Here is a 144179-nt window from a genome sequence, read left to right on the forward strand (position 1 = left end):
CCATCCCTATCCATTCATAACTATGAAAAAGACATAGTTTCTATTCATAAGTTAAATCATTACACCCCTTAACTATGATTTATCAATATGATAAACCTATGAAATCATTACGACTGGCTAAGCGGCTTCTTTCTCCTTTGTTTTTTTTTCTTCGTTCTCTGCATTGTTAAACACGTAAAGCATCTTGTTTGTTGTCTTGTCGTTTTCACAAGTCAGTGACTCAAGATCCCAGCAGTTTGTTTACCATCTAACAAATGTTGAAGCTTTCATGCGAATGTGTGTGTTTGTTTCTCTGAATAGAAAGTCAAACTTGCCACTGTGTGTACACATGGAGAGGTGTCTGGCCATTCTGTACATGCCTTGAGATGTTTTTTCTTTTTCTTTTAGTTTTTGTTTTTTCAGCACTCAAAACTAAGACATAGGAATAGTTCACTTAAAAATGAAAATTTTGTCATAATTTACTTACCATCAAGTTGATTCAAACCTGTATGTATTTCTTTCTTCTGCTGAACACAAAAGCAGATATTTTGTAGAATATCTGTAACCATACAGTTGATGGACCCCATTGACTTCCATAGTATTTTTTTCCTACTATGGAATTCAATGGGGCCCATCAACTCTCTGGTTACTGACATTCTTCAAATTATCTTCTTTTGTGTTCCACAGAAGAAAGAAACTCATACAGGTTTTAAACAACTGGAAGGTAAGTGAATGATGACAGAATTTTAATTTTTAAGAGAACTATTCCTTTAATACACTCTTATTTGTAGTATCCAAGCTGCACACTGCACTGATATGATCCATACTTACAGTAACAATACAAAACCTCACTGCCCTACTCTTTTGTGTGCACCACATCTTGTCCGTTTTGTAGTGTGTGTGTCTGTGTTGGTGGAGATAAGTGTTATGTGGTATTTGTTTGGTAGAGTGTAAGACATTGAAACAAAAGCCTGTTTGCTAAGCATGTGCAATATTTAGCTAATTTAGAAGTAGCCTCAAAATGCAATGGCAGTCAATTTTGTCATTGTTTAACATTTGTTATATGGCATTTAGGGTGAATCATGAATGACCTGTTGCTCTGTCTCGCAGAAACCATTAATGTCATATTTTGCTCATGCAAATGGGTTGGTTTTTGAATAATAAGAGCATGCATTAGTGTGTCTTCACCTCTTTTACCCAAACCATGTATTAGTCAAATTGTTTCAAGTATGGCCTATTTTCTCTGAAAAATGAAAAGCAAGGAAATGAAATGAAAAATGCAGACATTAAACATGAATAGATTTTGTTTGGGGGAAAAAAAATTCAGGAACCCGAATATGTCAGGGAGAATATTAAACACTCTGGAAAAACATGACGTCCTGAAAAGCGGAACGGCAAGTACTTCATGATAAAATAACGTCTCTGAATTTAGCCACAGGGGAGAATATATTTAAAACTTATACACAAACAACACCTCATAGATGTACAGAGACCTGGGCCTTTTTCTGTGTGTGTCTGATTTGGATTATAATTTTATAACTGATATGTAGAACATTTTATTGTGTCTGCTCTGTGAAAGGATAATAGCTATATGATCTGTAGACTAGAACAATAAAACAAACATTTTAATTGTATTTAATAATTTATTAACAAGAAATATTAGAAGATATATTATTATTAATATGAAGAATTTAACGAGAATTATTAACATTAACAATTGAAGTGTGTGTGTGTGTGTGTGTGTGTGTGTGTGTGTGTGTGTGTGTGTGTGTGTGTGTGTGTGTGTGTGTGTGTGTGTGTGTGTGTGTGTGTGTGTGTGTGTGTGTGTGTAGGCTATATATATATATATAGGTCCTTCTCAAAAAATTAGCATATTGTGAAAAGGGTCTCTAAACGAGCTATTAACCTAATCATCTGAATCAACTAATTAACTCTATACACCTGCAAAAGATTCCTGGGGCTTTTAAAAACTCCCAGCCTGTTTCATTACTCAAAACCGCAATCATGGGAAAGACTGCCGACCTGACTGCTGTCCAGAAGGCCATCATTGATGCCCTCAAGCAAGAGGGTAAGACACATAAAGAAATTTCTGAACAAATAGGCTGTTCCCAGAGTGCTGTATCAAGGCACCTCAGTGGGAAGTCTGTGGGAAGGAAAAAGTGTGGCAAAAAACGCTGCACAACGAGAAGAGGTGACCGGACCCTGAGGAAGATTGTGGAGAAGGACCGATTCCAGACCTTGGGGGACCTGCGGAAGCAGTGGACTGAGTCTGGAGTAGAAACATCCAGAGCCACCGTGCACAGGCGTGTGCAGGAAATGGGCTACAGGTGCCGCATTCCCCAGGTCAAGCCACTTTTGAACCAGAAACAGCGGCAGAAGCGCCTGACCTGGGCTACAGAGAAGCAGCACTGGACTGTTGCTCAGTGGTCCAAAGTACTTTTTTCGGATGAAAGCAAATTTTGCATGTCATTCGGAAATCAAGGTGCCAGAGTCTGGAGGAAGACTGGGGAGAAGGAAATGCCAAAATGCCTGAAGTCCAGTGTCAAGTACCCACAGTCAGTGATGGTCTGGGGTGCCATGTCAGCCGCTGGTGTTGGTCCACTGTGTTTTATCAAGGGCAGGGTCAATGCAGCTAGCTATCAGGAGATTTTGGAGCACTTCATGCTTCCATCTGCTGAAAAGCTTTATGGAGATGAAGATTTCATTTTTCAGCACGACCTGGCACCTGCTCACAGTGCCAAAACCACTAGTAAATGGTTTACTGACCATGGTATAACTATGCTCAATTGGCCTGCCAACTCTCCTGACCTGAACCCCATAGAGAATCTGTGGGATATTGTGAAGAGAAAGTTGAGAGACGCAAGACCCAACACTCTGGATGAGCTTAAGGCCGCTATCGAAGCATCCTGGGCCTCCATAACACCTCAGCAGTGCCACAGGCTGATTGCCTCCATGCCACGCCGCATTGAAGCAGTCATTTCTGCAAAAGGATTCCTGACCAAGTATTGAGTGCATAACTGAACATAATTATTTGAAGGTTGACTTTTTTTTGTATTAAAAACACTTCTTTTATTGGTCGGATGAAATATGCTAATTTTTTGAGATAGGAATTTTGGGTTTTCATGAGCTGTATGCTAAAATCATCAGTATTAAAACAATAAAAGACCTGAAATATTTCTGTTGGTGTGCAATGAATCTAAAATATATGAAAGTTTAATTTTTATCATTACATTATGGAAAATAATGAACTTTATCACAATATGCTAATTTTTTGAGAAGGACCTGTGTGTGTGTGTGTGTGTGTGTGTGTGTGTGTGTGTGTGTGTGTGTGTGTGTGTGTGTGTGTGTGTGTGTGTGTGTGTGTGTGTGTGTGTGTGTGTGTGTGTGTGATATATATATATATATATATATATATATATATATATATATATATATATATATATATTTATATATTATTAGTTTGTGTATTTATGAATATATACACTACCAGTCAAAATTTTGGATCGGTAATGTTTTTTTATGTTTTTAAAAGAAGTCTCTTCTGCTCACCAAGGCTCCATTTATTTCATTAACAAATACAAAAAAAGTAATATTTTGAAATATTATGACAATTTAAAATATCTTTTCTATTTTAATATATTTTAAAATGTAATTTATTCCTGTGATCAAAGCTGAATTTTCAGCATCATTACTCCAGTCTTCAGTGTCACATGATCCTTCAGAAATCATTCTAATATGCGGATTTGATGCTCAAAAAACATTAATAATTATTATCAATGATGAAAACAGTTCTGTACAATTTGTTTTCAGGATTCTTTGATCAATAGAAAGTTCAAAAGAATAGCATTTATTTGAAATAGTCTTTTGTAACATTATAAATGTCTCTACTGTCACTTTCGATCAATTTAATTTATCCTTGATCAATAAAAAGTATTGATTTATTTTATTAATTTCCCCCCAAAAAATAATATTTAAAAAAATTCTTACTGACCCCAAACTTTTGAACGGTAGTGTTTAATGTTACAAAAACTTTCGATTTCAGATAAATGTTGTTCTTTTAAACTTTCTATTCATCAAAGAATCCTGAAATAAAAATGTTAATAACTGTTTTCAATGTTGATAATAATAAGAAATGTTTCTTGAGCATCAAATCATCATATTAGAATGATTTCTGAAGGATCATGTGACATTGAAGACTAGAGTAATGATGCTGAAAATTCAGCTTTGATCACAAAATTAAATTACACTTTACTATATTCACATTGAAAACAGCTGTTTTAAATTGTAGTAGTATTTCACTATATTACTGGGGTTTTTTTGTGTTTTTGTTTTGTTTTTGTATTTTAATCAAATAAATGCAGCCTTGGTGAGCTGAAGAGACTTCTTTTAAAAACATAAAAAATCTTACCAATCCAAACCTTTTGACTGGTAGTGAGTGTGTGTATATATATATATATATACACACACAGTGTAAAAAATTCTAATTCAATCGCATTTTAAGCATTTTTAAGTGTGATCCAACTATCAATACTTTTTTGGGCCACTTTATGTACTGTAAATAATTCATACATTGCATCTTCTGTCTCTCACTGTCAGCATGGTGCTCTACTGAGTGACACCTGAATGCTCCGGAACATTTCTCATCCTGTAGTGAACGTCAAATGTAGTGTTTTATTCAGCAGCTCGTCAACTCTGAGGCTGAAGTCATTAACTATGGTGCAAGTTCTTAACAGGCCCAGCGTTCATGGCTGTCACACAACCCTGAGATTAAACACAAACCCCCACTAAGCCAAATTTATCAACGTCCTGAACAGTCGCTTATACCACCTGTAGGGCTCGGTTATTTCAGAATTGCCTCTGACACAAATGGCCAGACAAATTGAAAATGTGATTTTCTCAATTGGTGTCTGGGAAGAGTGGCTGTGTGGATGCAGCTAGCTAAATGAAACTCAATTCTCATGCCAGAGATGAGCTCCGCTCACTCTGGAGGGCCACGGTTCTACATTACATTCAAGTAACAATGGCTATTGAAACATTGCACTGTTTGGTGGGCTATCTCAGGAATGCAATACTAGCAAAACAGCATTTAATAGTTTGCTGCATTATCATCACATGACCCCACTATGCCACATCAGTGCAATTTTAGTATAATTATAGTTTTAATATTTTTAATTATCCTTTATTTATTTACATTTATTTGTTTCATGTTCATTTTTTTTTTACTGTTTCTATTTAGGTTTAATTTTTTTCATTTCATTTTTAGTTCTTATTTATTTTCAGTTTTTGGTGCTTAATGCAATTTGAGTGCTTCAGTTAAAACTTATTTCAGTTTATTGCCAAGGCAACATTTCACATTTTATTTCTTTATTTGTTTGTTTACTTATTTATTATTTTATTTTATTATTTTATTTTATTATTTTATTTCAATTAACCAAAATGTTTTTAATGGTTTTAGTTTTAGTTGATGTTAATAACCCAACGCTTGGTAAGATTATGTAAATTATGCAATTTAGTGTCATTATACAAAAAAATATTTGACCACAGAATTCCATGATTAACCAATCAAAATTAAGTATTCCAGATATATGTTTTATGTTGTTTTGCATTTATTTTTCATCTTATTTGTGTAAAACTGTCTTTTTTGTTAGTCTGATCAAATAATGAGAAATACATTTTGTGGTTGATTTTATAAGTTTAATTTAGTAGTTTAATTGTAAATTGTAAGATATTAAACATTGAATCAAATGTTTTGCATAATGGGATTTACTGTTTCAGGGCTCTGATTTATGAAATCTGTGTTTGGACATTTTTCAAATGTAGTGTCATCTTGCTATTCTGCGCATACAGAAAATGTCCATATTATGTCATGTCTAACGTTAACCATTCTTCTCCTCTAGATGGCGCTGTTTGCCGTAGTTTGTTAAACTACCATTGGAAAAAAACATCTCGGGTCACGACTGTAACCCTTGTTCCCTGAGAAGGGGAACGAGAACTGTATCGAATGACACTTTGGGGGAACGCCCCTCAGCATATCGTCTCTGAAGCATGAATGAAACTAGACCAATCCTGATTGGTGTTGCGTCATGACGTGATGTTTGACGGCATAAGCGGAAGCTACAAAAGGACGCTGGCACACAACAGTGTTAGCTTCTGTGATGAAGCAAGCGCCCCCAGGCAGGGGAAGGCGTGGCGAAGGGACACAGTTCTCGTTCCCTTTCTCAGGGAACAAGGGTTACAGTCGTAACCCGAGATGTTCCCTTTCGAGGGAACTCAAACTGCGTCGAATTACACTTTGGGGGAACGAGTACCCACTATGCCACAACGCGCCCTGCCTGTCCTAGTGTGAAGCTGCTCACAGGCACACTTAGGACGAGAGCACAAGAGTGCCAGGCGTAGACGGAATGTCCAGACTGTAAAACCTAATAAAGGTGTGGGGGGTGGCCCATCGTGCTGCATCGCAGACCTCCTGGATCGGGGGCCCCCGAGAGGAGGGCTCTAGAGGACACCATGCCTCTGGTTGAATGAGCCCTCACGGCCAAAGGTGAAGGCAAATTGCGCACCCTGGTAGGCCAAGGAAATAGCATGGACAATCCAGTTGCTGATGGTCTGTTTGGAGGCGGGAAGACCCTTCTTGGGCGACCGAAAACACACCAGCAACTGGTCTGACTTCCGCCTTAAAGAGGACCTCTGAATATAAATTTTTAGCGCTCTGACAGGGCAGAGCAGATGTAGTCTCTCCTCATCCCCCATCACGTGAGGTGGAGGATGAAAAGCCTGCAGAACCGTAGGCCATGCCGCATTGGATGGCATCTTAGGCAAATAGCCTGTCCTGGGATGTAGGATGGCTTTAATGTCGCCTGGAGCAAACTCCAGGCACCCGTTAGATATAGAGAGCGCCTGGAGATCGGCTACCCTCCTCAGAGAAGTACTGGACAACAAAAAAAACACCTTCAGGGAAAGGTTCTTGGACTCAGCCGACTCCAGTGGTTCGAAGGGGGCCTCGGCCAGCCCTTCGAGAACCACTGCCAGGTCCCAAGTGGGAACCCTCGTATGAGCCGCAGGTCTCATCCGCCAAGCCCCACGGAGGAAACGTACGACCAACTGCTGTCTCCCAAGAGGTCCATCACCCAGAGGAGCGTGGAAAGCCGCAATGGCAGCCACGTAAACCTTGAGTGTGGACGGGGTAAGACCAGCTGAAAAGCGATTTTGGAGGAACTCTGAAGATCCAACTGAAGCCACTGGGCAGTTAACTGGACAGCATGGTCTCGTCTAGAAGAAAGCTTTGGGAGTGCTGAAATAATTTAGAAAACACTCTTTGATAAGCTGGATTGTTTCCCTTAAATCAGCAGTAGAGAATCCCAAAAAGTTAAGAGAACTTGCAAATTTGCTCAAAGAAGTGGAGTCAGCAAAGCTTGGAGGCTACTTACCCGGGCTCTCTTTCCTGGAGACAGCGAGGGGCGTGGCACCTATTGTCAACAAACTTCCTCTTAGTCTTAACCTCCAACAAAAGTGGATGTTCCAAGGGTCTCAACATAAGCTTTAGTTCCGGGTACCATTTCCTCCATTCACTTTTTTCACAGACTTTGGATATAAGGAAGCCAACTTACCTCCAACTGCCCCTGTAAAGCCTGAAAACTTAAAAAGAGGCGGACTACTGAAAAGCTTCATCTCTACTTACAAAACTGAGATTGCACAAACAACCAGCTCTTCTGATTCGCCGAACAGTAAGCCTGATATAAACAGACAATGCCCCATTCACAAAAAAACTTCTCTTTTCAAATGGTGCAGAGCCTTTAGAGCTAAGAACATTGAGTAATGGAAAATGTTTTTGAAGGAGCATAATATCTGCTTCAGAGGTTGTTCTTCTAATGACCATGTGGCCAAAGACTGTGAAGTTGTCATACAATGCACAGAGTGTGGCAGCAACAAACATGTCACAGCTCTTCATCCTGGACCACCTCCATGGACACTAAAAGCACCCAACACAGAGCATGGTGGGGAGAGAGAAAGTGCAAACCCTTCCATTAACTCTAATTGCACAAGGTCTGCGGGGATACTAATAGTTCACGGTCCTTTACAAAAATCTGTCTCATCAAAGTTCACCCTAAGGGAGAACCAGACAAATCACTGAACGTCTATGCTTTTCTTGACGATCAAAGTAATCATTCACTTGCCAGAGTTTTTCGACTTCAATCTCAAGAGCACAGGATTTCCCTACACTCTGCGCACATGTGCCGTAGTCACAAAATGTCTGGGAGGCGGGCTATGGACTTCATATCACATCCTCTAGATCAGGGCTATTCAATTAGCTTCATTCGAGGGCCGGATTATTAAATCGAGAAAGTTGAGGTAGGCCGGTGGGTTTAGCTTATTTATTGAAACATAACAGTATCAATAAGTAAGCTAAAGTAAACAAATGTGGTACCCAACAGTGTGCAGATTTATAAGACCATAATAAATAAATTTACAGCTATGTACAAATATATAAATTACACAAGATCATAGCTATTGGTAAGAATTATTTTATTAATAATTATTATAGGCTTAAATTAAAATATTCTGACAGTGAGACATCGTAACCATAGGTAAAACATTGCATGGCTACTCACTCACTGCCACTGTATAAAAAATGCCTAAACAGGTAAGAACTATACACACAATTAATTATATATTCCTCTAGCCACCTAATAAATCTAATGCAATATAAATGACTATAACATAGTATTCAATATAAATATTCCACATTTCTGCCCAAACCATGGTAAATTACTACAGTAAATTCACGGTAAATGTTTTTTAAGGGATGTATAGTCTTCTAACTTTGTTCATGGCGCAATGTTTCTGCTATTTACCTCATCAGTCGTGTTGGGAATGTTGAGGCTGTTTCATCCGATTTAAAACTAGTTAAAATCATTGAGTGATTTGTGGTTTGTAACAGAGAGATGTGTCAGATTGAAACGCTTCTCTTCTCACTGGATGTCCCAACGCTGTTTAATAATAGTGTCCGGGACAGGGTGTAAACGAAACTCCTTTAAGCTTGCGTTCCATTAACCACTGGGCCGTGCTGCGTAGTTCAAAGTAAACTAGTGAAACAACTGAAAACAGCGCTTTTGTTCTCAATTTGTTGTTACTGACCAAGAAACTGCTTCAGATGATTCAGTAAGAGAACGGTCCAAACGAATCCGAAACGTTTCAGACCGTTATGCAAGCGCATTTGGCCAATTCATGGAAAGGAAATAATCGAACCAAAGAATGATTCATTCACAAATTATTGATATCGCTGGTTCAGTCGACAGAAATACGGGACACACATAATAACTGCTGAAATATTCGGACTGTAAACGTTTCTCAGGTCATCCGGCGTGCTCATGGTACACACACAGTGCGTATAGCCGTACAGCTGCAGGCGCCACTGCGGCCACGCGCATATCTAACCAAATTTTGCCGCACCGCCAGGAAAAGAGGAGGAGGGAGGTCGTGGTGTCCTCGGGCCGGATGGAGATGATTGGCCGGCCGGACCTGGACCGCAGCCCACCAATTGAATAGCCCGGCTCTAGATGGCAGTCTTTCAGTCCCACTCCCTACGCTCATTGAGTGCAACTACATGCCTGAAGACAGGTCAGAGATACCCACTCCTGAAGCAGCAAAACACCACTCACATCTCAAATCTATTGTTCATCTCATCCCTCCTCTAGATCCAAATGCTCAAATACTTCTCCTCCTTGGACGTGATATCCTTCAAGTCCACAAGGTAAGAGAGCAACGCAATGGGCAACAAAATGCTCCTTATGCTCAAAGACTGGACCTAGGCTGGGTTGTGGTTGGTGAGGTGTGTCTTGGTGCTGCTCACAAGCCTTCAACTGTTAGTGTTTACCGCATGAACATTCTAAAAGACGGGCGTCCATCTTACTTTAGTCCACGTCCCAGTAAACTCTACCTCAAGGAGAAATTAACTGCACAGCCAAGTGTTAAAGCCTCTCTCCTTCCTCAATTTGCTCCCAGCCCTTTGGCCACCTCAGTCTTTGAAAGAATGGAGTATGATGAAAAAATAGCCCCTTCAATTGAGGATAGGCAGTTCATTCAGTTAATAGACAAAGAAATGTTCATGGATGACAATAACAGCTGTGTAACACCCCTTCCCTTTTGTGCACTTAGACAACGGCTTCCAAACAACCGAGAGCAAGCCCTGAGCCGTTCTAACTCTCTCTGTCGCACACTACGTAAGTAACCTGAGATAAGAGAGCACTTCGCAGAGTTTAAGCAGAAGGTCTTTGATAACAATCATGCCGAGCCAGCTCCTCCTGTGAACCCAGGGGAGGAGTGCTGGTACTTGCCCTCCTTTGGTGTGTATCATCCGCGCAAGCCTAGTCAAATTCGGGTAGTGTTCGACTCCAGCGCCCAATTCCATGGCGTGTCTTTGAACGATGTGCTGCTAACAGCCCCATATTTATACAGTCTGCTAGGAGTCCTACTACGATTTAGGCATTAGTCAATAGCAGTCACTGCGGACATTGAGCAAATGTTCCACAGTTTCATCGTCAGAGAGGATCATAGGAACTTCCTCCGCTTTCTGTGTTTCAAGAACAACGACATCTCCCAAAGCATGCTAGAATACCTCATGAAAGTCCACGTCTTCAGCAACAGCCCCTCCCCAGCCATTGCCATTTATGGCCTCAGACGTTCTGCCTTTTATGGTGACGTGGAGTTCGGTGCGGATGCAAGACATTTCGTTGAAAGAGACTTCTATGTTGATGATGGACTGAAGTCACATCCCTCCATCAATGAAGCTATCAGTTTGCTTAAGGCTACCAAAGATATGCTCGTTATCTCTAGCTTAAGACTCCACAAAATAGCATCCAACAGCCCAGCAGTGATGCACGCATTCTCTCCAGCCGACTATGCCAAAGACTTAAAACATTTGAATCTAGACACTGATTCACCCCCTTTACGATGCAGTCTTGGCTTGAGACCTTCAGAAGGATACATTTACATTCCACGTCAACCTCAGTGACAAGCAATTCACACGCAGAGGAGTCCTGGCGACTGTAAACAGCTTGTTTGACCCTCACGGCATGGTGGCACCAATCACAATCCAAGGGAAACTGCTACTCCGTGAACTTTCGAATGGGAATCGGACTGTGATTCCCCCCTCGCAACTGAAAAGGAAATGGAATGGAACCTCTGGAAAGACTTATTGCAGGACTTAGAGCAGCTCAAAATTCCCTGAACTTACACTCTAATGTCCATTTCCCAATCAGTAAAAAAGGAGATTCACATCTTCTCAGATGCATCCGTTCAGAACATATCCGCTGTCGCATTCTTGAAGGTAATGGATCACGATGGAATGTGCCAAGTTGAATAAATTATGGGAAAAGCCAAGCTAGTCCCACAGACTGGACATACGGTTCCCAGACTTAAACTGTGTGCGGCTGACCTTGCAGTCGAAATAGCTGAACAAATCATCCAGGAACTAGACATCAAACCAGACACCTTACTGTTCTACACAGACAGCAAAGTTGTATTGGGGTATATCTGCAACGAGACCCAACGCTTTTACGTGTACGTCAGTAACAGAATTCAAAGAATTAGAAAATTCACTCACCCAGAACAGTGGCTTTACATTCCAACCTCACAAAACCCTGCAGATGTTGCTATTAGACCAGTCCCTGCATGCCATCTAACTGAAACAAACTGGCTTACCGCTCCTCCATTTCTGCAGCATCCTGCATCCACCTCTGTGAAAGAAGCAAATTCACCACCTCCTTAAACCCTGATTCTGGTCTTGGTTCTCATCGCTTTGAAAGATTTTCATCTTGGAGATCCTTAAAAAGAGCTGTAGCTTCTCTTATTCACATCGCTCATTCTTTCAGAAACAAAGAAAAGTCGTGTTGTGGCTGGCACCACTGCAAAAGTTCGTCCATGCCCGAGTTACTGACTCAAGCTGAAAGCGTCATCATCAGGTGTGCACAACGAGAGGCTTATAAAGCAGAAATCACTTGTCTGGAGAATGAGATTGATATTTCCAAGCAGAGTTCTCTCAAGAGGCTTAACCCTGTCCTGGAGGACGGACTCCTAAGAATTGGAGGCAGACAAGAACAGTCCACACTCCTCAGCAGAGAGAAACACCCTCTCATCATACCCGACCATAGTTATCCGACTGTGGCACTAATTTCCAAGGAGCATGCAGAGAGCTGAATATGCTTGTAGTCTCAACCAAAGATTCAATGCTTAACGGGTCATTCCACCGGTGGAGACATGAATATGTAAGTGTTACATGCATGTAGTAGAATAGTATCATAAATTTCTAATTTGGGACCTTCTTGGCCGATAAAAGGCAGAAAATGACTTTTTAGTGCTTTTGGATTGTAGACAACAATCCCCATAGTGCATTGCAATGCTCAGCTCCGCAGACCACTCCAACTACAGTAGCTAGCTTAACTGCAAGATATTTGTGCAATGAACCTGCCACGTTAGCGTGTTAACAAAATGAAAATAAACTTACTTTACAGAAAGACGACCATTTGACCCTGTAGGCTTTGGCTGACGTTGCCCGTTGAACTTAGGTATTCTAAAGTAGGTCTCCAGGACGCCGCTATCCATATGGGGTGCGAAACTCGGGTGAGCAACAACACACACGTCCGTGTCATCCTCCGGTTCCGTAGCACCGCTGGAATTCTCGGCAGCAGACAGACTCTTGTTCTGTGTCCATTGGCGCACAGTGAGAGCACAGGCACCAGCAATCTGCCCCAGTTCGAGCCATTGCGGGCTCCTCATCCGCGGCAGGCAGATCGTCTGCATCGGCTGTGGTGGCAGCAGCTTCAGCCGCCTCCGGTTCCCCCACAGCCCTCAGCTGGTCGTCGCTATACTGTGGCTCATAAAGGTAGCCACGAACATCCGTTTCTACCATAACTTCGTCAAAATCCAGATCCTCCATAATGCATCCGCCTGTGTATTCAGTACCTTCGTCCATATTTTCAAAAAGTTTCTCCCGGTGAAATCAAACGCACTGGCACTGATCTGATAGGTCTGTTAGCGCATTAGGTCCAACCCCCTATGGGCGGGTTTGAAAGGGTGGAAACTAGTGCTTGTAGTCTTCACAGAAATCCCCCCCTTTTACACTTCCTCCTACAATGACGGAAAATGACGATGTTTGCGTCATTGAAGGAGGGAGTGAAAAAGGTAAATAGAGGATTTCTCTCGTCTCAGGGGAAAATGAAAGAGTGTTGCACGACCATTCAATAGTATGACTGTATTTCTAACAATGGAAATCTTAATGCAAATGGGTGGAGTGACCCTTTAATACGGGGAGTATTGTCATATCTAACGTTAACCATTCTTCTCCACTAGATGGCGCTGTTTGCCATAGTTTTAATTAAACTACCATTGGAAAAAAATGTATTTGTTATGCTTCATAGCTACAATCACACAAAGCACAGCAGCCATTTTCCAGTTCTGCGCAGCAGAGCGACCGCATTCTTTTTACACCTTATTCCAGTTTGTAGTGTAAAGCCCCAGAGAAGCATTGCTTGTAAGTTTATTGCATATTATTGTTATTGTATATACTTTGTGTCTGTATCTTATTAAAATGTTTATATTAGACGTACGTTAGCGGTTCCACGTGCTTTGTACGGACATTTCAAAAAATTGCCATGTCTCATAACAACTACTGTAATTTAACGATGTTTATGTAAACATTGTTTAAAGAGTAATTGTATTTTGGTTATTTATATTTAAATAAGCATTTTTGTATTTCTTTTTCAGTTTCACAAAATAATGTAAGAGAAATAACATGATTGCACTCAAGTAAAGAAAATTTTTTACATCCTCTGAGTGGTCATTGAAGCCTCTTCATCACGTTATACAGTGTTTAGCTTTGCTGTATGCATGCCCAACTCGCACACACATGAAGATTGCAGAGGACAGATAGTCCATGTTGTGTCCATACACAAATGGTATAAGAATATGGCAGTATCCGAACACCCTAAGATAGACTTTACATTAGAACACTTTATGTGTTAATGTTACAAATCGTACAATATTACTGTCTGGTTCACTCTTATGATATGTGCTGCTCTAGAAACAGATTCAGAAATGATATTTCTACATCTGTAAATAAAAACGTGCAGAACAGTCTGAATGCGGTTCTCAGAGGACATTCTATCTGGGAAGTGTCAACATGTAATGAAGCCGTCCACCCAATGGCATTCATCACTTTCCCATTATTGCTTTTATTTTACACATTTCATGTAGCCATGGACGGGGAAAATGTGCAGCATTCCCTGAAGAGCGGCTGAATAGAATCAACAGAATTCCCTATTGAGTTTCTCATTCAACATCAGCCATTGCATCCCGCACCATGCACTCCCAGGAATGCTGAAGGATGGATATAATGACTTTTGTGATGCAGCTGTAAATGTTAATCTTTAGATTAAATGTAAGAGATTAATCTCTAAACAGTAGGATTTTTGGCAGGTCATCTCCTGCGAAAAGGAGTTGAGATGGATCTCCTAAAAAAATGCGAAGGTGATTTTCCTCTTTATCTTTTCCCTGCAGGCTGATACAGAAACTATACCTCATGAGGCGGTGTATCTACCAGCCTCAAACGCTTCAGAATAATAAAAAAGGACTCACGGAATGCGAAGCCACTGCTCTATACTATTAATACCACACTTCTGCAGAGATTATATATTTATAGTATGAAAACTGTACTGACTGTGTGTATAACTGAATTACCTCTTAAAGGCCTTGTTGTGGTATACGGATGCTTGCTAATGAGCTTTCTGAGGTACAAGCAACTTTCAAGTCGTAAATGCAAGACAATTCAACGACAATGTAATTTAAAGAGATGTTGATCCCATTTTTGAAGTATGTAATTTCTGCAAAACTAATGATTGTTTTGAAACGGTTTCCGCCATTGCCATGTTGCTTTATTGATCTAGTTGAGATACTCAAACATTTTTGTAGTCTGCAGCAAGGAGAAAATATTTTAGTTGTAGATGAAGGGTTAGTTGGAAAGAATGTTGTTCAAATAGAAATTGTTTACAACACTGATATTGGTAATAATGTAATGGTCACTTGAATCGGCCGCTTAATCAGTTTCTTTACGCTTTTTAAAAAACTATTTAGATTGGTAATGCTGTTGAAGAATTTGCTCTGCTTTGAAAAGGTATAGCCTTGCATTTTATGTTGTATTTTACATCAGAATACAATGAAAAAAGGTGCATCCAATTCATAACTATAATTTAAGGTGAAGTGTGTCATTGTTAATTTGAGTAATTACGAGCGTCACTTAATTAATTAATTAATTAATTAATTATTATTAAACGTATATGCATTATTATTACAAATAATGATTTATATTTATAAATAAATAATCGCTTAGACAATATATATTAATACATGAAAAAAACATTTAGACATTATTTATAAAGTATTGCCAATTGCTTTTTTTGTGATTTAGGCCTACATTTTAAAAGATAAATTAAATTGTTAAAGTTTTATGCTTTCATTTGATTACCACTGTTTTGTATCAATTTAATTCAATATAATTGTATTAAATCCCAAATTACATACAACAGAAAAAATAAAAATGACAACTCAGAATTTCTGAAACAAACTAACAAAGGTATTTTGAACAAAGGTTTTTCTTTCTTTCTTTCTTTTTCTTTCTTTCCCATTGACTTTCAAAGTCTTTTTTTGTGTGTGTGTGTGTGTTCGGCAGAAGAAAGATAGTCATACAGATTTGGAACAACATGAGTATGAGTAAGTGTAGACAGCATTTTCATCTTTTGGTGTACTGTCCCTTTAAAAGTCATGTACATACAGTATATACTGTGGATTATGACCTCTACTGCAGGAGAGAAGAGAGCAGAAGAGATTAGAGAACAGAAGAGATAAGAATTTAAGTTTGTATGGGAGGAGGTTTTCTCCCGCAGAGTGTCCTCCTGAGGTTTCTTCCTCATCTCATTCAACATCTTCTCGGGGAGTTTTCCCTGACTCTGTCGCCTGTGGCTGCTTATAGAGCGTTTGTGAGCCGCTATTGTTTGTAAAGCCGCTTTGGAACAATGTGTATTGTGAAGAGCACTATGCAAATGATTGGATTTGAGAAAAGACTAGATAAAACGATAGACATGAGAAAAGAAACAACAGGAGATTTCTTGATTTCTTTGTATTTTTATTGACATAAAACTCAGGATGGTTGCATCTTGATTAGTTCACTTTTGTAAATTAAATAAACAATTTCACATATAATTCCACAGTGATTTGTCCAAACTGCCTGTATGGTTATCAGCGCATCACTCGACCATAGTTGTGATGGGTTGTCGAAAGAACTGGTAGTCTACTTTGGTTCTAAGTCAATACTGCTTTTTGTTTGCTTGATGATACCAGCATTTCTGCTTTACCGTTAGTATAAGTACCTGGTATATTTGATACAGACTGATAGGTGGCTGCTGTGTGTATCTGTGTAAGCCTCTGTGAAGAGCATCAACGCTTTCTATTTACAGCGTGTTTTTGAAGTGTTGATCATTGTAGCCAATCACAGACATATCTTGAACGCAATAGCCAATCAGAGGTGTTTAAGTTAGTCAGAATCCACTCAAAACTACTCGGTTACTCACGTAACCTCAGTTCCCTGAGTTAGGGAACGAGTATTGCGTAGCTATACGCAGTGGGGGAAACTCCTTTTCCTCGATTTACTGAAGCCTTTATGTAAAGCGCATTTGCAGCTGCACAGCTAGAACATGAGCGTCTGGCTCGCTCATAGGCTGCGCTGCGGCAACTGCACATCCAATGGCGCAGGCGCCTCTGACGTGCAACCAATGAGATCACTCTGCGTCATACACGTCAGAGCCCGCCAAGGGGGCGTGACCTCAGTCTATAATAGTCCCCGAATTCGCCATTATAGCAGGTTTAACGACTGAAGCGACAACTTGCCATGTTACTATAGTGCGGCTGGCTACGCAATACTCGTTCCCTAACTCAGGGAACTGAGGTTACGTGAGTAACCGAGTAGTTCCCTTTCGAACGGTCACTTCGTATTGCGTAGCTATACGCAGTGGGGACGCCATGCAAAACGCCGCACTGAGTAACTGGCTGCCACTGCAACTCAGGCCCCTGAGCATACAGAACAAGCCATAACCGCATAATTATGTATAAATAGACCAGACACCGTCAGGTCTAAAATAGTACACATCAGTTAGAAATAACCCAACATACTACACCAATGAACCCAGACACTGTCGGGGTTATTGGTATATGAACATATAACCAGTCAAGTGGGTTTATATATGAAATTATAACCGGCCAAAGCAGGTTTTATATATGTATGGAATATAACCGGCAAAAGCGGGTTTTATATATGTCATATAACCGGCCAAAGCGGGTTTTATATATATGTAAATATAACCGGCAACAGCGGGTTTATGCATGAATACAACCAGCCAGCAGCGGGTTTTATATATATATGTGAATTTGATAGTGCACAGTAATATATGACAAGACCAGCCACCGACGGGTCTTAATCATACCGAAAGCACCTTCGCCTGCAGGGAAGGCACTTCCCTATTATAGAAACTCATAAATGTGGAAGGCGAGGACCAGCCGGCCGCATCACAAATATCACTAATGGGAATGCCAGATGACCAAGCCCATGACGAGACATACCTCTGGTCGTATGGGCCTTGATACCTATAGGGCAAACTTGACCCGCTGCGGCCCAACTCCAAACATGCAGGGCTCACAGAGAGCGCCTGCAGATCTCCCACTCGTTTGATAGATGCCAACGCCATAAGGAGAGCGGTCTTCAGCGAGAGGGTTTTTAGATCAACCGATTGGAGCGGTTCGAAAGGCGGACCTTTCAGAGCCCCCAGGACCGTGGAGAGGTCCAGAGGCGGCACAGACGGAGGCCTGGAGGGGTTCATTCTCCTCGCACCTTTCAGGAATCTTACGACCAGGTCGTTTCTTCCCAGTGACTGGCCAGCCGTCAGAACATGATGTGCTGCTATGGCTGCCACATACACTTTGAGCGTGGACGGGGAGCAACCCGCGTCCAGCAGCTCCTGTAAGAATGAGCGAACCACTGATATCACACATGACTCTGGGTCAGCCTGATTTTTCGAGCACCAGCTGGAAAAACCTGACCATTTTGAAGCATACAGGCGCCGAGTCGACGGGGCCCTGGCTTCAGATATAGTGCTTAAAACCTTCTCAGGAAGGTCCTTGGGTACCCGTTGAGGGGCCAAACATGAAGGGCCCATAAATCGGGTCTCGGATGCCACAATGTCCCGTTCACCTGTGTGAGGAGGTCTTTCCTCAGTGGGACAGGCCATGGGATTGTGTCCGATAACTGAACTAGTTCCGGGAACCACGATCTGGTTTTCCAGAGCGGGGCCACCAGAAGGACTGGGCACCCGCTCTCTCTGACCCGTTTGATGACTTGTGGAATCATCGAGACGGGGGGGGGAAAGGCATAAAAGGGACGTTTGGGCCAGACATGGGCCAGCGCGTCCCTGTTCTTCGAGAAGAACAATTTGCAGTGGGTGTTGATTCTCGAGGCGAAAAGGTCGATTTCGGCCTCGCCAAACACCTTCCATATTAGACTGACCGTCTGTGGGTTCAGGGACCACTCGCCGAGGGGAGTGTTGTCCCATGAAAGCATATTCGCGCCCACATTCTGGACGCCCGGGATATGCGCTGCTCTCAGAGAGCTCAGGTTGGTTTGTGCCCATATAGAGGAGGTCTCTCGCCATCGCATGCAGGTTCCCTGACCTGATGCCCCCCTGGCGATTCATGTAGGCCACCACTGACGTATTGTCTGTGCGGACTAAGACGTAGTGACCTCTGAGGTTCGACAGAAATGCCTTCAGGGCCAACCCAACTGCTTTCATCTCCAGACAGTTGATATTTAAGCTCTGCTCCGTGCTCGACCAGAGGCCGGATGCAGGCATGCCCTCGTGCAGCGCTCCCCAACCCAGGTTGGACGCATCTGTAAGAACCACTTTCCTCCTGGAAATTGTTCCCATTGTCACCCCCTCGTGGTGCCAGTTCTGAGCCCGCCAGGGAATCAGGGTTCTTAAACAACCGTGATTCACCATAACGCGCAAGCTGCCTGACTGCCATGCATGAGTTGGCACACAGCGTTTCAGCCAATGCTGCATCGGGCGCATGCGCAGTAATCCCATGCGGAGTACTGGCGATGCTGCTGCCATGAGACCAAGCAGTTTCTGAAATTTCTTCAGTGGCGCGCGCTCGCGCAATCTGAAAGTGCCTGCAAGCGCTCGCACCGAGAGCGCGCGCTCTGTGTGAGTCACGCTGTCATAGCTCTCGAATCTAAAACTGTGCCCAGAAAGATCATGCTCTGGCTGGGGGTTAGTTTGCTTTTTGAAACATTGATTGTGAAACCCAGGCATTTTAGATGGCCGAGAATCAAATCCCTGTGAGCTAATAGCTCGATTCTCGACTGTGCCCGCACCAGCCAGTCGTCGAGATAATTTAACATGCGCACTCCCTGAAATCTCAGAGGAGAAAGCGCTGCATCCATACACTTCGTGAATGTACGGGGTGCCAACGATAGACCGATCGGCAGAACGGTGTATTGATAAGCCCGGCCCTCGAAGGCGAATCTCAAGAATGGCCTGTGACGAGGATTTATTTGAATGTGAAAGTAAGCATCTTTCAGATCCATTGTGACAAACCAATCCCCCGGGCGCACTTGCGCGAGGATATGTTTGATAGTTAACAATTTGAACGGCCGTCTCATGAGAGCTTTGTTCAAATGTCTCAAATCTAGAATGGGTCTGAGACCGCCGTCTTTTTTCGGAATCAGAAAATAGCGGCTGTAAAAACCCATATTTTTTAGCGCGGGGGGGACTAATTCTATCGCCCCTTTTGCTAATAGATTTTGTACATCGGTGCGAAGCACGTGACCCACGTTGCTTCTCACCGAAGTCTCGAGAACCGCCTGAAATTCCGGGGGTCTGCGAGCGAATTGGAGCGAGTAACCTCGCTTTATAGTGTTTATGACCCAACTCGACACATCGGGGATGGCTTGCCAGGCTAGAACCCGTGTGGCTAGGGCTTGACACACTGATTGGGGCTGGTCGCCTAACGTAGGGGGACCTGATACCCTTATATTGTGATTTGTGCACACATTGAGTATTGGACTGACTGTACAAGCATTTGCGTGTGGGGAAGTCAGTGTTACAACGGGGGAGGGGCCACCTAGTGAAGGGGGACCGTGAACCCATATATTGTGATTTGTGCACACATTGAATGTTGGACTGACTGCACAAGCATTTGCGTGTGGGGAAGTCAGTGTTACAACAGGGGAGGGACCGCCTAGTGAAGGGGAACCGTGAACCCATGTGTTGTGCTTGTGAAACTGATAGCTAACATTTTGAACGGCCGTCTCATGAGAGCTTTGTTCAAATGTCTCAGATCTAGAGTGGGTCTGAGGCCGCCGTCATTTTTCGGAATTAGAAAATAGCGGCTGTAAAAACCCGTATGTTTTAGCTCAGGGGGGACTAATTCTATCACCCCTTTTGCTAATGAATTCTGTACATCGGTGCGAAGCATGTGACCCACGTTGCTTCTCACCGAAGTCTCGAGAACCGCCTGAAACTTTGGGGGTCTGCGAGCGAATTGGAGCGAGTTGCCTCGCTTTATAGCGTTTATAACTCAACTCGACACATCGGGGATAGCTTGCCAGGCTATAACCCGTGTGGCTAGGGCTTGACACACTGATTGGGACGGGCCGCCTAACATAGGGGGACCTGATGCCCTTATATTGTGATTTTTGCACACATTGAGTGTTGGACTGACTGTACAAGCATTTGCGCGTGGGGAAGTCAGTGTTACAACAGGGGAGGGGCCGCCTAGTGAAGGGGGACCGTGAACCCATATATTGTGATTTGTGCACACATTGAATGTTGGACTGACTGCACAAGCATTTGCGTGTGGGGAAGTCAGTGTTAAAACAGGGGAGGGGCCGCCTAGTGAAGGGGGACCGTGAACCCATATATTGTGATTTGTGCACACATTGAATGTTGGACTGACTGCACAAGCATTTGCGTGTGGGGAAGTCAGTGTTACAACAAGGGAGGGGCCGCCTAGTGAAGGGGGACCGTGAACCCATGTGTTGTGCTCGTGTGCTTTATTTGGGTCGCCGTGAAAACGGCGTTTGTTTGCAAAGACGCGCTCACTGCTGCGGGCCTGTTTACAATAATAAAATCCCCAGCCGCCTGAACTGTACAGGGGGCTGTGGGAAGTTTTGCTGGCTTCTTTGAGGGTGGTCCGGCAAGCGCGGGACACGTGCCCTCTCTTTCCTTTGCGTGCTAGGATGGCTTTGGCGGGAAGCGTTCGGCATCAGCCGCAGGGCGGGGCTGAGAGGCCTGTTTCGCGGGCTTTGCTGGTCGGCGCCAGCTAGCACGGTTAGTTCCACTCGAGCTCGAGGTCCGCGACGGCCTGTGTTAGGATCCGAAGCATTTCAGCGTCGGAGTTAGTCCTGCCTCGCTGGGTCCGCCGAAAGAGACGAGGCCCGCCACGTGGTGGTGGGGGGGCGCTGATCTCCCTCGAACGGGACCGGAGATGACTGAGCTGGAGTGAGTGAAGCACGCGGGGACGTGGCCGGCGTGCATTCACAAACGTCCGTGCTCTCTGGATGCCGTTGGCTGCGGCGCTTCTTCTTCCTCGGCTGAAGTAGGGCCGGAGAAGGGAGCGCGGGTGATGCGGCGCCGCCGTCTCGAGAGAGAGCTAACGTTAGCCGAGTTCGCAGCACGGAGATAGGCATGCACGCGCAGGCCGCACATCCGCCGACAGAGAGTGCATTCTCTGCGTGGTAGAGTCCCAGGCATGAAATGCAGCTCGCGTGTTCGTAGGCCTCGCATAACACGAGGCATATGGAACAACGCTGATACAGATATAAACACATAATAAACAGATATTGAAAAGGATATCGCCGGATAGCCACAGGAGAGACGGCGTCAGGAGAAACACGGTTGAGATGTGTAGTCTGCTGAACTGTAGCTCGCTCAGGCTGAAGGCTTGTTCGACGGCGAAGGCTCAATAAATGGTCAGAGACGTGAAGTTTGTCGCTGAAGGAGTAAAATCTGCTATAATGGCGAATTCGGGGACTATCATAGACTGAGGTCACGCCCCCTTGGCGGGCTCTGACGTGTATGACGCAGAGTGATCTCATTGGTTGCACGTCAGAGGCGCCTGCGCCATTGGATGTGCAGTTGCCGCAGCGCAGCCTATGAGCGAGCCAGACGCTCATGTTCTAGCTGTGCAGCTGCAAATGCGCTTTACATAAAGGCTTCAGTAAATCGAGGAAAAGGAGTTTCCCCCACTGCGTATAGCTACGCAATACGAAGTGACCGTTCGAAAGGGAACACCGGTTTTCATTCACTGCACGCTTTTCGATGAATGTCCACTACAACAACAAAACTCCTCTCTGTTCCGCTGACAACGCTAAAATTAGCCGCGTAGAGGTGTGTCTGTAGCGAGTGTGTTTAATCCTTTTTTTTTAACACACTTACCTGAAAAAACAAAAAGTGTTTATTAGCCTACATTTGTATCTGTGTTCTATTGTATTTATCAATGCTTGGAAATAGTTCATTATTTGCTCTCCATGTAGTTATTTGCACTCCCCTATAATTACCCCAATCATTCTATGATTAATCACTATTTCCAAATATAGCTGTTCAAGTCATTTGGTTACATTTTCGCAATATATATAGCAGAAAAACAAAGCATCGCAATGTCAGATTTTTATAGTTAGTTAGTTAGTTATAGTGTTATAGTAAACATTAGGATAAAAATTACTAATTATTTCCATGTTTTAATGCCCAAAAGATAAATTTTATGTACGGAAAGCACATATTCTCTTTCTCCCGCTGTCTCTCCCACTCAAACTCACACACATACAGTAGACACCCAGTGCTGCTCTGACGATTTTATCAGTAAAATAATTTAGCAACTTAAAAGCAACATGACATTTCTCACTAGCAATGTAGTAACGGCGCTGTTCTTGAAGCAGATACACTTGCAGATTCACTCTTGGTAGAGACGATCCCCCCCAATTAATTATTCCTTTCATATATTGTAATAGAAGTCAACAACCAACCAACTATGAATAAAGAAAGATTAAAAGCTTTTAATGGAGACTCACTGATGTGGTAACACCTGAACCTGAGCTCAAAAGGAAATGAACGTTTATTTATGAGATGATAAGAGAACTCTTGCACCTATGCAGAATAAAACTCTCTTAATTTGACAATTTTGGTTTGTGATATAAAAACATCCCCATGTTTGAAGCACTGCAGTATTTTGAAATGTAAACAAGGATGAAGGAAAATACTATTATGCTGTGAGAGCAGTTCTCAAAAACCACTGTAAGCTCGACTGCAAGACTCTATCTTCTTAATTGACTGAGTTGCAGATTCAGACTCTGTTTAATGCAAATGAAAAACAACACCTGGAGCAAGTGCCTGCCAGACTGTCTGTGGTTCACAGGAAAGATAGATATTTATGGGGAAAAATATCTGTAAGAAATGATCTGAAATATCCATTACGGTGAATAACCACAAGTGCTGACAGAAATCATTAGAAATGAAATCAACGGCGAACATCTAATCTCGCCAGTGTTTTCGTTAGCATTATAATGTTGTTCCAGCAAATGCTGACGGGTCTCCCATCTGTTATAGTAATAATTAACTGTGTTTCAGCGTTCTGCACATTGACAGAGACTCTCTCTCTAGGAACTGCCAAATTACTGCTCAAATATAAGACACAAGTCAATATGGTGCACACGTTACTTTTATCTTCTTGCTCATGAAAAGCCTCTCAAATCTCCTGTGTGTGTGTGTGTGTGTGTGTGTGTGTGTGTGTGTGTGTGTGTGTGTGTGTGTGTGTGTGTGTGTGTGTGTGTGGCCTCCCATCTGGCAGAAATTGTTAAAATAAACACATAATTTGGCTAATGATCTGTATTAATGAATAATACATTTGGATAACATCTAGGCCTATATGATAAGTGTCTATATGTAATGCATTATATTATAAATCATGTTCTTGAATTGTAAAATCTAACATTTCATGGTTGCACCTTCAAAAAACTATAGTGCATTAATTTAAAGCACATTTTCATGTCAATTTATTCTCATATACATTTTGCAACACCCTGTTAGTTTTCTCCTTGACCATGTTACAATTTATTATAATTTTTAAAGGTGTAGTCATGAATTCAAAGGTATTATAAATTATTGTCAGGGGTTTTGCAAAGTCGTAATAATATTGAAACCTATCTTATGAATACCCTCAATTCCAATGCATTTTATACCGATTTGTTAGCTGATATATTTTACTGTTATTACATATTTAATTTTTACAAATATGTTCATTGAAACACACAGCCAGCTTCATGTCACAGAAATGGGAGTGTGAGTAAGTCTAAAATGTGTGTCTTCCTCATGGGAGTTTCGGCTGATGAGTCATTCTGTGTTCTGCAGCAGTGTGGACTAGTGAGGGAAACAGTCTCAGAGCGCCACCATGTGTCTGGATTATACATCACATTTGTTTGCATTTCTTATGTATTGATTATGCATATACTGTATACACTGCCGGTCAAAAGTTTGGGATCTGTAAGATTTTTTTATGTTTTTAAAATAAGTCTCTTATGCTCACCAAGGCTGCACTTATTTGATAAAATAAATAAATAAATTAAACAGTAATATTGTTAAATATTATGACATTTTAAACAATTATCATTACTCCAGTCTTCAGTGTCACGTGATCTTTCAGAAATCATTCTAATATGCTGATTTGCTGCAATAAACATTTATTATTATTATCAATGAAAACAGTTCAATTGCTTAATATATAAATAAAGTTTTTGTGGAAATTGTGATACATTTTTTTTCCATGATTATTTGATGAATGGAAAGTTTAAAAGAACAGCATTTATTGGAAATAGAAATATTCATTTAAAATGATAGTATGCTTCATAAATATACATTTTATTCAAGTGAATATTTCTTAGAGTGGGTTTATTTTTGAAAGTCAATATTGTATAACTTTAAAGGTGTTACTACAACAACAGAAATGTTTCACTGTTATTGCATTACATTTTCAATTTTTGTGAAAAATTTGTTAAGACGACAGTTCAGTTTTCAAGTAAAAAATCTGACTTCATAATGTTGTTGATTCAATTTGTGACAATTCTGAACTACAGACAAACATGTGTAATTGCACTTTTTGATTGTTGATACTGTTTAAACCCCAAACCTCATGGTAACTGAGCTAATGTGTTAGTGGTAACTTCTTGTGTTTTTACTACTAGTCATGGTTTTGTAGATTCAACACAACAACTCTTATTACAAGAAGTGCACTTATTGCTGAAGGTCACATTGGTTGAAGACCATACCAACAATTGGGTGTCCTGCCCAGATCTTTAACCAGCAGTTTTCCATCATCTCTCAGTGAGGCTGTATGTCCCTCACAGGAAGCACACTCCTGCCCCCGTGCGGCAGTCCAAACATAGGCAGGGCTTCTGCTGTGTGGAGACCCTGGACGGGCCCGAACTGCCTCATGTGAAACTGCTGGGCGAGTTTACGAGTCATGACGCGCAGGGCGAGAAACGAGGCACACAGCTCGCCCAGGAGGAAGGCCAGATAGAGAGAGTGAACAGCCCGCTCCAGAGGAAGAATGATGATGTCCTGATCAGTGATGAAGAAGAGGACGATAGGCAGCTGGAAGAGGAAGGAGATCAGCCAAAATCCTGCTAACTCTGGAACCTAAAGAGAAGAATGAAGAAAGAAACGTAGGTAACATTTTAATATAACCATTAACATTTATTTATTTAGCCATGGACACCGTTTACTTTATTTATTTATTTTCATTTAATTCATTTGATTTATCAGCTGTGGTCTTTCATGGTTATTTATTTATTTATATTGCATTTTTTTTTAAATAATTAGTTTTACCAGCTGTGGTCACTATACTTTCATATTTATTTATTTATTTATTTATTTATATTGCATTTCTATTCAATTCATTTTTCTATCACATGTGGTCACTACTTTCATGGTTTTTAATTTATTAATTTTTTTGCATTTTTTTTCATTAATTTGTTCTATCAGCTGTGGTCACTACTTTTGTGGTTATTTCTTTATTTATTTACATTGCATGTTTATTAAATTAATTCACGTGTACTTTGACGTTTGTTTATTTATTTATATTTCAATTATTTAATTCATCTGTTTTATCAGCGGTGATCTCTATTTTCATGTTTATTTATTTCATTTGTCATGTTATTTTTAAATCAAATATGATGTTTTGAAACATCTAAAGGTAAATATTAGTTGACCTCAATAGTTAACTGTTGGTTAACTTAAATTTTTTAATGATATTTAATTATACATTTAATGATATTAATGAATAAAATCAAATAACAAGTTAAGAGCATTAACAAACTTTGTGCAAATGTACAAAATGTACAACTGTAATTTTTTTTTTTTAAATCTTACGTCTGGCTATACGCATACTTTTATTTATTTATTTTCTACTTTTATTTATTTTTTAGTTCACCTGAATATCAATAGCAAAGTGCGAGTATTAGCATTTAATCTCACGATGTTCTCACTTTCTCTGATTATTCTCTCTCACACAGAGAATCTGTTAGGCATGAGCAGTGTTCAGATGAATGATTTTAATAACATTAAATAATATTTCGAATATATTTAGGATATTACTTTGAATAACATTTAGTGTGTATTACCTTCTCTTTGAGATTCCCAACGTAACCGAGATACACCCGCAATACCTCGAATATGCTAATCAGGATCATCCCTGTCACCAGCAGACACTGGTAATATGCTGGCAGATAACAGAACTACGGAAATAGAGAAAGAAATGATATTCATCATTACTAAATATGACCTTAAAAATACAGGCAACCCTAGTTTGACCTAAAAAAAATTTGCTTATTCAAATATTATTACGAATAGGCTATAGGTTAGCAGTGTTTTAAAGGTCTTTCATACCTTGACATTTGAAATGATAATTGCAGCATCATCTCCTTGAATTGCTGTGATTATTTAGCCGAGCTATTAAAGGTAAAATAGCCCATATAACAGTAGCACTTGAACTTCAATGTGCTGTTCACAAAGGCAGATCATCACCATGGATACAAGAGTCGTGATTATGTTTAAATACATTTTTATCTGGCATTGCTGCTAATGGCCTGCCAACTATTATGGAAGTGATCCATAAGTGATCACTTACAACATAGCCTACTAGCCTAGGTGAAAAACAGTAGGCCTATGACAAAATAAGCAGGCGCCGAATTCACAGTAGCCTACCCGTATGACTTACTATTTTCGGTGTATATTCTGAAGTTTGCATAGTCTGCATGGAATGGACACTTTACTATCCCATGAGGCCACAGGAGAGGATTTATGAATGGCAGTGAAGTGACGTAACTGACGCTGGTAGGACACATTATATTGACAACATGGCGAATGTAATCTGTCTAGATTAGCCTACATTCATACTACATTCATAGAACGCACTTTTTGATCTGTTGTGAAATAATTATTTCTTCAAAATAGCCTAGGCTACTCAAGAGTATCTAATTTCGAACGCAGCCTTGCTTTGTCCCTGAATAAATCAGACGTTTTGAATGATCGTTCCGAATGATTCAATGATTCATTCGTTAAGACAGGGATCTGCTGCCACCTTCTGGTGCATGTACTTTCATATTTAAAAGTATCATTTCATTTTAGCTGAAGGGGCTCAGAGAGTGACGAAGATTGAATGCTGATTTTGATTTCGGTCGTGAATGTGACAGTAGTTCTGGTTTGAAATAGAATGTCTTTATACAGTAAATAGACCATTACAAGTGAAGTTTGATATAGCATTGTTAAATAGAACAGAGATGAGGCCTACTTGCAGTTGCATTACATGAAGTAAGGATTTGACTATTGAGCACGATCCTTGAACCAACCTTTAAATGTAGCATCAACAGCTCCGAGATCCACCAGAAGGGGAAGAAGAACATGTTGAAGTACAGCAGCATCTGTAGTGGGAGATGAGACCAGACCTCAGCAAACACTGCAGAAAACCAGAAGCAGGAGATCAACAAGTGTGCCAACATCAGTTAACAAGGTATTCAAGTAATGGTGTTTAATCAAATATAATTGCTTTTTAAATCGTTCAATATCATTTTCTTTTCCACCTGGGATAACTTTTAAGTGGAGGTTTAACACTTCCATTGAGATAGAGACTATTATAAACATTGTATTACTTTTTTATTTAATTACATTAAATAATTTTTTGTAGTGAGATTATTCTATGTAGGCCTATTTGTGATAATATATTATATTAACATAAGATTGAACTAGCGACTTGTCATCAAATGCCCCATACCCTGTTAAAAAAAGTGATTTTGGTTTGTCCCATCTTTAACAATTAAAATCATACAGTAATGTTGAAAATATAATGAATTATTATTTAATTTAAAGGTAAATGTTGTCGTTTTTTCTACAGCATGATGAAAACACAAATCATCTTGTCTTAAATAAGCGGAACCCTTAGAAGAAGAAAAAAAACAATAGCCTTGCTAAAATAAATGACGAAAAGATAATGACAATTATTTATATAATTTTCCTCTTTTGACCAAAGGTTTTGTACTTTTTCTTGTATACAAAATATTTCAATCCTTTTTTCAAGATTTATGCATTTCAATTAGGCTAATAGTAAAATTCCATCAAATTGAATTGAATAATCCTTACATATTTTTAGAATTTTAAATGAGTAAAAAACTAGCTTAATAAAATATTTTGTATAAATCATTAACTTAAATTTAAACATATTTTCTTTTTATTTATGAATACAAATCACATAAACTAAATTTTCTATTCATATTAATTCATAATATGAATAATATGCAAGGATTATTCAATTCAATTTGATGGAATTTTACTACAAGCCTAATTGAAATGCGTGAATCTTGATAAAAGGATTGAAATAGTTTGTGTATAATGCATAATGTGTAATATAATGCGTAAATCTTAAAAAAAGGCTTAAAACATTTAAGTGTATTTTAAGTAAATTGTATTTAATATACAGTATATATACACTGTCAGAAGTTTTGAATTTTTTTTTTTTTGATGATGATGATGATTTTAAAAGATCTCTTATGGCCACTAAGGCTGTATTTATTTGATCAAAAATACATTAAAAACAGCGATATTTTAAATTATATATATATATATATATATATATATATATATTTTTTTTTTTTTTTTTATACCTATTTTTTTTTCTGTTTCCAATTTTGTTAAATGTTACATATTCCTGAGTGTAACATTTTCCTTCAGAAATGTTTTTACTGTATCTTTGCTGCCTTGGTTAAGAGACTTTAAAAACATTAAAGAAATCTTAATTATGACAAACTTTTAAGAACAGAAAGTTCCTGCTCTTATTTTATATTTCTTCATATCCACTTGTGCAATGTGACAAAGACCAAGAGTGTAATAAATAAGTATCCTCTCTAATCTAGACAGGCTGTACAGTGCTTTGCATTTGGACGTCTCACCTTCATTATCCTGATACGGGTCCCTGAAGTCTCCACTGTCTCGTGTCCTGTTATTTATAAACACTGACCCGCTGACATTAGCCAGACCCACTCTCAGGTTCTGAGGGATCGGTGTGTAAAACACAGGCATGGTGGAGACAACACCAAACGCTCATCCTGCACGCTTCTCCACTTCGGTGTGTGTGGTTTGAGATTAATCGGAGTCTTTCGGGAGCTAACGAGATTAAATCCGAGGAAACAGATGGAGTCTGACAGCAGATTAAGATGTCACCCTCACCATGGTAACCATACAGTTATTGATACTTCACAGATCAAAAGGAAATTAAATACAATATTATAATTTTCATATGCAGTATTTCACTTGATTTCCAGGAAAAATATCTAAACACCTGTAGATCAACATAAAACATTAAGAGTTGTTTTCACATAATATTTTAATATCCTCTTGGCAAATTGCAGTGTCTTGTTTTGAAACATGATTCTATCCAATAAATGAGGTTTGCTCAAAACAAGAAATACATTTGTCAGGGGAATAGCTATATTTAATGAAATAAAAAGTTTCCTAGTCTTAGCCACCACTGGCAGCAGAAAACTAAATGAACTTTTTTTGTTATGTTTTGTAATTTGTTGTGGTTTTATTTTTAGAAGGAACGCTGGTTAATATTGTGATGTTTGTAAGAGGCGAGCGGTTTCGTACAATCCCTCAATTTGAATAATACAATTATTATTAATCAGTTTATTCTTTAACGGCTCAGTCTGAAAAGAGACTTTGTTTAAAAAACTCCTACAATTCAATAATTAGGCTTCTCATTTATTCTGACAGCTGCAACGACTTCCCACCTTTCTTTAATGGCCATGTTTCAGTGGGTTTGTTCTAAGGTTAATTGTGTCCCTTTGTGAAAATCAAGTAGGCTCATACATTTTAATGAAAATAGAACCAACAATGACACACAAGCCAAAGATGTAAAAAGTTTATTTGTAAGATCTCTATGATTTGGACAGTGGTGCGCCAAACTGCCTCCAGCCATGTGTGTGTCGGTCCAGAGTCTGTTTCTGTGTCTGAACTTTGCGACCCTGGACGTCATTTACGACAGGCTGCAGTACCAGCGCTGACCAGCGGGTGTCACAGTTCGTCCCGAGGCGCGTTTAAAGGGAAATGTTTGAACTCCTCAGGGACTTCCTCGCCTTTCTGTGACCTCTTATAGAAACCCAGAGAATCCAACAAGCTGCTGATCTCGTCTGCCTTCATCTTCTGCACTGGAACAACCTGAGGTAGGCAAAAATTGCTATCAGAGGAGTGAAAGATAACGTTAACTGGCAAGTCATTTCACTCGGCGGCCATCTTTGAAACCCCTCTAGCGCAACTAACGTTATTTCAGTCATCCAAGTAATGTTAACTTACAGCTCCTATCTCTTTGAGTGGGGAAACGTCAAATTCTCCGAAGCTGTTCAGCAAGCTTATGATTAAATTTCATATTTAAAATCACCAATGAAATCTGACAACAACTGTCTCATAAATTTTGTTTTTAAATGCTATAATCATAACCCCCATTTTTAGGCCTTGTTTGCACTAATAAGTTTACGTTTGAAAAGACATTTTTCCTCTCTGTTTTGGCCTTCTGTCCACATTGAGACGGTATTTTTGTCAACAAAGACAGAACTTTTTAAAAACGCTCTCCCAAGTCGATACATTTTAAAAGGCCAATTTCGCGTTGTAGTGTGAAAACGGAGGTATTTGAAAACGATGACGCATGTTAGGGGCCATTTACACACTACAGCATTTTAAACTAAAAACATAACACTTTTTATGAGTTTTGGCCATTCATTTACACGACAGTGGCGTTTAGATGACTTGTTTTTAAAAGTTTCAACCCAAACTTTCGAAAACCGGTTTTAAAGTGCTAGTTTTTAAAAACGACATCCTTATCATCTCCGTGTAAACTAAGGGTACGTACGTTTACACAACAACAATATGCTTAAAGAGGAGAAGTTTTTCCTTTGAATTTTCCGCGTATGTACAATTGTCAAAACGTCCCCATTAACGACTAAAAACTCTGTATTCTGCTGCCTGGCCATTAGATGGCGATGACACACTATAGACTGAACAGAGATTCTCTGAGATTCGCATTCTTGTGTCTTCAGAGATTCGCATTCTTGTGGTTTACACCGAGACCGTTTTTAAAAAAAGTTCCTCTTTAAAACCCGTTTTCAAAAGTTTGCATTTTCAGGCACCCAAAAGTGATCCCATTTGTATAAATGAACGGCCAAAACGCATAAGTTTTACAGTTTTCAGAAAACGGTGTCGTGTAAACAGCCCCTAAGTAAGTAACAAATACAGCAAATATCAGATATCTCCTGCATACGTGTTAAGTGGAAAAAATGTTGAGGAAAATAATGACAAAAACGTACACTTGCACATAAAATAATGTTGTCCTTACCTTCACTTCCTCATCCTTATCGTTGTAGAAGAGCAGCCGTGGGTTTTTCTCCTCTCCTGAATCATACTCCAGGTTATGACTTTAAACAGCAGGTTAAGGTTAACGGCACCAGGCAGGCATATGACCTATGAGGCCATGAAGTGTTTAAACATATGGCAGCACGAGGGCCTGTAAAGATTTCATTAACATTCACATCCCTGACAAAACACATTTTCAAATGGCTTTGAAAAGCCATTTTATAGAAATTTTAGACACAATAAAAAGACAATAGTCACCTACACGTACTAAACTGAAAGCAGGAATTACAAGAAAATGAGAGGTATAATGTCAGGATACTACAGTGCCCATCGCTCCATCAGGAAATTGTAGAGCTCTGGCATCTTCTTTATGGATCATCCCACTACACTGGGAGCCTGGGAAAGGATTGAAGAGAGATTTACAGCAAAATAGCTAAAAAGTGAAAACAAGTGTTTTTACTCATTCTTTGTCATCAACTGTTCATTTACTGAGATATTATGCATTACCTATGTCGGGAGTTATTTCAATTAGAGTATGTAATTCAACAAACAAAAGTTAAGATTTTTTTCTTGAAGGAAAGAAATGAATACTTCTGTTCAGCAAGGATGCATTAAATTGATCAAAATGACTGTAAAGCCATTTATAATGTTACAAAAGATTTCTATTTCAAATTATGTTCAGTTTCCTCAGAAGTATCAAAAAAACGCAGCTGTTTTCGGCATTGATAATACTAATAATAATAATAATAATAAGTAATGTTTCTTGAGCAGCAAATCATCATATTAGAATGATTTCTGAAGGATCATGTAACACTGAATACTGGAGTAATGATGCTGAAAAATCAGCTTTGCATCACAGGAATAAATTACATTTTTAAAATTTATTCAAGTAGAAAAGCTCTTTTAAATTGTAATAATATTTCACAATATTACTATTTTTAACTTTTTTTTAAATCAAATATGCAGCCTTGGTGAGCAGAATAGACTTCTTTTAAACACATTAAAAATCTCACAGAGACCAAACTTTTGAAAAGTAGTGTATGTGTTTGTATTCCACAGAATTATAATAATGAAATGTATTTTAACATCATTAGCTTCTATGCTAACGTAGATTGATGCAGTCTGTGCCACATCATTGGACCATGAAAGTGACATTTTAGTGCAAAACTCCTTGAAATTTCAGCTGTTGAACACTCACCATAAGTTTTCCTCTGGCTATAAGAAGCTTTTCCTCCACGGCACTGCTTTCTGAACTGTTTTCAGCACTTCTCCCTGTGGCACACAGAGTCAGAAGGGCCGCCAGTGGAAGCCACATACTGCGCTTGGGATGGGAGACCTCACTGTATCCCAAAAGATTGCTGTCTTTTGGTGAAACGAGGGTCAATAAGAGCAGATATGGGTTCTCTGATAGGTGTCCCCCACCATGTGGCAAAGCCTGATTGGTCGATTTGTTGGATTATGGTTCAAGGGAATTAAATAAAATCTTAGTATGGGGAAATTATTGATTTATTTAAAGTCAACGAATTCATACCAAAATACTTAAAGCTGTTATTTGTTTGATAAAGTCAAATTTGTTGTATGTTAAAGTTTTTTCTTTTTTCTTTTTATTTCTTTTTTTTCTCTCAATAAGGCCACAGGACAGCTGCGTCTGTGTCGTATTCTCCCACCGTCTGCTGATGAGTAACCAGAGAAGTCAGAACACAACACCTGCTGTTTCAATAACACTGATGAAGCAGTGTTAAAAGTTAGTCTTCAAATTCTTCATTATTATCATTATTATTATTTTGTATTATTATTAACTTTTATCTTTTTGAGGTTACACATTCTGTAGAGACACCGAATTAATGAGAAATGATTCTTGTTACATACCAAGGGCAAAAAAATCTACATGGCTACATGTGGCTGTGTTGTAATATGATTTTTAATCATTACACCAGAAGTATGTGGATTTAGAGCAACCGGTGGTAACAAAGACATAATTATAATGAATTTCTTCTTCAATTAAAGGACATTTAGCTAACTTGTTAGAGATCATATTGATGGTATAAAACAGTGAATATTAAATTTAATTAGTAAATTAGATTATTTTTAAGAAAAAAAAAATATTTGTATATGTACACACACACACACACACACAGTATATAATTTATAAATAGATCAAAAATATTTTTTAAAAATCTAAATGTACCTTTTATAATGTGTAATGTATATATGTGACACTTTAAATATTTTTATACTTGATATTCAAAATATATGATAATATTTTTTACACTGTATAAATTACCTGAGTTGCTTTGGATAAAAATATGTAAACATTGTAACATTATGGAAGCCATAAAAACATGACATTTCTGAATTTTTGGCATGATTAACACAGTTTGAGATTTAATAGCTTTTACTGATTATGGTTCAAGAGACAGAATCTTGAGTAACACCTCATACATTGAACCTTTGGATATTAAATAATTATGTACTGTAATACAATATATTGTTATGATTATTTGTAAACAATTACAATTTAATAAGCAAACATCACCTTTTGTTTTATTTGTATTTTGTTACCTTGTTAATATTCTTTTTCTTTTAAATTTGAATTCATAAATATTAATTACTTTGATGTCTTAACATTTTAAAATTATTTGTAATACCCAATCATGAAAGAAATAATCCAATACATCTCAAACAGCACTATCATCATAATTCTTTATTGTATTTTTTATATATGAGATGTGGATGTTCATCACAGAATAACCCAGGATCAAGGCAATAGATGTAACCTGTAATGTCAACTCTGCCCACATCTGGTTTAAGCTCCTTTTTCTGTGTATTTATGTACAGTAGCAAACTATATACATACTCTGTTGAATGACTTCTGTACGAGAACATTCTGTTTCCCTGCACTTGCATAATACGATTCATTAAAGGGAGGGGTGTGTTGATTTTAGGTCACCTATAGAGGGCGACCATGGTACAGGATGGACTTTAGGTAGTGTTTTGGGTAAAAGCGCTTCTAAAACTCTTGCCACAGACAATTATGTTTCCAATGAAAATAAACCGTTCTCCATAGGAATGCAGCAGTGAAACCATCATGGTCTATCATCCACAGGCAGAGCTGGGGCCCGGACTGTCTGTCTGTCTCTATAGCTGTGGTCAGACTCTGATGTGTCAGATGACACAGTCGTCTCCCTCTAAAAAAGACCTAGGTTTCCTCCCTGGACCTGAAAATCAAAATATCTTCAGGCGAGACATTAAGCGCAATGTAATTCTGCGAAGATGTGACTAAGCGATTGGTCTGAGACTTGCGTTTCAGCATGACTGTTGTCCTAGAGGATCGGTGTGTTGCTTGAAACTTGTTCAGGAAACTTAATGGACTTTTTAGACATGTTTTATTTAATTATTATGATTCTCTCAGATTTTGTTGCTAAATTCCATTAGGAGAAACAAAAATATACACAAGTTGGATGATTGTTGACATGCAGTTGGAGTATAGAGCTATACAGTGAATGTGAGCACAACAATTAATGAGAAATGTTTGCGCTCATATTGAGATCTCTGGGCTTGCAAAAAAAGAAAGAACATTTATATTTTTACGCTTGCACAGTAGAGGGCGCAGCTCAAACAAGCCTTTCAGCTGTGCTGCCATTTTTGATTGCAGAAGAATAGGGGTGCATTTATCTCCAGTTTTAGACAACAGCTGCGTCCCAATTCAGAAGCTGCATTCTTCGAAGGGTGCATTTCATTGTCCCAATTCAAGGGCTCTTTCAAACACGGCCTTCGTTTCCCGTGCAATGAAGGATACAACAGCCGCCTACTCCAGAATTCATTGCACGCCAGTTACGACAGGATTGTTTTTAGAGAAAATGCCGAATTACACTTTTAAACATAAGTGCTGGGTTTCAACTTGCTGAAATATCTAATGATAGAAATAAAATGTTGACATATCTTACCATGATGCAATTTTATATAGTTGATACTTTTTATGTAAATAAATAGACCAAGGGCAACATATTTAGACAGTTAGTGAACCCTGCTTTTTTTTTTTGTCAAGCATTACTGCTGCTCGTCAATGACAGCTGTCACATTTGCTACGCGGCAAATATTTAATATAAATATTTTCATATTAAATTTTTTTTAACAGCCCAAGCATGCATACAGGCCTATAGAGTGGTGCGTGAACAAAGTTATAAGGAGAAAAAATATAAATAGTAAATCAACTCCATATCAGATTCCAAGTGATCAAGGGCTTAGTGTTCCATTTACGCACATTGCTAGGGTTCTGCCAGTAGTGGGCACTCATGCAACGAAAGCAATGACATCCAACGAAAGCAATGATGTATCTCCAAGTGAACGAGCTGAACCTTTAGACAAAATACTTTAATAAAAAAAAAGTTTGCATAATTGTTTTTTGAGTATCATATTTGATACATCAGGCTCATATAGTGTTATATAGGAGAAATGAAGCTCACACTCAAGGGAAAAATTCATCCCCAAATTCAACTGAAAATGACTTCAACAGTCTCAATAATGTTCAACCCCTTCATGCCAAGCATTTTTAGTACTTAGCAGAACATCCTTTTGCTGTTATGACCTACTGCAAACGAGATGTTTAACCAGACACCAGCTTCTGGCAGCGTTTCTGAGGAATCTTAGCCCATTCCTCATGAGCAATGGCCTCCAGTTCAGTAATGTTCTTGGGTTTGCGTGCCGCAACCACCGCCTTCAAATCCCTCCAGAGGTTTTCTATGGGTTGCAAGTTAGGTGACTGAAGGCCACGGTAGACTCTTCCAGGACTTCTTCTGCAACCAAACCTTAGTGGAATTTGAGGTATGCTTGGGATCATTGTCCTGTTGGAAGGACCAATGACGCCCAAGCTTCAGCTTCCTCACTGACGGCATGACGTGTCCTCCTAGGATTTCCTGATACTACAGTGAATCCATCTTGCCTTCCACACGCTGCAGGTTTCCAGTGCCAGAGGATGTAAATCAGCCCCAGAGCATCACGAGCACCAAGATGCTTAGCTGTAGACAGTGTGTTCTTTTCAGCATATGCTTCATTCTTCCTCCAGACATACCACTGATCCATAGGGCCAAAAAATGTACCATTTTTGTTTATCGCTCCACAGAACAGAATCCCAAAACCTCTGTGGCTTATTTGTATATGATTTTGATAAAATTGTAGCCGACTTTTCTTGTGTTTTCTTGGAGTTCTTGCATGGAAACCACATGCGTTTAGTACGCACCTTACTGTGCAAGCTGAAACCTCAGTGCCTGTTGCCACCAAGTCTTGTTGTAGGTCTTTGGCAAGCCACTCTAGGGAGTCATTCAGGTTTAATAATTTTGAGACTGCAGAAGTCATTAAAAGTTGCATTTCAGTTGAATTTGGGGAAACCGCTTGAAACATTTGTTGCGTTGAGCTATTTCAATTACTTTTGTTTGATTTGTTCATTCAAGTCTGTAAATTTAGCCAATAAACTTGATTTGCAATGAAAGTTGAATTATTGAAAATTTAGAGGCCAAATGTGATATATTAGGCTTTATAGGGTTAAATCATGCAAAATCCTGTTTTTAAATCCTATATTCATGTTTTTCATAAAAAGTTCATTTGTCATCAGTTTTGTCTTGAGACTCATACACACATGAGTATCAGTCACACGCCTCTGGCTAAACATCAAAAACACTTTTTATGAGCTCTTCCGCTCTCTCTCTCTCCTAAATGAGAATGCACACGTTCTCTGACTGTACACACGTCAACATGCACGTAAGATCTGCTAGACACACATGCATTACTGCCGTCCTTTTACCAGCATGCTGTTCTCCAGCAGCACACATAATGAGCAGGAGCCATTTCCTCCACCGGATCCTTTGGGCTCTCATCCTCTCCTTTTTTTCCCTTCTTTTTCCCCTCCCTCTCCGTTGTTTTTCTCCAAACTCAGCATTTAGGTAGTGCTTCCCCCTGTTTCCAAAACAAGCACTGTTTGATCCTGGAAGTCTGGATCCTCAGGGCATAGACACACACACTCACATTTTGATTCAACTTTCATCACCAAAAAAATGATGGCGATTACTTATTTCTGGCAACACCGACTCAGTTAAACCATGATTTTAGGCTTCTCTTGTTGTCAGATCTATGATTAGAAGTTCTAACCTCCAGAGTAGAGGATTATGGGAAGTTCATGTCAGGTTTATATATTTAGATTTTGAGGGTAGATTCGCAGCAGCGGCTGTGGTGACATCATCAGGCAGGACGGTCATACGCGCAGTGAATGGCCGAAGCTGATCGTATATGAGATAATGGAGGCAAGGAGAGGAGTGTGGATTGCCACCATTGCAGATCTGCCCTTGTGCTCTAATCCAACTCTCCTAATGAAAACCACATGCTCCGTGAAATGGCTGAAGCCGAGAGGGAGAGAAGAGGGGGTGTGAAAGAGGAACAGGATGTAGACACAGCTTTAAAGATACTGACACTTTTTAATGAATCCAAACTGTGGCTATATGAGATACTGAAAGCGCAGAGAGATTACAGGTCCACCACTAGGAGAAACTGCTTTGGGAATATTTGATCTAAAAGGGGCTTATTTTTTTCTTAATTTTTTTTTTCCTTAAATGAAAAACTATTTGAAAACTATTTAAAATTACTTGTTTACAACAATAGTATAAAACACTTTTTTTTTCTTTATACATTTTCATAATTGTGTATACATTTTTATACACCCAGTGGCGTGCAGCAGTGTTCTGTAATGAGGAGACTCTGAAAATGAGAATGAGATTTTTTAATCAATCAAATTTATATTCATGTCCCAGTTACACTTAATGTTGTCACATTTTCCTGGTTAAATATTACTTTTACATTATATAAAAAAGCAACCAAATGCAATTCTATTTAGTATTTTTACATTAACAAAGTAATTAATGTTCTATTTATTAAAACCAATAAATAAAGTCTCATGTTTTAAGCAATTTTTACTATATTCCAAAATAATAAAGGCAGTAACAATTTAAACAATAGATTTTATTTGTCAACTAATGTTCAGATGTTATTTTTAATATTCAACTTATTTTTGGCTCAACCGCCATCAAGCTCGGTAAACACCGTCACAGACTCAGAGATGTACCTTTTCATTTCATCAAACTGATTCTGATCTCACTAAAAAAACCCAGTCATCATGTTTTCAGGCCATTTTAAGTTTGATTTTGACGTGACATAAAGTAGTGATCCCTAAGTGGGTGAGTTGTTCACTTACTTTTTAATTAGTCTTCCCATTAAACACCATTTTATTTATTCGGACCGATTCGCAAACACGCATGAAAACAATATGCGAGATTTATCACACTAACCAATCATATCCTATCATAATAAAACCCACCGCATGCTTAATAGGGTCTGTTGAACTCAAAGATCTCAGGGGAGGCAAGAGAAAGAAGCAGACTCCTGCTGTAACTTTACTTATGGGTGTCGCTGTTGGACAGTGTCACTTTAGAAAAAAATAGTCATATGTACTATTTAAAGGGTTAGATCGCCCTAAAATGAAAATTATCCCAGAATTTACTCACCCTCAAGCCATCCTAAGTGTCTATGACTTTCTTCTTTCAGCCAAACACAGTTATATTAAAAAAATATTATTTGTATTTAATGTATTTAAGCCCTAAATGGTATATACAATCTATTTTATTAATTTAATTTAATTTTTTGTATGTATATGAAAATGTATGGACGTTGGATGTTTCCACCATTTGAATGAAAAAGCTAATTGCAACTTTTTATCTCACAATTCAGATTTTAACCCCCTAGTTTATATCTTGCAATTCTTTCTTTCTTAGACATGTGTGATATAAACTTTTTTCAAGTTATAAAGTCAGAATTGTGAGATAAAAACGAGCAATTCTGATTTTTTTTCTTTTCTCAGAATTGGACTTAACTAACTTTATCTAATTTCTGAGAAAATAAATCAGAATTGTGAGGAAAAAAGTCTGATTTGCGGGATAAAAACTCGCCATTGTGAGAAAAAAATTAGACTTGCAAGTTCATATCTCGTAATTGCTACTTTATATCACGCAATTGTGAGAAAAATAAGTCAGAATTGTGAGATTAAAAAGTCACAATTATTTTATAAATTGTAATAAACAAAAAAATACTGTTCTTTACACATTTGTGCTTTTATATATTTCTGTATACATTTTTATTCCTGGACTAACAAGGTACTGTCAGTTTACTGTATGGTGAAGTGCTTTTAGAAAGTGACATCTTGATTTTGCCTGTGCATATTGCTATGTGGTTGTTATGGTGTTTTTGGGCGGTTGCTAAGCAGTGGTGTAGTCTAGCTTGTAGTGAGTATACTGTTATATACCAGCCCAAGCCCCCCGTACCCCCTCGCCCCCCCCTCCATCCACCAAACTGCCAACACCATCCATTTTCTACTGTTTAGTGTTAATTGCCATCAAACTCAGCCAGTAAAGAGCTACATTTAGCCTTAGATGTTATATGAATATGGTCCCTGAAGCACAGGTTTTATCAGCTGACAATTAAAAGACTTAAACATTATAAGCACAAATAAAAATGTACTTTTTAAAAACTTGTGTGATATTCCTTTAAAATTATGTTTTAATAGATTTGATTATTATTATTTTAAAAAGTAGCCTACATCTTACTGTGCAATTTCTTTCATAATTCCCTCGAGTTACTTTATTTATCTCTACAAACTTTTATTTTGGTGGGTTGTAAATTAAAGACATTTGAGCTTCTGTGTGTTTAAATAAACTATTATTATTATTATTATGCCTACTTGAAGTATACTCTACTGTGCAATAGTAATATATTTCTGTTATATTTCCTTCAAGTTATACAAAACTTTGATTTTGACAGGTTGTCATGAAGACTTTAAAGTTTGTGAGTGTGTATATGATACGAATGAATGACGATAGTTTTGTCAAATGAAATGGTAAAATTCTTGTGAAGTGACTCATAAAAGCTCTGCAATGAAGTTCAAATGTGTGCATGTCCTCCTCATAGACGCTGAAAACACCACGAGTGTCACTCGCGCGTCAGTGTGTAGTAGAGCACACATTGAGCGATCATTCACAGAAACACGCAGAACATTCAGAGTTTATTTCAATAAAGCAGGCTTTTTGAGCTTTAATATTCATAGACACTTAGTACATATCGACATTTGATTCATTGTAACATTACTTTTGATTTATTCATTCAAAAATTGCCAAATAGCGTGACTTTCCGCTTTACAGAAGTTACATTTGTTGCTGGATTCCGCGATTCGATCCGTGTCGCTGCGCAAACACAAACGTCACGGCCGGGTGAATTTATGAATGAAAGTTCTTTCACAAAATGATGTTGTTACATTTACGACTCCTCGCGCTTTTTAAAGTGGGTATACGGAGATCTTTGACATTTCCTAGTGGGCATACGGAAATCCTTGACATTTTCTAGTGGGTATACGGCGTATACCTGCGTATCACGTAGACTACACCACTGTTGCTAAGTGATTACGTGCTGTCAAAGAGTCCTCCCGCTGTGGGGAATCCGCGGTGCCATCGAGCATGGTGGGCAGTTTCCGTCACCATAGACGCTCGAGCCGGAGCTGGAGTTGCCGGGGGGGCTGTCGAGCTCGCTGCCGGCTGCCTGGGTGCTGGACGGGCGGCTGCCGTCCGGGAGGGAGCGGAGTCGCCTCCAGCGTTCGCCGTGGGCAGGAGCCTGCTGCCATCCGCCATGATGGGGAGGAGCAGGGAGTGGGGGACTCCTGCCGTCTGCCCGAACACGGAGGAGCCATCGCCGTCCACCAGGGGGCGGAGGAGTGTCGAGCCGTCCACCGAGGGTTATCCAGCGCCACCGCCAGGCACGCCGGAGGAGATCGCCTAGCTGGTGGAGGACCAGATGGCAGTGCGTTGTGGGAACCGGACCAAGATTTTTTTTTCTCTCCCCTCTATCGTCTCTGTTGCTCCTCATGCTTCCGTCTCCTTTTCTCTCGCCTCGTCTCTCCATACCCCCAGGTACCGTCGTCACCGCTGCCAGGGTGTCTCGGGTGTACCCCCCCCGGCCTGCGAGGGGCAATGGGGGTATGTGGCGAGCAGGTGGCGTGATTACAGATGAGCGACACCTGTGCAACGCAGCGGTCTCGTATCTTTCATGGAGGAGCGGAAGCATAAAAGGTGGAGCGACGACAGAGGAGATGGAGAGAGGAACAGACCTGATTTTATGTTGTGTTTTGTTTCTGTTTTGTGTTGCCAGCAGTCGTCCGTGAGGGGATGCTGGCTTATACTTTTGTTTTTGTATTTGTTTTATTTTATTATTAAAATGTTGAATGTTCGCCGGTTCCCACCTCCTCCTTCCCTGAATCTTAAACATCGCTACACAGATCAATTTGATCTTTCACTAACGAGTTCCATCTTTGCTAGGCACTGGCGTTACAAAAGAGGAAATGAGCAGATGGACTGTTTTCCATTTTGGTCTATCTTCATCATTGCAATGACGGTCACAGAAGCAGCTCTCTCCTTCTCTTCTTGGGAGCCAGTAAAAACAACACACACACACACACTGCTCTGAAACTTGAGCCCTGAATAAACCATACTACTTCCTCCTCTCAGAGAAAAGAGGGGGAGAGTGACAGAAGGAAGTAGAAGAAGGGGGAGAGATGTGTGGAGGGAGAGAGAGAAAAGGGAGAAAAAAGTTTTGCGTTAGAGGCAGATCCTCAAATAAATTTGACACACAAATATGCTGACAAAGAGGAAAAAAGAAGTGTAGACAACAGTTTGCTGACCCTGTATATCTGTCTTACTAATGGGAGACTTTCATTTCTTCAGAGGGGCTTTGCCTTTTTTCAAAACGGCCAAGAATGAAGATGAGAGAGCCAATGCTTTAAAAAAAGTTGAAATTTAAATGGAACCCATATCTTTCATTGCTAACAGTATCCTTTCTTTAAATTTTTAGATGTGAAAAAATACATATCTAGAGACATGAATATAATTGTATCTACTTTGACTTATAGGCTGGCAGACAATATCTAGCAACCCTCTAAACATGTAAAAGTAGTTGGGGAAATTTTTTTGAAATTTTACACTACTTTATGGCCTCTGGTCCTAATGAGAACCAAGTCAAAACATAATAGAGTAACTCAGACACTTGTGTAAAGTATTCTTATGTTTTGTAGTGTCAAAAGAGACACATCTACATTTAAAACTGAAAAAAAGAACGAATTAGGCTTTAAAATAAAATATTTTTACACACACACACACACACACACACACACACACACACACACACACACACACACACACACACACACACACACACACACACACACACACACACACACACACACACACACACACACACACACACACACGCACACAAATCAGCACTTCTGAGTCCAAAACTTTAAATTCTCAACTCTTGCATTGTCAATACAAGATCTTTCTCTTGAAAATGTATTCACCTCTTGATGGAAATCAATGTTGTGAAACACAAAAGATATTTTAAAGAATGTTAGTAATGATGGTCCCCGTTGACTATAGAAGTCAATCGTGTCCATCAACTTTCTGGTTTACCGACATTCTTCAAAATGTCTTCTTTTGTGTTCAGCAGAAGAAAGAAACTCATATAGGTTTAGAACAACTTGAGGTTGAGTAAATGATGACAGAATTTTCATTTTTGGGTGAACGATCCCTATAATGCCAGGTGTAGGGCCTGTGATATTCTTAATCTAGATATATGGCACAGGTCTCTCCTTCAGTGTAAGTCCATTTGATTTATTTTTTTTATTTTTTTACCCAGCTTCATCCGTTCTCCAGGTATGTGGTTGCTTATGGAAAAGCAATAGCACACCTCTCCACAAAAGCATTTAATAAATCAGACACTTGTCTGATTTTTGTTGTTGTTGTTTTGGAACATGTGTTTGAGCACAATGAATTAGAATTCACGGATCACCAACTGACTGGTGAGCAATGAATAAATCTAGTGCAGTTAATCATTTATTTTTAGCCCTATGTCTCATTAACTGCTTGATGAACTGGCCTGTTATCACCTCACATCAGTCAGACTTATATCACAGTGTGAGCCCAGCAGATTTAGCCTGTAATAATATATTATACACACACATGATCTCAGCGCTGCAGCTCACTGGTGAAGAGCTGAGCTCAGCATCCAGCGGTTAGAAGCAGCGACACGCGCCAAGCGTCTTTCCAGTAATAACCCACACATGGCGCGGACATGTATGCTGGGATTCATGGACCTCTCATAAAGCAAAACGGACAAAAACACAATGGCAGAAGCTGATGCTAGAGACTTTCATAGAGATCAGAGACATACAGTGACCACAGAAATGTATTATGGCAGAAATAAACTTGAATGTCATTGCATTGAATACAAAACATTAAACCTTCACTATTCTGAGCATTCATTCCATTCATCCATCTATCTATCTCTCTTGGCAACTACCACTTTAACACTTCAAAAAGTTAATAAAGATATTGTAAAACTAATCTATGAATCGAGCGGTTTAGTCCAAATTTTCTGGAGAGACACAATCGCTTTATATGATGAACAGATTGAATGGGCTTTTATTCACATATAAGCATTCAACTCACACATCAGTTGTGGTTAACAGAAGCTCAAGCATGTTCGCTTGACGTGCGAGAACCAGTGAGGTTCAGTCTCGTGTTACGAAGCACGTTTGAGCTTCAGCAAGAGGTTTGTTTTTTCATGTCAAGCAGGTTCAGTTGACTTTTCTGGTTATGTTTTCTGATTAATGTTTATATGTGAATAAAAGCCTAAATTCAATCTGTTTAACATATAAAGCGATCGAGTCTCTTCAAAAACTTTGGACTAAACCGCTCAATTCATATGGACTAGTTTTAAAGGGTTAGTTCACCCAAAAATGAAAATGATGTCATTAATGACTCACCCTCATGTCGTTCCAAGCCCGTAAGACCTCCGTTCATCTTCAGAACACAGTTTAAGATATTTTAGATTTAGTCCGAGAGCTTTTTGTCCCTCCATTGAAAATCTATGTATGGTATACTGTCCTTGTCCAGAAAGAAAATAAAGACATCATCTAAGTAGTCCATGTGACTTCAGTGGGTTAGTTAGAATTTTTGAAGCATCGAAAATACATCTTGTTCCAGAAATAACAAAAACGATGACTTTATTCAGCATTGTATTGTCTTCCAGTTCTGTTGTCAATCCGCTTTCATGAGTCCGCAGTGACGCTGATGACGTAAGACGCTGCTGACGTGTGTCTGGTGCGTCCGTGTATTCGGGTTCAAATAAATATGTCTGGTTAAAAAAAATGCAAGTCTTCCCCTGTGTCGAAATCCTTAGACATGTTTGCAAAGATTGTTTTGTTTACAGTGTGCGTCTCCCTCAGACTGTAAACGAAGCTCGGGCGCACCAGACACACGTCAGCAGCGTCTTACGTCAGCGGACTCATGAAAGCGGATTGACAACAGAACCGGAAGAGAATACAATGCTGAATAAAGTCGTCGTTTTTGTTATTTTTGGAACAAAATGTATTTTCGATGCTTCAAAAAATTCTAACTAACCCACTGAAGTCACATGGACTACTTTAATGATGTCTTTATTGCCTTTCTGGACAAGGACAGTATACCATACATAGATTTTCAATGGAGGGACAAAAAGCTCTCGGACTAAATCTAAAATTTCTTAAACTGTGTTCCGAAGATGAACGGAGGTCTTGCGGGCTTGGAACCACATAAGGGTGAGTCATTAATGACATCATTTTCATTTTTGGGTGAACTAACCCTTTAAGATCTCTTTTATGAGCTTTTTGAAGCGGCAAAGTGGTAGTTGCCTAACTGTCAATGGAGGGACAGTTAGTTCTGGGACAGTTAGTCCAAAGTTCTTAGACTTCATCAAAAAGATCTTCATTTGTGCTCCGAAGATACAAAATAAATATCTTACGGGTTTGTAACAACATGAGGGTGCTAGTCACGTTTTGAGTTTGTTTGTTCATGTTTAGAGTTTGCTTTTGCTCAGCTTTCCTGTCTTGTTTTCCGTTTTAGTTTCATGGGTCAGTCTTTTAGGTTAATTAGTGCAGTCCTCCTCTGTTCCCTGCCCGGTTGTTTCTATGGTTTCTGATTGAATTGAGGATTCTGTTCATGTGTCACCTGTTAATGATCTCATCTGGTCCTTTGTTTGCCCTCATGTATTTTTACGATCTCAGTTTCTGTCTGTTTGTTGTTTAACATCAACGTGTGCGTGGTTGTATTTCCGCAGAGTAATTCTTCTGTTATCTAATGCATTGACATTGAGATGTTTGTACGCACGGCTGAGGTGCCAGCCGGTACGGATATGGTTTCAGTTTCCAATGTGGGGCTGATAACAGAGCTCTTTAGAATATAATACAAAATACTTGAGCTTGGTTCGACACGATTACGAATTCAGGGCTGAGAACGGTTAGTCTAATCGTGCCGTGCCAAACCAAGCTTTAGTGGAAATATAACTGGAACCGTTCCTTACTGTTCTTTGAGTCTTTTGGAAAAGCGGCTTATATGAGCATAAAACCATGTTCTTGTTTGAATTACCCTTGAGTAATGTGTACATGTGATGGTATATGAATATGGTAATCAAAGCTTTGCAGTACCATCTAGGCTAATACTATCACTCTACTTTTTTTGTAACAGACATTTAGAAATGTTTAGAAGAAACAACAAACGTGAGCAACCTGTTTTGAGGATCCATTAAAGAAAGAAAGCTTGCTAGAATATAAGTGTATGATTTATGTCGAAGTTGTTGTCAGCTCTTATTATAGAATAATTAAATGGAGTCTGTCGCCCGTCGAATGGTCTGCTTCCTACGGAAAGCTGCTGAAACCAGCAGAGCAGCTTTCCAGAGTACCAGCACGGCTCCATTGATTTCTCAAAACTTACAGAAGTATGACATCTTGCTTTCATTCTGTTTGGGGAAAAAACAAACAAACAAACAAACAAAACGCATTTCTCAGCCTCTTTCATGTGTAACTCAACCCTCTGCTTTTTTTCTGCTTTGCATTGCAGAAAATATTTGTCTTTTTCCGCCTAACTCATAAATCACCCCCCCCCCCCCCCCTTTTTCACAAGAGCTGAAATCGCTACCAGATGTGGATGCAATCTGTCCCTGTTGCCATGACAACGGCTGAGCTCTGAACAGGCGTGCAGCTGTGGGTCCATTGGCTGATGTTCATTGGCTCTGAAGGTCCTGGTGTTTCTAAGGACCTGCCACTTTTTGAGAGGTATGTTTAGCCCTGCACTTGATTTGTCATGTCGCCCTCTCCAAAATCTCATTTGTCTCTCTGGTCATAATACCGTAGCTTTGGAGTTATTTGTAAGCAGTAGCTACAGTAGCTTCTGAAATGCTTTTTTTGTGAATACTTTCAGGAATACACTTTGTTTCCTAGAAGAGATGTCAATTACTTTTCCAGGGCTGGAGTTCTGTTTCGGTTGCAGTGTGAGAACTCATACTGTTATTGATTTTACTGGGAAAATTATGTGTGTGTTCTCATTACTGTAATGTAGAAAAAATAATGGTATATTATTGAAATGGTTAAATATTAATATATGATGGCAGTATTTTAAGGTTTCTTTTTAAGTCAGTGCTGATTTTAAATATAAAAATTCATTTCAGTATTTTTTTTGGAGAATCTAATCATAATCACTACTGAGAATTAAAATTATGAATAAAAACTATAGCCTTCTCTGAAGTAAAACATACGGATGCATTATAATGATATTTTAAGGGGGAATTTTTATCTACGCAAAATACAAAGTTCGGGCATGAAACTCTAGATGGTGCAGGCTAATAGGTCCTTTAACCCACCTGTTCATAACCCGACGTTGTCTATAGGACACAGCTGATTGGTTCCTGCCATATCAGTAGCCAATAAGCTTCAATCAATCTTCAAATACCAGGGTAGCATTTGCCTTAGCATTGCAGCGTGCTTTCAGAAACCCTCCACCTTCCCCAGCTCCACCTGTATAGACCTGCTAAGGGTTATTCATGCAAGCTATATTGTACAGCGGTAAGATAAGTTATTCTTATTTTTGAAATGTATTATTTCTCACTTTGAATGTAGTATTACATCACTTTCTTGGAGAAAATGCTTGATGGTCATCAGTTTATTTTAAATAGAGGTTCACTTAATACTCACTTACTTTGTTAGCAGTGGCATGACTTGGGAAATGTGCGCGCGTGTATGCGTGTGTGGATGCTTTGACATCTCTGGTTTCAATTACAGATCACATGATATTCCGAAATCTTGGCTACTTTCTTCAAGCACTCTCGTCTCTCTTTTTTTTTTTTTAAGATTGAGAAAATGGAGCGCAAATACGCAGCGCATGATGCTTTAACTCCAGGGCCCCCGCACACAGACTTCCAACTGTTCCTGTATGAAAGCGGCTGTTGTGCCAGTAGAGGAGCTCGCCAGTTCAGTCCTCTGGGCCCTTTAGAGTTTGATGAGCATATGACCACCGTTGCAACTGCTACCGCGACGAAAATACCTCCCCATGATCCCCTGCTCAGAGCACAGAGGCAGCCAGGAGTCAGCAGAAACCGTAAAATATCACTTACTGTATGAACGGGAAAATGGAGAGGGGAGTGTCATTTATTGACAAAATGAATCATCCTCACACTTGTAGTGCATTAGATCTTTATTATCTCTAAATAATTATTTTATTTTATGGGCAATATATTGAACATTATTCATTGTTGTTTTGTTGGCCACATAAAATGTAGGTCGAAATTGAATATCAAGATGATTGTAATGTGCTTTTTATTTTTACATGACTTGTCCAAGTTTCAGTTTCAGAAGCAGTAGGCCAGTTTTAGCACCCGCTTGAAAATGAAAAATAATGCTATGTTTGAATCATTGATTAACCCATTCATTTGACCAAATCAGTGCTATTGAACTGTCAGATTCAGTGAATCAGTTCAAAACACTGATTCAGATATTAAGGAAGTCCCTGCATATTTGACATGCTTTAAACTATTTTGTAAATGTATATGTTGGTGTATATATTCCATTCTTATATTTGTGCATATACTGTACATACAATTTAATTTCTTAATTATAATATATTGTGTTCATTTAGTGCTTTTTTTAAAAACTGTATTTTACTTTAAACGTATTGGATCGTGTTTTTTTCTAAATCATTTAATGTTTTAATGGTTAAAAGTATTAATAGTATTTAATATATTTAAGTCACTGTATCAAAAGATCTGATGAAGAAAGAGCCATTGATACATGTACCCTTTCAATTCATGAGCTACAGGTTTGCTTTTATTTCAAATACGGTAACTGAACAACCACTTATCAACAACATAAAAAGGCAAAAAATCCAGACAAAATGAATGAACATAATGCACGTTACTGATAATGCTCTGTGTTGAAGTCAGTCAAAGCTTGCTCATACGCCAAAGTCAGAGAAGTAAACTAAAAAAATCTGTTATTCAAACGCCCATAAAATAATATACTGCAGTTGGAAATGTTCTGGAATCGTGCAAAAACATGAAAAGTTGTTTTTTGTCATAGGTCCCACTTAAAAAAAGGCGGTACAAACAGAACATGGGGTAACATGCATAGATATCTCTCACTGACCTCTGCATCATGCAGTTTATCGTTCATAACAAACAATAACATCCACAGAGAAATGTGAAAAAAAGTTATTTTGAGAGTAAAAGGAAATATATTTAAACATTACAATCAAATGTACCTGATGCTTGCATAAAACAAAGAAATAAAATGTTATCAAATTTGAAAACCAGTTCATTTGACACACACACACACACACAAATATAAAAGCAAAGATATAAGTTGTATAAGCACAGCTTACAAATGAAGGTAAAAATATTATTACAAAATATCTTAGCATGTAGAAAAATATAAGGTACCATACAAGGGAATAGCAGTTACTGTACACCACAATCCAAAATCTGCTTTTTGTGAACCTGCTTGCAAACTCAAAAATACTGCAGGCCCAGATCGAACTTTTCGTTTTTTGTTTAAATATAACCATATAACAAACTCTCTTTTGCATTGTTGGTGTCATCTTAAAAATATTTGCAAGTGCTATAGGGTGTTTCTGATTGTAAACTTAAAAAATGAACATAAGCTGTAGTCATGAGCCATTATAAAAAAAATGTTGATGCCATGAACTTCCTGCAACCGCATAGTCAAGACAAACTGAAGAATTCATAATTACGGTACTACCCTTTAATCTGACTTGTAGGTTATACTGGCATCTTTCAGGCATTATGATTGTTTCTTTGGCAGGACAAATAATTATAAATTAACAATTTATACACTGCAATGCACATTATATTAATGCTGTAGTTATTATTGTGCTGCATAAACTTTCAGTCATGAAGAGAAAGGCGTGTGATATTAGCAAGGCCTAAAAGCATTACTGATTTTTACTGGAAAAACAATAATTTAAGTGCTTATTTTTAATGCAAATATGATCAAAACATATTTATAAATGTTTCATGTTGTTGTTGGTTTCCTAATTTAACCGGAAGTTCGGGAAAGACTCCCCATCGTACAAGATCCCAGAGGAGAAAGGTTGTATATTAGCATTTATTTTGTGAACTTTTAGGACTATAATGGTATATAGAAGGTCTGAATGTCAGCATACACGGACTAAAAGACTTTTTGTCTTTTAGTCCGTGTATGCTGACATTCAGACCTTCTATATACCATTATAGTCCTAAAAGTTCACAAAATAAATGCTAATATACAACCTTTCTTTATCTTGTATGGAGTCTTTATCTGTCATGAAAAAAATGCAATACCGATTGTGGGTACTTTACAGAAGAAGGGAAAAACTGGTGTTTAGATTCAGCAGCAAGGTTAGATATCACTGTGGATTAGCAAGGACTACGACGGACGTTTTTAGCTTAAAAAGCATGATGCTAGGTACTAAGAACTGATGAATGCGTATGTCCTAGAAACCAAACAGACAATTTCCTTAATGACATCATTATCAAGGTATTGAATAATCTGTATGGCTTGAGTAAAAATGAATAATGGCATCATTCTTCCTGTACCTTTGAAGTACCTTTGGTTCATTCTTTACACCAATGAGTACAGTGCTAAATACACATTTCAGACACACACCCGCTGATCAGACAATTATGATAGCATTGGCAAATTCAAAACAATGGAGGCTGAGTAATGCATATTTAAAACTGAGAGCATACAAAAAAAGCTTATTACATTTAAATTCATTTACTCTTCCTTTTTAATACTGTACACAAGCCACGACGTTTTTTTTTTCGATTCCAGGACTTCAGAGAGTTAACGAGAACCACAATCCTTCCAAATATTAAAACCTATAAGCAGCTCTTCCATTTAAAGAACAATCCATCCAATTCCTATATCATGTTTAATGAAAGTTACGAAAAATTGTACATTTATGTTCTCACCAATGTGATCAAAGCGGATCTATTTGACAGTCTGAGGTGGCATGATGGCCGTCTTTGGAGTGGTTTTGCCCTCCGTCTCCGTTGCTCCCTCCTTTCCTTTCTTCCTCGGTGGTTTTTTGATGGGTGTTTTCTTTGGTGTGGCATCTCCTTCAACTCTGGTCCCATTAAGCCCTTGTTTTTCTGGGCTTTTAGGTTCAGGAGAAGAGTCTGAAATAGGAGCCACCATCTTCTGGAGGTTGCCGGAGGTGGGCAGAAGGGGTTTGTTGGTCCCAGTTGCAGAGCGCTTGGTCTTTTGAGGAGGGGTGGGTTTCTCTCGGTTGGCTTGAGGCGTTGAAACACCGTTGGGTTTGACGCCCACCGTGAGCCCCTCGTTCCGATTAAGGCTTTGGGTCTTCTCCTTCAGCTGAGCCGCGAGTAGCGTGGCGGCCTCAGAGTTCATGTGCCGATGCATGATTTTTGGGCTCTTGGGCGGCTCTTTGTTGGTGTCGTTTGTTTTCTTGTCCGAGTGGAAGTTTCCAATCTTCTTCAGGGCATTCTGGAATGTTCCGTTGAGGTGCTCTATGGTATCTGAAGCTTTGTGAGATTTGCTTTTGCTTGGGGATTCGGGTCCATCTGTCTTCTTCCCGTCCTGATGCTTTTCTATGTTCTTGCTCGACTTCTCCTTAAACCGCTGCTTCTCATCAGCCTTTCCAGAAACTTCTGAGTTGTTGTTGTTCTTCTTCTCTTTTTGTGGTGATGGAGTCTGGCTTTGCTCTGTTGGGTTGGTTCCAGATGTTCCGTGGATCCAGGACACCTTCGGTTTGGTGGACGGGTCTGGAGGACGAGGTTTCGTCTTCTCTTTGGGGTGTTTGGAAAGGCGTGCGACATGGGCGTAAACGGCTCCTATGGTTGACTCGGAACCACTGGTGGAGCCCTCGCTGTCTGAAGATTTCAGGAGAGGCTGCTCGCTTCCATCGCTAATGTACTGTTTTGTCGTTTCTCTTGTGTCTTTGAGGGACGTGTACTCTCCTGCGTCCTCATCATTGGGTGTTGATACTTCTTGAGCAGGGCCAGAACTCTTCTTCTCACAGCTCTCGTTCATAGTCTCTGAAAAAGGTAAAGTAAGGGGTAAGTGGTAGAGAAATATATCTCTATGACTGTAGTCATGTAAAATTACAAGAAAAACTGACTGGTGATTAATGAACTGGAAGTTATATCCGCTAAAATTATCACCTCTGTGTTGACATTCGTCATTATTTCTGCAAAATATTACAAAATTCTATATACAATAGGATTCTAAAACTAAAATTGTAGTTTTGTTCTAAATTTCAGTCCAACATAAAATAAACAGTTCATTTAAATAAATTGTCATTTACATTTTGTATGGAAGTAAAATAATGTCAAATGTTTTTGAAATAAAAAGCCTGTTGAATTGCACTACTTGAAAAAAAAAATAGGCATTGCATTAACCATGCTTGCATTTTAATGCATTGTATTTTTTGGGCTTGCATTTTTAATGGGCTGAAATTCAACATGGTTTAATATTTAAGCTGTGAACATTTCAATTAAAAACATTTCAAACACATTTTCATTATTAAAAATTCAAAAATCCATATTCACCCTTCATATTTCATTTCCAAAATATTCAAACTGTTTAAAAATACAACCCATAATATTCAACAGGCAATTTTCGGTCCATTTTATTTCGCTTTGCAAATTCGCTTCTACAAATTCAGTGGTTCAAATTCGACAGTAAATTCAACATTGACGTCCAGGAACTGCAGGAAAAGCAGAAGATTGCCGAGCATACTCTCCATCTGCTGTTAGTCGACCTCACCATCAGATGGTGCAAAAGCCCTTGTTGTTGACGAAGACATTCATTCATAAAATGGAAATGATTATCTGTGACAGTATATGCGGAAAAGATGATAAACACACAAAAGCTGTGTTTATGTTTCATTCAATAACTTCATTGTTACTTTCCCTGTGTATTCTACATGTCATCAGCTTTCTCTACCATGAACAGGATTATAATCGGTTTCCCTCAATACCTCATACTCAAGGATTCCCTTTCCGTTGGGACAAAACGCTTAACACATACAGTGATATGAAAGACCAATCTTGCACCTTATTGGGGATGTAGGCTGTAGGCTACTATATAGGCTACAGGCAAGAAGATGGACTCAGATTGTAAACTTTAGGCGCAAAGTTTCATGCTGAGCGTTTCGTGATATACTGGCATAAAATCAACACTTGATCAATTAATACTAACACTTTCTATTCTATTCTATTCCCTCTCTCTCTCTCTCTCTCTCTCTCTCTCTCTCTCTCTCTCTCTCTCTCTCTCTCTCTCTCTCTATATATATATATATATAAGTCCTAAAATGCCTACGTGTATTGCATTAGCTTAAACTGGGATCATAGCACATTCTATTCAAATGCTATTGAAGTTAGAAACGTGTATACCAAAGTCGTATAAACTTTAGAGACGGTCCCTAAATGTGCGAATGTCCAACATGAAGCCATCTTCATGCCAGTCTATCACTGTGAAACGCTCAGCTGTGCGCGTTATTCTGAGTCCATCTGCTTGCCTGTGAGTTTGGACTTTTACATCACTACTCCATTAAGCTACGTTAAGCGTTGTACAGGTCCAGCAGGGGAATCCTGAAGTATTGAGGGAAACCCTAATAGCCTGCACGCAGCACATCGCCACAATATAAAGTTAAGGCAACTAAACAACCAAGAGAAATACATGTCAACCTCAAAAATGTAACATTGGATCTGTATATCCGCATCGGGGAATAACATTATGATCTCGTTCACGGTAGAGAAATATGCATGTAGGCTACACAATAAAAGTAACCGTGAAGGCACCGAATTTAACAAAAACAGCCGTCATAATAATCACAAATAAACTTACATTGCTGTAAATGAGTTTTATGAATGAATGACTAGCTCTAATTTTGCTGGTCTTCGTCAACAACAAGCGCTTGCACCCCCTGCTGGTGAGATCGACTAACAGCAGATGGAGAGTATGCTCGGCAATCTTCTGCTTTTCCTGCAGTTCCTGGACGTCAATGTTGAATTTACGGTCGAATTTGAACCACTGAATTTGTAGAAGCGAATTTGCAAAGCGAAATAAAATGGACCGAAAATTGCCTGTTGAATATTATAGGTTGTATTTTTAAACAGATAGAATATTTTGGAAGTGAAATATGAAGGGTGAATATGGATTATTGAATTTTTAATAATGAAAATGTGTTTGAAATGTTTTTAATTGAAATATTCACAGCTTAAATATTCAACCATGTTGAATTTCAGCCCATAAAAATGCAAGCCCTAAAAATACAATGCATTAAAATGCAAGCATGGTTAATGCAATGCCTATTTTTTTCCAAGTAGTGCAATTCAACAGGCTTTTTATTTCAAAAACATTTGACATTATTTTACTTCCATAATTTTGGCTGTAAAATTAATATATAAAAATAAAAAATTTTGTAGGCAATATTTGCCCTCATATTTTGAATTTCATTGTCACTTTCATTGCTGTTAGTATTATTTATATACTATTATGGTATTTATGAATATGTTGAATTACCTTTTATTTTTATATTTTTCTTTATTATATAATTTTGTTACCTACTTTTGACTTTTTTCATTATTAATATTATTATTATTATTTCAATATTTCTGTTAAGCATCCTTTTTTCATTTCAGTTTTAGATTTAGTCATTTTAACACATTTTATTTCAGTTTTTTTGCCAAGACTATTTAAAACTTTTTTTTATTTTTTTAGTTAACACTGTTTTGTTGGCATTTCAACCCCAATTTCCTGGTAATTTCTGAATAGACACTATTGTGCAAAACTTTGACTATAACACAGCTTATTAAAAAAAACATTTAGGATAAAATGAGCACACCTAAAGATTATTATATGTCTATGACCAGTTAGAAACACCAAAATGGCACGTCACCATGGAACAATGCCTATGTTTTTTTTCCCCTAAAATGCTTTTATATCAGTTTTCCAGCAATCTTCCACACCACGGTTTATGCAGAAAGTCCTGAGTCACATCCTGAAAGCTTTGCATCTGCTGACATGGCCATTTATAGCGTTTGCTGTTTGTATTAACTCGATATATGCACCCAGAGGCCAAGCATTTACCACAAAATGGGGTCATTTAATAAAATTGTCAGGAGATTTCTTAACTCCCTCATCTGTTTTCCATGTTGCACAAACAGATGGCTTATCTGCGCTAGTTCCCGCTCACCTTCGTGGGGTATGCAGTAAACTGGCCCGTCTTCGCTCGTCTCGAAGGAAGAAAAGGACTCCTGGGAAGACCATGATGGAGAAGGCTGGTCCACTACGGAGGGCGGCTCGATGATGCTGTTGAAGGTGTTTTCAGGATCGTGGTGGGTGACTAAGGGTTTGGACAAGAAGAAAACAAACATAGAGGTCAGGTCAAATCAGTGGAAGAAGGCTCCCTGGTTTCCACAACACACAAAAGCTCTTTGACTACATACGTGATGATGTTAGGCTCTACATTCTGCATTAGTGACCGACAAGGGCAAATAGTGAAGTGTGGATAATCTGCATGAAAGCCAGCATTGACAGCACATGAGTGAAACACTATACTTCAAAGCATGCTAGTGGAGTAATCTGCGAGCTACTGAAGACCTAAGAACTTACACTGGTATTTTGGATTATGGTTAGGATTAGTACTGCTATTTAGAGCTAGTTTGGTGCTGGTGGACCAACATAGCCATGTTGTTAAGCAGCAAATAATCAAACATGATCTTACTGGTCAACCTGGTTTGTGGTATTAACTGGTTCTAACTTTTGTGACCTTGTTTTCTTGAAATGAAAGCACATTCCCCCCCTTTATTAATTTATAATATAAATGATGTGTATATGTGTGTATATCTGGCAGCCCACCCTCTGTTATATTGGCCTTGAACAAAAGTACATTACTGGAACATCCCAGCTGCATTAGCCCCCACAGCTGCAGAAAGTACTCTGGTGTAGTATACATACATATACACACACAGTGTATATACATGCAAATATTTCTTAAATGTATACATGCATATCTGTGTATTTCTATTTACAAAATAATTATACACAGTAGACACACATATACTATGTAAACACAAACTTTTATTTTGGATGCGATTAATACTTTCCCAGCACTAACAAAAAAAAAAAAGCGTTTTTCAAAAACGCTTATTTCCATTATTGTCAAGTGTTTTTTGGATTGATGAACAAAACTGTATATACATTATTTAATACAGTATTTTCTAAAATTTGTACAAAATTCAGTACAAATAGTATGTAGGTTTAAATTGTTTACTTTTTAATGTTTATCTTTTTAACAGATGCTTGTGTTGGATTCTTATCAACCGCTTGTATGGAACTGAGCATGCTGTCTAACTAAGTACAGAAGTTTACAAACGTACAGTGGTAACTTTTTGCCCAGTTCTCCTGCATGTGACTGTGGTCCTAATAAGGGTCACGGTGGTTTTCAAGAGGCCGCTTCCTTCCGCCCACTTTTATGTGATGATGCATTCATGCTGACTTAGAAAAGATGGTCAGCGCGGGATTCCTGTGGCTTGCTGCTCACATCTCCTCTCAGCCAGGAGGAACTAGAGTTTATGATAACCACATTCTCTTGGCCTGGTTACGCCTCTCTCACACTGCTCTTTTGGCTATTTGGCCGTGCAAGACCTTATAGGCAAGATCAGAAGATCTCTTTCAAGTAAACATGCATTCAAAATCAACTTCATTTACTTTTTATAGGCTACATGTTTTTTTTTATATGCACTTTGTATGCACAAGCATGATTTTTTTAAATGATTTTTTAAATAATATAATAACTTGCTGTGTCTCTGAAACAACTTTCCTTTTCAGGTGACATCACCAAGCCCACTTATTTTTTTAGCCCCTCCCCTCCAAAAATCTGGTATGTAACAGCCACTTTCCACACAATCTAATCAACTCCTGATGGATAAAAACATGTTCATCCACATTTTCTCTTATTATATGTCTAGTTTCACTATGAAATACATCACATGTAAATCTACCAGCAACAATAACACTCGAAAACTGGAAAAAGTGAACTTTCATGTTGAGTGTTAGCATATGCACTTCACACAGAAACACTCAAGCTTTTGCAATCGGCTAGCAAAGGGTTTATTCTAACATTCTCCCAGTGTTGTAAAAAAAGCTTTGCAAGTAAATTTGCAAAAATAAACATTTCAACAGCACATAGCAGTAAAAACCACAGAGATATAAAACAGCATTTTTGGAGTTTTGCCTTCAATGAAACAATTTACATTCAATACTTTATCCTTTTTTCCAAGCAGCTGTAGATGCTGGAAGAAGTTTCCTGCAATGTCAAAGGAATATCTTCTCTCTGTTCACTGCTGTTCATGTCACCAGCATTCTCATCATGCAGATTCACGACTCCCCTGTGGGACTCGCCGCACCATTAAATGGCATGACATGTATGATGGAGATTCATGCAAACAGACATAGTGCTGTTACTAAGCCATTCACTGACATCGGACAACTGCTGTCTTGTCAGAGACAGAGACTTAGACCGGTCTGGCAGCCCACCCTCTGTTATATTGGCCTTGAACAAAAGTACATTACTGGAACATCCCAGCTGCATTAGCCCCCACAGCTGCAGAAAGTACTCTGGTGTAGGGCAACAGGTGGCCTGTCTCTCTGACGCCTCTCCAGAAACATGTTTATAGATTTGGACTAAGAGACATTTAGATCAAGAGCTTGCAAGGAACATTGTTCAATCCTCGTTCTTAACGTGTTTCCTTGTTTCTAGTTAAATATCTGAGAACATGGGAATAAATTAGGATTAAATTATATATAAGTAAAAAGTAAATGGGCAAATCTCACAAAACCGAATTTGCTTGTCACCTCAAAATCAAAAGGAAAAATAACTATTATATAACTATTACGAATTTTTTGCATTGACATTATTTTCATGAAATTTAAGCATCCCCCATCCCAATATGTAATGTGTCCAACTTTTTAACTTTAATATATTTTTTAATTCCCATTATTGTCAATAGCTATGTTTCCCTCTAACGTTGCAAATTTAACTTATGCGCAAAATTGGAATACTGCATAAAATAAAGCGTGTGAGAATAAAGTGGCTTTTCCATTTCTTTTGTTTAAGAGAACAAAATCGTCACTTTCTGTGAATTGGTTCAAAATATCTGTAACAAAAATTTAAGCCACTGTGACTCTTTTTTCCTACATCGTTTATGACTTGAGTGAGTTTTTTTGTTGCGCATCAAGGGATTTGTTCAGTAAATGTGTTTCCATCGTAGTTTCTGGACATGTCTAATCGGATAAAAAATGTATCCGCCTCAATTGAAGAAGTTTTTATGCGCAATTTTAGAATTTATCTTGTCTTTCCAGCTTTTTTTTTTTTTTTTGCAATATCTCAAAACACACATAAAAATAGGTGGATGGAAACAAAGCTAATGGTGATTTATTGATCACATAGATAAAACCCCACAGCGTACGGTGTACCATAATACTATAGTCAGGGGTGCACAAAACCTTTTTTGGTCTGGTTGTCAAGGAAGCACCTGGAGGAGCTGCTTGGTAGTCACACTTATCCTACAAGCTTTGTTCACTGTATAAATTAAATATAGGTTAATCTTTGTTAAAGCTGCATTTTTCTTATTTTATTAACATTAATGACACAGACAACAGCAGGAATATCAGGCTGCTGTAACTTTAAAACAGAATGCATGGACTGAATATACTGTCACACATCCGGTTTCTTTCTCAACTGTTCACTTATGACATAACCGAGAGAATACTTGCTGAGACGGGTATTTTGACTTAATTGATTTAATTTTTTGTGCATTTGTCAGTTCAAGCGCAAGTAAACGTGAAAGAGGAAGCAATTCTGTGTTTCAGAGCAATTTAAAACGTGTCTCTCTCTCTCTCTCTCTCTCTCTCTCTCTCTCTCTCTCTCTCTCTCTCTCTCTCTCTCTCTCTCTCTCTCTCTCTCTCTCTCTCTCTCTCTCTCTCTCTCTCTCTCTCTCTCTCTCTCTCTCGGGGGTGTGCGGCCGTGCGCACGGATAACAAATACATAATTTCTTGCCTCATCCTTTTGGTTTAGGGGTGAAACGTGACGTGTTCTTGACAGGTATTGTGAGGATCATCTGGATATGACTGTTCGTTTCAAGACAGATTATCTTCACTGGTGTAGAAATGTGTTTTTCCGAAATCTAAATTATGGTGAGAAACAGAATGTTGGTCCAGTGGAGATGAGGGAATAAACATTTTCTTTCTTTTTTTGTCCCTTTTGTCTTAAATCTGTCATTACCAACTTTAGTTGGAGTAAAATGGGCTCTGAAACACACTGAGGTAAATTTAGTCACTTCCTGTCTAAAGACCCCCAGCCCCCCATTTGCTCTCCTATGAGGGTAGAGTTTCAAACAAAACAAAAAAAGTGGGGGAAGAAAAGGAAGGGAAAAAATAGCAGACCTCACTGCTGCAGTCGGCCAATGAGTATAGCAGAACCACAACATGAAAAGGAGGAAGAGGAAAAAAGAGGGAAGGAGAGAACGATATTTTCATCCAGCTCCTCCCATGTAGTGAGAAGTTCGCGGGGGTGGGGAAGGGAACGGGGTAGACGCTCATCTGCGTTTGCTTTCAGTTCTGCCACTCGTGCTTTTGCAAAACCCGTTTTTTTTTTACTAATCAAGAGTGAGTGTGAAAAGCAACATTGTTTTGTGTTGATTTTGGAAGTCTCCAGAGTCATTTAACACTCTTTGATTTGTCAGATGAAAGAGACGCATTCTCAGTAAATTTTCTCATAAAGTCCGTGGATGAAAGGGCCAGTTTATGTTTGAGAGCCGAACGCTTATATCTCTTCTGCTAAAGTGCCATCTTCTTATTGAATTGTTCTACTTGCTTGTTCTTTGTTGTCTATCCAGGGTTTTACAGCTAGAGGGGTTTTATTGAATCAATCTGCAGGCCATACTCAACCCTAACCAACAGTGACATTATTGTTTTAGACAGGATTTTTCTTTACCCGGGTCTGATGGCAGTGACTCTTTAACTTATGTAATGTGGTAAATTAGTGTGGAAGCACATGTCTCTCGAGGACAGTATGGCTCTGGGCTTTCTCTCGGGCTCTCTGTCACTAAATAACTAAATGCTGCTCACCCGTGACCGCCTGTTACCCATACACTAGGGTATTGTATGTTTTAATTAAAGCTGTGCCATCCATATTCTTTGCAAAAGAAGAATTCAGCTCTTTTTTCCATGATTGGGACCTGGATTTTTGCTTGTGATTTGGAGATGACCCATGACTTTAAATCAACTGGTGTTTTGATGATGTTTAGTGGGGGTACAGTAAGAACTCAGTCCTCCTTAATTTCACACAGGTGTCTTCATCACATTAAATATGGACAGTTTACACATTTAGACACATTCTAGTATCTAAAAACCTTTCATTCTAAACGGAATATCTATCGTGCAATTGATAGTTGCGTAATGCACAGGCTGTCAATGGAGGGACAGAAAGCTCTCAGATTTCGTTAAAAAGATCTTCATTTGTCTTCTGAAGATGAGTGAAAGTCTTACGGGGTTGGAACAACATGAGGGTGTGTAATTAAAGGTAAGGTAGGCAATTTTTGTTTCAAACACTTTTTGTTATACTAGTTGAAACTCTCTTCACATCCTTACAGCAATCAATAATAGAAGTGGTCTAAATATTAAAACGCGTATATCTTCTGTGGAAGTGACAGGACCAAAAAATGTTCGTCCAATCATTGCATTCAATGCCCTACCTGCCTGTCAACATATGTATTTCCATTTTCACAAACCCTGCACGCACAGACATCACAAGTCATCAGTGCATTCCGTAAGGCTGTGCAGAGTTGTAGACAGTCACAGAGCGCCACACTGCAGCCCCATTTTAAAGTTCCTCCTGGACCAAAACAACAAGCTTATGCTGCGTTCATGCCATGTCTTGTGACCCTGTGCAGACTCTGCTGAGGGTCCTTAATGTGTTTTAAGGAGGTGTGGCTTTGGAGACGCTCTAAAGGGAGGGTGGGATCTCATGCTTTCAAAGCTAGCGTGCTATTGTTAGCCACTCTGATATTGCCCATCCTACATTTAATGACAGAATTTTTTTTTAGGTGAACTCAACCTTTAATGCACTGTGAAGTAACATGAACATTTTTGTTAAACTAACCATAACAAAGGTTAATGCATGCTGTAAAAAATGTATTGCTCATTGTTAGTTCATGTTAGTTAATGCATTAACTAATGCAAACAAATGAGAATTATAGTAGTATTACTATTTGACCTCTTGTTTTTGTGCATGCTAAAGAAAAACAGCTGCAAAACTAACCCACGTTTTTCTATATTTAAAAAGTCCAATTCATTTAATTTAGTGTACGGCAGTGCTAACTTAATATGCCGTGCCTTTTACGATTTGGTCTCTGAATCCAAGTCCAAAATGAATATTCCAAACAAACTGCCTAAAAGTATAATATGTTTGCATGGCCACTTTAATATTCTGTCTAAAACAGACTCTTGGTAGCAGCAGCCCATACAGTTCCTCAACCACAAGAACTCCACACAGGGGTTCCATCCTGGCAAAAACAGAGGAGTCTTTGATTGGGGGAACATTCAGCTCCCAGCCGTCTGTTTTAATAAGAAATAGGGAAATGAGGGGAGAAATGCAGGGAAAAAGAAAACTAATGTCTGTTTGGGTACAGATTAATAAGGACTTGAAGCTTCACATGGAGCCAAGGGAAATAAGACATGCACCCAGAGCATTCCATTCAGATGAAACCCTAAAGACTTTGTTTGGGTCAACGCAGAGCACTTTTCATTCTGACTGGGGGTTTTAGCCAGTAGAGGCACCAAACAGAATTACAAAAAGTATTATTGATTTCAAAACAGGTTCCCAAACACAAACAACTCAACACAGCAATGATTTGAAAGTGCCAAATAGGTAAGTCAACCAACAAATGATTTACGTAATGGAAAAGTGTATTCCCTACAATAGACTTCAGTGGGGTTAAATGTTGTTTGGTTCCCAACGCTCTTCAAAATATTTTATTTTGTTACGCAGAAGAAAGAAAGTCATGCAGGTTTGGAATGATGTGAGGATGATTAAATTGTTATACAATTTAATTGTCAACATTCTCATGTCATGGAACATAAAAGAAGATATTTTGCAAAATGGCCAACTGTTTTTATGTCCCTACAATAGAAGTCAATGGAGTCCAATGTTGTTTTGTTCCCAACATTCTTTAGAATATCTTTAATGTTACGCAGAAGAATGAAAGTCAGATGGGTTCAGAACAATGTTAGGATATTTTAGATGACACAATTTTAATTTTTTGGATGAACTGCCCATTTAAGGAGCGTTCACACAAACAAACGTTCAAATGAACGTTTAGGTTGCCAATATTACAAATGACACCGTTTATGCTAAAGATTTGCATTAAAACATGCCCTATCACGAAAAAGGACGTCACAAAAATACTCGCTAAACATGCTGTTTTTGTTAAACCAGGACTTAACATCAGGCACATCCTATTAAGTGCATATCTATAGTGTGGTTCAGTTTACTCATGGCACACTGAACCATATGTAATTTTAGATTGTGGAAAATGAGGACATACCAACAACTTTGGGTAGTTTCTGTCTCCTCAGAGGGATTCTGGGGAGTTTGGTGCTGATTCGGCTGAATCCACCGCAGAGGATTATTTTGGCCTTCTTGCTATTGGTGGAGTTTTCCTGGTCAGGGCTGAAAGAGGAAGGGTGACGTTAGACCAACATTACACTGCCCAGAAATGGATTCTATATTGTTGGTGTGTGTTAGTTAACCCCTACTAGCATTAACTGCATACTGTATATACCATCAAACCATAGAGATTATGGATTTAATGCTCAAATGAAGGATAAATGTAGGGATTCATCTACCTCACTAGCAAACTGAGGAAATCTAGGCTCAGTTGGTCTTACGTTCTGTAGTTTTCCAGCCATTTAGAAAAGGTGGAAAGTTTAAGAAAACAGCCGAGTGTGATTTCTAGAACACGAGAGTCTTGAGTTTTCCCGACTGACTGCAGAGAACAGAGCAGGCTTTCACTTCAGCGAACTGTGAACAATTCTGATGACAGGCTTTGTTAAAAGATGTTCTTAGCAAGGGGCGAGTTTGAGACAGACGCAATGGCCACGTTCACACCGGCGCTGTCAGTCCAGTTTTACAGCACTAAATCTGGTTACGTTTACACACAGTTTATGTGAGCAGTACCACTCATGTGTTGTTGGTTAATTAACATTTGAACTTAAATATTAAACTCATGCCTATTAAATAGTCTTGAGTTAATTATGATGAAACTTATTTGCCATTTAAATATGCACGAATATACTTTTTTACATAGTTTTATTCAGCAAAGATGCATTGATCAAATGTGACAGTAAAGAAATTACGCTTACAAAAGATTTTGATTTCAAATAAATGCAGTTCTTTTGAACTTTCTATTCATAAAAAAAAGGTTCCTTGAGCAGCAACTTGGCATATTATAGATTGGTGCAGGGAATACGTCAGAACCCGGAAGACTAATTCGCTGCTGATTCCTTCGAGGGTTTTCTATGGGGTTTTTCAATTTATGTGTAAAATAAAGCCTGTGGTAAACATAACTTGACTATTCTTTGACGTTTTACAAACACCCATAGTGAAAACGCAAATTTTGAAGCAATTATGTCCATTTTTGAAATCATAAATTTTTAATAAGTAACTAAATAAGACAGCTTGGGGTGTGAGTGTGTGCGGTGTACGTTATAAAACAAAACATCAAAGTATCGTCAAGTTTACTACAGGATCATACATTAAAAAAATATAAAACCTCATAGGAAAATCTCGAAGGAACCAGCTGCAAATTCTTCTAGAACTTCCGGGTTCTAACATAAAATAATTATCAAATAATTAGTGTATAATAAATGTGATACCCTGAAATTGAGAAAACCTTTTTTTTATTATTATTATTTAATTAGGGTAGGGGTAGATACACTCAATACATTTTGTTTACTTAGTAATAAAAAAAAAGTGCTTACATTTACTAACCAAACTTAGTGTAGTTCAGTTCACTTGGCTCGTTTGGTCCAAACTACAAGAATTGCATTGCGTATTTTTTGCGACGGAACTTATTGAGCATCCAAAACAATGATATACCACTGAAACAGTGAAGCATTCTATTTACAAATAATTAGAATTCATTAACACGTTTAACTATCAAATATGAGGTTTACAAAACATTTGTGAGTCAGAGGAAAGTATTCGGGGAAAGTCCAGTTTATGCACAAATTTACTCATATTTGCAAAAGTTTCATGAATGGTTCCAATGGTTAAAACCTTCATAAAATCTAAAAAAAAACGTACCTGTGGTTGTCTCAGCACAGTAAACTGTAACTGGAGAAAGTGTCTTAACTTTTAACTTTTAATTCAGAAGGCTGGGACTGACTAAGAACTGGATTGAGAAACTAGTGTTGATTTGCACTTACTTGCGGTTGTCTTTGTTGCTACAGAGGAAGCAGCAGCACAGCAAAGACAGAAGAACCACCAGCAGGAATGTTACCAGCGTTCCAGCAGCTATTACTCCCATCCGCTGATTAGGATCTGAGAGAGACAGACGGAGAGTGTAAAATTTGCAATTTAGAAAAAATGTCTCTAACATATGCGTGTATTCATTCAATTGTTTAATTTAACACACAGCCTTTTTCAGGACAGATGGAGAGTGTTCAGTGAAAACATGGCAAACCAAAGTACAACTGAGGTGAGTAGAAAGAACAGATAAGAAAGACCTTCTAAATGCTCAAATTTTAAGAAGTAATTCAAAATATAGAATTCCTAAAAGCAGTATTTCATCTTCGAATCCGAAACTGGATAATGCAAACAATCGATCTTTATCACAAAATTAACTCTTGGCAGGTTGACATTACACACTATACAAGTTAATGAACTTTATAAACACTGTAGAATGCCAAATTTGACCAGACTGTAATACAGTATTTGCAAATGTTATAAATGCAAATGTAATAATTGTAGAATCATGTTTCATTATTACACATTAAACAGTTTAAATAAAATGTTGCCTGCCAAACAACAGTGTACAGAAATTAACCAATTCCAGTGAGTCAAAAAGCAACAGTATTCTTTTACTACTTTAGTTTATTTAATCCAGTGAATATTGAAGTTTACACAGCATAAAGTTGAATGGCCTTCATAAGTACCTGGGAGAATCCTGTAATTGACCAATCAGAATAAAGTCTTCCTGAGAGCTGTGTAATATTTCACATATTTTAAAATTCATACTAAGAATAATTTGATGTTGCATAATTGCAAATGGCATTTCCCATAAAACAGCTTTTACATTATCTTGCATTTGTCCATGCTAAAGAAGAAGATTGTACCTAAATTAAACTAAATGTACTTAAAATTCCCACACCAGTTCAGGAGTTTAAGAGCTAGCAGTTGTGTCCTGTGAGATGCAGGAAGTCTGCCAGTGGCTTCTTTGAATCTGTTGCCAACAGGCATTATCACTGGAACATAATGTGTGGCCATTTGGCCCTTCCGTTCATAAATAAAGATAGTGATGGGATGCTTAACTTGGCACTGCTGACAATGAAGAGTTTCTGCTGTTGGATGCACTATATTTTTCGTCTGGATCATCCAAGGCCAATTATTAGTTCAATATGCATATGTTATGTCATTATTAATATTTACGCGACAAAAGCAACAACTTAAACCCAGATAAACACAGCCAGCAGGCCATGAACAAATGTTTATAATAAACTGTGTAAGAGTGAGGCCATTATATGCCCTTTTCCAAAGTCTTGATTTAGTTTTTGGGGTCTACTAGAATGGGTTTTCACATGTAATGCGTATTTGGCATTGTTGCAGCTCCTCTCTTCCCAGTCTGTCAGTAACACGGTTTAGTTCCTGTCTCTATGTAGCCCATCCTTCTGAAAAAAAAAAAAGCACAATATGCTCTGATTGGTCGACCGGACGAGTGTGTTGTGATTGGTAAATCGCTTCTTTTAGTGCAAATTTTATAGTGGCTTTGGCACCAGAGGAACCTTTTCATAGTTCCTAGTACTATTGGCGGAAGTATCCGTTTTTTGCCGTGTTTGCACTTCAGGAACTAGGAATGAGTTTATTTCTAGGAACTCCTTTTGGAGGAACTAATTTAGCTTCTATATCAGAGTAGGGCCTAAACCAGCACTAAAGGAACTACCTGTGACATAAGTGTATGCTGATTGGACGAACGCACGCGAAAGACCAGCACCCGCCATTTTTTAAAAGCCGTGTACACACAAGGATTATTGCCTATATATTTACTCAAGTAAATAACACTACGAACATGGAAAACATTGATAGATTGACCTCTAAACCTTTACGCCAAGGAGAAAATCCAACGCAACTTTGAGGGGACCAAGAGAAACTTGATTATGTATTTCTGCTCAGCTAGCAACACTAGACATCAACCACACTGCAAACGCTAATACCTTTTCAAATACTGTCTACTTTCTTTGTGTAACAGTTCTATACAATAACCTATTAGACAGGACTGTTAGACAGATCGTCAACTAATAAAACACAGAGAATGCGAGCAGCACTGTGTGCTCAGGCTCTGGCTGGCAATGTCAGCGCCATCAAAATAAAAGTCACAACAACAAATGTGGCTTACGTCACTTCAGAGTTGCTACTGGCGGTGCGAATGCGAACCATTCGTTCTCGGGGAACCATCCTTTTGGCTAGTTCCTAGAACTACCCGATGCGAATGCCCCTTGCACTTGAAATCTCTGCAGCAATTTTGTCAAACAGAAGTCGAAATTATTTTCAGCTGAACCCAAATGCTCCTTTCATAATATTTATTGTGCAAACATTTTCTACTGAAAAACCAACTGAAAACAGTTAAAGCGTAATAACTGATGACTATTTGACTCTTTGATTTGTGCTCTATGCTCACAGAGGTGTCGAGCTCAGTCCGGGTGTAGTGTGTGGTGTGGGGACATCAACACATGTCCTGAAAGCACAGCTGTGTTCGAGGAAGGCCTCACAAAGGTCGGGCACAATGACATCATTTCTGCCTTCACTCAAGTCCCTGTGAAAACTCTCCTGACCCACACCTTTCCTCATCACATTTCTCTCAGCTGTGTGAAACAAACCCGGCTCTCAGTAAGTCTGCGAGCAGGCAGGAAAAGAGCCAAAAAACACAGCCGTAAAAATAAGACACCGCTCTGGAAACACCATCATGGCCGCCATGTTAAACTGCTGCTGTCTACGGCAGTGACCTACATAGTGAAGACTACGCAGGCATGTTACAAATAGCAACTTTGTGTTTCTTTTCCCTGCACAAGTTTCTCATTGATTTTTAAAGAGAAATGAATGATCTTTTACTATTTTCGTCTATAATTCAGTAATATTGAAAGTTATGCTGCATAAAAAAAATAATGAAAGAGATAACAATAGTGAGCAATGACTTAAATTCCAGGTCTGTGTCTCACGCAAAGGCTTTGACAACTTTGAATAAAGCCCACAAATCACGTGTTGAGTAAAAAAAAAAAAAAAAAAATCTCGGCATCCGAATTGTGTCCAGGGAATGTTAGGTTTCTTGATTATTCCAATGTTTTGGAAAACGGCAAATTTTTGTCTTGTTTACCATTAGCAATGTTAACTCTTTCCCCACCATTGACGGAATTGTATACGGTAGGCGGATCTATTAGGGATCTTCTGAAAGAGTACAGAATCTCTGGATCAAAACACAGGTGAAGAAGATGCAGAAACAAGCAATATCATATGTAAGCAGATGCATAATGTAAAATAACACATTCATTAACATTAAACAGCATAGAAATAAAAAACTTTCTAATGTTATTGAATTAAATATCGACCCAGGACGAGCTAAAGGACTGTGAAGCTTTAGGGGTGTTGATGGACTTGATCTACTCCATCTATGTTTTAATTATTGTTCTGAATCCAATCTGGATGTAGTCTTTGACAAAAAAATAATTTTGCTCAGCTTTTTGCTAAAAATATTGCTTTTTTATGAAACTTACCCACTTTCAATTATTGATAAAAAAAGAATGCATTAAGTTACAATAAAATGTTGTTTTTTTAAAAGCTGAGGGTCGGTTTCAAAATATTAATTTCATTCAAAATAGTTAGGAAAATACAGTAATATTGTGAAATATTATTACAATTTCGAATAACTGTATTCTGTTATATTAAAAATGTAATTTAATCATATGATGTGAATTTTCAGCATCATTTCAGTCTTCAGTGTCACATGATCCTTCAGAAATCATTCTAAAATGCTGATTTGCTCCTCAAGAAACATTTTCTTGTTGAAAACAGTTGTGTTGCTTCCTAATATTTTGTGGAAACCTTAATGCATGTTTCAGGATTCTTTGATGATGAAAGTTAAAATGAAGAGCATTTATTTGAAATAGAAATATTTTGTAACATTATAAATGCATGCAATGCATCCTTGCTGAATAAAAGTATTTATTTCCTTCTAAAAAAATAAAACAAACAAACAAACAAAAAAAAGTTTACTGACCCCAAAGATTGAACAATAGTGCAAATCCCTTTAAGTATAGCATTGATGAAACAGTTTAGCTAGGGAACATCTGCCAGGATGGTTGTAATACAATGGATAATGTGAGTAATGATCATAACATGATTTAAAAACAAATCCGCTGGGAGTCAAAAGGTTGAATCTTGAGTTGACCTCTGCGTCAACTGTGCAGCTATTCCTCTCTCCCTTTACGTAATGGAAAATATGACTGATGTTGGACCCCATAACTATATCTCAACATCTCAAGGGTTCTTTTGTGCCTCCATAGCAAACGACATAACATAGCTTGAGAAATTACAAATGAATTATTCCAAAGAGACAGGAAGGGTTTCTTACATAGGTTGCAGGCCCCTGACACTGGGTTGCAGTTCTTGTCGTGACATGGACAGGTCTGGGCACAGTTCACTCCGAACTGACCGAACTCACAGGTCAGGTTGCAGCTAAAATGAAAAGAAATGCAAGGAGCACTGAGAAAGAGAGTAAATACAATCATTGTGTACAAAGCAACAGGAGTTTCCAGTGAAAATGGAACATGGCAGTTTGGGGAATTACGGGCAATTATGTAGATGTTGGCAATGCAAATCCAAGAACAGAAAAGAGGAATGAACAATTATATTAAATGAAACGAGGACAAAAGTTATTATTGAAAGACACTGAACGTCACTGAACTGAAACCAAAAAAATTATTCAAATGTCTTACAGAGAAAAAGGAAGTATTGCATAAAAATACATTTTATTTTTATGTGTTTAAAGTGAAGTTTCATCAATTGAAGATAAAGCTATTATATGATTAAAGTGCAGTTTGTGGTCAATATTTAGATAAATATTCAACTAAGTGAAATAAACTAATTTGGCATTTCCTAAAGAAGCCAATTGGAGTTTAATATGCAAATATTACAAGGATGTAATTTAAGATTTTGAATGCTGAATAATCGAACAATTTATTTATTAATGTTTCACTATACCGTTCACTAGTTTGGGGTCAGTAGGATTTTTTTTTAAATTTAAATTTAAATGTAATTAATACTTTTATTCAGCAAGGACATTGATCAAAAGTGTCAGTAAAGATATGTGTAATACTAATTTTACAGATCAGTTTCACAACATATTAAGCAACACAACTGTTATCAACATTGATGATAATAATAATACAAGTTTTATAAGTAATAATAAGTTTTTTGAGCAGCAAATCAGTATAATTAGAATGATTTCTGAAAGATCATGTGACACTAAAGACTGGAGTAATGATGCTGAAAATTCAGCTTTGATCACAGGAACAATTTATTAATAAAAAAAAAAACAAGCTAATAAAATAAATAAATAAATAGATTTGACACCATAAGCCTTCAAAGTATGAGTGGAGTCTCATCAATATTATTCTTTCAATCACTGTAATTATAGACTACAGAGTTTCAAAAATGCTTTCTTTTTTTGTTACAAGGGTAAATAAATGCTTTTCCTCGCTAAATATTTATTTATGTGTTGAATATGAATTTGTGTTTGACAAAGAACTAATACCCATTTAACCATTTGGGGTGTCCTGTTAAGCACACTGCAATTTGTTTAAAGTTACTCATCTTTGAACCATTTAGAATGACTTATTGTGATTCATCCATTAGTGAAAACAGGCCTTGATATCAAGATGACCTAAATATGTGCGTGACTCGGAGATGTGACTTACTATGTCCCATTGAAGCCAGGGTCACAGAGACACTCTCCTGTGGCAAAATGGCAGTCTCCATTAAAACAGTGGCTGCAGTCTTTTTCACAGTTGTCTCCATAGGTGCCGTTAGGACAGCGCACCTCACAGCTACACAAAGACAAAAATACAAACAGACTGAGGATCAATGGTCAATTCAAAGATTTCATCGAAAGAGTCTTTGAGGAGCAACGTAGGAAGGATTTGAGAGGTGATCTTATAAACTTTCTATTCATTAAATTGTGAAATATCCAGAAAAAAGTTTCCATAAAAATATTAAGCAGCACAGATGTTCTCAACATTGATTATAATAAAAAGTTTGTTAATCAGCAAATCAGCATATTAGAACTGAATATTAGATATTAGCACTGACACTGAAGACTGGAGTAATGATGCTGAAAATTCTGCTTTACCATCACAGGAATAAATTACATTTTAAAATATATTACAATAGAAAAAAGTCATTTTAAATTGTAATAATATTTCACAACATTACTGTTTTATTGTATTTTTGATCAAATAAATGTAGCCTTGGTGAGAATAAGATACTTCTTTAAACATTTCCTTTAAACCATCACAAACTTTTAAAACAGTAGTGTTTTGATGTATAAATGTTTTGTTCAGATTTTATGTGCTTCTATTTATGTTTATTATTATTATAATTTCAATCATATAGTGTTGTGTGTGTAAATAACACTTTCTTAGTGAATTCCACCTCATTTGTCTAATACCAAGTGATACAAAAATATATATATTTTTGTTTTGTTGTTTCATTAACAGTAATTATTTTATAACTGTTAGCTACGATAGGGTTCACTACCAGCCAAAGATTCATACCGATCTCCAATCCAGCCGGGATTGCAGTGAGAGCACTTCCCATCGATGCGGTTGCAGAAGTGGCCGTCTTTGCACAGTGGACACTGATCCTTACAGTTCTCTCCGAAATAACCTTCCACACACGCCTGGTCACATCTTGTCCCGTTCCAGCCGCTCTCACACGTTACACAACGTCCGTCCGTCACCTTACAGGGCTGCTGGCCTTTACAGTGGCCACACCTGAATCAACAGCAAAAAAGGAAAGCCCGGGATTGGTCAGGTCCAGGTATGGTCAGTCAAAAAAAGAAGAGAACAAGTTATGGCAAAAATCAAGAAGATATAAAGCTCTGAATACGAATATACTGCACACTAGTGCTCAAAAGTTTGGAATTTCGGTTACACTTTATTTCGATAGTCCACTTTAGACATTCTACTATCTCAATAACTTTCAACTACATGTCACCAAACTCTCATTAGAGTAGGAGACTATTAGGTTAGGGTTAGTAGAATAAGTGTGGCATGCAGTTGCAAAGTTGCTTATAGTTAGTAGATTTTAGTCAGCATCATTACGCCAGTCTTCAGTGTCAAACGATCCTTCAGAAATCATTAATTTCTTATTATAATCAATTTTGAAAACCGTTTTTGCTGCTTATTATTTTTGTGCGAAACCGATAAAACATTTTCAGAGTTAAAAAAAAGGTTGAAATATTTTGTTACATTTTGTCTCTACTGTCACTTTTAATCAATTGATGTATGCTTGCGGAATTTTTAAAAAAGTATTAATTTCTTTAAAAAAAAGGTCCTACCCCAAAACTTTTGAATGATTGTGTATCATGGTTTCTAGACACAAAAAAAATTGTTTTCTCTTTTCAAAATTGATAACAATTGGAAATGTTTCTCGAGCAGCAAATCAGCATATTAGGATGATTTCTGAAGGATCATGTGACTCTGAAAACTGGAGTAATGATGAAAATTCAGCTCTGCCATCACAGGAAAAAAATAACATTTTAAAATTTGTTTTGTTTTTTACAGTATTTTAGATCAAATAAACGCAGTGTTAGTGAACATAAGAGGCTTCTTTCAAAAGCAAACTTTTGGCTGGTAGTGTATATGACTTTTCCTCACCTGTTTTTGCAGTTCTGTCCGTAGAGCCCAGCTGGACACGGCTCCCGGCATAGCTTTCCTCTGTATCCGGGTTTACATGTACACGATCCATCTGCCGGGTTACACTTCCCATGCATGCACTGACAGTACCGCTCACAGCGCTGACCCCAAAGCCTCTCCTTACACTGACATCGGCCTGTAAACTGCTCACAAGGCGAGTTATTACACAGACATTGAGCACCGCAATTTCGTCCGTACCAGCCAGGGTTGCAGAGGCACCCTCTGATCTGATCGCACACAGAGTTGATGCTGCAGTAGCAGTTGTTGTTGCACTGCGGTCCCCAGTAACCGGAATGGCAGGTGCATTTGCCCGTCTCCTGGTCACATTTCCCTTTCTGACAGTTGCAGGACTTCTCGCAGTTTTCACCCCAGCGGTTGGGGTAGCACGTGCACTTCCCGGTCACGTCGTCACATTTACCGTTAGGGTGGCACGTGCACATGCCCTTGCAGTCCGGACCCCAGTACTGAGCGGGACACTCTAGGGGAGTCAGAAAGATGCACAGGTTGTAGTTTACAGGCTCAAAAGAAAGGAAACGTTTACTGTGCAACAGGGAAGCTGAAGGAAAGATTTCAGGTGATATTGTTAAAGTTTATTTAGATGAAATTCAGATTGCTTAGTTAAATGTCCTTTCACTAGTGCATAGAATGTATATTTTGTAAATACAATTTCTTAATATTAATGTGATATATAAAGAGTACCGTTCAAAAGTTTGGGGGCTTTTTTTTACAATATTTTAGAAAGTAATATCTTATGCTCACCAAGACTGCATTAATTTGATCTGAACTGATTTCTATTTGAATATATTTTAAAATTTAAGTTATTCATGTGATGAAAAAGCTGAATTTTCAGCATCATTATTCCAGTCTTCAGTGTCATATGATCCTTCAGAAATCATTCTAATTTGCTGCTCAAGAAACATTTATTATTATTATCAATGAAAACAGTGGTGCTGCTTAATTATTATTTTTTAACTGATCATTATTTTAGGATCTTTTGATGAATTGAAAGCTCAAAAGAAAATAATTTACAAAACAAAAGTCTTCAACGTAACAGTAAAAGTATTCATTTCTTCAGTCACATGATTCTTCAGAAATCATTCTAATATGCTAATTTGCTGCTCAGTAAAAATGTTTTATAACTAAACTTTATAACTTTATAAACTTTATTGATAAATTATTATGATTAATAATTATATTCATAATTAAAATTATATTTATATATATTATTAACATTATTATGATTATTATCTATGTTAAAAACTGTTGTGCTGATTAATATTTTTCAGGAAATAGTGATAATTTTTTTTCAGAATTCTTTGATGAATAGAAAATGCAAAAGAGCAGCATTTATTTGAAATCTAAATTAATTATAAATGTCTTTACTTTAATTTTTGATCAGTTTAATGCATCCTTGCTGAATAAAGTATTGATTTCTTTAAAAAAAAAAAAAAAACTTGATGATCTCACACTTTTGAAAGGCATTGTGAATATATAGGTACAGTAATTGGCCTTGGTTATATCTTTAGGAATGAAAAGTCATTTAAGAGGGGAAGGAACTATATAATTATAAACGATTATGAGATTTATTCTTTACAATAATGGACATATTAAAAGAAAGTAAGTTCAATTATTATGTCATGTTGTCTTTAAGTCTGATGAATATATTTTTTTAAACTAGCAGCACTTTAAATTTTTTAGACAATTTTCTTTGTTATATTGAAGCATTTGCTGAATTTGGAGTGGGACATATTGAAGGATTTGACTTGATGATATTCTTTTTGCTTTTGCTAATCAGAAGGGGACATTTAACAGCATGACACAAATTTAAAGGAATAGTTCACCGCCCAAAAATAAAAATTATCCTATAATTTACTTACCCTCAAGCCAGGTGTTTATGACTTTCTTCTTTCAGCCAAACACAATCAGAGTTATATTAAATAATATCCTGGCTCTTCCCACGATATCCATATTTAAAACTTTATAAACTATAATCATGGGCTTCCGGCAAACGGCCGTACGCGCATTCACTAGAGAGTCGAGTTTCGGCGGAAGGTTGACCTCTGACCCGACGTATGATGTAGGCACAGTGAAAGCTTAGGTGAGACCAGACACCCCTCGCGAAAACCACGTAACTGTCTTGTGAACGTGCATACAGCCATTGACGGAAGCCAGTGATTATAGTTTTTAAAGTTTTAAATATGGATAGGCTATTTTTCTTACAAAAACCCATTGCTTAACTTCCGAACGCATTTATTAAACCACTGGAGTCCTACGGATTCGTTTTATGATCAATAGATGGATGGATGTATGGATGGATGCACTCTTGGAGCTTCATTAACTCTGGCTCTTTTCAATGCCATTACAAAGCTGGGAAGAGCCAGGATATTGTTTAATATAACTTTGATTGTGATTGGCTGCAAGAAGAAAGTGCTGTGCAAACTGCTACAGCAAACACTGACTGACTATTTAAATGTTGAGCAGCAAGCTCATTGGCTGCAGATGCAACAGGAACCAATCAGCTTGAGCGGTGTAGTTAAAAATGTAATTGTCGGCATTTGCGTTAAGGACCTTATCAGCCTGCGCAATCTAGAGTTTCATGACAGAACTTGGTATATATCTGTTAAAAGTTTATTTTATCTGTTTTTAGGAGTGCTTTAGGGCTAATTAAAGGGCATACGTTTTGAATTATTAAAATCAGTTACTTTAATCTGAAAAAGACAAAAAGCAACTCACTTGTGTCACAACTTGCCCCAAAATATCCATGGCGACAGCGGCATTCGTTCGGTCGGACACACACCTCGTTCTCATTACAAGTGAAGTTGCCTTCACAGAGAGCTGAGGGGACAAGGACATGGTCAAGATATAAATCAAGTGATGTGACACTCAGGAAGTGATCTAACATACAGGAAAGTGACACTTACGTGTTAAACACTCTTCTCCTTGCTGCGCCCATCCGCTGCAACACGTAATCTCTGATGACCTAATGATAAGATGACAAATCATGATGAAATGATCAAGATAAATCAAGATAAAGTGCTTCGGCTTGAATATTCAATCTATACAACATTTAGCTGACATCTCGAAGAACAGCTGATCGTTAAACGTTCGAGTCAGCATATTTAGCAAATGCCCTGACCAAAGTTTCAACTGTCCGTGAGAGGTTTAAGCATGTGGAATATTGCAAATGTCTGGGTGCCATCTGTAGCTTCTTCTGAGCTTCACAAGCGCAGATGTTTCAGATAGTGAACCCGCATCCACCCGCACAAACACAGGCGTAAGCATTCATTCCATTCTCCACCCTCTCACCGACAGGAGTCATGCGAAACAGACATCCCGTTTGAAGCGATAACTTCATTGCATCGTCAGATGTGGAAAAACAGTGAGTGGATGGATCCTAAATAAGGCCACAGCCTGATGTGATTAGTAGTGCAAATGTCCTGCATTAGGCCAGTAAGTCAGTCTAATAAACAGGTTGGACTCCAGTATGAACAAGCTTTGAAAATGCTTGTCGGAATATTCAGTTGAACTTATTTAAACACATTCTTCTGAAACCACAATATAGCTTTTTGTGTGGAACTGAATTGAAATTTGTTTCACTGAAAATCCCTGAATTTGTAGCTCTCGTATGTCATTTGCAGTTCTTTGTATGCATCTGTTTTAAATATCAATTTTCAGTGAATAATGATTTAAATTTGGTTAATTCCTCACATGAAGCTATCATACTGCTTCAGACGAATGCAAATATGAATGTGTGAGTCATAACATCTCCTTTGTGTTCCACAGAAGAAAGTAAGTCATATGGGTTTGGAATGACATTAGTGAGTAAATAATGACAGAATTTTTATTTTTGGGGGTGAATTACTCTTTTAATCCAACACATATGATCCCGGTGGAATTTTGCATGTGTCTGCGGTGGATGTTTTATTCAAAGCATCACACAACAGGCCTGCTGCAGAAACTTATTGTTGCATGCCTTTCTTTTGACAGAAAATGATGGGAGGAAGAGGGAGGAATGGATTTGGGACACAATGAGGACCTGATTCAAACCTGTGTCTCCCATATGAGCACCACAGCACAATGTGTCTAAAGGTTTCAATGTGGTTGTAGACTAATAAACTACCATTCAAAAATGTGGGGTCAGTAAAACATTTTTTTTTAAAGAAATCACTACTTTTATTCAGCAACGAAGCATTAAATTGGTCAAAAGTGACAGTAAATACATATAAAATGTCACAAAAGGTTTCTATTTTGTAGAGATTAACTTGCATTATGGATTATGCATTATGGTTTCCAGAACAATATTAACTGTATTACAACTGTTTTCAACATTTATAGTAATAAGAAATTGGGTTTCTTGAGCAGCAAATCGGCATATTAGACTGATTTCTGAAGGATCACGTGACACTGAAGACTGTCTGATAGAAAACAGAACACAATGTTATTATTGATTTTCTGTATTTTTGACCAAATAAATCCAGCCTTGGTGAACCGAGACTTCAAAAACATAATAAAATCTTACCAACTCCAAACTTTTGATTGGTAGTGAATGGTAAACGTTTCAAATTATCCCTGCTATCTCTACTTCAAGTGGCTTCCCGTTAAAACTGAATACTCTCTAAGTGCCTGTTAGATATAAGACATACGCCGCCCCTCATATTCCACCACATGTGACCTCTGTGAGGCCTTGTCCACACTTTGGCTTCCTCTGAAGCGTGGGGGCCGCTCTCTGCATTCATTCAGAGTTTGTTTAGCCTATGTGTGCGTGTCTTACCCAGACATGATCTACACCACAGCCCTGACTTCTCTGCACTGTGTCAAACCCGACATACACACCACAGCTAGAACGTGAAGCTAGCGCCGCGGATGAAAGCTTAAACAAATGGAAATTGAGCATCAGTCAACAGCTAGGGGGCCAAACTTGACTCAGCAACAATAAAGTCCTGTGTGGAAATTTTGAGCAATTTTGTTAAAAGAACGTGAACTTCCTGTCAATGTCTGTGGTTGGTGAGAATCTCTGTTTGTGAGAATACACATTAGATTGAATCTGGTGGTTTCCATTTTGATCTAAAGTACAGTGATAGCCATGTGGAGCCAGTAATCGCAAAGTAAACACACTTTTAAACAACCGCGTAAACCATTCATCGCTTAACACTGCTAGTAGAATTCCCCTAAAATGCCTGCTGAGCTTAAATGCAACATGATTTTGAGATAAACTATATTCATACATCTAAATTAACTTTTTTGCAACATGTTTTGAATTAAAATAATGCCCCTCATGAAGTAATTTTTCCTGTACAACAACATAACTGCTTCATTACGTATTGTCGCAAATTTGACGGTCAACCATGTTGGTTTATGATGTCACACAGGTGGTGGAGTAATAACTTTGTTTAATGAATCCGTTTGTGATCAAATTAATTCTAGAATTTTTTGGTTATAAATTGGGGACATGCCATCTGAGGACTAATTCTCCTTTTTCTCCGTTTTTTTTTTTTTGCTTTATTTCCAGATTAAATCACAAACTCGTTCTTACATAGTAGAGCACGCACTCACATGTGCACTCTTTAAAAACAGTGCTGTAAATCTCTTGACAAACTTAATTAATGACAAACAAAATTAATGAAATTTGTATATATTCTAAATGAAAGCTATACAGTAGATTGTACTGAATGTCAACTTGCTAATTTTGCACATGTCCATGCAAACAAGAAACTGCTTCTAACCACAGGTGGAGACATGTCGTTCCAACCACACAACTTTGCGATGCTGTTTGTGAATGTTCAGTAGAACTATATGATTTCGGGAAACACAGACACATTGAACTATATGCTGATAACAACAAGAATTGTACCCATAGTTGGCTAACGATACTTTTGCAAAAGCATTTTGAGATGATCTGCATGTTCACCATGATCAATAAATTTTTTGTGATTTTTTTTCTATTTGGCATCCACTACCATTCAAAAGTTTTGGGTCAGTTAATGTGTGTTTTTTTGTTGTTGTTGTTTTTTTAAGAAACTTAAAGCTGCAGTCCGTAGTTTTTCCTCTTTGTCGCCATCTCTGTTCGAAATCTGCAATTGCAGTTATTCGCGGAATTATCAACTTAACGTGGTTGTGCCTCGGCACAGCACAGCGCGGATGAATCCAATGTTTTGAGGAGAATGTGCGGCTGTCAGTCGCCGCGCTGGTGTGGATACTGTCATTCAGAATCACAGATTCTACTTTTTGGAAGTATGACCAACATAAGAATTTTCATCGGAAAATGTAATCTTAACAAGTAAGTAACATCCACTTTTGTTCTGACCAACTAAGGGGAAAAAAGCATTGCAGTAAATCGTGCTGATTAAAGGGATAAAATCGTGCTTAAAATCTTAAGTTTATCAAGCAACGACAATACTTTTTGTTCGCAAAAACAAACAAAAATAACGACTTTATTTCAACTATTCATTTCCTTCTTTGTGGGCCTCTAGTCAGCTCACGTAGTGTGATTGCGTAGAGCTACGTCACACGTAGGCTCACTAGTGAAGCTTACGCTATTATACTAGTGAACTGACTAGAGGCCCACAGAGAAGGAAATGAATAGTTGAAATAAAGTCGTTATTTTTGTTTGTTTTTGCGAACAAAAAGTATTCTCGTCGCTTGATAAACTTAAGATTGAGCCACTATAGTCACTTGGACTATTTTAACAATGTCTTTAATAACTTTTCGGGGCTGGCAAGTTTCAATCCCTTAGAAGCCTATGGAGGAGTGATCCAGCTCTCAGATTTAATCAAAAATATCTTAATTTGTGTTCCGAAGATGAACGAAGGTCTTACGAGGTTGGAACAACATGAGGGTGAGTAAATACTGACAGAATTTTCATTTTTGAGTGAACTATCCCTTTAAATCTAACGATGCAAATTTTACTTTGTTCTCAAATTGTTAATGTTAACAACATCAGAATTGCGTGACTACATTTAATGCCCTTCAGATATTTATCCTCGTTTTCGCATGGGCGAAAAGTCTCTCCGGTTGCAGTCTCTTTTCCATTTTACAACGGGTGAATCTCCAGTTGTCACTGGTGATTGTCGTTTGAAGCTTTCTGGATCCGCCATCAAATTGATAAGTTTATATCAAGTGCTGTGAGAAAAGGCTATAAATCTCCACCTCCAACATCCTCACACGCAATATAGCCTACTAGTCGAGACTCCTTCTTTGTGTGTACAAATGTGACGTAATGACGCAAAGACATGTTCGAATTTCCCGCGGAAATCCACCAGTACCACTGGAATTAAAAACATTATTACAAGCTTACCGTATTGAATTGAGCTAAGGCAAGCAGATAGTTTTGAACACTAGCTGGTTATGTACTTGCTCAAAAATTTATTTTGGATATTTTTTTACCCAAAAAAGTTACGGAATGCAGCTTTTAAAACCTAAACTTACAAATTCTGTTATCATTTACTCACCCTCAAGTTGTTCCAAACCTGTATGGATTACTTTATTCTGCTGAACACAAAATAAGATATTTTGAAGAACCAATACAATCTTCATATATAGTTTCTCGTGTGCACTCGAAAGTTTCTCGTGAGCATGCGATAGTTTCTCGTGAGCATGTGAAAGTCTGTATATTTTTATTTTTGCAAACGTCCCTTTAGGGGCTCCTTAATGATGGTGCATTCGAAAAGGCAAAAACAATTACCTCACTTTGAAATTCAATGTTGAAATGCTTCTGATATCAGTATTACATCAGTACTCCTGCTCATTAGATTTAGGCATTGCAGTTATCCATTCAAATTAATCACTAGTTTTGATACCTGATTGCCTGTGATATTTACAGTATTTGTAAATGTGTGCCTCTGTGATTTGATAATTAATTTGGACATCAACATTGATCAATGTGATTAGGCTTCTACATCTATTCTACTTGGAATGAAATGTAGGTCATGGATATAGTATGTTGTGACTATATGTCACACCCTTGATGATATCTGCGTTTAGGTAAGAAACTATGGAACTGTACAGATCATTCTCTAAGTCTTGCAGTTTCAAACTCTCTAAAATACTGAGTAGGCCTTGAAAGATTATTACCAGTTCTTTGATATCAAATGATGCACGTTTTTCCCCCGATTTGGTTTATATGCATTTTTATGGGCTTTTAGAAGTATTTTAATACCAATTAATTGAATTATTCTTCTTTTACGTAGGCTTTTATGCCGTATCTAAAAACTATGCCACGACTTCAATGCTTCAGTGCTTGAGTTACTGGTGTCGCCCTCTATCTCTCCATGTGTGTCAGTGACCCAGATGTGAAACAGGGTTACTGACACACATCAGTTTCAAATAATTTGCTATTTGGAACGTCATAAAAAAAAGAACCTTCATTACAGTTTTAAAAAGTGCACTTTCATATTTGGCTATAATTCATTAGTTTTATAACCACAAAAACAACACAATCAGAAATGACAAACAACTTGGCCCTATTTTTAACATTAAAGCAAATATTAATATAAATATTTAATCATTTTTAATGTAGGCCTTCTTTTTCCTTTTCATTGCTGTTTTCTTGAAGTTCACGGAAATAATGTTTCATTTCTGCACTTAATAAAATAGGATTTTTCTATAGGCTACTTGTTTGCTTAATATCTAGCAGAATATGTTTTCGTTTATTGCCTTCCAAACTAAAAGTTATTCATCCAACTTACCCTGGAACTTTGCACACGTTCCTACCCTTTGGATTGAGTTCTTGACTGAAAACGGGACACAAGCATAGAAGCAAAAGCACTAAAACCGCTAAAGTGCCCTTTAGATCCATGGTAGAGGAAACAGCATCTCTCCATGCGCCTCTTCTGCTCAGCATTCCTTTCTTTTACAAACTCTAGAAGTTCTGAAGGGATATTCTGTATCTCCGAAGTCTCCAAACCTGCGACTTCAAGCGTTTGTAAGTTTATCCGCATAAATCGTTTATCCACTCTCTTTCAGACTCCAAAGGCTGAGGCAGAGGAGAGAAAAGAGGAGGAGAGGGCGCACAGAAGTTATAAACCCAAACAGTTATTCCCTCCGTCCAGCCCCAGTTCCTGAGGAGAACTTCTGCTTTTATTAAGCGCTCCAAACACTGCTGGATGTAACTGCTGCATTGTTGGAAACTTCGGACACCTTGAGATTCCCGCCGTCGTTTTCAAAGTATAGATTTTCAGAGATGATATGCTGCTTCAAAGCATGTCAAGGAAAGAAAAAAAATCTGCAAAACTATATGTGCGTCCATTTTGGAAAAGACACGGGGACTTCAAAACGGCCGTTCTCTTTTCAGAAGAAAATTAGTTATCTCTGGCTCTGGCACTTGGGAATTCGGTGCGCCTGCTCTCTTTGGCGTGCAGCGGTTTCCCAATTCTAACCAAAACCACCAGGAGCAGCTTCTCATCGAGTGGGTGTGACTTTAGTATATGTTTAGGACTTAACCATGCATCCCTGCTCCAGCCCCCATTACTAACCTCCGTCAACATGCCCGCGCACGGGCGCATGTCCGTCCGTCTCGCCTCATTACCCTACTAGTGAGGGATATTACAGTGGGGTATAGCCTACATTTAATAGGGCTATATCTGGTAAACACAACCAAACCAATAAATCGAATAGTTTTATTTAAACAAATCCCTCTCACACACAGAGAGAACAGTGCACCTTGGCAAATGTTATAGTTGGACAAGCTAATAGCTATAAGACCTGTAGAATGGCTGCTGAGGGGAAACAAACACAAGTGCACTGCAAATTCTGGAGTGGAGAATGGAGAATCAGAGTGGAATGCTGGAACACTGGTGATGCCATCATCATGATGTCAGACTCTGGTGGTTAATTTTTTTAAAATGATTTTAAGATTTGTTTTGCATAAGCACTGTAGCATATCATGGGTATAATACATTGTATTTTAGTGGTTTAGTACATGTTTAAATAAAGAGTTTTAAAATTCAAGTCTCTCTCTCTCTCTCTCTCTCTCTCTCTCTCTCTCTCTCTCTCTCTCTCTCTCTCTCTCTCAAATTTTTCAATTTTTAAATGTGCTTTATTGGCATTACTGTGTATCACAATGTTGCCAAAGCATCAACATATTATATAAAAAACAGCCACCCCCCCTCCCAATAAAAACAACAACAACATGTGTAGACCATGTTATGTGTAATATAGTAAATAAATAAATAAAATCCATCTAAATAAATGAATAAACATGTCTAACATTGTGAATGTTTAAAATAGATCTTACATCTCTCTCTCTCTCTCTCTCTCTCTCTCTCTCTCTCTCTCTCTCTCTCTCTCTCTCTCATAAATAAATACATCAATAACTATTTTGAATAAATAAATTAAAAATCGTTGTTTTTTTATGAATCATTTTTGGATGTCTCCAGAAGTTTGGTCAGATGAGCTAAATCCTCAATCTTGTAAAAGTGAAATACTTCAACAATGCAACGGCTCCCCCCGCTGTTAACTTCATGGAACGTGCACAACAAATGTCACGTCACGTACGTCAACAAGCAAAACAGCAAGATCAAAACTAACGACAAAAAGCAAGATTGAATAAACCGTTACACCTCAGGATTATAAAACTGGGATGTTTCTTTTACGGAACGTTTATGCAACAGCATTCCTTTTATGGCATTCCACGCCTGGGTTACATCAGTAAACAAGAACGTCACTGGATTTGTACCAATCAGTCAGCCTAGATTTGAATACAGGGCAGGACCCCACACAGGTAGCGTTCAATGTGCTCAAGGACAGAGTGGTTTCCAAAAAAACCCAGGCGATCTATGTCTGTTTTATGCACATTGTCAGTACAGAAGTCGGTACTGATGTCTCTTCGCAAAAGTCTTCCAGCTTTTGCGCTCGCGACTCGTGACAGGAGTTTTGTGATCTCCACTCATCATGGTTATCAACGGAGTTTGCAAGCGTTACATTCAACCAAAACAAACACACAAGAGGAGCACGTGTCCTTCAGTAACAACATCTCCATTGACTTTGAACACACCAAAGAAGCCTACAAGAGCAAAGACACTCTTGAGTTACTGAGAAGCTTGGTAGTTTTCAAACTATGCACCTATGACATCCTGGTTGATAGGAATAAAGAGGTATGTAATGTATTTAATGCTTATAGAATGCATTCATAAAGAGCACCATCCTGGTATTTCATGTAGTGCATATGACAGACTTCCATGAATTCCTGTATTGGAGAAATTCTCTATGGAATTACTCTTGTGTCATTGTCCTGGATAATTGACAGGAATGGCACCTTGCCAGGGATGAAGTCATGTGGTTAGTGTGTATAGTTACTAGAGTCAACTGGCAAGGATAGAATGAACCTCAGAGACATATGCAAGTCTTTTTAAGTCCTTTTCAAGTCCTTTAGGCAACTTGGAGGTGGAAACACACACTGAACGTGTGTTTACACAGGGTTTCATCCTTTACAGACACAAGGGACCATAAGAAGTTTCAGATAAAAAAAAATCTTTGTAATGATAACTTTAATTTAAAACACTATCTAACAATTTATATAGTAAGCTAATGTAGGTATAATGTTGATAATAATAAGCAATGTTTCTTGAACAGCAAATCATCATATTAGAATGATTTCTGAAGGATCATGTTTCACTGGAGTAATGATGCTGAAAAATCAGGTTTGAAATAGATTTTGAAATATATTTAGATAGAAAATAGTTATTTATTTTGTTTACAGAACCCTGGTTAAAAACCTTGGTGTTAACATATTAAAGGCCAGATTTACTAACAGCTTGCGCCTGCAAATACCCTCTTTTGGAGTTCAGGATTTACTAAAGACACGCAGTGAAAAACTAGCACTGAAAAGGTGCGGACATGGTTATTTTTGCAGCTGACCGTGTTGCATTTGCTTTTGTAAGAGTTTTCTTTTCAGACGCAACATGTATGGGAGGGGAGTATTTAAATGAATCATGCAAGGTGATTTACTATGGTTTGCGCTAGTCAATTCACTAGTATTTGCGGCATTATTAGTGGCCCCAAACTGTAAGGACACCACTTAAAGGGATAATTCACCCAAAAATGAAAATGTTGGGTGTTACCCTCACGTTGTTTCAAACCTATGAGTTTCTTTCTTCTGCTGAACACAAAAAAAAGATATTTTAAAGAAAGTTGGTAATCAAACAGTTGATGTATCCCATTGACTTCCATAGTAGGAAAAATACTTTAAAAGTCAATGGCTACCGTCAACTTTCTGGCTACCAACATTCTTTAAAATATATATTTTTTTTGTGTTCAGCAGAACAAAGAACAACCTGAGGGTATGTAAACGATGACAGAATTTTAATTCCTGGCTGAACTATCCCTTTAAATATTGCTAAAAATTAAATCAGATCTTACTACAACATGTGCATGCTTTGACAATTTTATTTCTGTCTCCTACAGATAATAGATCTCAGCAGAAAGTTGTTTGGACAGAAGATGTTTGAGCAGTTTATGAAGATGACGTTCTACGGTCAGTTTGTGGCAGGCGAGGACCATCAGTCCATCAGGCCTGTAGTGCAGAAGAACCAAGCGTATGGAGTGGGAGCTGTGCTGGATTATAGTGTAGAAGAGGATCTCTCACAGGAAGAAGCTGAGAGGAAAGAGATGGAGTAAGTGGTCTCTTGTAGTTCTGGTCCCTACATCCGCAAACTCCCATGTTTAAGCTACTTCCATCGATCGTAGGTAAGGTGACTGGAAAGATTTGTGAGCCATTTAAAAAAATACAGTGCCTATCGTCTAGATAAGGAGACTGTTACTCAAGATGTTCAGCAGAACATTTTAACTGGTCTGCAAGCATTTATTCACAGAATTCATGATCCAGACCTGACCAATTAAGGGCCAGATAAATAAACCAGTGATATAGATCACACCAGAATAAGAACAGAATATAAATGAATGCAATTATTTTGCTCCATAGAGAGCTAAAGTGCTTAATTTAAATCAGCTCATTAAGAATTGTTGCTCTCCTAATATCAACCTGCTAGTTTAGTGAATACTTAAGTGTTTTGAAAACTTTCTCCCTTCTTGGCCCTCCTAATTTGCATGGAAGTGTGCATCCAAAATCTATTGGTCTGAATTGGTCTTTAAGATCAGCTTTGCATCAAACTAACTACTTTTCGGTAGAGGGCCTAGAGGTTAATGGCCGTGCTGTGATTTGTGCTCATGCGGAGAGCTCACAGAAATAGCCTGAGATTTGATCTGCTGTCACAGATGTAAACAAAGTGCCGAGATCCCATTGGATGTTTTGGTCGAGGCCCATTGTGGCTTATATTCAGGATATCAACACGCTCACTGTTTAGGAATTTGGTCTCTTGATACACATACAAACAAAAGCTGCTCTCTATTTCTATAAGAGAACAAGTTTTAGTAGTTTATACTGTATTGAGACAATAGGTTTATTTATGCTTCAGACCTGCTTCTCTAAGACAAGACAAGACAAGCATCATTATTTCTGTTGCACATACTTAGGGTTAGGGCTTTGAACAAATCCCTGTCCAGGAAGTGAATTATTGGGGGAATGCGGTGCCTGAAACTCCTAATTAAGGCTTGAACAAAAAGAAAATTCAAAGAGAAACCCTAAAACAAGTCAAAAGATATTCCTGGACTTGATGTTATTTGACAAAACACAGAGAGATATGAAGAGTGACCCAAATGAGTCACTTAGGATTTGGAACAAACTTGTATAATTTGCATACTACTTCTGACTTGTGTATTAAACTTTGGAGTTTAACCTGATATTGCAAATAATTCTGCTTCTTGAGAAGTAATCAGACTTATAATTTTCCTCTGTGAGATATTTCAGCTAGTTGGTCAACTTTTCACGTTTTTGTACAATTTTTCATCTAATATTTATATTTGCTTTTTTATTCAACTTTATTTAAATGAACAAAAATGTGTTTAATAGTAATAATTTCAGTCTCAGTTATGGCTGGGTGGTATGACACTATATTGTGCCGACGGCCTATAAAATGTCTATCGTTAGAGATAAGCTTGATGTTAAGCTCTCAGATTTCACCAAATAGATCTTCATTTGTGTTTTGAAGATGAACGACACAAGGGTGAGTAATTAATTAAAGACTTTTCATTTTTGGGTGAACTTTCCGTTTAACAGCTGGGTGTAAACCTAATTATTGCTGTTGTCTGTCATTTAATGTTAATCAAACAAAAAATAAAATAACTTTACTTCAATAACTTTTGTAGTTTTAATAAGGATACATTTATATTTTATTCATACTATGAAGATTATGCAGCATTTTATTTTATTTCGGCCGTAGGTAATCACAGTCTGCTGATATACAGCCATATCGCACGACTCACGTGATATTGCGTTTATACAACAACTTGATGGCATAAGTGAGCAATAATAAGATAAATCTATAAAGCATCCATCTATAGTAATGCCCTAGCAACCACACAGTACATATGCAAATTTTTAAAAACTATGCTCTCAAATGTCATTTATATCCTTTATTTCCTGTTTGTTAGTTACTGGGACATTTACACACATTATTTGACAAAACAGCAGACAGTTTTCAATTTATACAATTTGTCGTACACTAATAGCATGTGTAATGTGGTTAGAAATGCAGTCTATTGTCCATATCTCTACTTGGAGGTTTGTTCTTAATAATTCTGCAGGGTAACTCTTTGTCATTCATTCCAAACTGGAACTGAACCTGTGACCTTTCTATTACCAGCCCAGGTCCTTAACCATTAGTATCACCTACATTTCAACAGCTGTGTCAACGTTTTGACATTTGATCAAAAAATGTCTTCATTTGTTCTTGTCATTGACCTTTTTTTAAATGACAGAGTGTCAGTGCCATACCCGAGGGTCTCCTACTGGAAATATAAATGAAATTGTATTGCCTGAGAACTGAAAGGAAGAGAGAGACGGAGATATAGATGATATGCCATTTGGATTGTGAAGAAAAGCCAGTGATACAGAGTGAGATCCAATAAATGGACTTCTCCTCCCCATCACTGCTTTCATTTCTGAAAGCCGCTGTCAGAGGTCTGAGTAATTTTATAGGCGTCCCTCCTCAGATTACGCTGCAGAGAGAAGTGCAGTTCTCCTCATAGCCTGTGAGGGACGCTAAATCCACACGATCACTCACCTCACTGAAGAAATGTGCTGAAATGGAGCGTTTATTGGAAATGCTCTTTACAACCACAGAGGACCCTGGCTGGTCACTGGCTAATAACAGCTAATTTATGTTCGTGATGTGTGTTTTAGAGCCTCTGCCCCTATCAATATTGCATTAACATCCACCCCAATGGATCCTGTAATGCTGTTATACAGAATAGAGTGCTCAGCTTGGCTTTTCTGCATTATCAAGGGTGTGATAGAGGGAGAATGCTGGAGGATGTGGCATTTGAGTAGGTTGCCATCTAATATGCAGGAACCCTGGCTGATCATTCCATGAGTTTTCAGATGCCATTCCTGCCTTGTATCATTTCAAGGAATAAGCTGTTATTGGTATGTCTTGGTTTGGTGCAGACTGCCATTATTATAATAACAACCATTGGTCAACTGTAATTGACTTGCTTGTATTGATTTAGTAATTTTCTGCTATGTAGCATTCAGTTGATGTCGGCCCAAGACAATTCCACACAACCTCTTTGCTTGAAAAAATAAATATATTAAATGTATTACTTTCAAAATGATTTTTTTTTCTTTCTAATTACACAGTTCATATTGGCGTTATACGTTATTCACACACATATATATGTATGTGTGAGAGCATATTGTAAATATTTTTTGAAAATATAAACTTAATTTATTCAATAATTATAATGATCATCCATCCATCCATCCCTCTCATAAAAGTTATTAATCATTATTATGATAAATAATCATGATCATTATTAATTGAATTCAATCCTAATAATTAATAATACATACATAATTTGATTTAATTACAGCAAATACTATCAATTCAATACATTACGTATTCACATTTTTTTATGCATTTTTTATCTTGTGATTTTGAGGTTTCACATTGAACATACATTTATTTTCTTTTGCATTCATAATCAGTTACTGCATGTTGACAGTAATACAGTTGCCAGTAATGATCTCACTCTCTCTGGTACATTTTAAAATGAGTAAGATCCTGGTCAAAACCTATCTTTGTCATATGTTCCCTGTATAACTCTGTTTTGTTTAGAAGAGCACTTTAAGCCTGGAAGGGCTTGAGTCTGTCCGCTAATGACCCCATCAACATCTCAACATTCCTTCCTGTTGGAACATTACAGACGTCAAAACATTGTCTCCACTGAGCCTCATGCAGAGTAAACGCGGCGGTGTGGGTGGATGGGGAAGTGCAGAGACCGTTCGAAGGACCTGGAGATCACAGGAACTCAATCTAAACAAATCACTGCCCCATGTGGCTGTCTAACCTTTGAGTTGGTTTGAAAGCTCGGCCTGAGCGTCAGTGTAGTACAGCAGAGAGTTGAGATGCATGGGTATAAGCATAGACATCAGGCGGTAGTCAGTGTGTGACTCTAAGTGCTGACCCTGAAATATAGTAGGGAAACAAATAGCAGAAGTGCACCACAGTAAAGTGACTTCATAGCAGCCTGTGCAGTTTTTATTGATTCTTCTCTACAGAAACTGCTGTTTCTTCATTTTGTTGGCTAAATGTCTCTAAAAAGACCTAAAGAACAAGTAGTTGGTTTCATTAGTCCCCTGTTTTATTAAAAATGTCAATTTCTCTCTCTTTTTTGATAGATCTTGCATGTCTACATCAGAGAAAGAAAGCCCTGGTGAGTATCTGCACCTTTTTGACATTTCAATTCTTTTGTAATATTAAAGCAAAATGTCTCTTTTCGACATTCAGGAGCTGACCATCGGGAGAAGAAGTTCACAGCCCATCGTAAGTTCGGCGATCGCCGTGAAGGCGTGACGAGCGCTCGTACGTATTTCTATGCCGATGAGGAGAAATGCGACCAGCACATGGAGACTTTCCTGAAATGCATCAAAGCCTCAGGTAACAGACCATTCTGTAAAAGCTGATTTGTAATTAACGAATTGGTCTCAGTTTACAAGCAAAACAAATGTGAGAATCTACAATTGCAGTGACCAAAACACACAAAGTAGGACACTTTGCACAAATAGGTACTAAGAAGGGCCTAAAACATAAAAATGAAGTCAATTTTATTTATCATTTGAATATGTGCTCATGTGGGAATTATTTTAAATGACAACTTTAGACACTTTATTTCCTTGTTTTTCTAGCTAAAAAGCCCTTGATAACATCAGAAAATCCAACTTTTAAAAAACGTTGCTCTCGATAGACACCATCCCCCCAGCCCCCCCCTTTTTTTTAAGAAAGGCCAGGTTTGAGAATGACGTCAAAACAACGGCCCGTGGTTCCACTGAGATTTTCTATGGGGTTTTCAATTTACTCATAAATTGAAGCCGGCGGTAAACTTGATACTTTGACGTTTTGTTCTACAACATAAATCACACACACACCCATACCGAAAACGTAAACTTTAAACCAGTTATGTCCATTTTTGAAAACATACTTTTTCAAACGTACAGAGTGTGTGCATTTTCACACATAGCAAGATTTGAAAACACTTCTACTCTCAAGTAAACTGTCTTGAAACAAGTAGATTCTTCTGTAACAATGTTTTCAGGCCTCCTTCAAGCCTCTTTTCGGTTTTCACGACTGAAAAAGTAAAGGGACATCAAAATGTTCTCTATTCATGGAAAGTGGTGCAAACTTCTATCCTGTTATTTCTTTAAATCTTTTTTTTGTGCATTTTATTGATTGTTGTATTTTCAGCATATTTTTAAGAGCGCCAAAAAAAGCATGGAGCTGACCAACTTTTGAAAGCATTTGTAATTGTTTTCCATTATGCCAGAAGTATTGGAGAAACACCCATTGAAATGCACCGGCAACACTATTCATAACTTTATAGAATTCATTCAGTGTTCCTGGAAAATTGCTCTTAAAAAGGCAGTTTCACTTTCATTGCTGCAGTTACCTCTAAAATAACTCTAAAAGAAAAACGCCTGTCTGCTCAGGTGGAAGTTCTGAAGATGGTTTCTCGGCTATTAAGATGACTGCCCTGGGGCGCCCACAATTCCTGGTAAGACTGAGGTTCAGGCAGGGTTCATTCATCAGAAAACACGGGTTAAAATCCGTCACCTTGGTGAACTAAACGGGCTCTTTATCCTTTCCTCGGGCGTCTGTAGCTCCAGTTCTCCGAGGTGCTGGTGAAGTGGAGACGTTTTTTCAGTTTCCTGGCTGCCAAGCAGGGGAAAGACGGCATTAAGGTGCTGGAGCAGAAACTGGATCTAGAGCAATTGCAGGTATGCTTTGGGTTCAAACCGCGGCCAAACGCACAGATCAACCGACACTCAAGCGTGTTTAATACTGCAAAAGAACTGTAAGGCATCTGCAACAAATCTGGCATACAGCAAGCAACTGGAGTCTGTATTGCAATGACTAGACTGTAAGAGCTGCATTCATTTTAATGGCACAATGTAATTAACATGACAATAAATAATTAAGTAGTCTTTTAGCAGACACTTGTTTCTAAAGCAACTTACATGGGACATTTCTACAAGATCATTTCCACTTTGCTCAAGGGAACAATTGTGATACTACATGAATTGACATGTGAGGTTTGAACTTTATAGCCCAGATTTTTTACCACTAAACTACCACATAATCACCAATATGTCATTAAAAACATAAGCATATTTGAACTTTTTCATTCATCATATTGCATAATATGCAAATACATATTAATGTGCATTATATTACTGCACCAATAATAGAAACAATTCTGTCATCAGCTTCTTCTGTGGAACACAAAAGGAGAAATTCTTTCAAAAGAAGTTCCACCTTTTGTTTTGCATACATAAAACTAAAAAAGCACCATAAAAGCCCCTTAAAATTTTCCATATATTAGCTTTGTTTGCTGAAAGCGCTGACATATAAGTTGTCATTGGCTCAAAATCCTCCAAGATGTGCAGATTTGCATATAATATGTGAGAGCTAGTTTTTTAGAAAATATTGCAAAGCTGTCATTTTACTTGGAATGTCATATGTAATGGTGCCCTTTTTTGTACTTTTTGGAGAGTAAAGGCCCGTTCACACCTGGTCTGTGGGGGTCTTGAATGTTCCTCAATGTCTGCACGTGATGTGCCACTGTCTGTATGCGTGTGCTTTACAATGCAGCAGCACATTCGTTTAGAAAGTGCTTGCATTTGCATTCACCCAATCAATATTGAGTATCCATATGGCATTATCAAAAAAAGATCTTTTGGAGTGCGCATTTATTTGTCATTTGAACTTTTGGAAACAAAACGTAAAAGTTTTCTTATCCTGTTGCGCCCTGTATAGGCAATGTTCAGCGACTAGTCGATGTCAAGGTTAAAGCATCATGGCAGGGCATTAAAGTCAACTAGTCTGTGCAACCCCTAGTGTGAACGCTATAATAGTTATCGTTATAGTTAGGCCTTTTAAACTGTAATATTCTTCAAAATGTATAATTTTGTGTTCCATAGAACTCTAAACCCTCGATGGGTTCATTTCGGGTGATTTTTTTCCTTTAATCACAGTCCTTTTGGGTGTGATGAATGAAAAGTGTGTTTTCTTTGCAGACATGTCTAGCCAGGCTGGGAGCTCAGGGCAACATTCAGAGCTGCTTCTCTGATGGACGACTGCACTCATCAGGGTGAGAAACACCAGTTTCCCGTATTTGTTCTAACACTCAGACTTGTAAATCTTCTCAATCAATGGCAGACAATGAAGTTATCTTATGAACTGAGGAGAGCTACTCAAGGACTATTCCACGGGTGCTCCATTACACTGCCCTGCTTGACCCCCTTGAGTCAACCCTTTGTACCTCATATAAGAGCAATTTGCTCCACTGAATCGACCAGTTCTGTAATGATGCATGCAAGTCATTAGATGTTCAAAACATCATCTGCTTAAATATAAATGCTATATTGTATTTGTTTCCCGAAGCATGGTGGACATGCTGGACTGGAACAGTCTGATTGATGAGAGAACAAAGATATCCAATCTACTAGTTGTCCCAAACCTGCAGGTAGGCAAACAGCAAGAAACAGATACCTCAACCACAGCATAGATGAAGAGGGTTATGGATTTCTCATGGTCTAATTGGTTCTATAAACACTGCAAAAGCCCCTTCGCAGAGTTATTCCCAGATAATTTGATTACGAAGACCTGTATGGAATTTTGCCTGCAAAAGAAACAAGAGGCTTCCATCATAAGCGCAGAAGATAGTCTTCATTTGTATGTTGCATAATGTAAAGGTGAATGTATCAATATAAAAATTATACTTTTTTAAAAGTTCCGGACCAAAATGTTACTGGTGTTTTTCTATGTGGTTGCTAATGAATGATTTGAGTTGAGTTATCATTTGGTTTTATATCAGTGTTATTAGCGTCAACTAAAACTATAAATAAAGTTGTCAATTGAAATAAAGCTAAAATACAATGAAATATAAATATTAGAAAAAAACCTAATAAAGGCCATCTGAAGTGCCTTGGAATGCACAGCTTTGTATGATGGGTTGACATAATTTCCACTGAAACAGGAAGCTAAGGCGGGACATATTGAATGGCTCCTCCCCATTTTCAAATAGCAAATAGCGTTTAGTTTAGACTGCAAGTTGTACTTGACAGCACCATGGAAGCAAATCCGAGTGCTGATGATACGTTAGATTCTAGAGAGCATTTAATTGGACAGAAAATGTGATGAGAAACTGAAGTCCGCGGTGATGTCATAATAATCCACGATCCATTTTAGCGGAAGTGAGAGAATGTAAGTTTTGAATGCTTATATCTCCTAAATGCAAATGTTGTCATTGTTTTAGAACACACCATCTAATTTATAACTTTAAGGCTGACATACTAAAAGCTAAAAAACTTTTTTGAAAAACTTTTGATTTCAGGGGGCCTTTAAACGAAAAATAGAAATTCTGTCTTGGCAACCAACTGAAATGTTTAAGTTGAAGCACTAAAACTACTAACTGGAAATAAACTAAAACTGAAATAAAAATAAATTAAACCTATATATGATATGTATAATAATTATACATTTTAAATTTTAGAATATTAATTAAAATATTAATATTATTTAATAATATATATTTTTAAAAATAATGAAAATGACAATCACATAACAAAATGTAAAAGAAATTAAACTAAAATTGAAGTGAAATAAATGTACTTGTAAAAGTAAACATGCTAAGTATGAGCAATAACAATTAGCAAGCACCACTAATATTGTTTCCAGACAGGTTTCCAAAAATTAGACAGGTTGTTCCTCTCCTGTTCAAGTTGACATGTTAGGGCCTGTTCACACAGAACACGTTTTTGATGTTAAAAATGCGAGACACATGCCAGTAGAATGGCAAAAAGCGCAAGGTCTAGAGACACGTTTTTTAAAAGTTTAACTTCAGCTCTGCATTTTTAGAATCCCATGTCATGCATGAGATGCTGCAAAAAACCCATTTACTCAATTAAAAACAATGGAAAAGTAAACTAAGAATACGAGAACATATTTTTGATTGAAAAATATGCCCTTTACCTTAAAGATTTCTGTCCGATAATTTGAAACCATCTGTTCTGGGAAAAAAAACACCCTTAAAGGGGTGGTAAAACGCATTTTTTCAAAGGCTTGATTGTGTTTGTGGGGTGCACTGTAACATTTTCATGCTTCGTTTTTTAAAAATTGCATTATTTTTCATATATTATACCTTTATTCTACACTGCTCTGTCCCTCCTTGTAAAAACGGTCTGATGGTTTCCGTGTTCTATGAAGCCAGTCCCTCAAAACTACGCCATGGGCTCAGATTGGTTAGCTGGCTCAGTGTGTTGTGATTCGCTAACCGTCTAGTGCACGTTTTCCGGAAACGTCACGCCCCTTACCTTTACCGGTAGTTTGTGCTTTGGTGTATTATAAACAATGGCTTCAGTCGGACCCAGAGGATGTTTGTGAAGATGATCGAGCAGAACCTGTTCAAGAACGGCTGTTAAACAACGTTTCAGAAAGGTTTGTTTTTTGTTGTTCTCTCATTACTTTTTACGTACGCTGTTATTTAATTGAACTAATTATTATAGAATTACAAAAAAATTAGCTTCATAAACAAGAATTTCATATAATCGTTCTAACAAATTATACTACAGTCCTCAAAGGGATTTTTTTTAGTAAAAACTGCGGATCTATAGTGATCGTTTCTGACTGTATGGCGCCGTTACTTTTGTATTTTTAGAACGATTGTTAGACAAATATCTATCGCCAGAACTATTAACCTAAAACGAACACTAAACATCGGCAGTTTTATTTAGTTCTATTACAGTAGCCAAATCAAACACAGAACCATGTTTAGCATGCCTGTAGATAAACAAGCATGTAGATATACATAAAAGCTCTAATCAAAGAATAATTTACACTAATTCCAAGTTCGCTGTTTAGATTAAAAAAAAGTTTGTACCGTTAGGTGTTTGTCGGATAACGTTAAGTTACAAATGAGCATTTTACAAACCAGCAGAGCCAAACATCGTTGTCATTCGTTTACTTCCTTGCTACAACGTACAATTAACAATACAAACTATTACAGAAAAACACATTGATGAAAAATAAATCATACTTACAGGTTGTGGCCCGTAAACAACAGCTTCTGTTTTTAAAGTTGGAGCTGCTCCATCTTTCAGGACAAGCCGATGTGCGAATCCTGCATTGAACTCGCAAAGATTGTGGAAGCTTTCCTCCGTAAAATGTTCAGCACATAGAGTGAGTTTTGGGTCATAATTATGAGGGACCGAGTTAAAAATAAATTTTAACCATTGATCTCTAACTCCCTCGTCCCTATAAGGCTGAACAAAGTGGACCTGCAATCCAGATGAAAATAACAGCAGCGTTTCGACGGCATTGCAACAACTCATCTCAATATAAAATGGCCTCGCCTCGCTTATTAAGTATTCTCGGAGGAGGGGTTTATGTAAATAATGGGATATGCTGACGTCAGCAAACCCGGAGGAATTTCGTGTAGTCCAAAACCTGTCGTTTGCTGTAGTCCTTAGAAATTGAATTTTTTAAAAGCAAATATCTCCCTTTGAACTTAGCAGATGTTGTTTATGCTCAAACAGCAACATTACACACTAGCTAAAGTTAGAAAAGTGAAATCGTGTTTTACCACCCCTTTAAAATTCTGAATTCTTTTTATATATTTATGACAGACTGGTCAGTTGGAGCCTCTTTTGTCCAAGTTCACTGAGGAAGAGGAAAGGCAGATGAAAAGGATGCTTCAGCGACTGGATGTGTTGGCTAAGGTGTGTTCATTGGCTGTTGTTCCTCTTATGTTTCTCCTGTGGTATTCATGCGGAGTGTCAGAAGGTCATGGTCTACCAGACAGTCATGGATGAAGAATGTAACCGAGATTGATTTTGAGAAAGCCTTCAGCAGAGTGTGGAGGTTAGAGAGCTGTTCTGCCCCGTCAACTTGATGTGAGGAACATGTATCGGGTTTATGTCGCACTGTGAAAGGCCTCTGGTACAAGCAGTACAAGCTGTGAGACTCACAGTAGGCTCAGTGCTTCCTGTTTTTCAGCCTGGAAGTACCAAATCAAACAAAGTTTTGAGATTTCATAAAACAGTTTTTTTTTCTTAATTTTTTTTTCTTTTTGTTCAAAAAGTGAAAGTGACATGTGAAGGCCAAGTATGGTAACCCATACTAAGAATTCGTGCTCTGCATTTAACCCATCCAGATTAGTGCGCACACATATTAGGAGTAGTGATTAGTGAACACACACTGCAAACCGTGGACACACACACACCCTGAGCAGTTGGCACCCATTTTGCTGTGGCGCCCGGTAGGCTTGACACTACCGTTCAAAAGTCTGGGGTCAGTAAAAAAAAGAAATAATAATTTTATTCAGCATGGATTAGTTAAATACATCAAACATGTTTTAATACATTTACAAAGCCATTATAATGTTACAAAAGATTTCTATTTCAAATAAATGCTGTTCTTTAGAACATTCTATAAGAATCCCGAAGAAAAATTTTGCCTTTCCACAAAAATATTAAGCAGCACAACAGTTTATAAATTGGATTTTAATAATAAGAAATGTTTCTTGGGCAGCAAATCAGCATATTAGAATGATTCCTGAAGGATCTTGTTACACTTAAGCCTGGAGTAATGATGCTGAATAAATTAGGTTAGAAAATACATTAAAACAGAAAACAGTAATATTTCACAATATACAGTATTTACTGTATTTTTGATACAATAAATGCAGCCTTGGTGAGCATAAGAGACTTCTTTTAAAAACAATAAGAAATCTTACCAGCCCCAAACTTACATCACATTAATTATGAACATGTTTTAGCATTTAAATCAATCAAACTACTTTGAATATGAAATGTTTGTTTGCAAAGCGTGCATGTGCAATCTTTCTTTAAAATAAATGCCACTTGTTATTTTGTTATCTAATGCAGACAAAATGTGCACAATGCTGACAGGTGCAAAATCAATTAAAATGATGCTATCTGTGGCAATATCTTCTTTTTTTTGTTCTTTTTTTTGTCAGCTGATGAATGTGTTTTTACCTCACTGTTACACTGCCTGCTTTTCATGTGCTGAACAGCATGCTGTGGAAAATGGCGTCAGGCTGATGGTGGACGCCGAACAGACATATTTTCAGCCTGCCATCAGCAGACTTACTGTGGAGATGAAGAGAATCTTCAACACAGACAAAGCTGTCGTTTTCAACACCTACCAGTGCTACCTCAAAGTGAGCCTTGCACACACACACACACACACACGCGTCTGGCACATATGAATGGTGTTAACGTGGATCAGATGATGATATTCTGGGCTTTACCTACAGTGAGATGGTTAGATGCTGTGCAGAAAACATGCTGTTATAACAGGATAACATTTAGACAAAGCAAAATCAAAACGGATTTTTAACACTGTGGTGCTTGCAATCTATCTTTGCATTGAAATAAATCCTGAAAGGAAATAAATGATGAAGGTGACTATTATACAAGTTATATTAAATTCAGAAGAGAAAGGAAGTGAATAAAAGGATGGTTTCTGATGAAAATTCTGTCATACTTACCCTCACTCCAAACCCATAAGACCTTCATTCATTTACGAAATGCAAATGAAGATATTTTTTAATGAAATCTGAGTGATTTTTGTCCCTCCATTAAAGGTCTATTTACCCCAAACTCTGATGGTTCATAACGTTCATAAAGAGAATAGAGAGGTTTAATCCAAGTCTCCAGAAGACACATGATCGCTACATGATGAACAGATTTAATTTGGATTAAACTATTCGATTCATATGGATTTCTTTTACGATCTCTTTATGAAAGCTTTGAACCGTGAAGTCTTTCTTTGTTGGGACAGAAATTTCTCAGATTTTATGAAAAATATTTTAATTTGTGCTCTGAAGATGAGCGAAAGTCTTACATGTTTAGAATGACATGAGGGAGAGTAATTGATGACAGAATTTTCATTTTTGGGGGAACTATCTCTTCAATTTCCTGAATTTACGTAATGCATTCTCTGTGATCAGGAGGCATTTGATAATGTGTCCATGGACGTTGAGCTATCGAGAAGGGAGGGCTGGTGTTTCAGTGCCAAGTTGGTAAGGGGGGCTTACATGTACCAGGAGAGAAGCCGAGCAGCGGAGATTGGATACGAAGACCCCATCAACCCCGACTACGAATGTACTAACAGAATGTACCACAGGCAAGAAATGTTCCAAATTCTTCCTTGAGAATTTCACATATGAAGTCTGTTCCTGAAAACTAGTGAGCTGCCTTGTTGTGTACTTTCTATGGCAGCATCTGAACTGAAATGGACCCTCTTAAGTGACTCATCTAAAAGCTCTTCTTGGGCAGCAGCTCCATTAACGGTCACTCACCCATGGAAAACAAATAGAGCTACTCGCAAAAAACACACAAGAGACTCAACTAACACTCACAGCTGATTCCAATAGAGGCGGATGCAGGGCCGCTGGAACAGGGTGGCCATGGACTCCCACTTTCAGCCCAAATCCCTGTCATCTCTTGGCTCAGATTAAAGCCAAATTTCAAGTATAAGCAGCGATTAGTCATGTTTAGATTTTTGATAGTTTGAATGATGTTATACGCTTGATTTCTAATTGTACTATAATATTACATTTGTTTGGTATCTACAGACTTGATTTCTGAATGGCCCGGTTTCACAGACAGGGCTTCGATTAAGCTAGGATTAGTCCTTAGTTCAATTAGGGCATTTGAGTAGCGTTTATAAATGTGCTCTAGAAAAAAAAAAAAACATTACTGGTGTGCATCTTGAGACAAAACAATGGCACTGACATATTTTAAGATATGTCAGTACAAGTTGCTTTCAGTTAAAACAGCTCAAACATGCATTTTAGTCTGGGGCTAGGCTTAAACCTAGTCTAAAGTTCAAGGTTTTCCAAGACTATGAGAACCCTGGTTCTTCAATTAAAATATTTTTTTTTTGAAAAAAAAGACGATTGATATCATTTTATTATGTCAGTCATCTTGATTTTTTTAAAGCTGATTGGCTATTTTAAAGTTGTTTGACCTTATTATAAATAATTTTTCCATCATTTTGTGACCCCCTGAAAGTCTGAGGCCCTCTAAGCAGCGTTTCCCAACCTTGTTCCCGGAGGCACACCAACAGTGCACATTTTGGATGTCTCCATTATCTGGCCCATATATTTCCAGAGATTGTATTATTATAGGGAGATGAGGGGGTCTGTATCTCTTAAAATTTGGAGAAAGCGTAACGGCTAACTTGTTACAGTTTACGTTAATCAGTTTCTTGTAGAGCGTATTGGTCTTGTCAATAAGTGCTCTATATTTGATATTAAATAGCTAGTAAAGGTATGGTAGGACTGCAATGTTTATGGAATGTGCTTTATTGCAGAAATAAATGTGAATACATATTTAATTAATTAAAATTGTCTTTTTTTTTTTTACCAGAATTCATTAAAAAGCATTATATCATCATCATTTGGCACACAACACAATAACCTAGCAGCGATAGAAAGAAGAATTTTTAAAAGTTTCATTAAACAACATACAATATAACAAAATATTTATAATAATCACTCATTTTTTGTAATTCAATAAAATGCAAATCAGCATCATGCATACGTGCAGTTATAGTCATTACAATTTAAGTCTTATCATAACTGGTAAAACCTGAAAGCCAAAGTAAGAAAATATCGGTTTTAGACAATATACAATATCACTCATTAAATACTATTGTAATGCCGTAAATGAGTCGTGTCACGACATTCTCTTCTCTTATTAAATAACATTTTTATCATAGTAAAATCTACACATCGTTCCCAACAAAAGTATTGTGTAGCGTAAAACATGTTTAAGATTAGTGGACATGCAGTCGATTCATTAAATGATAAGCTATTTCCTCACAAAAGTGGTTTATTCAGTGTAACGAAGCCTCTTCTCCGTTGTCATCCGTTCAAAATAAATCAGCCTCTGGTCTTCTTCCCTGCGTCCAGCCACAGTTAGCATTAGCCGTTACGCTTTTTTGGCTACAGGTTGCAGGCTTGTCATCCGCTGGCTTTGATGTTTCTGTTCTTGGATTCTCTGCTAACAAGCTAATGAGTTGTATCAGGTGTGTCTGATTAGGAAAGTGTCGGAAAATGTGTAGTGTTGGTGTGCCTCCAGGAATAGGGTTGGGAAACACTGCTATAGAGAGCCCAGGCCCCCTGGTTGAGAACCACTGGCATTTAATACCTAAAATGCTGAGTAGGTGGGCAACTTTCTGTTTTGGAAAAGAGAATTATGGCAAAATTCTTCATTTAATGAGAAAGTAATGATTCAGGAAATGCATCAGATTCACTTTTTAAGGAGTGAGATGACATGGTCAAGTAGTTTCTGAGTTCAGATCAACAGTCCTAAAATACTTGTAAAATATAGGTCCTCATCTGAACATCATACTTACCCTGGACTGTGCTTCATTCAGACGGTCTATGTGCTGACAGAATGTTTCAAAGGCAGGAGAGATTTATCTATACTCTTGGCTTATCTCACCATAGCTAAGCCTCTTATGATTAAGGTACATTCTGACAGCTTTCCAAATAAATCAGATCTTTTCAAAAGATTTTGTGTTTGGCGGTCAACAGTCAAGTTAAAATGTTGGCTGAAAGTGCAGACCAAAACCAGGACGATTTATAAGCAGCTGGTTTCTTTCAGGTGTCTGGATTACGTGCTGGAGGAGATCGAACAGAATAAGAAAGCAAATGTCATGGTGGCATCACACAATCTAGACACCGTTAAGCATACACTCAGAAGGTAGGACATTTTCAATTATATACTGTATGACCCATCATGAACAAATGTCATTTCCACCACAACACAAATATCAATCGGAAATGATGGTGGTTGAAATTACATTTGAAATATTTTGGAATGCAATGTCTGACTCCTTTATCTTGTTAAAGGGATAGTTCACTCAAAAATGCACACTTTTAATTTACTCTCCCTCGGACCATCCAATATGTAGGTGACATTTTTTCTTCAGTAGAACAGTATTTATAGCTGAAACCATGGTCTTTTGTGATTCATATAATGCAAGTCAATGGTTGCTGTTACTTTGAGAGTCAATAAAAAATATACAGGCAAAACAAAATGAATACCTGTGGCTCCTGATGATACATTAAGGTCTTATGAAGCCAACGATTGGTCTGTGCAAGAAACTGAACATAATTTACAACATTATTACCTGTAATCCACAGCCTCGGCAAAAGGTTGTGAGCGCGTGCATGGCAGTCTGGACTGCGAGCTTCCTGACGTGTGTGTGTGTGTGTGTGTGTGTGTGTGTGTGTGTGTGTGTGTGTGTGTGTGTGTGTGTGTGTGTGTGTGTGTGTGTGTGTGTGTGTGTGTGTGTGTGTGTGTGTGTGTGTGTGTGTGCGCGCGCGCGCGTGTGTGTGTGCGTGTGCAAAATCTTTTATATTTCATCCAAATGTTGAGGTTGGTAAGATTTTTTTTTATGTTTTGAAAGAAGTCTTATGTTCACCAAGACTGAATTCATTTGATCAAAAATACAGTAAAAATATTAATTTGTGAAATATTTTTACAATTTAAAATAACGGTTTTCCATTTGATAATTAGTATAATTTATTCCTGAGATGGAAATCTGGATTTCCAGCATCATTTCTCCAGTCTTCAGAGTCACATGATCCTTCAGAAATCATTCTAATATGCTGATTTGCCGCTCAAGAAACATTTTTATTATTATCAATGTTGAAAACAGTTGTACTGCTTCATATTTTTGTGGAAGCCATGATAAATTTGTTTCTGGATTCTTTAATGAATAAAAAGTTCAAAATAACAGCTTTTATTTGAAATAGAAACAGTCTTTACTGTCACTTTTGATCAATTTAATGCATGTTTGCTAAATAAAAGTATCAAAAATCGTACTGAACTCCAAACCTTTGAATGATAGTGTGTATCAATAAAATGTATACATAGAAAAGTTACAAAATTAAATGACTGCATGTTGATATTTGTTAGATAGAATATAAATCAACATCTGGACATACAGTTGAGAGATATTAAGCACAGAAAAACTCACATTTTTAGTGTAGTTTAGGTTCTGTTCTTTGATATATGCTTCTCCTCTGGATCACCAAGTGCATTGGATCCCACTGGGAGTAAATTAATTTGTGTGAATTAATAATGTAATGTTCAATCATTACTTTTATGTAATCACTCCTTAGAGGTGTAACCTCATTTGACAAAGGTGTCCCAATGACAGATGTCATTAACATTCTCTGTCACAATGTCAAAGAGTGTCGCCAGGGCATAATTCGTATGGAAGTACACACTAGTTATCCTCCTCTTACATCATTCACACTTAACATCAGCCTAAGTGTCTCAGAATGTGTCTTGTTCCTGCGTGTAATGGCTGTAACCGATAAGACGGTGTGAATCTTTGAGTGAGCAATCACCGGAATGTATCCGGTATTAAATGACCTTGCAGAAGGGGCGTCTCTCATTTTTCACTTTCTGTGACGGCGCTCTGTGTTTTTATGGTCTAATAGGATGAATGAAATGGGTCTGGCACCCACAGATAAGAAGGTGTACTTCGGCCAGCTCCTGGGAATGTGTGACCAAATCAGCTTTCCGTTAGGTGAACCACACACACACACACACACCCACACAGACACACACACACACACGCACACACGCACGCAGGTACACACACAGTTTCTAAATCCACTTCTAAAGTGATCATGTTAGTGAAATCACAGCAAAACTTTACAATAACGCTCGTTAATTTTAAACCAGTTTATTTTATTGTAATGGAGATGCTATTACATTTTTGTGATATTTTAATTGTTTTTATCTCTTTATTCATTTTTATTTTAGTTGAAGTTTTAGTATTTTTTTGTGTTTTTATAGTTTGTTTTTAAATTTTCTATTTAGTTTTTGTTCATTTTTATTTCAGTTTAGTTTAGTTTAGTAACTATTGTTGCTATTTGTATTTTATTTTAAGCAAAGAAAACTGATACTAAAAATAATGTAAAATGTAGTATAATTTATGTAATTTAGTATAATTTCTTTCATAGTAGTACTTGTTTAATGTTTCATCTTTCCTTTATCTCAAAATAAACCCCATTTAAAAAAAAATATATATATATATATATATATATATATATATATATATATATACACTCACCTAAAGGATTATTAGGAACACCATACTTATACTGTGTTTGACCCCTTTTCGCCTTCTTAACTGCCTTAATTCTACTTGGCATTGATTCAACAAGGTGCTGAAAGCATTCTTTAGAAATGTTGGCCCATATTGATAGGATAGCATCTTGCAGTTGATGGAGATTTGTGGGATGCACATCCAGGGCACGAAGCTCCCTTTCCACCACATCCCAAAGATGCTCTATTGGGTTGAGATCTGGTGACTGTGGGGGCCATTTTAGTACAGTGAACTCATTGTCATATTCAAGAAACCAATTTGATATGATTCAAGCTTTGTGACATGGTGCATTATCCTGCTGGAAGTAGCCATCAGAGGATGGGTACATGGTGGCCATAAAGGGATGGACATGGTCAGAAACAATGCTCAGGTAGGCCGTGGCTTTTAAACGTTGCCCAATTGGCACTAAGGGGCCTAAAGTGTGCCAAGAAAACATCCCCCACACCATTACACCACCACCACCAGCCTGCACAGTGGTAACAAGACACGATGGATCCATGTTCTCATTCTGTTTATGCCAAATTCTGACTCTACCATCTGAATGTCTCAACAGAAATCGAGACTCATCAGACCAGGCAACATTTTTCCAGTCTTCAACTGTCCAATTTTGTTGAGCTCTTGCAAATTGTAGCCTCTTTTTCCTATTTGTAGTGGAGATGAGTGGTACCCGGTGGGGTCTTCTGCTGTTGTAGCCCATCCGCCTCAAGGTTGTGCGTGTTGTGGCTTCACAAATGCTTTGCTGCATACATCGGTTGTAACGAGTGTTTATTTCAGTCAAAGTTGCTCTTCTATCAGCTTGAATCAGTCGGCCCATTCTCCTCTGACCTCTAGCATCGACAAGGCATTTTCGCCCACAGGACTGCCGCATACTGGATGTTTTTCCCTTTTCACACCATTCTTTGTAAACCCTAGGTTATAAATGATTGTGCGTGAAAATCCCAGTAACTGAGCAGATTGTGAAATACTCAGACCGGCCCATCTGGCACCAACAACCATGCCACGCTCAAAATTGCTTAAATCACCTTTCTTTCCCATTCTGACATTCAGTTTGGAGTTCAGGAGATTGTCTTGACCAGGACCACACCCCTAAATGCATTGAAGCAACTGCCATGTGATTGGTTGATTAGATAATTGCATTAATGAGAAATTGAACAGTTGTTCCTAATAATCCTTTAGGTGAGTGTATATATATAATACATTTAATTTAACTTTTTATAGAAAAATGTATAAAGTATATAATATATATATATATATATATATATATATATATATATATATATATATATATATATATATATATACTTAACATATACAAATATTCTTATATATAATTAAGTTATATATTTATTGTCTATGTATATATATGTGTGTGTGTGTGTGTGTGTGTGTGTATATATAAAATAATATTTTTATTTACATTAAATCATTGATTGGCATGCATTTAATATGTACTTTTAATAAAACTATTCAAGTGTTAGCAAAAGTACAGTTATAAAATGTATGTCAATGTAAAAAACAATATAAATACATATACAATGTATAAATATAAAAAAAAAAAAAACACAACAACAAACCTCTGAAAAATATTGGTATTCTTTTCTTGTCTGTTCATATCTCTAGCTCAGGCAGGATTCCCAGTGTACAAGTACGTTCCGTATGGTCCGGTGAACGAGGTGATTCCCTATCTGTCCCGCCGGGCACAGGAGAACCGTGGCTTTATGAAAGGAGTGCAGATGGAGAGAGACCTCCTATGGAAAGAGCTTGTGCGCCGACTGGCCAGTGGAGAAGTCTTCTACACACCTGCGTTATAAAACACACTCCACATCTCACCAGAGACTCCTTACCTTTGTTTTTTGCTTGTTCACCCATCCATTCATAAATGTTTTTTCCCACTCTCACTGAGGCTGTTCTTTATGATATAGCACAGGGATCCTTTATTTAAAAAAAAATAAATACTTGGGTGTATCTCACAAAACACAAACACAAAATAAGAAATTATGTATTTTGCATACAAGAATTAAGCCTATTTTTAGAATCTTTTCTATTTTTTCCAAATCAAGTCTTTGCATTGCTACATTATTCTCATGACAATTAAGCAAATTTTGCCAAAAAATTCTCATTACTATAATGTGTCTGAATGTTTTATTTTTTGGTAACTAGGAGAACGGAGCATTTAGAGATGGGCAGACATATTTATCAAGTATTACGATAAAGATTTGACAGTTAATTGTGATAAATATCAAAAATGTAAAAGGTGTGCATCACAGCTGACACCCAGATGAACATATTACAGTTGGTTTTATTACTGTAAGTCATTCTCTTCAAATGCTATTGAGCTTTACATTATTGTATATTTTGTGTATGTTCACATACAGTAGAGAAAAACAGCAATATGTACATATGATTTGACAGTTTATTTTAATAAATTTCACAAATGTAAAAGTTGTGCATCATAGCTGACATCCTGATGAACCTGATGAAAATTTGCAAATATTGAACGTCCAACATCAAACCAACTTTATGGCAGTTCTTAAGTCTAGTAGTGAATGTTTTATGAGCAGTAGATTTGATTTTAGTTTGAGAAAGAACAATATTCTTCCGCACAGTTACAGAGGCGAAGCAAAACCAAAACAATCTTCTTTTGTTTCGATTTTTAACCACTAGAGGGCCGAAAGTTACATACTGTACCTTATTGTAAAGTGTTACTAAACATTTATATTTTTGATGCTTTTTTGCATTTTAACAAATATGTTTTTACATGCTGAAAAACAGTAAACATTTTACATGCTTTTACAGAAATTTGAAATTCTGTAATGTGAAAGCAAATTATAGGTAATGTGCATAAAAAGGTAATCAAAGGTATATGTGCTTAACTGTCTTGACAATAAGGTCACAACACAAAAATTGTAAAGGCTCTAAAAATCACTTGAAAGCCATACTATAAAGAAGATCATCTTTAACTAGGAAATAACCTTTCAGAAATCTTGTATCTGGAGGCAAACACCCAGTACATTTACATTTATCTGACGCTTTTATCCAAAGCAACTTGCAATTGCTATATTTCAGAGGTCGCACACCTCTGGAGCAACTAGGGGTTAAGTGTCTTGCTCAGGGACACATTGGTGTCTCACAGTGGATTCGAACCCAGGTCTCTCACACCAAAGGCATGCGTCTTATCCACTGCACCATCACCACCCCAGTAGAAAAAACTGTAGTAAGTTAATGCTTTTTTAGCAGAAACTGTGGTTACCTTGGTGCATTTTTTAAGGGTTAAGAAAGAGGTTATACTCTTCCATTTCCATATAATCTAATTAACGTTTCTCATGCTCCTTTTTCTTCATTTCTCTGATGGCCTGGCTTCCCACAGTCTCTTCTCTCATCCATCTCTCCGGCACCTTTATGACTATGAAAGGGCTCCCTAAGATGCCAGATGCCTGAGTGTGCACGACTGTTTTATACCCCACCTTTATTCGGCAAGTAACACCAATAATGAAAATGTAAACATGATTTAAACAGTAATAAACAAATACATAAGTAGCTCGTTCTAGTAATGACGGAAAGAGGAATTGTGAAGGTTTTGTTAACGAAAGCAAGATTTCCATAAACCTGTAAACAGATTATATTTCAAATGTAACTTGGGTTTCATTGAGAATAATATAAAAAAAAACATATTTTTTTTATGGGAAGAGCTGAACTTTATTTTTTCCATGATATCCCTCGTGTGCTCAGTGAAGTTAAAAAGTTCTGATGAGATGATTTTAAGTTCAGTTTTCAGCTTAATGAATCTGGTGTTTATACAGAGCGAGAATTAAATACGCTTTTATTATCTGTTTGATGAAGCCTTTTATGCTTAACCAACGCTTTCTCTAGTTCTTTCAATATTTTCTTTCCCTCTGTGGAGCATTTGGGGAAGATGAATAAAACCTGAAATTAATTGAGCCGAAGTTAATGATTTCTAGACAATTGCTCTTAAGTAAATGGCACGATTCCTCATCCATTTATATCCCGTTTTAAATCCATGATGAATTAAAAACCCTTTGGGCCTTTTGCTCTCAAAAATAACAGGACAGATCATAAAGCACTCCACATCCCAGTGTTGTTGGGGCTATGGCTAGATCCTAATTTGCATATTATGAAAAAATTATATTAGTGCATCCCAAATCACTCTGCTTATGGGGGAAAAATCTATCAACTTAACAAATAAAGTTGGTCTGTGCTTTCAGCCAACATAATAATTTCTATAAACCTAAAACTAATACTGTTTTTTACTTGTGGATCCAAGTTCAATAAGCTTTCCTTTTTAGTTAAGATAAGATATAATAGGGAATGTAATTTTGGTGATCAAAGATGAGTTTTAAGTGATAAAGAGCCCTATTTTACCAATCTAGGCGCATGGTGTAAAGCGCACGGCACAAGCGCACTTAGGTACTGTCCGAATCCACTTTTGCTAGTTTAAACAGGAAAAATGGTCGGCGCACCCGGCGCATGGTCTAAAGGGGGTGTCTCTATTCTCTTAATGAGTAATGGGTGTGTTTTGGGCATACATGCAAAAAAACAATCAGAGTCTCATCTCCCATTCCCTTTAAAAGCCAGTTGCGCTCGCACTATGGCGGATTCGCTATTTACATGGCGGAATTTGGTAGCGGAAAGACTGAGCGCTTCTCCAGAGAGGAAACGGATTTGCTCGTGCGTGAGGTTAAAGCGCGCAAGCAGACCATCTACGAGACAAGCCGAATGATATTAGACTACATAGCTTATAATAAAAGATAATGAATTTCAAACCTGAACCAAACATATTTTTATTCAAAGATCAACAGTCTGTCATTAGCCTTTATTCTGCCACAAAAAAAATGGCGTTAAAAGTGGCGAAAAAAGTTCCGGTACACCAGCCATGTCAACAAAACGAAGCTTTTTTTAGCTTAGCAATGCATATGTAAATTCGTGCCTACAGTATTTTTGTAGAACTTCAAAAAAAGAAACAAAAAAGATGCTGCAGCCAATGAGCAGCCGGCGGGGGCTGGCTGCAGGATGACTCAACCTCCACGGACAGTTTTTAATGTTTTATCAGACAATAACTACTCAAGATTTTGCTTTAGTATAATCTCCGGGACAATTCGGGACAACAGCTTAGATTTCGGGACTGTCCCGAATTTTTGGGACGTCTGGTCACCCAAAAAATTGGGCGCAAATGCATTTGCTATTTAAACAATGTGGTGACGGACGTGAAAATGATAACTGCGTCAGGCTGAAACTAGCAAAAAACACATGCGTCGCGCCTGACGCTGCGTTGTGCCGGGTGTATGATAGGGTCCAAAGTTAATGACATCAGACTTTAAATGTACTCAATTGCTATTGCATAATTACAAATATATTTAAATACATTACCTTTAAGTTTCAATACATTATTTTAGATAGATACATATATTTTTTAGTTTACCATGAATGCAGTTAGGCTACATTGGACGGTATGCTTATCACATTTCAAAAACAACAGAAGTCATTTTGAAATTGCATAAAGACCTGCTTAAGTGTGTCAAAGCAGTCTTACGTTCCACTAACTGCATTTCATATAAATTTTAACTTTTTCATTTAATTGTAAATAGCATGCAATTAGGTGTCCGAAAACATTACATTCAAATTTGCACTTAAGTATATTATTTGAAGAATATTTTATATTATGTCCTTAATATGTTTTAAAGGTATGCTAACGTGTACTTCATATTCACAAGGGTTAATAGTCATAGTTAATAGGCAGCAACTACACGCAAAACTGCTGACCACACAAAGCTGTAGTGTCAGCATAGATGTTTTGGGATTTAAAGATGCAGTGATTATCATGCATCATGAGACTCAAGTAATATTTCTTTTTCATTTGTCATGCGGAATCATGAGCTTATTCCCAAGTTGACAGTGGTTGTGTCTTATCACGTGACAAGACCTCTGATGTTAACTCACGCTCTAAAAAATAAGGTTAATTTTAAGCTTGCCCCGACTAGCCCATGGCGTCAGTGTGTACTGTTATGTAACATTATATATAATCAGCCGCATGCATTCAAACCCTGTCATTTCAATGAATTATTAATCGCAAACAAATGGAAAATGCATATTGGCCCTTTAAACACAGTCCAGTACATTTATGAACTCACAAACAATAAAAGTAAAATGCCAGCTTCTGAATTCAGAATGAGCCAAATCATGTTTTCTGTATTTCACAGGAAAAAAAAGTAAAGGCATAAATATGGGGATCACTTTGTATGTAGATTACAGTGTACAGATGCACACGCTATGAAGAAGGAAAGTGAGATAAACTTGTTTGGTTTTTGTACACACACCCTATCTGAGGCAATATTTCTTCACTTGTAATCTGTTTATTCACATTTCGAGGGCTGGAGGCGTGTTATTGGTGAAATTCAGAGAACCCATGTTGGTTTGATTCCATCCTTTGCGCAGATGTCCCATGCTGCTATCACAGATATGACAATATTGATTGTTTGTTGACAATGCTGTGAAATATAATTCAAGGATGTTTCAGCGTATTGCTTTAAACCAGTTCAAATAAATGTATACTTATTTATTTAGCAGATACTTTTATCCAAGGTTTGAACCGATGTACTAAAATAAATTGGACTTTTCAACACTACAGAGAGAGTGGGGTTTTTTTTAACAGAAGATTTCACAGGTGTGCATCCCCTCCTCGAAACAAACAAATCCAATGCGTATTTCCCCCGAAAACAACGGATACAACATCCCAAAAAATAGCGCTAAACAATCTGTCTTTTGGTTTTACATTTGGAACCCTCTGGGGTCCTTCATTTCAGGGTCACACTCAGGGTCTTCGGGACCAAATGGTCCGGAAGGGTTTGATTCATATTTATTAAAAGAAAATCATATTTTTTTTTTTACTTGTTTTTTATAATATTTTTTATTTTCTTTTTTGGTGTTTTGAGATAATTTAAGATTTATAATTAATATTTATGCAATAAATATGACCCATTTCCCCCCCATTGAATATAATAGAAAATAAAAAAATAAAAAAATGCTTTTTTTTTTTTAAAGCTGTATTTCATTTTAGAGTCAAGCCTAGACCTCATAAAAGCAATTTTTGAAATTAGATGGATGCCATCTGGTGGACAAACTGAGCATTTTAAAAATGCAAAACACATATGTAATCTGAATTTATTCGTTTGTTTATGTATAAAAGTGTGTTTGTGTGTGTGTGTGTGTGTGTGTGTGTGTGTGTGTGGATGTGTCTGTTTTGCACTCTTGATGTTTTATAGATTCACCCCTTCACTGTTGTGTGCTTTTTTTCTGGATCGTGGCTGATTTGTAGATTGTACGCACAAAAAAACTCTGTATTGTCACATTTTTGCCAATTTCCCATTCATTTCCTATGGCGGGACCATTTGGACCAGAAGGCCCTGAGTGTGACCATTTTTTTTTACAACCACTTAGACTATTCAAATCCTGTCCCCAATTTTTTGGGGTGTTCATATACCAAGTACGAACAAAGTCACCAAATTTCGGACCATTCCGATGAAGCTATGATTTTACACATTTTTTTATTTAAATTCTTCGGGTCCATTTGGTCCGAAGAGCCCCAGAGGGTTTTAACATGCAGAATTTCCTTACAGAATAACCAAACGCAAAAGAACAAAGCGCTTCCAAAAATGTCGAAAAAAACAAAACAGAAATTTTCAAAAGTTAATAGATGAGCCCCCTTTCGGTAAATGCAGCACATAGTCCTGCTGCACATTTACAACCTCCACACACAAGGGGGCGCTTGTGTGACGTCTGCATCATTAAACAAGATGTGTTATTGTTCAGGTAGATGCTATCTGCCGATGCTAACCATTTATCATAAAGGTAGGGTAACATTTAATTGTTGTTCATGGAATTTTCGCAGGCATTTCCACATACAGATTTTGTGCCCGGTTCAACTTCAATGCTCAAGTTTAAAGTGGCTTAATTGTTTTGAAAATCACTTCTATATGTGTTGTGCCTCTTAAGAGTACATTGCCACACTATTGGCAGTTTTGCCTGAAAAATTTCGCTAATGTTTCCACTGCTCAAGTAATGTTGTCATGCTACAGTTGTTGCTACCTGTTAGAGACTTTTATGAGTTATCCATTCATAAGATTTCCTTGAGTAGTGTAAGTCAACATCAGAAGCTACGTTCGAAATTGCATATTTGGTTTGACATTTACTTTGAGACAGTTAAAAAAGTACATCCATCGAATCTGCTTTCCAGAATCTTGAAGGAAGTAGTAGATCATCTGGATAATTTTCACCTGTTTTTCGAATACTATGAATTGGACATAATACTCTTTTGGCGTAGCATTTTTCCCACATACTATATAGTATGGAAGTAAACATATTCGTATGCAGCCATTGTGTTGCAGAGCAACATTGACTAAACCAATAGTGTGAGTTTGGGGCAGGACTATCTGTTGAAACGTCCAATAACGGATGGAAAAAGTCATTATTTCAGTAATATCATTAGGTTCTTCACCTTTTAAGTTAGCATAGTCGCTACTTTTAGTTAGGTGCTTTTTGAAACGCTGACTGGCAGATGTGAGTGAAAGTAGTGACTGACTCCGCTGATAATTATCGTGGGCCGCAGGCTTAACATTGACAGAGGGGTTTGAAACTGTGTTTGAGCTTTAACTCTGGAATTAATTACGTTTTTTGTGCTTTGACAGGGGCCTTGCCGTTTTCTCTTATTTTAATTTCACCAGCAGGTACATGGAGGGATTTCTGAAACACTGAAACAAAGGTGTGTTTTCATGAAGGACATTATGTCTTTCCTTTCTATGCCTGTTTTTCACTCCTCTCTTCACTCCTTTCACTCTCTCTTCACAGGGCATTCGTCAACATAATTTAATAGCTGCCCTCTTTCACTTTGAAGGAGATGGATCCAGCTCTCTGATGAAGAAGGATAACAAGAAACCGTGAGGAAGAGGACATGCATCGCTATGGGTGAGTCTGTATAATGTGGGTGCACCACATTGTTTTTCGAGGAAGCCCTGGAACATAAAAAGGCAGCGTGGATTTTCTCCTGCTGATCAGCAGTCAGAGGTTTGGAGTTAATTGGAGAGGATAGACACTCACAATCAGCCGAGGCCAAAAATAAACGGTCTGACCACGGACTCCATTATTAAGCATCCTAATGGTGTCGCTTCGTGATGCCTGAGGTGCAGATCACCTGTTTGGATACAGAATCATTTCATTTATTGAACATTTTAAAATGTTTAATAAAATCGGATCTTTGCCAATCAGATTTATTTTAATTAATCAACACATAAAAAATAATAATTTTGTATACTTAGGGCTCAAGGGTTGCTATAAAGCACAAGATGCAAGCACAAGATCTCAACCAACCTGACACAGCAACACTGTTTCAACCAATTGTGGGACTTTCTGTTCAACCAACCTATGACAACTCGGTAGAGTGTTCAGGTAACGTAGTATTTTATTTGGAAAATTAATTAATTATCAGCTTTCTACCAGTGCATTTTTTCAGCGTTGTCATGATGTAATTTTCCTGTAGCTCAGGAATGATTAGTCCATGACATTGATGGCTGAGTTTATTGGCCATGAAGTCTTGAGATGAATTATGAGTTTGTAAACTTCAATTATGATGCAGTGTTATTTTAGTATTATTTATACTATTATAGTAGTTATTAATATTTTGCATTAGCTTATATTTTTTAATAGTCTGTTTTTAGTTGTAGTAATATTAAAATGTTTTTGTATTAGTTAAGTTTTAGTAGTTTTTCTCATTTTCATGTAAGCTTTAAATCCAATATTTGTATTTTATTTTATTTCACCTTTATTTCAATTATCAAAAAATATTTTTAATAGTTCTGGTGTCAAATGTTTCGCTGCATAATTTCATATTTCTCGCACTGTTTTTCATTCCTGATATTAATAAGCTTTCTTAGTCTTAATGCAACAATTGATGCCTTATCTGTATCTGTGCTATCAAAGAGAATGATGTGAAATATAGTTTGGTTGCACAGAAGTAGTCTATTCAAGCAAACGACATCTCTATTTTTAATTAACAGTACACAGAATGTGTACAAACTGAGTTCTTATTCTAAACAATACCAATTTGTTTTCACCTCTATTCTTTAACTGACAAACACCCAATTCAGAAAGTTGGGGTTTAAAGTCACCATGAAACCAAAATTGACATCTCTTTTTTTTTTGTGTGTAATATTGCTGTGTTTATTATAAATTATTTATTCATGTACATAATTATTTATAAAACGTATCCCTTGTAATGCCCTCATAATCTTCAATCAAAATATCTTCCCATCTGCAATGACATCTCTTCTCTGATGATATGTTCACTGGCGTGAGGGCGGGACAACCTGTCACTCACGTGAGATCCACCAATAGAAAACCACAACCATCCAATCGATTCCCCATGGACAAATTCAAGTCCAACACTTTTTTGTTGTTGTTGTACAAAAAGCCATTTCACTTGGGTATACATCACAATAAGGAAAAAAAGAAGATGATCACTTCTGTTTCATGCCAACTTTGAAGAAAGTAACAAGTTTCTCTATTGGTTTCCCTATTAATATGATCATTCTGAACTTGACTTGAATGAATCCCCATGAGAAAAGATAGTGAAAAGTCATGTGGCAGCTGAGAAACCACATCCAGAGCCATACATTTCCATTTTTATAATTTAGCTGTATAATGCCAAAATATATATATATTAGGTGATAAGCCAGTATCTTGTCTGATAAGCCACTGTCTTGTTTTTGACCTTAAACAAAGTCATGTAAATTGAGCTGCATTTCCTATGAGGGCTGTCTTTTTTTTCTTCTTTTTTTGTTTTTGTTTTGCTCCCATTCAGGGCTGTGATGAGTCTGTGCAGATGTAAAGAGACTGTATCAGGGCTGCACTTTCTCATTTTCACCTGCGGCTTAACGGAAATCCATCATAAAATCGCTCTACTGCTTTTATAACATCTTCATTGATTCGTCTCTCTCTCTCTCTCTCTCTCTCTCTCTCTCTCTCTCTCTCTCTCTCTCTCTCTCTCTCTCTCTCTCTCTCTCTCTCTCTCTCTCTCCATCTTTCTCTCTCTATCTCCATCTTTCTCTCTCTATCTGAGTACTTTGTGTGTCTTCCAAAAGTAGTGAACATCTGCTTTCTCTGTCAGTACACACACACCACCCCCTCACTGGCCGAGGGAATGATACATATAGCTGAGCCCACACACACACGCACTCACACGCAGTCAGACCTCCACACAATGAAGAGGTGACAGCAGCAGAGGAGCGCACTACCTCCAGCTTCCATCAGGTGGCACTCCTGCATTTCACGCACTACAGACCACTGCAGAATCTGAATCATGAATGCCTGAAAAAGCAAACAGCACGTTTGATACATCTAACACGAATCAAAGAAACACCTGGAGCTGCGACACATGTCAGCAGGATCATGCTTCGTATTAACCCACGCGCTTTGCTGACAGCCTTGATCCCCAACAAATAAAAAATCTGTCAGATATTTATATAGTAGCCTACATAGATTTAAAGTTGCACTCAGTCATTTTTATTCGTAAATTAATTAATAGGGCTTTTGATGTACTGACTCCAGTCACATTAGTAGCCTTATAAATGCTTATTTGACACAAAGCAGGTCGCGGTCATGTTGAGATCACATTACCAGCCGAAAGCTACTCTGTTTTTCACTGTACTAATCCTCCTATTATTGGATATGTTCACTCAAAGAATAAAGTAATAATGGATAACCACAAATAGTGCATTTATAGGCCTACAATGGCATTATCAGCATTGGGGAAGGTTACTTTTAAAAGTAATGCGTTACAAAGACTCTTACATTGTTACAAAATATGTATTTCAAATAAATGCTGTTCTTTTAAACTTTACATTCATCAAAGAATCCTAAACAAACGATTGTGGTTTCTGCAAAAATATTTAAAGGGGTCATATAATGGTACATGCACTTTTACAAGTTGATTGTACTGAAACGTGTGTTGGCAGTGCCTGTACACAACCATCATATAATGATAAAAATCCATCCAGTGTTTTTGTTTTAATCTCTTTATATGTTTTCCCCTGCCTCAGATTGAGCCGTTCGATTTTGTGACGTCAATGAAACGGACGCCCCTCCCACGATTGATAATTGACAGCAGTGTTTCTATGGTTTCAACACAGACCCGCCCTGAGCGAGCTGTCATCATACTCGGCCATTGTTGATACACTGGAGCAGAATGGCGTCTAAGCGATTGTGGTGTTCTGTTCTTGGGTGTAATAAGGAACACAGCAGTCATTTTGATGTTCTTAAATTCGAAGCGCTGTTATTAAAGATATGGGCCTCGAGTCAGTTAGCTTAGTGTAATAGCGTAGAGCTGCGTCACACGTAGGCTCACTATTGGCCGACGCTGGTCATGTGTGTGATGCGTGTGACGTATAACAACAGAAGCTAACGCTATTACACTAGTGAACTGACTCGAGGCCCACAGAGAAGGAAATGAATAGTTGAAATAAAGTCGTTATTTTTGTCTTTTTTGCGCACAAAAAGTATTCTCGTCGCTTGATAAACTTAAGATTGAGCCACTGAAGTCACTTGGACTATTTTAACGATGTCTTTAATAACTTTTCGGGGCTGGCAAGTTTCAATCCCTTAGAAGCCTATGGACTAGTATGGAGGAGTGATCCAGCTCTCAGATTTCATCAAAAATATCTTAATTCATATTCCGAAGATGAACGAATGTCTTACAGGGTTGGAACAACATGAGGGTGAGTAAATACTGACAGAATTTTCATTTTTGGGTGAACTATCCCATTAACGATAAGCCAAACATCATCTTGCTGTAAACAGGACAAAGCAAAGAATAAAGGAAGAAAGAATTGTGTTATAGTGACTTTACTTTTCGTCTTCAACTGAATTAAAAAAAAAAACTCCTTATTTATAAGTAGCTTTGGATAGAAGCGTCTGCTAAATGAATAAATGTAAAATGTAATGTAAATGCATAAGGTAAAATAATTACTTTCTGGTAGGCGAATGTTCCTTCTTTTTTCATTATTTTTGCAATCGCTCTGTCAAATTCCTTGACTTCACTAAAATAAAAGATGAATGCCATTGTCAAAAATATTGTGTAATAATAATTTTTGTTTTTTTGTGCAAATGCAAATTACAAGCATAAGTAGTAAAGTAAAATAATTACTCCGGCATTAATTAATAAAAAATTTAGTTTTAGGAGAAAAGGTCCGCTAATTAAAAAAAGGTCAAACGGTAAATCTGATTAAATAATTAATGATGACATTCTTTGATATTAACACAGTTAATATATTTAATTGGTCTACTTTAATGTCAACTAATTTTAATCAAATTTTTACAATGGATTGTCTACAAAAGGCCAAGGTTAAAGGCTAACGTTAGCTATCAAAATATTTTCGGGGGAAAAAGGCGAGAAAACATACATTAACAGCTCAAATTTTGTTACAAACTATCTTTACAAATATTAAATGGACTAAGTCATATGTTGGTGTATAGATGAGCTATAAAGTAGTTTGATTAAAAAAGAAATCAAATGAGAATGATTCGCTAATTAAAATTGATGATACTCACGTTTTGGCTTAAGTTCTGCACATGTTTATCCGATCCAATTTGATAGGAGGCGCTGTCTCGAAAAACGAGGGGTCTGAGAATGCGGGACTCTGGATCGAGGACTGTAGCTGCAGGCTCCAAGGCTCCGCTTCATACTACTCAACGATCTACCTAAATGCTTTTATGTTTGTGCTAATCATTTCTCACCAAACTGCTTTATAAACGAGCGTCAATGTAAATCTGGTTTTGCTAAGAAGAAGAAGAAGTGAGTGTAACGTTTTATTAACTTTTAAATATGAATCTTTGCAAATCGCTTGCACGCTTCATGATGAATGCGGCTAATGTTTACACTATATTACGGCATGTTTTCTATGTACAGTTACAACGTTCTCAATGTAATTCATAATCCCACGTTTATAATGAACAACGCGTTATGGTTAATGTTTCAGCACTGACAGTTGTACCTAACACTGAGATAACGTTACGCATCACTGACAAGCCTACATTTACCAACAAAAAGTTTTTCAAGATCAATCTGTCAGCGAACTAACGTAACCTATACACATAGCGTCTGTATCTCAATACTCTGTTACCCTGCCTGTACATAAGTTACAAAAATAGATCAAAGTGACATTACGTCAACCAACCATTCAGAAACTTGACCCTTACATTTACATATTCAGGATTTATAACTATATATTCAGACCTATATACATTCAGTGTATATGTATGCATGCATACATATATATATATATATATATATATATATATGTATATATTTTAAAGCACACACAGTGGTTTCGAGAATCACACCTTGAAGGGCCCCTATTATGGATTTTTGAAAATGACCTTTCATGTAGTGTGTAACATAGCTCTAAGTGAACGAAAACACCCTACAAAGTTTTAAATCTGAAAGTGCACCTTATATAAAGTTATTGTCTTTCAAAAGTAAGAATCGTCTCTGAGTCAATTAAATGAATTGTTTTTCAAACGAGTCATAAGCCGTTTTGTCGTGACGTCAAGACGAAACATTAGTATATTGCCCGCCCACGTATTGCACGTGCAGACACCAGGGAAACTTGAACCTCAAACCGGCAGTTGATTCTTGTACTGGATAGCATCATGTCGAGAAGACGGCGCTGTGCATAATGTGAAGGTAAAGCCAGTTATTTTTCACTCCCAAAGGATGAGCATGTGAAGAATCAGTGGTTGAAATTCATCTTTACCAGATATCACAGCAGTATAATCCTAAACTTTTGCTGTGTTCCCTTTATTTTACTGACGACTACTTCAATGCAGGATTCGCAAACCGCTTACTCTTGAAAGATGGTGTTCAAAATACTTAGTTTTATATTGTGTAGGTCTCCTGCTTATTGGTTAACTCACATTCTTACTGTCTTACTAAAATACTTCTGCTAATCAGCTGTGGGCCATTATTACCTAAAACTGTGTCTATTAATGCAGATTATCTGTCCTTCTCACTAATTTGAGGAAATATTTGTTTTACCACAACATCAGATCATTCACTCCAGAGCTTGGCTAATGTACATTGCATACATGCACTGGTATTGATACAGTTTCCACGTATTCACCGCAATATATTAGAAAAATACTCTGTAAATAAATGAGTACAAGTAAAAAACATGCACTTGTTAATGCTGATGGTGAGGAATTACAGTTGCAACATCTTATAATGTACCTCAAACTGAGTAGTGTATCACTGTGAAACGTCCTGCTCGAGTCGTCCTTGCGATGGAGGTTCGGGTTTAATAACAGTGTTTCATCGTCGGACTCGCGCTTGCATTAATATGGTCAAATCGACGTCATTGTTCGTTACTGTGTTTAGTTTACAGTGTAGGAAACCTCAGGACAAGCAGAGCTGACATTGTTATGGCAATGGGCGTTTTTGTTCTCGACACACGCGCTGTACACGGTAGGCCAATCGTAACAGACTGAGCCATCTGGCCAATCAGAACAGAGTAGCTCGCGGAAAGGAGGGATTTAGAGAGATTGATTCATTTGACGAGTCGTTTGAGAATCATTGAAAATGTGATGATGTGCAAATGTGTATTACGAGGAAATTAAACAGTTTTTTTTTTACCTTTGATGCGTGTAAAAATGTTGTAGGAGACTCCACAACAACATTAGGAAACTTTAAAATAGCATAATAGGGGCCCTTTGAGGTCTGTGTGTAATCGATGTTTAATACGAAATGGGAAAGTCTTCCTAAGTTGTGTTCACCACAAACTTTATTTCACTCACAAGTCAAAAACCACTATTCTAAAAACCCATTAGAAGTTCCTGAGGGAACCCATGGTAAACTAGCCTTCCGTGACGGCCTACAAATTGACGTCACGTCGGAACAGCTCTATACACAGTCTAACGTCCCGTCTGCATTGCAAGCAAATGACTAGAATGCCTTGGTTATAATCAACAAAACTTTTCCACTGCAAATGTGTGTGATTATAAGAGGAACTTACAGTGTAAATGTCTATTATAAATGTCACTGTGAGGATGATGTGATGCATATTTACCTCACCACAAAAGTGGACGAACTCAAAACGTTTTAGACCTTGTTTACACCTGTATTTAGCGTTGTCCACTTGTGATTCAATTGACCGAAACGCATCTTAATACCAAGTGTAAACAGGTCCTCAGAGAATACTTCGAACCCACAATACACATAGGAAAAGACATTGACTCCACAATTAAACTGTACAAACTGTATATAGTTTTTTTCTTTAGTTGTATGCATATCCCCATGTTGTAGTAACTTGGTTATCCCTATGAAGTCAGGTAAATGAAAGTTTAAATGTTTATGCAAAATTCGCTCCTCATATTGTCTGCTTTACCAAAGAGGGGTGTGACTGATAGAGGCTTAAAGGATCCCTACTTAGAAACATCTTTGCTCGTTCCTTTTGAGACAGGGTTAGGGTTAATGTTAAAAACAGTGTTGTGTAAACACCCCCTGAGTCTATTGGGCAAGACACTGCACCAGAATAAGTGTCAAAATACATTGTTTTGAACGTGTAGCAGCAACATGGTTTTGAAAATATAGTTAACATATATTTAAGCCAGAACATTACTGTAAAGTCAGTTTAAATTAACGGTTATGTAACAATTTGACAATCTACTACATTAAAAAATTCAGATAAAGAATTCAAAGTGGTTCCACTTGTATTTCTGAATACATTTTTATAACGCGTCAATACAGTATGTAATAGCCACATCTAAAACTCATGAATATATTTTAAGATTCCATCCCATGAACTTCACAAACTTTGGCATATCCAGGGACTTGTTTTTTCTGCAATGGGTCATCTGACACACAATCTGAGTGGATCCGGTCCTGCTGAATCATAAATGCCCCGGAGATGCCAGAGTGATGCCAACTAAGGTTTACTGCTAAATGTAGCAGCGTGGCATATTTTTAGTCCATTTCACTGACCACAAGTACTGCAGCTGTGGTTTATTAATTTAACAGATACAACGTTGAACTTACTCTTTGATGCTATTAAAGTTTCTGAAAAAGTGCATAGTCATAGCAGTAATTTGTGGTGCTTTATTACATATACTGTACATATATACTATTATAGTATTTATTAAAATTATGATTTTGCTTTAAATTGTATAGTTTCAGTTTAAATTTGTGTTTAATTTTGTTATGTGCTTTTGCCGTTATTAGTTTTTGTTTATTTATGTTTATTTAGCTTTAAAACATTTCTCAGTTTTAGTTTTCAGTTAGTTTCCAAGGCAACATTTCTAATTCTTTTAATATTCTAAAGTTTTTTTTTTACGTTTAAGTTTTTCATCTAATATTTAAACTCTATTTTATTACAGCTTTATTTCAAATAACAAAAATTATTTTGAGTTGTTCAGTTGACACACACACACACACACACACACGCACGCACGCAAGCGAGCGCGCACACACACACACACACGTATATAAATGCTAAAATGTTATCCTAATTATATATATATATATATATATATATATATATATATATATATATAGGCTAACACTTTAGTTTAGGGTCCAATTCTCACTATTAAGTAGTTGCTAGGATATAGGCTGTTTACTAGTACTTATAAAGCACATATTAATGGATTATTCTACATGACCATATTCTACATCCCTTAATCCTATAATACCTAAACTTAACAACTACCTTACTTACTATTAATAAACAGTAATTTGGAGTTTGAGGCAAAAGTCATAGTTAGTTAATAGTGAGAATTGGACCCTTATTTAAAGTGTGACCATAATTTGTACTGATCAATTATGGATTTTAGTCTGTTTGTCTCGCTCCATCTCTGTCTTCCAGATGCAGATGTAGAGAACTGCTTTTGTATGCCATGTCCTCATGGTAAAGTTCATCTGTGTCTCTGCTCTGAGTTTTCAGTCCTCGGGTTGAAGTGCACCATACATCCCTAAGCTATGAAATGCTGATCTGCCTGCACAACACAACTCTTTCATTCTGTGACTAAGCTTAGGATAGGAATCTGCAGGCAGTTTATGTAGCTCTTCAACTAGTCTTACTGTTCAATAAAATGTATAACCAAGCTGGTTTGTTTTGTCGGATAGGTTCTCTAGAGGAGAAACTTGAAATATTAATAACCTGTGCTCTCATAGTGTATATAGAGTTGTAATGCTGCATATTGTCTCAAAAATTGGCCCGCTTGAAAAGGTGAATAAAACTAGTTAATTATGAATGTAGATGCTTCTTTTCAAACGTGTGGTTCTGTTGTACATGTAATGTGTTCTTGAGGTACTGTGGTAATAAATCTGGGATGTGATTTTCCTGTATTTATATGGAAAAAAATACATGGTCACATGCCTGTAAATGTCAGTACTCAAAGGTCCACTAGTGTTACCCTCAAATGCCTGTGCGTTTGAAATGAACGTGTTAGTGTCCAGGTTGCTAAATATATTGTAAACATTTCAACCATTTACAAACTGCATAGTTGTTTTGAAGAAGACATAAATGCTAATTCCGGTTTGCATTACGAATTACATTTTGAGACATGATGATGCATGAAATCGAGCTTGTGAGATAATTTGTTGTTATACTTGTATATATGATTAGAGCCTATATTTCCAGACAGCCATGTCCAACAGCAGCAGACTGATTAAAGAAGATTGCAGTTAATTTTCTTCTATATGAACTGAGCTGCTACAGATGGTCGTCTGTGCTGTATGAGTTCACTGGCAGTCATCTCTTTCCTGGATTCATAAATTAAGAAGTTTCCAGTTATTTTTAACAAACAGCAATATGTCGTAGTAGCAGCCTAGTTTCCGCCAAAAAATTGCTCTGCAATTTTTTTGCATGATATCTTCTGAAATTATACATCTCTGATATCTTCGCATGTTATCACGTGTTTGAGTGACCCAAAGTATGTTAGTAAATATAAATATGCCACAAAATGTTACATTACAGTATTGCCTGGCCAAATATTGCATGCACATTTGCGTGAAAAATAAAGTGCAACAGAAGTCACATGCAATGAAAAGCAATTAAAATGTGTTTTTATGAAATACACAAAATTTTGAATGAAAACTTCAACCAAATAATGTGGAAAGCCTCTCAGCTGGCGAAGACTTCCAAAGACATAACCAAGGCTTATGTAATTACGGAATTCACTGAATCAGGGTCAAAGGATATCCAATGCTACCCAGAATCCTCTGAAACAAGTTGCAAATGTGAGCAGATTGATGTTTTAATGGTTTGGCAGAATGTCTATCCTGCTGAAAAGCCAAAGGTTGGTTGTGTAACGTAGCAAGGCTTCCTTGGTCATTAAGCAGCTTCATCGGCGAGACAATCATTGAAATAACTTTACTTGCTAGATTTTGCTGGTGAACAGCATGTTCACACTTCCACAATCTAGACCAACACCAAACTAGCATTAATGAATGTGAATACATGCTGTTTTAGTTCAGCAGGGCAGAAGCTCCTGAGCTGCTGGAGTGTGTTAATATTGAAGACGGTCCATGTTGAAGCTCTCTTTAACATATCCCACAAGCCCTTTGTGACCTCTCCCGCTGAACACGGCATGAGAAAAAGGCCAGCCAGACAGCTGCTCAGGGACAGTAGAATAACGATGGTCTCTCTTCGATCAGCATTCATTGATGAATTGACAAAAACGCCTCAGGCGTCTGACAGCGGACAGCTGATCAATGCTGAGAATATGTGATGGACAAATGGAAAAGTACAGTAGCAGCTAATAACTGTCACACAGGAGATCTAACTGAAGTGATCCAACACTGTGCCATCAATAGCATGTCTATTAATGTCAATAACATGATATTTTTGATGGAAAGATGGAGGTATGTGTGTTGACTTATTTAGTTATCCCCACCAGCCACCCTGTGATTGAGTAACGAAACATTAAAGTCTTGACTCTTGAGAGAACGCAACGTTTAAAAGCTATGGAAGCCCATTTCCACCTCTATAAATGTGAGAAAGATGTGAATACACTATCATTTACTTTTATAGTATCTTGTGAGATAGTCAATAGTGAAAGTCATATTATGAGATGAATGAAGTCACAATTGCAAATCTACTTTATAAAAGCTACTTTATTTTTCACAATCTCTCAATATTTTTTTTTAAGTTTCTCAAACTATATATCTTCAAATTGTGCCTTCATATCCCACAACTTCAAGAATTATTTAATTATATATAATTTATTTATATTTACACTACCATTTAAAGATTATGGGAGTATAACTTTTTCTTTTAATTTACACTTTGTTTTTGGCTAGGATGCATTAAATTGGCAGTAAAGACTTTACATTTGTTACAAATAATATATAATTCAAATAAATGCTGTACTTTCGAATGTTCTACTTATCAAAGAATCTTGAAAAAAATTGTTTCATGGTTTCCACAAAAATATGAATTAATGTGAGTTATGAGATCGCAAATATGCTATTGTGAGTAAAAAAGTTACAACTACTTTTTAGGTTAAAAGTTACTTGTTTATTAATTCTGATGCAGAAGTGCGCTTCCATAAAAAAGTAGAAGCTGAACAACATGTTTCAGAGTACTAATATTCATTTGGATAGGGTGATTGCATAAAATTGCACTAAATAAAGCTCTGATATATGGGAATGTGTAAGATGCAGTCAGTTTGAAATGAAGCAGGAAAGTAGCTATTTGGTTTTCCAGAAGTCCGTTGTAGCAACATTTTCTCACCTTTTGGTCGCATAATCCCCTATGAAAAAGTTGAATTTGCAGCATTTTCTCTAGTGTATACACACCTTTAAATTGTTGCCATCTTTGTTGCCATCTTATTTACAGCTGCAAGACACCAAAACTTTGCTACTTTTATCATGATGTCAACCAATGAGTTCAGGGAATTTGGAGCATCTCCTTTATTCTTTTCACACATGTAAATGAGACTATGGGATTCACGCCAAATTGCATTGTTCCTTTTACAAAATTATTTTATGACTTGCTTAAAGTCCCCCTGTAGTCAATAATATTATTCGTTAAAACTCGTCTTTGATCACCAAAATGACAGGAAAAAAAAAATCATGCATTAAAGGCCCCCTGAAATCAAAATGTACGTTTTTTTTAGCTTTTAGTATGAATATGTTACCCTTAAGGTTATGAATAAGCTGGTGTGTTCCAAAACAAATTCACATTTAGGAGATATAAGCATTCAAAACGTATAGTCCCTCACTTCCATTAAAATGGATCACAGATTTTTATGACATCACTGTGGACTTCAGCATCTCATCACATCTTCTGTCCAATCAAATGCTCTCTATAATCTAAAGCATCCCGCCCCCTATGCTATAAATACCACCTGGCCAAATCGACCGTTGGCACGTCACAGAGCAATATGGGTTGGAGATGTGAGATCGGTTGTTCAAACGCTCGAGTTTTATTCCTTTTTCCAACTGTACGTTGGTTAAGAATGAAATGGCTAGAATTTATTCACACCTCTACTATTGAATCCAACGTATCATCAGCGCTCTTATTCCCTTCTATGGTGCCGTCAAGTACGACGTGAGTCTGTGAGGTAAACTAAACGTTATTGGCTATTTGAAAAGGGGGAGGAGCCATTGAACATGTCCCGCCTTAGCTTCCTGTTTCAGTGGAAATTGCGTCAACGCGAGCCGACACGTTGACGTGATTGGTTACGAGGTAGTTTGTGATGTAAGAAACACCGTTGATTTCAAGCCGCGTCTTTTTTTCACTGCAGTTTTAAAGAAAAAATACTCAACAATGGTGTTGACTTAATAATTTGCACATGGTTTGTCTTAAAGCATATTAAAAATGCCACATAGACATATAAACAATATCAAAAACTTGATTTTCTCCACGAGGGGACTTTAAGTGGACATGCACTCATTCACTCACTCGTATGCAATTTATATTTGGGTGTTTTTGGACGGCTCTGTGGTATAAGTGGGCACTTCCGTGTGGTTGGTTTGGCAGCTCTTAAACCGTGTCCCCCAAACCTACGCTGTTTAGTTTTACTGTTAAACACAAGAATTTTGCAAAGTATGTGCAGACACTTCTGAGGGCCTGAAGCCTGAGGGTGGGCGGAACTTTGTGTTTCAGGACGTTTCTCTCTCTTCCCTTCCTCTCCGAACAGGAGGAGCAATGAGTGAAGAGACAAAATTAGAGAAAAGCTGCGGGAACTGAAAAAAATCTCTGAGAGCGTCAACAAAGTCTCTGCCAATGCTGTGAAATATGATTACGAACAAAAAGTTATTGATGGGAGTAAGAACACACACATGCTGTTTACTGGGGGAGGAGAGATGCTTCGGATTGCTGGCAGTAAAACTTTAAAAAACAGAGGAGACTAATTCAGCCATGTGATCGTATGTGTGGGCTCCTTTTTTTTTTTTAAGATTCGTGAAAGAACCCCCCCACCCCCCCCCACACACACACACACAGACACACAGACACACACACACACACACACACACACACACACACACACACACACACACACACACACACACACACACACACAGAGATAGAGAGAGAGAGAGAGAGGGAGAGACGGCATTATAGAGCACATATATAATTCCATCTGTTAGCATTCACAACAGTGAAGTTGAGAGCGATTTGGCAACCGGAAACATCTGAATTCTTGAAAGAGATATGTAAACATACATCGGCAGGGCATTTGTTCCCCTCTATTCCTGTCGTTTTGCATGGTTGCATTGCTAAAATTATCTCTGTTACGAGACACCAGCAGTTGGGGGTGTAAAAGTGATGTGAATAAATGTTGGAGTGTGAATTTATTTACATGTGCTAAAATCAGGTGGTGTTAAACACACACACACACACACACACACACACACACACACACACACACACTGGAAGTAGATGGAGGAACAGATGCTGCACATTTCCTCTCTGCTGTATACAAAAGCTGAATTAACTGTACTTTTCATTTTATGCTTCCATTACTTGACAGTGCTAATAAACAACTATCATCATTTACAAAAAGCCCAGACCACATTGATATAAATACAATGTATTTTTACGTCGGGGATGAGTGGTATTTGCCTGTGAAAGGGGTAAGTACGATTTTTTTTTTTGTGTGTGTGTGTTTTGTGTGTGTGTGAAAGAAATTAATATTTTTACTCAGTAAGGATGCATTCAACTGATCAAAAGTGACAATAAATACATGTATAATGTCAATAAAGATTTTGTAAATAAATGATGAGACTCTACTCATCAAAGAATCCTGAAAAAAAAATGTTATAATTTTCCACAAAAATATTAGCCGAACAAAAACAGCACAACTGTTTTTAACTTTAATGTTACTCAAAAAATTATAACATTAACTTGGATCTTGTTTTTTGTCTTTTATTTTATGTAAACATTTAGTTATTTTTTTGTGTGTAATTTAGCTGTAGTTGGGAGTATTTATGTGCACATTTATGTGTGTGGTCAAACTGTAAACACAAAACAATTCACAATTAATATCCAGTAATGTTTACATCACAAAATACATTACACCAAACATTATAACATCAGCTTTAGATAATAAACATTAAAGTATACGGTTATAAATCAAAGATATCACATATTACAAGAAACATTATCACATAGCCTGTGTGTGATACAACTGTCAATACAGATTTCTAAAACAGTCCCTGTATTACAAACATGTATTAAACTTTGTTTAACAAATAAATGCAACACACATGAATGAACATTTCAATAGGCAATTTAAACTGCAAATGTCGAACCAAACATAATAAACAAAACGAATAAGATTAGCAAATAGCGAACTACATTTCTACATTCTCTTCTCTTCTCTTCTCTTCTCTTCTCTTCTCTTCTCTTCTCTTCTCTGATGATGTGTTTACTGGTGCGAGGGCGGGACAACCTGTCACTCACATGAGATCCACCAATAGCAAACCACAACCATCCAAAAATTCCCAACGTACAAAATCAAGTCCTGTAGTATATTTTTTCTTGTTCGAGAAGCAGTTTCACTCAGATATCCGTCACAATAGGGAAGAAAAGAGTGTTCTGCCATTTATCTGAGGAAGGCAAAATGGCAGAAACATGTTCTCCTCTGATTTCCTTCTCATTAGTACAGTCTTCTCTTTGCACACTCCTTTACTCATTCTCTCTCTCTCTCTCTCTCTCTCTCTCTCTCTCTCTCTCTCTCTCTCTCTCTCTCTCTCTCTCTCTCTCTCTCTCTCTCTCTCTCGGTCTCTCGGTCTCGGCCTGTAGGCACTGGTTCTGTCTCCTGCTCTGTGCTGGTAATAAATGAGGGAGTCGTGCGGGCCGCTGGCACTTACAGGGGGCCTAAATTACCGCCATTGATTGTCCGCCTTCGACAACCTGACAAAAAACTTGATCCCTCATCTTGTTAAAAGAGGATTACCATGATGTTTGCATCTAGTTATGCCCATAAAGATCCATTATTCTGTCTTTGCAGTATCATTCTTGTTCTTTCACTCATTTAAAGCATTAAATGGTTCTCTAAACTGTAATTATTGTAATCACGCTGTTTAGAGCAGCTCTTCCATTGACGATGCTGTCAGAACTATATCTCTTGGGTGATGAAGGATCGAACATCTACATAGGGAGGATTGTTCTTTTCTAGGCTGTCACACTGAATGTTTCTCAGACTAAATAAAGCTCTGACTGCATTGCTGTTTTGACAATCTTATGGCAGTAGGGGATGATTTCAGCTGCTTTAGAATGAAGACTCTATCATAACCGTCAACTGTGGAGTATTTATGGGCTGGTCCTTTCAACACAACTACTGTGAAGCACATTTCATAACGTTTGAAGAGGAATGGCTGTGACTGATATCCTGATTGTAAAAGAAGTTTCACACATACTTTTTCACTGTCAAGTAGTTTCAAACCTGTATGAATTTCTTTCTTCTGCTCAACACAAAAGAAGATATTTTGAAGAATGTCAGTAACCATACAGTTTATGGCTCCCATTGACTTCCATAGTATTTTTTTTCCCTACTATGGATGTCAATGGAGTCCATAACTGTCTGGTTACCAACATTCTTCAAAATATCAGTAACACTTTATTTTGATGATCCCTTTTGAACATTGTTGACTATAAGTGACTTTACAACTACATGTCAACTAACTCTCATTGGAGTATTAGTAGACTGTCTGCTTCATATCTGCTAACTCTTTATTTTGATGCTCCCCAAAAGACACTTTACTGACTATAAGGAACTTTGCAACTACTTGTCGACTTATTCTAACCCTAAACCTACCACTGTACTAATACTCTACAAACACTCTGATGAGAGTTAGTAGACATGAAGGTGCAGCGTTACTTATAATCAACAGATTGTTCAAAAGGGACCATCAAATTAAAGTGAAACCAAAATATCTTCCTTTGCGTTCATAAAGAAATTCATACAGGTTTAAAACAACTTGAGAAAATTAAATTTAATCTTAAGTCATGAAGCTAAATCAGAGCCAATTTAACCAATGAAACTAACCATCTTTGTAGACAGACCATCACTTTATGCTTGGTGTACGTTTTTTTTTTTTTTTCACTTCTAGTGCCGCCCAAAATGTCAGTTATGGATTGTATTTTGGCTCTCTTTCACAACTCAGATCACATCATAACTTAACTTAGTCTACAAACCAACGTAAACAAAAGCAAAGTAGAACAGCTCCACACAAATCCCCTTCTATTCATCTGATCATCCGCATCATCTGATGTGCCAAAACTGATGATATCTAGAGCACCTTTCCTTTGCCTTCTCTCTACCTCTAATCCCTTGATATCCAGTTAGCTTTCAACGTGTGTCGTAACAAATACCGTTCTCTCTAAACGGCCATGAGAGAGGCTCAACATGGAAAGGATTAATACATAACAGGCATTATGGAGGGCAGACACCTGATATTGTAGTGCAGTAATGCTATCTCTTGTCTCCATAGAGGTTAGACAGGCCTCAGTGGGCTGTGCGACAGCGTCTCAATAGCTGTTTTATGCTGATTCAGAATGTGCCTATTCACATTGGGCTTTTGGTATTTATATATATTTTTATTGTCATTTGTTTATTCATTGTGAATCTCACATAATCGTCACTTTTAGCTGCAGCGAAATTCAGCAATGTTACATAGACCTATCCTTAAAATTCAAACATTTGCATAATCACTTTCTCTTGCTGCAGTTGTCCTAAATGTTCACTTGATGCGGGAATATAAAGGATTAAATAAAGATATCACATAATATACTAATATGTCATTATTAGTATTATTATTAAAATATAATATTATTATTAAAATGTAATAATTATATTATTAAAATATAATAAATACGTTATTACTCCAGTCTTCAGTGTCACTTCTAGTTTTTACGTTGAAGCTTAAGATATGCATTAATTTTTATGCTAAATAAATAAAATCACTAGTAAAATATAAATAAATAAACATTTTGGATCAATACTTTTATGTGAGGATTGACCCTCTTGATTAATTAGTAAAATAATCAATACTCAAATATCAATCCGTCCATCACTAAGCATCACTATCGATTTGAACAAATCCCTAATTATGAAACTCGTCCTGCACTGTCTGTGCAACAAACATGAATGACACCTTACGTTTTACCTTACCTTAAGTGCTATTACTTTTCCAAGTAATCAGACTTGTGAATATTGCCTGAAGGATGATAAAATTGGTGCATTTCTAGATTATTTATATGTATGTGTGTATATATATATATATATATATATATATATATATATATATATATATATATATATATATAACATCATGTCCTAACCAACTATTGCATAAATGGATACCAAGTAGCCTCACTCACATTGGAAACTCATTGGACCAAGTTAAGTGAAAGAGAATCCTTATTGAAGTCATGTGCTCTTCAGCTGCAGTGTGTTGCGAGAGATTGGCTGTGGTTATGTTGGATGCCACATTTCTCTTTCGGTGTGGACAGACAAATTGCTTGTCACATCAAGCCTGTTGAGGACACGGCGCTATGAGGCCACACTCACGGTCTGATATTAGCCTGTTCTTCAACCAGACTCGGATGTGTTTTGATCCTTCCTCAGCTTTCTAATGAAATTTACTGGCCGTCTCAGGAACAGTGGGGTGCTACACTGGTTCAGGATAACATCATTTACTGAGAGGAAGAGACGAGAGATTGTCTGCGCTGCCCACACAATATATGAAAAACCTGTAATTATTGCCTTACTGACCAACGGAGAGATAAAAGAGGACAAATAATTCCTGCTATGAACACGTCTCTAAGCCTCCACTGGAATCATGTAGGATGATTTACCTGAAATTGGAAAACAATATTGGAAAGTAAAGCTCTATTAACAAAAACTAATTTCAGCATGTATGATTATGATGCATAAAGATTTGAACAATTATTGACATAACTATAATATCCTCCAAACTGACACTGAACATAGGGTTGCACCAGCCATTCGTAAGTTCTTACGTAAATTCACACGTAAGTCCACACTAGAGGCTTAGTAAATACTAGTTTGTAACTAACTCTGTACTTTATTCGGGGTCGTAAGCTCTCTGATATAATGGTGCAACACAAACATATTTAGTAGTGCGTAAGTTATAACTTTTACGTTATACACAATTTACGTTAAAACTAGGCTAGTTTGTGACTTTCTTTTGCAACCGGCTCCAGAAGAAGAAAAATATATACTAGACACCTAGATGTGAGAAATTGCCCTATGAAAGAACAATTGTCAAGATCAGCATCATAATGACAGATAGACCAATCCTGATGGATGGATGGACGGACAGACAGATTCTGTTTTTTTGTGAACCATCCCTAGTTCCTGGAAAAGTCAATAGCAGCAGAGTGATAGATAAACACTGTGACAAAACTGGTGATTTGAACACCTGTAACAGAATAAAAAAACTACTCAAGATTGTGGACAGATATTGCAACAAATTGGAATGTTATGTGATTTCAATGAGCAACCTTGAACTGAAACATCCTAACTCAGTGAGCACGGCCTCGCCGCAACCATACCAGACCTGGATAAAGCCAGACATGCTGTGCTCTTAATGCACAAGAGATGAGGCAGAAACAGAATAACAGCCTTAACCTCATTCTTTTCCCATTTTGCAAACCACAACAAAGAAGCCCAGTGGAAATGTAATACGAACTCCTATTGCTCAGTAAAGTCCAGGGATGGTTTAAGGTATTTCACTAAAGTAAAGAAATAATAATGGTGTAACAGAAAACCAAGGTGAAAGTAACCGTACACTTTCAAGCCTCTTTTCTGAAAGCTTTTATTTAAACCAGGGGCTTTTCTTGTTAATCACAGAGCCATACCCCTCTACTTAAACAAATGATGTCCATGTTACCTCTGCATAAATTATGAAAGAATTAGGCATTTTCTCTCTTTTTACAGGTCATGTACTCATTTGAACTGGCATTGCTGTAGTGCTGCCACTAACGACTAATTTTCTAACGACTAATCTTTCGACTAATTTTTCGATTAGTCGACTAATCTAAACGACTAATTAAAAAAAAAAATCAAGTGTTTGTTATTTCATTGTGTCCATTTAATTTTGAACTCAACTGAAGGGCCAAAACATAAAATGTCACCTGTTCAAAAACATTATGTATTAACAATCAAAGCATTAACTATCTGCATTTCCATTATGCTATACCATATTAGTCAGAGTCCTAATCTAATCCTCTATTAACAAACATGTATGTATTAATTAAATTACCTCTTTGTTCATCTATGCTGTTAAATAAATTTTTATTAGCTTACTGTAAATTTTTTATGTACATTTCTGAAATGCATAACTGATAACATCACTCTGAATTGTAAAGTAGATGCAATACATGCATTTTCTGATATTGTGAACAGCGCTACACAAATAAATTGGAATTGAAAGAGTCTAGCCCACTACGCATAGCTCTGCCTAATAATGAGTCGCGCTGAAAGCAGGCAGGCAGATATGCAGCTCGCGTTTACACTTGCGTGCATGGCGGGCCCGTGCCGCGGTTTGCGTGAATGTGAAAATAACACGGACTCAGGTGCGCACTTGTTCAGGAAGTAAAGTAACCTGCGCATGCGTTTTAGCTTATTATGATGTATTTAGTTAAAAAAACATATGTAAGGGATGATAGTGTTGATGATTTACCTTGGATACGAGCGAGAGTGAGCCTGCAGTGTATTCGTGCTTTGCGCGTGGAATCAGGGCAACACATTTGGAAATCCATTGTCTCCTCAAAAGAGTCCGTTTGAAAAACACAATACTGACCCGCGTTCTGTTTTCTATCATGCGCCGTGCACGTTTGCGATGGCATAATATGCACGCAAACGCACCAGTGTTCGATAGAATTAAGTTGAGTGTGAAACAGACCAACGCTGCGGGGGGCGCCGGGAACAATCGCGCTCGGACCGCAGCAAACGAGCCCACTTTGAAAGCACCGTCACCTGCCTCCGCAATTTTTCATATCAAAGCAGTGAAGGCGGGGCGGGAACGTGAAGGAAGAGGATAGCAGATTAACCAGCAGGCCGCGCACGGCGCACAGACTGCTGTGTGGAGGTGAATTAAAGTCAGCCGTTTGAGACGGGAGACCAAAAATAAATAGGCGGTCAATAGTAAAACGACACGTCGACTAAAAAAATTGCCGTCGACTAATTTGCATGGTCGATTACATCGACTAAGTCGACTAATCGCGGCAGCACTACATTGCTGTTCCCTTTGAGCCATGTGTCAAGCTAATTGTTTACCTTAATTATGAAGTTTTGTGAGGACAGAGAGTGAAGTGAGCAAGAGGGAGATTTGAAGAAAGACTGTAGAAAGAGAGATGGCTGAGAGACATTACAAAAGAGAAAAGCTCAGAGGAATATCACTGGAAAAGGAAGGGCTATGATCAGGGAAGGCCTGAAAACGGATAATGAGGTTGCGTCGTTTCTGCTCCCTACGTGAGTAAAATTGGTTTTGCTGTTTGCTGAGAATCAATATATGTGTAATGTTAGCTGTAGTAAAAAGGACAGTTTTGAGTATCATTGTTTGTCTGGAGCTGCTGGAGACTAATAACCAACTCTTGCTTGTATACTCTTGTGTACTGTTAATTTTTTGTTCTTCCTTGTCATTCGTTCGACATCTTCAGTTTATTTTTCTTGAAGCATTATTTTGCTTGGCTTCAGCTATGATAAACAGACATCCACTCTTCCCTTCCATGATTGTGCATTTTGGGGGCGGAGCAATGAATGGAGGGGTGTGTTTGTTTGGGTTGATTTAAAATATCAACAGTGTTTTCTTTAATATCTTCCTACAAGCAAAAAGGGAACAAACATAAAAAAAACTAATGCAGAACACATTTAGAAGAGTTTTGCACAGGCAAGCACCACTCATATTTTTCTTCATAAAAGTCAATCTAATATCATTTTTGATTATTATTGTGCAAAGTGATCTTTTTGGACAAGCTGTCAAGTTATAGTATTCACATGAAATTGGAACAGCAGCAATTTTGGGTAAGGGGAAGTTTTTATTTAGAAATACAATATTTGCTTATATGAATAAACAATAACATGATGACTTTAATAGGAAATGCAATATAAAGGAACTACAAAAGCCATAGCTTGATTTTAAGTGAGATCCAGACAGGTTACTTAACTTTACTCAGCAAAAAAATATTCAAAAAAACTATAGATGCAGAGAAAAACTAATATTTAAATGAGAGATGGAAGACTGAGCCGAAGTCTCCTGTGGGAAACAATTTCTTGTTTGCAATGAAACTCAATCACTTAATCACAGTAATAATATAATATAATGTACGCTGTCATTGTTTTTGCAGAAAGACCTCAGTACCTGTGCAGCTCGCCAGTCGTCCAAACCTGTTTCACAGATTGGCAGCTCAGATCCTTAACCGTTAGACTAGCACCACCCACCAAGCCTGTCGAACAGTCAAACAAGCATTTGAAAAGGTCAACATGTCTAGGAACACCATCGTAGACAGACTGTGCTAAAGGTCTGAAAGCATAGATGACTGAACAAACAAGCGGTTTGGTGGCAATTTTGCCGGCAGTCATGAAAGCTCTGACATCAGTGACACAGCACACTTAACGGAGGGGGAAAAACAAACTCTCAGTTAGTGTGGAAGTTTAAGGACGTTTCTGAGCAAAATGAGTATTTTTCAATAGAAAAAGAAATTAGCCTGAGACAAATATAAACAACAACACGTGGGATGTGCATGGCAAGAGAACTATACCGAGATGCTAAAAAAAAATTTTGCAGGAGGAAAACAATGCTGTATAGCTGTTATGGTGATATTGCCAATTATTGTTTGATCTCAAATAAACTGAGGATATGAGAATGCATTCAACAGAAATCGCAATAATAACTCCAACCGAAGAGGTATATAAGAAGCTACAATTCAGCTAAATATTAAATTGACCCTCCACAAATATGATTCTGCACAAATTCTGCATCAATAAAGATACATAGAATGTAAGATGCAATATCATACATTTCATATAGGATCATACATTTTAAACATTAAAACTACATACATATATGTTTGCAAATATGTACAAGTTAAGATTTTTTTTATGTTTTTGATTGAAGTCTCTTATGCTCACCAAGGCCACATTTAATTGGTCAAAAATACAATAAATACAGTAATATTGTGAAATATTATTACAGTTTAAAATAGATGTTTTGCATTTTAAAATGTAATTATTATTGTGATGACAAAGCTGTATTTTCAGCATCATTACTTCAGTCTTGTGTCACATGATATTTCAGAAATCATTAATATGCGATTTGCTGCTCAACAAACATTTATTATTATCATCATATTATTATCTAATATTGCTGTAGAAACTGTGATTCTTTGATGAATAGAAAGTTTTAATAGCATTTATTTAAAATAGAAATCATTTGTAATTGTAACATTAATGTCTTTACCTTCACTTTCGTCACAGTAAATTTCGTACAGTAGTAAATTATCTAAAGTGGTTGATCGCTGACCAAAAGTCAAGAGTCTAGTTTCTAAATATGGCTCCGATCCCTCTTTTAAAATCTATTTTTATTCACTAATATTTTTTTTTTTTTTGATTGCTTAGTAAAGAATTAGCAATAGTAATTGTGACATTTTCATTTAGGACGCACCACTAATCTTTCACCATGAGGTGTTGTATATGCAAAAATAGCATTTGGGTGGGTTTATGCAAAGTTGAAAACTGACTTCTCTGATACTTCACATTATGCAGACCACCGCTATGCATTGTAAAGTCATGAAAACTGTTACAAAAATTCTGTGGCTACAGGGAAACGTCTTGGAATTGGTGATTTCCAAGAAATTTGTTTTAGATGTGCACTGCCTGTGAGTTATTCAAGAAAATCAGAGCTCTACTGCCATTGGGCTGGTGGGATTTTGGAAAGTTCTTTCAGACGCTAACCCTCTTTATGATTACATGTTTATGTTACGTAACTAGGCATCCAAGCACACTGAAACAGTCATTAGAGGGAACACATACATAATAAAACAGATGTGTGGCTCTTTTAAAGGCAGTTCATTGAAATGGGAGCCTCAGCAACAACAAGAGAACCTTGCGCATTTCCCCGTTTACCAAACGATCAATGATGCTCTCGCAGATGTCCTACAGGTGCTGATTGAGCTGCTAAACTGAATCTCGCTCATTTCATAGCACCACAGTTCACCTTTGGCATTTTCAGCAAACCTTTTAGTGTGCCATTGAACATTAAAACAACTGCCAGATCTGCAGTACAACAGTCTGAAAGCAAAGTTTCAAGCTGCTCATGCTCAATTTATAGCGCCAACTTCTGACAGCCTCTGTCTGAGACTAATACATTTTTTTTTTCATTAAGAATTTCAGTAATTACAGATTGCACCAAAGTAATGAATCCATCCTCAATGTTTTATAAAATACCACGGGACACAACATCAGGCTGATTTGGCATCTTGAGTTTCTGGATGGAGCAGCATAAAAATGACAGGATTTCACAAATAACACATCAAAAGAACTTCACTGCAGTTTAAATTTATGAAGAATAAAGTCATGATGTCTTCAAAGGAACAAAGTGCTGCTATTTTGACTTTTTGACCTGGTAAATTAGTTTTTTGATTCTGCTGTCAATTATTGTGATGGCAGGGGAATCTAGTCAATGACAAATAGCCAATAATTATGGTTATTATGGTAACACTTTAGATTTAGGTCAAATTCTCACTAATAACTATCTACGACATTTGCCTCAATAAACTCATAATTACTGATTATAAATAGTTAGTATGGTAGTTGTTAAGTTTAGGTATTTGGTAGGAATTGAGTAGGAGTAAAGACCCCTGTGGTGAAAATCAAGCTTTTATATGTGGTGCTTTTATATTTTATATGCTTTTAGACAAACCATGTAGAGTTACATTCAAGCTATTTTTAAGCATGATGATTTTTTTTCCAAGGAAAAAACGTTTAAATATGTATTTTTGTGATCAAAGATGACTTTTAAGAGATAAAATTATTGACTGCAGGGGGACTTTAAGGGAAATAGAATATGGTCATGTAATAAGGCATTAATGTGTGCTTTATAAATACTAAAAAACAGCTAATATTATAATAAGAAATGGACCGTAAACTAAAGTGTTAATTATGAATGATGATATTTGTTTTTCTGTAAAATGTGGTGGAATAGCCATTGCCTGAAAGAACAGGTGTTACATGCAATTAGACCATGATAAATGACAGTAAATCATACACTAGTCTTCTCCTTTAAACTTTCTCACCTGATCAATTTATCTCTAATAATGTATCTGAAATTTAAAGGGGTGGTAAAACAAATTTTTTCAAAGGCTTGATTGTGTTTGTGGGGTGCACTGTAACATGTTCATGCTTCGTTTAAAAAAAATTGCATTATTTTACATATATTTTACCTTTATTCTACACTGCTCTGTCCCTCCTTGTAAAAACGGTCTGATGGTTTCCGTGTTCTATGAAGCCAGTCCCTCAAAACTACGCAATGGGCTCAGATTGGTTAGCTGGCCCAGTGTGTTGTGATTCGCTAACCGTCTAGTGCACGTTTTCCGGAAACGTCACGCCCCTTACCTTTACCGGTAGTTTGTGCTTTGGTGTATTATAAACAATGCCGTCAATAAAACCATATCAATTTGAGCCCGAATCAGACCCAGAGAATGTTAGTGAAGATGATCGAGCAGAACCTATTCAAGAACGGCTGTTAAACGACATTTCAGAAAGGTTTGCTTTTTGTTGTAGCATTACCTTTTAGATACACTGTTATTTAATTGTACTAATTATTATTGTATTACAAAAAAATAAGCTTCATAAACAAGAATTTCATATAATCGTTCTGACAAATTATACTACAGTCGTCAAATGGATTTTTTTGAGTAAAGACTGCGGATCTATAGTGATCGTTACTGACTGTATGGCACCGTTACTTTTGTATTTTTAGAACGATTGTAGCCAAATATCTGTCGACAGAACTATTAACCCAAAACGAACACTAAACATTGGCTTTACTACAGTAGCCAAATCAAACACAGAACCATGTTTAGCATGCCTGCAGATAAACAAGCGATAAACAATACATAAAAGCTCTAATCAAAGAATAATTTATTCTGATTCCACGTTTGCTGTTGAGATTTTAAAAGAGTTTCTAACGTTAGGTGTTTGTCGGATAACAACCCTCTGGGGTACTTCGTCATTTATGACCGGAATATTTTAGATATTTTTTTTTTTAATTGTAGCTTCATTGGAATGGTACGAAACTTGGTGACTTTTATGGTACTTGGTATATGAACACACAAACAAATTGGGGACATGATTTGAAAAGTCTAAGTGGTCGTAAAAAAAATAGTCACACTCGGGACCTTCGGTCATAAATGACCGCCCATTGGAAATGAATGGGAAATTGGCAAAAATATGAAAATTCAGACTTTTTTATACAGCAAAAGTATAATAATTGTCAAAAAAATAGAGAGATAAAAAAGTGGTTTCAATATCATCCTATTTTGCATTTACTGTTTGATAATTATTATACTTTTGCTGTTATTTTAGTTTTTTGTTCATAATTGCTGTTGCCAATTTTGAATAAGAGTTACTGTTCATTGAATTGTACAAAAAAAGAATTTTAAACCAACCAAACAAAAAAAAAACTTGACAAAAATAGTATTTGAGAATCTCTTAATATATATTAAAATCCACAACCTTAAAAAAAATAGCCAAATATGTTCAAAACAACTAGAATTCAGAAGCCTTTCTACAGAGAGCTGGTAATCCGTTTAGTGGTTACAATATGATATTGCATGATAATTATGCTCACTACTTCCAACAGATGGCACCAATCTGCTTTAATATTATTGAACAAAAATACATTTCATTGATTTTACTGGAAAAAAGAAAATTAGATTTTAGGGGTCCGGTCACTTATGACCAGGAATGTCGTATGTGTGACTGGTTCACGAAGAACCCCAGAGGGTTAAGTATGAATGAGCATTTAACAGACCAGCACAGCCAAACAGCGTTGTCATTTGTTTAATTCCTTGCAACAATGTACAATTAACAATACGAACTATAACAGGAAAACACATCGACGAAAAAAAAAATCATAGTTACAGATTGTGGCCCATAAACAACAGCTTCTGTTCTTAAAGTTGGAACTGCTCCATCTTTCAGCACACGCCGTTGCGCGAATCCTGCATTGAACACGCCAAGATTGTGGAAGCTTTCCTCCGTAAATTGTGCAGCACAGAGAGCGAGATTTGGGTAATAATTAACCATTGATCCCTAACTCCCACGACCCTAGGAAGGCTGAACAAAGTGGACCTGCAATCCAGGCACTGATGAAAATAACAGCGTTTCGACGATATTGCGGCGTCAGCAACACTCCTATACCACAATAACTCTTCTCCAACGCAATATAAAATGACCTCGCCCCCTTTATTTCGTATTCTCGGAGGAGGGGTTTATTGGGGTTATTGACATCAGCAACCCTGGAGGAATGTCGTGTAGTCCCTACCGGCTGTTTGCTGTAGTCCTTAGAAATTGATTTCTTTAAAAGCAAATATCTCCGTTTGCTTTGAACTTTGAGCGCTGTAACTTTGCAGATGTTGTTTATGCTCAAACAGCAACATTACACACTAACTAAAGTTAGAAAAGTGAAATCGTGTTTTACCACCCCTTAAACGTTTCTCGGCAGAGCAAAATCCTATCTTGTCTTTCCTTTAATCCTACACATAAATGACACGTAACTCTTTATATAACTGACATATAACTCTTTATATCTGTACAGCTAAAAAATCAATAATCTCAATATTTTTTAGCCTTTTGTTCTTAACATCATATTTGCTCTGAAATGGCTTAACTGCCAAGAGGAAACACTGTTTGGTCCAACCTAAAACACAGTTTAAAAAAAAAAAAAGTTAAAATGATCAAGGCATTTTTTCCACATAGATTTCACTTAAGCCCCTTTTCACACAGAGATTCCGGAAAATACACGGATAAAGTGACCCGGGATTTGACCCGGGTTCGTTTGATTTTGGTTCACACTGCCAGAGATTTTCCAGAATCAGAGAGAGCGCGTTCACACACAACCCTTAAAAATCCTGTAAAGACACGTGACATCGATGTGACATGTAATGTCTCAGCAGCGTCTATAGTTTCCTTATGAGCTGCAATTTCTCTCCGGAGAAACCACGCTTGTGCATTTTCTTCTCTGATTTGATCATAAACTAGTACATTACGTACTGTTTCACTAGCCTGCTTTCACTTCACTTCAGCGTCATCATTACGACACGGCATTGGTTACGGCTTTTGTTCACACAGTGCACATTCCGGGACTGATCCCGGCAATGTTACTAGGTCCCCAACCTGGGATCAATCCCGGCATCAATCCCGGGTCGTGTTTGCAACACAGAAGGTGTTCTGGCAATTTCCCGGGATCAACGCGCTGTGTGAAAGGGGCTTAATTAAACACAAAGAAGACTATACATTTTCTTTGGTGTGTATTTTCTTTTGGAAGAGGACATTTTAAACATGCATATTTGTAAAAGTGAACTGTCAATGTATAGAAAATACATTAGACATGTCGTCCATCTTTTTTTACAGTCTATGTTCTAAATAGAGAGGTGCAGGGATGACGTCAAAACATGGAAGACTAATTCGCTCCAGGTTCCCTCGCGATTTTTTCAATCATTTTTCTTATTTGTCATTTTGTTTATATTGGGGTTCTCTATAAGACACTCTATAAGGTACTATGTAGATCAATACAACCAATATGTACCTCTATAAATATATATTTATATTTAAGGTTCTGAATTATAATTGTGAGTTGATTTACTAAAGTGGATCGATTCATTGAATTTGAATTGACCGAAACTAATTGAACCAATAAACTAAAAGGGCCATATCATACACTAGCAAGTGTTTTTTGCTAGTTTCAGCCAGTTATCATGTTCACGTCCTGCGCCACGTTGTTTAAATAGCAAATGCATTTGCGCATCTGTTCGCCCATGCATGCTGGTCTGAAAACGAGGTGTGTTCAGGCACATTGTTGGAGCGTTGCTATTTTGAGGCAACTGAAATAGACTGTGCCATTGACCAACAAAAATCTGGTCTAAAGACAATACCACAATATTTTTTTATGTTATTTAAAGAGTGGGTTTGTAAAATGCGCCTATAGACGGGTCCACACTTTTTGCCGTAGATGGTCTGCTTGCGTGCTTTAACTTCACACACAAACATATCGGTTTCCTCGCCAGAGAAGCGGTCAGTTTTTCCGCTTGCAAATTCCGCCATGTAAATAGCGAATCCGCCATGGCGCAAGCGCAACTGGCTTTTAAAGGGAATGGTAGATGAGACTCTGATTGGTTTATTGCACATTATGCCCAAAACACACCCATTACTCATTAAGAGAATAGAGACAACCCTTTTAGACCATGCACTGGGCGCCGACCATTTTTCCAGTCGTTAAACTAGCAAAAGTGGATTCGGACACTACGAAAGTGCATTTGTGCCGTGTGCTTTAGACCATACGCTTAGATTGTTAAAATAGGGCCCTAAGTGTCACTGCAATGCGTGTAAATCCGCAGTAATTTTTAAATCAGAGACTATTAAAATAATGACAAAAATATATTTTCTTAACTTCTAAAAATAACATTGATTATTGAGTATACTGTACAAGAGAAAATACCATTTCAGTCTTTCTACATCAACATTTCATGTTTAATTCAATGTGTTATTTGCCATTTCTTTGTCAAATTTACTAGCAATCCTATATACAAAAATCGGTAAATCCTATACCATTGTGTTTCTACGCAGATTGTGAATACTGAATATTTCACAGAATATGGTATTCCCTAATAGTTTTTAATAGTGGCCCATTTTTATTATCAAATCGTAAAAGCAGACTTTGTTCAAGCACAGTGTTGTATCATGACATGTTTGTCATATTTATTAGTCTCACACATGCTGATGGTAGCACTGTCATCTATCTGCATGTTGTCCTTAATGGAGGGGACCATATGCGCCAGAGATTAAAGCCAGATTAAATCACACAGAGGCCATGGCTCTAATGAAAGACCGCCTCTAACTCATCTTTTTTTTTAAAGAAAAAAAGCCCCCCCCCAACCTCTCACAAAGACGTCATGCAACGTTTAAGGCCATTCACTGCGTTTTGCTGACCCACTGTATATATGTTTCACTGTATCAGTGTTAATGATACCATATTCTGTAATCCCTATCCTGGAGAATGTCCAGCTAATCTCTTCTGGAAAATGTCTAACTGGCCCAACAGTTGTTGGTGTAATAAAGGATCACATTCACTTTGAACTGTGAGATCGACAAGGTTGTCCTTAAGTGATTTCTGGGTGGATGTTCGTTTATCAAATCTGCCTCTCTGTTTGGATGATTCTGGAGGATTATCCGTATAATCCGTAACATTGTGAACTTTTCTTGAAGCTGCTTTTACCTTCAGTCACCCTGCGTGATCTGATGCCTAAGCCAGTCAAAGCTGCTCCTCTATCTCCGGATAGGGAGGGCCAAATAAACTTAAATTGTTTGGAAAACAATGTGCGTTAAGAATAATCCAAGCAAATATTAACTGTTTGCCAAGCAGGCAAATGTTCCGGTGGTTTATACCGGTGAAGTAATATTGTTCCTCAATGGGTAGGATGAACAAGCCTTCCAATTTTGCAAACAATGCAAATTGTGTAAGTTCCTGAGAATCTGCATATTGTCATTCTTCATATTTTAGCAAAAACAAAAATGCTTATCCTGCTTCCATGGTTTTCCAGTTAATCCAGATACTGCAAATAAAGATATATCCGTCTTTCGCTTTTTCATTTTATTTTGCTTGATGAGGTAAACGAATTTAAAATTTGTTTCCCTCATCGAGCATTTTAAAACGTTCACTTTCAGTTAGCAACTGACACATTTAGGTCAATGGCAAACCAGTAAAAGTATTACACAACAAAGACACGAAAGCCAATTCAAGAGATTAAAAGTATCATACACTATCTGTAGATATAAGCATATCAATAAAATAATCCCCAGCAGACATAATACACCAGTTTTAACAGATTATCAGAACTGTATGTGCATGGAAAACTACAGAGATACTGAGGGGCCAAAAGTCTGACATCACTGTAAAAATGCATGTTAAAAAAAAAAAAGTATCTTCGAAATCATATGGAAGCTTGTTTACGTCACTGAATAAAAAAGTTAATTGCAACTTTTTGTCTCACAAATCTGACTATTTTTCTCAGAATTGCATGATATTGTCCGACAGACGAAGATGAGGCAGAAAATTCGGTTACATTTTATTTTAAGGTGTCATTGTTACAGTGTAATTATATATTTAAGTACTGAGTAATATTAAGCAATTACATGTACTTACTATAGGGTTAGGGTAGGATTAGGATTTGGTTCAGGGTTAGTTGCATGTAATTATGCATAAATTACTGTTATTACTATGGTAAGTACATCTAACATATGTAACAAGGACACTGTAAAATAAAGTGTTACCGAAAATTCCAAGACAAAGGTAATTTAATAAAGGAGTAAACACAGTGTAATCCAAGGCTATGTAACAGTGTGCATGATACACAAGCAACAACCAACACTGAACTGAACTTAATGCTGAATTCTCAAAATTGAGTTTATATCTCACAATTCTGACTTCATAAAATCGCAATTGAGAGAATGTCTTAAGTATATTATTTTGTCACCAAACAAATAATGCCATATCTGTAATATTATTTAATAGGGGTGTGACGAGATTTCCCGTCGAGGTGAAAAGCTGCCTCGCGATATAGTCATGACAGAGTGTTAGTAAAGTATATGGTACTGCTACATTTACACCGTCTTCACTGTCTTTTGAGATAACGGTCGCTTCAATGGTAAACTTTTGTAAACGTCTGCTCTGCTCATCCAGCACGGCTGCAGGGCAGGGTAGGTACAGTGCACTGATCACGTGACGAGAGTGAGGCGAGATGAATAACAAGACCATGGCGGAGGATTCGTTGCACATTAGAGCCTAAATGTCTTCAGAATCTTATAGAATGCGCACTCAGCACCGCCGCTCCATATACACAGTACGTGCGA

The 144179-nt window shown here is 37.6% G+C and overlaps 4 protein-coding genes and 1 long non-coding RNA gene across 15 annotated transcripts; 2 read left to right on the forward strand and 3 right to left on the reverse strand.

The window, feature by feature from the left end:
* Window positions 1-25312: 25312 nt before the first annotated feature.
* On the reverse strand, window positions 25313-29741 carry LOC143749179 (transmembrane protein 17A). Its single transcript, XM_077241677.1, has 4 exons — window positions 29570-29741; window positions 27977-28083; window positions 26750-26863; window positions 25313-25766 (listed from the first exon to the last, which is right to left on the reverse strand). The coding sequence occupies exons 1-4, from the start codon at window positions 29697-29699 to the stop codon at window positions 25449-25451; spliced, it is 669 nt and encodes a 222-aa protein (XP_077097792.1). The 5' UTR covers window positions 29700-29741; the 3' UTR covers window positions 25313-25448.
* Window positions 29742-30525: 784 nt separating this feature from the next.
* On the reverse strand, window positions 30526-33396 carry selenoe (selenoprotein e). Its single transcript, XM_077241668.1, has 4 exons — window positions 33223-33396; window positions 32344-32420; window positions 32008-32086; window positions 30526-30836 (listed from the first exon to the last, which is right to left on the reverse strand). The coding sequence occupies exons 1-4, from the start codon at window positions 33337-33339 to the stop codon at window positions 30693-30695; spliced, it is 417 nt and encodes a 138-aa protein (XP_077097783.1). The 5' UTR covers window positions 33340-33396; the 3' UTR covers window positions 30526-30692.
* On the forward strand, window positions 30710-67624 carry LOC143749174 (uncharacterized). 2 transcript variants are annotated; one of them, XR_013206898.1, is made up of 6 exons: window positions 30710-30841; window positions 33655-33768; window positions 47105-47256; window positions 65014-65126; window positions 65211-65261; window positions 67460-67624. It is a non-coding gene; the product is annotated as an uncharacterized LOC143749174 (long non-coding RNA). The 2 variants fall into 2 exon arrangements; XR_013206897.1 differs by having other exon boundaries at window positions 65014-65261.
* On the reverse strand, window positions 49272-82224 carry scarf2 (scavenger receptor class F, member 2). 5 transcript variants are annotated; one of them, XR_013206891.1, is made up of 12 exons: window positions 81432-82224; window positions 75669-75727; window positions 75481-75582; window positions 72709-73225; window positions 71605-71823; window positions 70750-70878; window positions 69405-69508; window positions 64990-65104; window positions 63108-63232; window positions 55694-55843; window positions 50770-52529; window positions 49272-50580 (listed from the first exon to the last, which is right to left on the reverse strand). XR_013206891.1 is itself a non-coding variant. In XM_077241661.1 (11 exons), exons 1-11 carry the CDS (start codon window positions 81584-81586, stop codon window positions 51463-51465), a joined length of 2742 nt encoding a protein of 913 aa, XP_077097776.1. In that variant the 5' UTR covers window positions 81587-82224; the 3' UTR covers window positions 49272-51462. The 5 variants fall into 5 exon arrangements, 1 of the variants encoding a protein (XP_077097776.1); XR_013206892.1 differs by having other exon boundaries at window positions 49272-50658; window positions 50757-52529; XR_013206894.1 differs by having other exon boundaries at window positions 49272-50616; window positions 50716-52529.
* prodhb (proline dehydrogenase (oxidase) 1b) lies at window positions 67637-105959 on the forward strand. Of its 6 annotated transcripts, none has more exons than XM_077241665.1 (16): window positions 67637-67804; window positions 70852-70978; window positions 72721-72786; window positions 85147-85355; window positions 89480-89514; window positions 89589-89738; window positions 90785-90849; window positions 90956-91072; window positions 92372-92445; window positions 92739-92820; window positions 95981-96073; window positions 97390-97536; window positions 98329-98504; window positions 100994-101092; window positions 102844-102932; window positions 105138-105959. In XM_077241665.1, exons 4-16 carry the CDS (start codon window positions 85183-85185, stop codon window positions 105326-105328), a joined length of 1491 nt encoding a protein of 496 aa, XP_077097780.1. In that variant the 5' UTR covers window positions 67637-67804; window positions 70852-70978; window positions 72721-72786; window positions 85147-85182; the 3' UTR covers window positions 105329-105959. The 6 variants fall into 6 exon arrangements, with proteins under 6 accessions (XP_077097780.1, XP_077097779.1, XP_077097782.1 ...); XM_077241664.1 differs by lacking the exon at window positions 72721-72786 and adding an exon at window positions 76735-76883; XM_077241667.1 differs by lacking the exon at window positions 72721-72786.
* The last annotated feature ends 38220 nt before the right edge of the window (window positions 105960-144179 follow it).

The sequence above is a fragment of the Siphateles boraxobius genome, unplaced genomic scaffold (assembly GCF_051911475.1).
Source record: "Siphateles boraxobius isolate OS27281-9 unplaced genomic scaffold, OSU_SipBor_1 24, whole genome shotgun sequence".
Taxonomy (NCBI): Eukaryota; Metazoa; Chordata; class Actinopteri; order Cypriniformes; family Leuciscidae; genus Siphateles; species Siphateles boraxobius.

Excerpts from the sequence above, each read along its gene's own strand:
- scarf2 (XM_077241661.1), bottom strand. The coding sequence starts at position 81,586 with ATGCTGAGCAGAAGAGGCGCATGGAGAGATGCTGTTTCCTCTACCATG. Across the intron at positions 75,728-81,431 it reads AACGTGTGCAAAGTTCCAGG|GTCATCAGAGATTACGTGTT; the intron begins GTAAGTTGGATG and ends TCTTATCATTAG. Across the intron at positions 69,509-70,749 it reads CCTGGCTTCAATGGGACATA|CTGCAACCTGACCTGTGAGT; the intron begins GTAAGTCACATC and ends TTTTCATTTTAG.
- prodhb (XM_077241662.1), top strand. The coding sequence starts at position 83,475 with ATGTGCTCAAGGACAGAGTGGTTTCCAAAAAAACCCAGGCGATCTATG. Across the intron at positions 92,446-92,738 it reads GGACGACTGCACTCATCAGG|CATGGTGGACATGCTGGACT; the intron begins GTGAGAAACACC and ends TGTTTCCCGAAG. Across the intron at positions 97,537-98,328 it reads CCTACCAGTGCTACCTCAAA|GAGGCATTTGATAATGTGTC; the intron begins GTGAGCCTTGCA and ends CTCTGTGATCAG.
- LOC143749179 (XM_077241677.1), bottom strand. The coding sequence starts at position 29,699 with ATGCCTGTGTTTTACACACCGATCCCTCAGAACCTGAGAGTGGGTCTG. Across the intron at positions 26,864-27,976 it reads TGTTGATGCTACATTTAAAG|TTCTGTTATCTGCCAGCATA; the intron begins GTTGGTTCAAGG and ends CTATTTCCGTAG. Across the intron at positions 25,767-26,749 it reads TTGGGAATCTCAAAGAGAAG|GTTCCAGAGTTAGCAGGATT; the intron begins GTAATACACACT and ends TCTTCTCTTTAG.